The following is a 140,608-nucleotide window of genomic DNA, read 5'->3' on the forward strand; positions in this document are numbered from 1 at the left end:
GGAGACACGGTGGGATGGGGTCCGCAGCCGGCTGCCCTCCACTGTGGGACTGCAAACCCGGCCAAGCACAGGGGACGCGGCCAGCAGCAGCATGCATGCGGCCGGGAGAGGCGGTGGGACCGTCCTTCTCGGTGCTGCCTTCACTCTCGCAGACCATCCGCCACATAACCAACGCCAGCGCTCACCAAGTGCGAGGGACAGAAAGTCCTCCCCAGAAAACGATGCTCAGGTCCCACCTGGCTCTCGAGACAAGCTACCAACGGGCTCCAGAAAGCCAATCCCTCCTGCTCCAACCTGCGCCGTGCGGGGACGCTCAGGACGTCCCCCCGACCACAGCAGCGCCTCAGAAGGTCACCCGAAAACCCGTCCCAGCCTTTCCAGCCCCCAAGGGAAGACCAAACCATCCAAGTGACAATCCGCTTTGGGAGAGATCGGAGCACACCACCAAGGAGTTGCACAAGCCGCACTCGCACACCAGCGGAGCTCGCCAACAGGAGTTTATTGTCAGCCGCAGTTAGAGGTTCTTCCTCTTTCCCCTTAAAAACAAAATCGAGCTGCGTGTGGGAAGGCGCTCGCTTGCTGGAGCGTTACGGCTGCACAGTGGCTCTCCGGCACGGCTGCCGGCAGCCAACTCTGACCGCCGGCACCCGCCAGCATCGCTGGTGCCACCGCGGGGCACGGGCAGGGCTGGGGCAGCCTAGTGACAGGCTTTCATCCCTGATACGTACGGGGACTCCTGGGGCCTGCAGTTACACTCCTGCTGCTCTGGGTAATCTATGAAGTCCGGGGCGGGCAGACCCGAGAGGATCATCAAGGATTTGTTCCAGATGGTGAAGGTCGGACACACTGGCAGGATGAAGGAGACTTCGAACGTGTGGAGGTGGAGGGAGTTGGCCGGGTCGTAGAAGGAGAGCGCGTTGTTGTCGTAATCCAGGAGGATGCCGAGGCGCTTCATCTGCGGGTGGACCTCCACCAGCATCTCCTTGTTGTTGTGCCTCACCACAAAGTTGTTGTTGCAGCGGGAGAAGACCCAGGACGAGGAGTTCTTCCCGATCCACTCGTTCTTGGGGGCTGACTTGTAAGCCACGCCGATGGCGTACCTGGAAGAGAGGAGAAGCTTTGCTTAGCAACCTCCAGCGCCGGCGCAGGACAAAGTCCAGCCCTGGCAGCTGCTGGCACCCCGTGCTTTAAAAGTCTGCCTGGCTGCAGAAGCAGCACGGCAACAGCTTTGTGTGACTGAAAAGCCGCTCGCAGAGGCTTGGCGGGGGAAAAGCATCTCTCCCCCCATCCAACCTCCTGCTGCCAGGCAGGGCGAGAGGCAGAGGTGACACAGCCGGGCGCTTTCAGCAGGAACCGTCCGCTTTAGCCCCATTGTGCTGCACAAGGAGCTTTAACAACGCAGCAGCTCGATAATGCTGCAATGCCTCGAGCTCGGCTCGGCAGCAGAGGCTTTCTGGGGATCTGCCTGGTAGGGGCTTTCTCATAATAAACCCCAATTGTTTCACTTCTGAGCGTGCTTTGTGTGAAGGCATTTTTCATCCCGGGGGTGGATGGGAGGCTGAGCCCGGTGGGAGTGAGCACTGGGAGCGGTTTCTGAGCTGGGGCTGCTGCTGTGCTTGCTCCTCGAGCCCCCCTTTCCCAACAGAGAGGGGAGACAGGCACAGCCAGAACCCAGAGCCAGCTCTCCGGTCAGGGAGAGGGGTCTTCTGTGTTAACGACCCCCGAGCACCAGCTCTGGTGTTCCGTCTCAGGCAGCAGCTGCACGCACAGGGTTCAGGGCAAGGCAAGAAGTCATACCCTTCTCCTTCAAACCCCCGGCACAAAGAGCTCCTGATCTGCTCCCCCTGCGGCTGCGGAGCAGAGCTGCCAGCCCACTGCGAGGCCTTCCCTCCCGGCCATGCCTGCAGCCCCTGGGAGAAGAGCATCATTCCCCTGAAGCTCGCGGTCATGAGTTAGGGGGTACGAAGACAGCGTGTGCCACCTCTCTTCGGGTTTTGACTGCGGCCACTCTCTGTTCTCAGAATCCCTCTGGTCAGTTGGAAGAACCAGCAAGCCTTGGTCAAGAGAGACCAGAAGGGCAAAACCAGGCGACGATCCGCTCCCCAAACCAGGCTGGTGTGCTGTGTCCCCCAAGGATCTCTTTGAGGGAGAGGAGCCATGTTTTGCAGCAGCACTCAAATACCAGCTCCTCCTCGGCTGGAGCTCCCGGAGACACACGTGGGTTTCTAGGACCAGCCGAGCCCTCGTTACACGCCACGAAGGAGGCAGCACACGGACAGCGCTGGCAGCGTTGACCCGTGTGAAAGTATCGCCCCGTCGGCAGCGGCAACGAAGGGCTGGGGCGAAGCGGGGAAGGGCTGTCGGTGTCGGTGCGGGGTCTGAGGCGTGCGGGGACGGGAGGTGGCCCTGAAGGCTGCTGAGCGCTGCAGGTCCCACTCCACCTTTGATCAAAGCATCCTTGCTACGAGCCTCAGCAGGACACAGGGCTGCGGGCTCACCCCGAGTCAGCCACGGCCGCCTCAATGAGCTGCCTCCCAGCAGGCAGCCGGGCCCGTCCTGCACCCCGTCCTGCACCCCGTCCTGCACCCCGTCCTGCACCCGCACGCACCCCTCCGCAGAGCCCGGGCAGCTATTTCCTCCCCTGAAAGTCTTGCAGCATTCGGTCATCAGCAAAACAATGCCTGGAACAGATCCATTTCTAAGAAACAGCTCCAGATAGAATAATTGCTTGAGAAACAACTGACAAATCAAGTTGCTGAAGTCAGAAACTGCTTTTTAACAAAGGGTGCACTACCTCGCACCCCTGACTCGTCCCTTCTGCTGCTGCCTGCGTGTGTTTTGCAGGCAGGGGCTTGGGCCTGAGGGCAAGTCTGGGCTGGGGGTGCCTGCTGAGCTGCAGTAAGGCGGTGCTGCGGGGTCAAGGCTGCTCCTTGCCACTGCTGGGAGCGAGAAGCTGTGCTTGGGGCAGTGCTTCTGTGCAAGGACCTCTGACAAGGGCGCTGGGGAGGAGGCAGTGGGCTGCTGGGGGGAGCGGGGCTAAAGCAATCCTCATCCTTGTAGCCCCTGGGAATGCTGCCTTCATCTCCCACGACGTGCAGGGGGGCTTGGCTCGCGCCCTCCCACTCCTGCAGCACCTGTGGAGCCTGGGTCAGAGAACAGCCACGAAACCTCAGCCGAGGGCAATCACTGCGGTGCAGGCACTGCATCCCGGGCTGCCATTGCTTCTCGTGCTCCACCAAGCCTGGTGGCCTTCAGCAGATGCCAGGGTGGCCCGAGGCGGGGACAAAGCTCTGTGTTCCTGCCGATGGGAGGGAGACACGGACTCGTCCTCCCTCAAGAGACGCAGCTCGTGGCAATGAAGGCAGCCTCTCCCGAGGCAGAGCCACGCGGCAGCAGCGCAGGGTGATGGAAAGCAAATGGCGAGCGAAGCATCCCCTCTGCTGAGCCACGGTCCCCCTCTGCTTAGCCTTCCAGCTCAGCCTTCACACCCACGTCTGGCCCAGCTAAGCGGGACCTTGCACGAGACAGCCCAGGGGAGGGCACTGCACATGGGAAAACCAGCAGATGTAAAGCTCCGTGGCACCTCTGCCCTGCCAGCGGGGTGAGATTTGAGCCCTGGCAGGCAGGTGAGGGAAATGATACAAGCTTCACCTTGCAGCCTGACTGGATCAGACCTAAAAGCTGCTGGCAGAGAGGAGAAACTCATAAACCTCTTGACAGCCACAGCCACCCAAATTTAAGGTCTCGACCACCTCCCTGCCCATGAGCAGCTCGGCCAAAACCCTGGCCTTTAACCCTAGTGTGTCCCACAACATCTCTGGGGAAATCTGAGGGCCGCCAGGAGAGGAAGGGAAGACAGTGGTGCTGCCTACCAGGTCGAGGATCCCACCACCACCTCCCAGTAGTGGCAGCCGCTGTCAATGAAGACGTTGCCTGCCGCGCCATAGCATCCTGTCCCACTGAACCTCTCGGGCGTGTGGCTCTTCTTCAAGGAGCTCTCGTCCTTCTCCATCTGCAGCCCATCATTGGAGATCTTCAACTTCTTGTGAGCCATCTTGGGGTCCAGCTTAAAAGGCTGACCTGTTAGAAGACACACGGATTAGGATTTATGTTTGTTACCATCATCGCGCAGGCAGCACGTGGCAGGAAACGTCTGCCCCAGGCTCTCTGGACATCCTCCGGGAGCCAAAGGTTCCCCCACTGGCCAAGGACACTGGATTACAGATGCCCAGCCAGACACCGAGGCACATCCACATGCCTTGTGCATCTATGGTCATGGGCTGATCCGTAAGCCATCGGTCCCTGGGCTGCTCCCGTGCCCCCAGTGCCTGCAGCGGCTTCCCCAGCCCTGCTGGAAGGAGAAAGCAAGTCAGAGCTGCCCACGCCTGCAAGCGAACCGGCCCCGCCAGCGAGACGGAGGGGAGCAGGGACGAGAGCAGCACCTGCACCTTGGGCTTACTTCCCCAGCCCAGGAATCTCTCACCTTCCCGGACCAAAGAGAGGGAAAGGAGGTGAAATTCCAAAATGCAGAGCTAAATGAGCCGAAGAGAGCGAGCTCTCTGCCCCCAGGGAGGATCCAGACTTGAGAGCAGCTGGGCTGGGCAGCACGGCACGTCGGGCAGGGCTGCGTCGTCCTGGCAGGGATCCGTAGGTGAGGGGCTGGGGAACGGCTGGGGTCCCCTTATTGCGCATTGCCCCCTTCAAATGCCTCACTCCCCACCAGAGCAACTCCCTTTTGCCCTCTGTTCATGATGTAAATGCTGCGGCAGAAACAGGGATGTTTCCAGGTAATGGAAATGGCACTGAAGATGCCATCAAGATGCACTGCGAAGCAAACCTAGGCAGGGCATGTAGCCTGAATTCCTGAACGGATCCATACTCTATTAGCAGTAATGAGAGTTATATGAGCACGGGGAAGGGAGAACAGACCCTTAAGTGCTGGTATAACAATACTGAATCACAGAAGCAGCACTGCAGCATCGAGCACATCCCCGAATCCCCATCAGCAGCCGACGCAGGCTGCTCCCCGTAGTGCACAGGCTGCTATTACATGTTATAGGAAGCATGCCCAAGGTTTTCCAGCGCTTCTCCACTGCCAAACAAGGTCTCACCACTCGGAGAAGACAGTCTGGGCTGTGCATGCAGCGGTGGAAGCAAATCAAAGGTGTCGGGTCCGGCCCATGTTTAGCGGAGGCTGGAAGGGAGGTGTGAGCTCAGGGCCAGCCAGCGAGCGCACGCCCCGGGGCTTCCTCCGCAATTAACAGAAGGGCGTTTGATGGATTTTGCAGATCTTCAATGCTGGCTTGAAACCCAACTGCAATTCCTTTGTAACGTTACCAGCATACAGACAGCCGAACTGTTTCCTAATTGACACACACTGGCTCTCCTGCTTGCTTTGATAAAACCCTCCTGAAGATCCGCAAGGTCAGGAGAACATCTGCCCCCCCTCATGTCGACAAACACCGGCTCTCCTGGGCACCAGCTGTGCAACGCGTTCAACAGCGAGCCCTAAGGATTTTTCTGGAAGGCTCCAATTTGTGGTGCCATGCAGCCTCACCGCAAAACGAACCCTCGCTGGCTCCCGAGGTCTTGTGCGTGCAGGGACACTGGTGGGGATGGGGGCAGAAAAGTACTTGCAAACACAGACTTCTTCAGCACGGGCGGTCGGGGGATTCGGTGCATCTTCTGCTCGGGCTGCTCGTGGGCAGCCCTGCCAGCGATGCCCAGGCTGATGCCCAGCCCCTGAACCCCCGCTGCCCTGCCAGAGCGGCTCTTCTGAGCCAGGTTTAGCTCTTTTGAGGGGGAGGGATTCACAATCCCTTTTGCTTCAATGCTTTTTTTTCCTCCTTTAATAATTTAGGGTCATTTTAAGACCAGGTGTGGAAAGGAGAAGCCAGAAGGTTGCGTTTTGAGAGTCCGAAACGAAGCCCTCCGCTTCGGGGTGGCGAGGGGAGAGAGCTGGTGTGTCGGGGAGCCCCTCTGCTCCCTGCTCCAGCAGCTTCCCGTCACTCCCTTTGCTCTTGGTTCAGGACAGACTTTGGCTTCTCTATACAGCACCATTTTTTTGTACAGCTAAATGAGTTTGCCCAGCCCTGAGGACCTCCTGGTCCGTCCCTACATGGTCACGGGTTTCAGGCACGGACTGTGCCTCGGTTTACCGCTCTGTACAACACAGGAGCATCCCCGGGGGTGCTGAGGGCTGGCGACCGACCCTTTCTGGCTGCTGCTGCAAAAGAAAAGCTCCTCTGGGAAAGTGCTGCTCCAACCCCGCACCCTCCTACGGGGAGTACGGCACCCATCCCCAGGGGAGCAGCGGCAGGGAGCCCTGTGGGCACCGCGCCGTCGGGAAGGGGCTGAGCGTGGGGCAGTGGGGTCCCACGAGAGCGGTGGGTTTTCCTACGGCGAGTACCAGCAGGGGTGGAAATACCTCACCCAACATTTCCGCACCAGTCTGTTTTAGTAGCGCTGATGACAAAGCGCGACTGGTGCAGGCACCGGCCGGCTGCGGCAGGCGCCCGCTCTTCCGAGCCACCGAGCCCGGCCGGGGACGCCGGTGAGCAGGCGCTCTGCTCCGCCGCAGCCCCTCACCGCTGGCACCAGCGGGGAGCCCGACGGGGCGAGGGCCGTGGGACCGCGCGTTAAAGACTGCTGCATAAGGCAGGAACGGCAGGCATAAAATTAAATTGCACATGCAACTTAATTCTGCTGCTTTTTAAATCCTGCGCTCTTGGCTTTGCAAATTTAATAGTGGTTTGTTTTTTCTTTTCCCCAGAGGTTTTTCCATCTGTAGTTCCCTATTTTTTCTCTTAAAAGGAACTGTAAAGTGGAGTCCTGATATATGATCAGCTGCCTGTGAGCCCACATCAACAGCACAGTTGAGCTGAAGTAGCTGCTGAGCAGCAGCGACAGCGATCTCCTTTCCAAGGGACAGAAAAAAATCCTGCGTGCTCTGCCCCAGCCCCCGTCGCTCTGGGACGGCGTGTAAAAGGACGGGGCTGCGTTCAGCGCTGGCTCTGCAGGCAGCCGCTGCACACGTCGGGCCGTGCCTTCCGCGGGCAGGGCTGCTGCGACTGCCGCGTCGGGGCCCTCGGCACGGGGCCCTCGGCACGGGGCCCTCGGCACGGCCCTGCCTACAGCCCCGCTGCCACCATGACGGCCTCCTGCAGCGCGGGCTCCTTCTCGGGCCGGGCGCGCTCCCCACCTCGCAGCACGGGCGCCTGGGCCCGGCCGGGCTGGGAGGACAGCCCTGCCCGTGCTCCCCCGGGCTGGCGGGGACCTGACAGCGCTGGGACACGGGTTATGCAGAAGCTCAACCAAAGCGGGGTGACCTCCCCAGCACGCCCCCGTCGCCGGCTTCCAAAGCACAGCCTTCATCTGACCTCCTTATTTTCCTGTGATTTTCCTCTAGAAGCCTCCCGACTATCCCTAAACACCAAGAAGTAAAGAAGCAAATTGCGCTCTAGTGTTTTTGTGAGTTTTCATGCAAGATACAGCAAAGAGCACAGAGATACCGGGTAGGATTCCTGTAGGGATCCATCTGCTTTAGCGCAAAGCAAACTGAATAGGGCAGCTGCAGCAAAACCCCTTAAATAACTGCAAACAACCTAAAAACCAGGCTTTGGTACCTGGGGCAGTCCCTGGCCTGGCTCAGGGGAGGTGCTGCGGTGAACAACGAGCCGTGCCCGCGGGCACGCTCCCGTGTTCGGCTACAGACACGGAGTCTTGGTGAGGAAAAACGCCTGCACCACTGCTATGCAGCGAGGGGGTTTCCAAGCCGGGGCTAGGAACCATGGCAAACAGCCGGCAGCATTAGCTACGGCAAGGCTGGAGAGCTTTCAAGCGCGACCCCGTAGTGGAGCTCAGCCGCGCTGCTCCCTGATACCTGATGGTAGCTCGTGTTGATTTTCCTCGGAGCCCAATTTGCTAGATAATTGAGTTGAGAGGCCTGAAAGTAAAGCTGCAAATTGGGAGTGACCCATCCCCTCCTTTCCTCTAGCTATTTTAATATTTCTGTAGCTATCTTTTTCCGGCAGTAATGCAAAGAGACAAGCTTTGAGGAAGTGAGGTATAAAAATACTCGGCTCTGTCAGGAGAGAGACAGTCACAGCCCTTTTCACGACGACGACCCCTTTTTAAGGTCAGTGTGAACAACTGGAGCCCAGCCCTCGTCGCTGGGTTGTGCTGGCACATCCTGGCCCAAGGGCTCGAGCAATATCTGCAGACAGCGTGCAGCGACGGCAAGATGGGAGTTAAAAAGCACAGAGGCCGGGCTGCGAAATCTTGCTCAGGACAGAGGGTGTTTCAGAGGACACGGCGGGGTGCCTGCTCCCATCTGACCCCCTTCCCAAACCACCACCCTGGCCCTGGGAGACAACACGGATTTCACAGGCTCTCAATGCTCTCAGCCTCAGCTGCCTCAAATCCCCGGCAGGGTCCTCCGCGTTCGGGGCTGCCTGCGCCAGGCACCCCGAGCGATGCCGTGCCGGACAAGGGCGGGTTATGGGAAGATGCTGGAGGATTCATGGCTTGAGGACAGCATGGCTGGGAGAAGCAGAAGCGGGGTGGATGGCGGCAGCGGGGCTCAGCCCCCACGGGAGCGCCCAGCCGGGCGAGGGGGCTGCCCCACCGCTGCGGGATGCTGCCAGCGCCCCACCGGCGCCTGCGGGCAGCACAAACCGGAGGTGAAGGGAAAGGAGAGCATTACGTTTGTCATAGGCGAGGGAAGACAAAGCAAGAGAAAAGAACTGCCTGGTGCTGCTGGGCTAGATGGAGATGCCAGGGTGCCAGCCACGAGACGGGCACTGCTCTGCAACGTCTGCTGAGGGGGTCTTCGACCGCACGAGACGGAGCGTGGGCAGAGCAGCCTTCATGTACCCGCTCCCTGCCCAAAGCCTCCATCAGCTTCCCCTTTGCTCCCGGGTTACTGCACCCTCCAGCGCTGCCTGGCAGAGCTGGGAGTTACGGCGGTTCCTCCCGTCAAGGTTTCATTAACCCATACATCCTGGGCTGGTCACTCAGACAACTTTTATCTCACAAATTCAGCTTGCTGGAATATCCCCTATAGCCTTTTGCTGGTTCATCCATCCACGGTGCCTGCACGGGGCTTGAGAGCCGTGGGAAACGGCCCAGCTATGGGGCTGGGCACAGCAAGCTGCACCCTCCGGGTGTTCATCAGCGTAACCGCGCTTCCCTTCCCTGCGAAGCCCCGAGCGGTGCCGCGTCTGAGCAGGGGGGAGGAAATCCTGGCTGGCCTTGGGCAGCAAAGAGGGAGGAGGGGGCGGCCGACGTTGCCGCTAGGGAAGGTTCAAGGTTAATTAAGCAGGTCAGGGGCGCGCTGGGATGGAGACGGGCAGAGGGGAGGTGCTGGCGGGCGGGAGCCTGCAGCCCCTGCCTGCGGAACCCCGGCGCCCGCCCGGCTCCCCTGGACCTCAGCGGGCTCCTGCCACCCATCGAGACGAGCAGACGCACCGGCTCTGATGCCCCTGTTCACCCCTCGCTCCCTGGAAGAGGTGCACGAGGCAGGCCGGCGCGGAGGCGGGAGCACATGAGGCTCACTCCTCCTGGGTGCAGATAAGAATATTTAGTTTTCTATCGACCTCAGCAGTAATTTGTCTGCAAGGCAAGGGCTATTAATGGGGTGGCTACACTGCCAGATTTTCTTGGTTTGATGCTTCATGGAAGGAACCAATTATGGTGAAGCTCAGCAGGTCCTGCTAACCACGCCAGCTCCAGCATGTCGAAAATGCCATCCAGCGGGACAGCCAAGACAGGGCTGCGTGTTGCTTTACGTAACAGCTACGGAAACAACTGGACTGAGCTCCCCCGGAGGCAAGAGACAACCTCCGGCGTTCAGCCGAATGGATGGGGAGCAGCCAGCCCCCTGCGTCAGGTGGGTCGGTGCAGCGGTACCACCGCAGCAGCACCGGCACCACCGCAGCAGCACCGGCCCGGCCCGTGCCCGCGGTGCGGCAGCTCCCCGTGCACCCTGCTCCTCCTGCTTTGAGGGCAGACGGCAGGTGACCGCATTCGGCTGAAAGCATCCTGCGGAGAGACAGGCAGGGATGGATCCGTACTCCCGCCCTCAAGAAACGCTCTCTGTCCTCGTTGCAGATGTCCACCACGGTCTGCCCAGCAGAAGAGCAAACCGAGCCACAGGAACGCACTGCCAGCCCTTCTCGCTCTTTTCTTCCTCTCTGCCCGCAGCAGCAACGTCCCTGCTCTGACCAGCCATCTGAGATGCCACCCGTGCCTCATATCCAGAAGTGCTCATGTACCAAACCTGATGGACCTGTGACCCACCAGCCTGGCCCATCGGCCCACAGCCAGCTCCCCGCCGTCAGAAGCAAACAAGCTGAAGGCGGCCGTGGGCCAGAGGACACCTTGCAGAGTGAGCCTGACAGCAGCGGTTACTGTCCTCCCATCAGACATCGCCTCGAGGAAGCAAAGCTGCAGGACTGTAATGTTGAGTCGTCAAGTCGCAGGAAAGCCATAAATCCATCCAAATCTGCGAGTCTCGCACCAGACGCCCTGCTGGGCAGCTTGCTTAGGGATCACCCCGCTCCTTAGGAAGCGTCTGCACTGACACGGTCCCCTCGCTAACAGGGACCTCGGAGGCCATCGCTCAGGCAGCAACTTGTGCCGCAGCAAACGCACCCCTTCGATGAGATCAGACTGACGTTTCAGACGGGACGCGGACGTGAGCGACCCTGTACAACACAGGAGGTCTCACCGAGAGATGCGTAAATCAGGAAGAGACGGAACTGTGAGGATAAGACCAGTCTGCAATGGTCAAGGCAAGGACTGTAAAAACCACCCTCCCTGCACTTTATTTACTACCAGAGCTGGGACTGTCCCTGTATTCTGGCACTTTCATCCACTTTTGGACACTTGCTATAAATAAGACCTCCTCAGGCCCAGACTCAGCAAAGGAAGGTTTCTCTCTGTCACTAAACCAAAACTATTCTCCCAAGCTCTTCTGTTCGGGAACGCAGATTTAGCACCAGCACTGACAGCACTAATGCCGCAGAAATCGATACGTGTCCTGACACCAACCTTCTGGCGATGAAGGAATCTCTCCAAACATCACTTCGGGAGCAGAGAGAGGGCTGTGAAATATGGTAATTGGCCCATCTCCTCCTCGAGCTGCTGACATTTCCACCAAGGTTACAGCAGTTGAAAAGCGTGCGCTATCTTCTAATCACTCACTCGAAAAGGAGAAAACCCTGTTGCCACGTAATGACAAATACAGGGGGGAGAAACAGCCAGCGAGGGGGTGCTGGGGGCGCGGCGTGGGGGTGCTGGGGGCGCGGCGTGGGGCGGCAGCACCTTCCGCCAGCACCCCCCGATGACGCGCAGCTATCGCCCCAAAGGAGCCCGTGTACGCCGAGGCTGGCCTCAGAAAGAAAATATATAAATACATACTATATACGTTGCTAAGTCAAACATTCAGAAGTTTCTCTAAACGCTTTTCATGGGCTGCAGATGAGCGCTGAGACAGCGGCAGCGGGGAGCGCGCGCCTCTCCTTCCCATCGCCCGAGGCGCCGGGCCGGTTCCGTGCCGTTCGGCCGCGTGAAAGGAGCTCCCGGCACACACACAACCGCGGTCTCGCGTAACCGCTCGTATAGCGTTTCGGGTGAGGCTTGCTTGAGATTTCAAACATGCAGGCAGCTGCTGCAGACACATCCCTGCAACAAGGGGAGTTCAAAACCTGATTGGGCTCTTATTTAATCTACTAAATCGAGTTCGTCTCCGAAGAGGAGCCTTCAGCAGCGTGCTGGCAGCTCTGATGACTGACGCTCAGTTAAAAAACCAGAAGAGCAAGCCCGGTCCCCCGGGAGCTGCTACCGAAGCAAAGGCCCTCGCTCCCCTCTGTGCTGCTGCGTCACATCATCGCTCTCGGCTTCTCAAGCCACCCATTTCTTATTTCCAGAGCGAGCGCCTTTCAAAGCACTGGGAAGCACTTAAAAACAGCAACTGCAGGAGGGATACATTTTTAATAAACAAGGCAGAATTGAATTGCAGCTTGCTTCTCGGCAGCTTCCCTCCAGCCCCACTGCTACACTGCCTTCACTTAATTTCATTTGGTTTAAAGTCGCGCAAAGAAAATGAGGAGGTGGAGGCGATAAATCATCTCAAAAGCCTAGTCAAGGCAGGAGCAGTTGCAACATGGGGAAAGGAAACGCAAGGGAAAGGAAGCCCTGTGCTTGCCGGGGCTGGGCCGGGACAGCCTGGCCGAGCACCGGAGAGACGCGGGCACGGAGCAGGCAGCGGCGGGCAGACGCCTGGGAGCCGCCTTGTCTTCTGCCCCCACGTTTCACGCTGCCTCTCCCGTGACGCCCCCAGGCAGCGGGCGCCAACGGCCCCGCGCGTTTGCTGCCCGTCGATGGGAAAAGGCTTCCTCCCACTGCGAACCCAGAAACCCCCTCCTTGCCGGGACGGGTCCGGCTCTGCTGCCCTCTGGTTTTTGATCGAATCTCACTCCGATTTCCCTAAGCTTATTTGACCCTGCTTGGCCGTCCCCGGAGCGATGTGAAGTGCAACTTCTTTTCTGCTTTGCACATGGCTGCCAGGCCCCATCCGCTACCACACAGACGCTCTTCAATGTCCTTACGGCTCCCCAGAGTTGCGGCTCTCTGTGAGCAAAGCCACGCGCAAGCACACAATTGCCCCGGGACTCCTACATCAGCCCCAGAAAGCCCAGTGATGTAAAGCGACCAGGCAGACGGACCTTCGTGCTCTCCTAAAATCCCAGCTGTGCCAGGGACCCGTAGGGACGGGCGCTGACGGGAGCAGAGAGCTGATGGGAGCCCCAGGCACTGCGTGGGGTAGCAGGAGACCGTCCCTCGAGGCAGGGAAGGAGCTGAGACACCGAGTAGGACGGGCATGTTAAATAATTTAAATAACCCGGGGGTCTCCATCACACTGCCAGCAACTGTGGGCTCGCAGGGAGCGGCTCAGCCGTAACCATTCAGACTCGAGCACGGATGAAGCTGCTCTCCCACCACCCACCAACGCGAGGCGAGCGCCCGGGCACCTACTGTTGGTCTTGAGCCTGGCGGGTTCGCTGTTTCGGCTGCCCGCCTGGTTTATGGCCTTGACGAGGAAGATGTAGCGGGTGCCGCTCTGGAGCCCGTGGACGGTGTAGTGGTTCTGCTTGATGTTGGGGACGATCATCCAGCTGTCCATGGAGTTGTAGAGACCTGCGGTACGGGAGAGTGGGGGAAAGATTAATTCACAGGAAAGGACAGAATACGAAGAGCACGTGCTGCTAACACAGAGCTCACCGACCACGCATCCCTCGGGCTGATTTACCACCTGCCTGTGAGTTAAGAGCACCCACAGGAAAATTTCCATAGATGATACACCTCGGCAACTCAAAGAGCCTTTTTTTATTATCACATGAAGGCAATGCTTGGTAAGGCAAAGCCAGGGGTGGGGCACTGGCATCTCAAGATGCTGCCGTGGGAAGTGATGGGGAAAGGGTGCAGAGAAAGAGGAATTCAACCAGCGGCACCTTCCAGCCAGGGCAGATGCCACAGGCAGCTGCTGGGGCCCGGGAGAAGGTGGTGCCCGCCATCATCCTCCCTCGTTTCTTCACTCCTGCAGGACACCCTCCCTGCTGCTCAGGGGCTGCAATATGCAATGCTGGCAGCAGGAAGGGACACGTTTGCACCCCAGTCCCCCTCCCGCACCCCAATCCCCCTCCCGCACCGCAATCCCCCTCCCGCACAGCGCTCAGTGCTCCGCGGCGGGAAGCAGTAACCCATGTCCAAGGGACACTGATGCTTCGGCTCCCTGGGCAGACTGATCTGCAAAGTGGTTCAAAGAAAATTACAGCTCCCAGCAAAGGGAGCAGGATCCGGACACTTGGAAATCATTCGGGAGCCTAAACTCTTTCTAGAAATGGAAAGGAATTAAGAGCCCAAAGACCTTGGAGGTGCTAAGCCCTAACGCTGCAGCAGTTTGCACTGCCAGAGCTGCAGGGCCCAGCACGCACTGAAAACGTAGTTTTGTATCCAAGGTGGGATGACACAGCGCTCCAGGAAAGGAGAAAAGCCCTGCGTGGTGCCACAGATGCGGTTACTGTCGCCAGCACGGCTGGGGTGAGAATAACCTGCAGAGCGCACAGGCACCTCGAGCAGCCAGCGCTGGGGAAGAGGATGCTGCGGGTTTCGGGACCTCCAGCGCTGGCACCAGCGGGCAGCGAGCCCCCAGGACACCCGCTGCAGCAGCTCCGGGCGCCCAGCGAACGGCTTCGGGGCGGCTAGCGCAGCACGGGACTCTTGCTTTAAACCGAAAGAAGAATACGGAGGGAGCTCAGAGGCAGCAGCTGGAGGTGAAAGCGAGAGGATAGGTGAGGAGCGGGTTGTGAATTCAGGGTGACCGGGGGAGGGTTTTTAGCCCCCCGTTGCCAGCGTACGCGTGCACGGCTGGAAGGCAGGAGCCTGGAAAACGCTCCACACCTCCTCTTTTAGGGCTTCCATTGGGGCGGTTATTTATCTCCAGTGGCTCACTCAGCCGGAGGACAAGGGCAGGTTGCAGTCATTGTCAGCCTGGATTTGGTTTAAAATATACGTAGAAACGGCCTAGGGGAGCAGAGCAACGTTATTTGAAGTGGAAAATAAAACAGATGTGATACCAATTGCATCCTACATGCAGAGCTGCTTTCATCGGAGCACACAGCTTTCCGCCAAGCACTGGTAGGTGTTATCTCCCTGCAGACAAGGGCCAGCTTTGGATCCTTCATTGGAAAGGACAAGGTGGCTGAGAGATGACAGCCTGGGAATGATTTGGCCTCCCGAGCAGGTTTCTTTCCCAAAACAAGCAAGAAGGGGTTGGCCTTGAAGACTGAGGGCTTCTATCCTTGCCAAAGCTTAACAAAATCCTTTTTATTGCAGCTTTCATCATCCATAAAAATGTCCGACTCCTGCCGAGCTCTTGGCTTTAAAGAGAGCGTGAAGGGGATGGGTTCCACAGGCCAACCGTGCGCTCTTTGCGAAGGTATTTCCTTTCGTGGGAAGCCTCCTCCTGCTGCCGCTCGCTGAGCCCTAGTGCTCTATTGCCAGTGTCTCTTCATGCTTCAGCTCAGCCAGGACTCAAACTCTCCCATCACCCAGACCTGACTGTGTTATTTCAAGTGACAATATATTATTCATTTTTTCCTCTGAGATGTTAACTGATGTTTTCCTTACTCCTCCTATGAAGAGCTCCCAAAGACGGCCAAGGAAGACACTCCTGACGTGTGCCCCTCTGGGCTTTCTTCCAGAGCTGCCCTTGCTGTTTCCATAGCCCCCACCGCCTAAGGGCCGTGCCGAACCCACGCAGCGCCCAGAGGTGACTGGTTCCCAAGCCCCTCCATGGGCTGCAGTCCAAGCCGCGTGCTCAAAGCGGCGTACGGGGCGAGGTGGGAGCCAGACCCTTCCCCGAGGGGCCCGGCACAGCCCGGGGGCACGGGCACAAGCTGCAGCGAGGGAACTGCTCAGAAAAGGAAAACATTCCTCTGCCTGAGGGTGGGGAAGCACTGGAGCAGGGCCCGGAGAGCTGGGGATGCTCCATCCTTGGAGATGCTCAATGCTCAAGAAGCAAACCCTGAGCAACCTGACCGAGCTCTAAGTCAGCCCGGCTTCTGCAGAGTTGGTGCAAAGACCTTGAGGTGTCCCTCCCCACCGCAACAGCTCGGTGGTACCCGCATGGTCCACGTTTCCTCCTCAGCTGGCCGGTGCAGGGGAGATGGAGGCTGGTGGCCACCTAAGAACGCAGCCAAAGAGGAGAGAGCTGAGCTCTCCCGGGCTTTCAGGGAGGAACAAATGCTGAAGACGACGTGTTGTGGCTGGGGGAGGAGAGGAGAGCTGAGCAGGGGAAATCCGGCTGCCGCAGCGCCGGGTGCCCATAGCTAACCTCTGACCGAGAGGAAACAAATCACCTTGTTTTCCAAGCTGGGGGCGAAGGCTGCTGGCCAGGCTGGGGGTGCAAGCGTCACCCCGCTGGGACAGTCGGGAGCAGTAACTTTCTCTGGCAGCTTCCTGCACGCTCAGAGGGCGCTCAGCAGCCTTCCCGTGCCGCGACACGGCGCTGCCAGCACCGACGTCTTCCTGACCGCCGAGACCAACTGACAGCGGCCCAAAAAGGCCCCTCTGAAGCGTTTTGTCAGCACTTCCCACAACGGTAAATGCGACTAAGGAAAACCAGGAATAAAACTTTCTTGCAAGAGCCATGCTGTGGGGACGCTGTGCTCTTCCACAGCACTACTTCAGGACGGACAAACTGGAAGCTGTATTTTTGTTCTCCCATTACAACATCCGTATTTTTTTCTCATATGAAACAAGAAGTTTCACTGGACTCTCTCCTATAACCCAGCCCACAAATTAACTTTCCACCAGAATGCAAACCCCCTCCCTCCAATTTTAGGAAAAAGGCAGCGTTACAAGAAATCACACCAGGTATGCATTTCTGACACCTCGAGGACTCACCGGGCGCCCAAAGGAATAAACCACTGCTGCTGAGACTGCCAAATCGTCCTTGGCTTTATGGCGAGGACAAACAAGCCAGCTTTTTCTCTTTTCCAAATAAACCCTCCTGACAGCAAACAAGGAGGAATAAACAGCTCCTGCAGATGTGACACATCTGTCCTCGGGGGTGGCGGGGGGTGCCACAGTTTCCAGCCCCGGCTATTTCAACCTGCAGTTTACCAGCTCTCCCTAATGACAAGCCATGGTGCCAAAAAGCTCCGAGTCTGAGCCTCTTTTGATCAATTTAGGTGTCGGGGGAGGAAATTAAATACACACTCGGCACACGCATTTAGTTTTAATCCCCAGGCAATTTCTGGCTCATTTTACCTTCAAGCCTTCAGCTTATCCAGGATGTCCGACGAACTCTGCCTGGCCAATATCAGAGCAAAACTCCAGCCCTGATGTCAGATGGGGAGGTCTGCATGGGTAGGTACGACCTCCCGAGGCCTCAGCGCGGCTGCCTGTCTGTCACAGCTCAGCTTTGCCATGCCCGGCGTTGTTTTGCACCCTCGGACTGCGTTTGGCCCCGGCCGGCACAGCGCTGCGAGGGGCTGGTAGGAATCCTCCCGGGCACAGACTCCTTGGCTAACGGTGGTGCTGATGAGCAGCGGTCCACCGGAGCCCCCGCACGTGGCCAGGATGCCCTCGGAGGACAACTCTGGATTTTAAGGTCCTGATCTTTGGCAGAGCGGCAGGAGGTCGCTGGGACAAAGCGATGCTTTGCCAGAGCTCCTCTGCCTCCCCCCAGTTCGCAGCAGGTCTCTCCCACCACCTCCTTTTCCCTTCGCTGCTTCTGCTTCCTTCATTGCCTTCACTGCTTCTGTTTTCCCCTGCACTCAGGCAGCAGGACCAGGGGCAGAGTGCGTCCCTTCAAAGCCATCATAATCACAGCCTTGCTTTGTCCTCTCGCCCCGGCTGAAGACACACCACGCCACGGAGGGGGCCTCGCGAACACCCACGCATCCATTGCGGGGACGCCTCTGGATCCCATTCCCTCCCTCCCCAAACGGTGGAGCCAGCTCTTGAACGCACTGTTAAAATATCTGTAATACTAAAAACCCCGTAACTACCATAGTCTTCACCAAATAACAAATATCCAGGAGGGAGCTTTGCATCTAAGAGGTTGTTGTCCTGACCTTGTGGCAAGCCTGGGGGCAGGTTCAGCCCTATAAAACTGTTTTAAAGCCGTCCTGTTGCACTAGAAGATATCATGGTATGGAAAATACACTAAGCACCACACAGTCCATAGAGCCCAGGCTCTCCCAGAGGAGCTGGATGCTGCGACCGGAGCCGCAGGCTCCTTGCTGTCTGACCACAGTGCGTCCTAAGTGACTGGGTACCACCACAGACCCATCACCGAGAGCCTGCCTCGGTCCTCGAATCCCATTCCTGCCAAGCAAATTTGTGGCCGTGTGGAAAAATAATTAGGTACGGCAGTTATTTTCAGGAAAAATTACCTGGAGATGTGCCTCAATATTGTTATGGAGGGTATAAAAGTCATGCTTAATTATCAGCCCCCAGAGCAGCCGGCACTGCCCTGCCCGTATGATCCCAGGGCGCGGTGCGAGATGCACGGATCTGGTAGCTGCGAGACGGATGAGAGCCTCTAACGCGCCGATGCTTCAGCGAGCCGGAGGCTGCAGACACCAAGTGCAGGGCAGAACAGTTCAGCTACGGACCCCCAGCACAGGGGGTCCTCCAGCATTTTCATTACAGCCCTGAGCAGTGTCCTCGCAGGATCCTTCATTGTGGTCTCCTCCCCTAATTCCCAGCCTTTAAACCTCCCTGAGAACCTTTTCCTTCCCAAACCGGACCATGGTCCCCAAACCGAGCCGGCGCGCAGCGACTTACTGATGAAGTTGGCTTGGCCGGTGAAGATGGTGTACTGCAGCTCGTAGGAGCTGACGCTGAACTCGTCCTCCGAGATCCAGTGGACGGTGATCGTGTCGTGGGAGGCCGTGCAAAGCTCCTCTCGGACGGACGGCGGGTTCGGTGCTGCGGGAGATCACAGATAATGTATTTCAGTAAGGTTGTGCTTTCTTTTCTTAATATACTTAGGGCTTTTTTGCTCCCTTAAGGACAGAGATGGGCTTGTGCAGGGAGCAGAGTCTCTCAACACAAACAACCGTCTCGTTTTATCTGTCTGTTTGTAATTTAGCACCAAGAGATGCACAAAAAGGGCAGCAAAAGGGAAATGATAAAGCATGCAGTGCATTAGAAGTACAAGAATTGGTTAATTTACTGTTCCCTCTCTGTAATCCGCCCTCTCGGATCCTTATGGGCATCAGCCTCCTCCCCGGGTCGTGGAGACCATCATTTTTCACCTGTGTCTCCACCTGCCCTCCGGGAGCGGCAGAGCACAAAGAGGACGGGGGCACACATCGCTGGCCTGGTGACAGCACGGCCTCGCTCGGCCGCAGCTGACCAGGCACATTTTACCCGTGAGAAGGAGTGGCAACCTAGTTTGCTTTAAAATACGCCTGCCAGCCCTCGGCGGGCGCGGGGAGGAGGGCTGCGGGGAAGATGCGGGGCGCAGGCGGCGGGGAGCGCGCCTCTGCACTCACCGGTTAGATAATCCAGCCCCTCCAGCAGCTTCTTCTCTCTGGAAAAATCTAAAGCAAAGTTTTCAAAGGCATCATTAAAATTGATATCTGGTATCAGAACTTGAGAGGATGCAGTTGCCATGGCGACCCTGAAAGAAAAGAAGAGCCCATCAATACACATCAGGGTGCGTGCTGCTCCCGACACCCAGCAGCGGCAAGACGGGCGATGAAAAGGGTGCGAGCAGTGGTGACGGTACCCGCCGTCGGGAAACCGGCCTGCACCTGCTAACCGCTGCTCCTGCCCCCGGAGGGCGGCCCCGCCTGGGGACAGGTCCCCAGAGACGGGGGGGCTCCATTCTTGGGGGGTCCCAGCCCCAACTGCCCCCCAAGCTCCCTTCGGATTGGCATTTCCACCACTTCCCCCCCCCCCCAGGGAACGATGTTTGCTCCCACAGAAGATGTTCAGCATCATTAGGACCTGCCACGCAGCTCCTGTCCTGCGAGGGATGGGAACGGGCGACTCCCCTGACCGGCGTTTATTTGCGGGCAGCATGCTGGAAGGCTGCGGGGGGAGGACAGGGTGTCCCTGGGCAGGGAGCTGCGACCCGGGGACAACTCCAGCCGCGTCCCATCGGTGCCCCGGGCCACGCGTGCCAGCCCACCTCTCGGCCACGTTCCTGGCTGTCTGCAGGAACCGCGCGTGGTCGTTCTCCTTCAGGATGTGCTCTGCCTGGTTGATGAGGACCGTCGAGCGCTCGAGACACTGCCGGCAGTTAGCGACCTGCTGGGCCAGCTTCCGCAGCTTCATCACCTGCGGGGGGAGCAGAGGGAAGCAAAGGCGCCCAGAAGCCAGCACGTAGCTTGAAAAGCACAGAGGAAACCCCATCCTAAGCCAGGGGCTGCTCGGGGGGAGCAAGGAGCAGTGAAACGGCACGGAAAAGGCCCCAAAGGCTCTGGGGAGGGAGAGCAGCAACACACTTTCTGTGTTAAATTTTGCTTGCAGGTGGGAAAACCCCAGGGAAAAGCCTCCGCGCCGCTCTGAGGGTCCCACGCCTGACCGACGCAGGAGAGCGATGCATCCTCTCTCTGCTCCTCCCGTGCAAATGCAACGCCATCCCCTCCGTGCCGGCTCTCGGCAGGTTTGGCTGGGAGAGGAGCGCTCCTGCAAAGCAATTCAGCGCAGGGCAGGGAAACCTCACGCTGGCTCAGCCCCAGCAGAGCTGCTGGAAAACATCACATTTGCAGCCGCAAATCGTTTTGCAATTAAAGGTGAGGTGCTGCAGTAAGACGGGACAGGAGAGTTGCCCACAACACAGGGAAGGAGGAGCTGAAGAACCAGCCCAGGCACCAGCTTGCACCCAAAACCAGGGCACGTGGCTGGAACGGGCCCTGCTCCGTCCGCACGCGCCTCCCGCGCAGCCTGTGCCCAGGGCTCTGCCGTGCCCAGTGGAAACTCGGGCCCGGCCCTGCCACCGCTTAAAAGAGGACATGAAGTGACGCTAGGGAAAAGCAGCGCTGGGACTTTGGTCCTTTCCCGCAAAGCTCTGTGGAAGGTATTTACTGATGGCTTACAACAGCACTGAAGGAGCCATTAAGGAATAAACAAAGAGAACGCGTTTGACGGCACCTCTTCTCTCTTCTGCAAAGTCCCGGTGCTCAGCAGCAGCAGGGGAGCAAAGAACCAGAAGAAACGTTGTTTCTCAGGCAAAAATCTCCGTGTCTCAGAGGAACCCTGTGCTGGAGCACCAGGGAAAGCCCCCTGGAAACTCCCACCTCCTCCCTGCAGCCAGGGCAAAGCTGAAGGAAAGGCAGGCACAAGCCTCAGGTCATCCCTGACGCTGCTCACGGACTGCGATGGTCGTGTTTCTGTAGGGTCTACTGAACTAAGGCCTACAGCTCCGACAACAAAATAATCACGAGATGCAACCCCCTTCTTTCCCTCCCATCTCTGCGTGAACACGCACACGCGTGCAGCCAGCCCGGGCGCCGACCGCCCGTCAGCCCGCACCCAGGCCAGGTTCGGTCGCCCCGGGGCTCGCACCCTGCAGCAGGGTCCCCTCGCCTCCCGGAGCGCGGCTGGCACCGAGCGGGAGGTAAAGGGCTGGACCCCCAGAAGCAATGGGGGCTGGTCAGAGAACGGGCAGCTTCACGCTGGAAATGGGAGAAGGCGAACACGAGCCGGGAGCAGAGCAGATGGGAGGGAAAAGGGAGGTTGCAGAGGAGCCGACACTGATTTTTGGGGTAGTTCTGTTCAAGCTGGGAGCGGGAGCTCAGGAAAGCCTGGAGCTGGAGGTGGCTGAGGTCAATACCACGTGTTTAAAACCCGCTGTACCATTGCTCTGGCTGTCTGATGCTTCGCTGGTGCCAGAGACAACATTTTGATTCGGGAGGAGCAGTCCTGGGTCCTACATCGGCACCAGCAAAGACACAGAAGAAAGGAGGCAAATCAGCACACTGGGAATTATGTTCACAGCCAAGCTGGAAGTAATTCTGTATCTGGAAAAGCATCCTGAGAGGGGCAACCAGGCACTGGCTAATGAAATATAAATTCCCAGTGCCCTGTTCCTGCATGCATCTGCAGTGAAGGACCCCGCAGACACCCAGGGGAGGGGAAAGCAAATTTCAGCAGATGGAGCTGGGCTGGGAGTACCTGCAACAGCCGATTCCGAAATGATAAATCCCACCTCAGACCTCTGCCCTGTGCTCTGCAGCCGCATCCCACACGAGGCTCCCCCGAACAGCACAAACGTGTCTTAAAATGAAACGAGCGGTCCTCCAGGAGCGCGTCTGCGGCACCAACCAGGGGAACGTAATTTCCTCTTGTTTATTTAGCAGGCACTTGCAACCAAGCACAGTGCTGGACTCATCCTGCGAGAACGCAGCGGCAGAGATTTCGCCACGTCCTCTCTGCTCCACGCGACCACCGGCCGCTCTCCCCGCCCACCTCCGAAGGGAGCAGCCGGTACCTCCTGCTGCTCGTCTGCACGATTATTTCCTCGTTTCCTTTATTTTAACAAGGGAGCGGGGCATTTGGCAAGCCTCGCGAAGCCGCCGTGACAGCGGCTCCCAGAGCTCCTCGGGTGGCAGCTCCTCACTCGCCGCCGCTGCCCTGCAGCACGTTGTCAATCCTCCCCGTCTGCGGTTTGAAAATCCGTCAGGAAGCCAGAGCAGGAGCTCCCGGCGGCGAGGAGAGGCTGCTCGAGCTGCTCTGCCGAGGCGTCAGCGCTGTCAGTGCATTTACGATTAAGTAGCGTGCTAATGCCCCGGCTGACAGCAGGGCCCTGCTCCCCTTGCACGGCTGCGGGCGTCCTTCCGCAGCACCTGGCACCTCCGCAGGAGCTCAGAATAAACAAGACCAAGGGTGAAAAGCCAACAGATGAGCTCCGAGCAGCCCAAGCCAAGAAAAAGCCGTGACTTTGCATCCCCCCAAACACTCAGGGGTTTCCATTGCACCCTGCGACACGGCTGGGTGCCAGCTGATGGAGCCCCGCGGGACCAGCGCGGCACCCACCCAGCCGCACCCACTCCAGCACCGGCCACGGAGCAGCACGCTGGGCTGCAGCATGGGACCTGGGGGTGGATCACCAGCAAGGTGAGGACACTTGGGCATCCTGTAGCCCACGCTGCGAGCTCTGCAAAGGCACCCAGGGTGAGGCATCCCTTGGGAAGCGCCCGCTGCATTGCCAGCATGGGTAAGGACATCGCCCATCAGAGGTGAGGATGCCCTTGGTACCTGCCTGCCCCAGCCACCCGGCAGAGACGCCTGCCGGACCCTGGCACCCACCCCGTGCGATTTACTGCCCTAGCCAGCCCCATGCTGGCTCCGTGCAAGCAGCGAGGAAGCTCAGGTGAAACCTGGGAGGTGACGACGCGTGGCCAGGCAGCTGTCACTTGTCAGCAGAGGTGGCAGAGCTGTTAGGTGACCAAGGTATGAGGGAACCCTACACGTTCTCCCTCTTCCTTCTCCCTGATGTCCTTTAGAGGACATCAGCTCCCAGCCCCGTGTCCCCGCAGCACGATGCTGGGCTGCAGCATCTCCCTGCACCCGCTCCAGCCCCCGCGAAGATCCCGGATGGGTCTGACCACACCGCGGCTGCGGGTCCCAGCGCAGAGCCACGAGCCCAGGAGCAGCTGGACGATGGGAGCAGGCGGAGGAGAGGGGGAGAGGGAAGGAGGCAGCGGAGCACGTCACCGCGGTTTAATCGCTCCGCTCCCCCCCAGAGGCTTGCCAGCTCCCAGGCGCACAGCCAGCAGGGCTGGCGTGCTGGTGCCCGGGAGCAGGACCGATGAAGCAGGTAGCGCTTGTTACGCCGCATGACACTTGGATTTGCTGCCACCGCTGTTATCAGGACCAGACACGCAGCCTGCTTCCACTGCAGCAAGAACTCACGGGCTCCGATTCGCTGTTGACTTAACGCTCACATGGAGTTTGAATTACAGCGATAGCAAATAACGCTGTGAATTCAGAAACACTCCTGCCAGGGCCCTGCAAGCTGCCACACACCCAGCACGCTCCCGGGGTTGTCCTGGGAAACCTGGCCTCACTCCCCGCGGCCCTGGCAGCGTCCCCCCCAGCTCCCACAGGGCTCGAGGTTGTGTGCAAACACAGTCACCTCTGAAGACCACCCAGTCCAACCCCGCTGCCGTGGGCAGGGACACCTTTCACTAGATGAGGTTGCTCAAAGCCCCATCCAACCTGACCTTGAACACTTCCAGGGATGGGGCATCCACAGCCTCTGGGCAACCTGCCCCTGCTCTCACCACTGTCTCTCCCCCTGCCTTGGGATCCTGCCCCTCCCCAAGCCGCCCGCCTCCACTTCCCACCTCCGAGGACAGCATCCCACGCAGACCCAGCCCATCCCAGCGCCAGTGTCCGGGCAGGGCTGGGGGAAGTCATGGGAAGAGGAGGGGAGTTGGCTGGCTTACGGGATACGACATGGATGAACAAAGCCAGCGATGCAGCATCTAAACGATGGCGTGGGTTACTCCGTAGCCACTGCCATTTGCTTCTCCTGTCCTTCTCGCTTCCCGGCGCACTGGCAAGATCATTAGCGAGCAAGAAGGTGTTGGCTTGGATGAATGACATCCAAACAAGGGGGTCAGACAAGTGGCACAGACCCGCGACAGAAAGCGCAATGAGGGACATGTCCGTCCAGGGCCCCGGGGTCTGGGGGGATCCTCTTAGGCTGGTCGGGAGCTCTGCAACGCCCCAGCACCAAGACTCGGGGACGGGGAGGGCTGCCACCCCCGGGAGCCTCCCGGGGGACAGTGCCGGGGGAGAGGGCAAGGAGCGGCACGCCGCAGCAAGCTGTGCCCTGGCGGCGCGGAGCGGGGAGGAGCAGGAGCTCATCTCCGCTAGCAGCAGGCAGGCACAGCTCGAAATGGCTATTTGCACAAGGAAGCGCTTCTCCTGCTGGGGCTTAATGGGCTGATGGATGGTTCATTTTATGGCCCGACTCATCAGAAAAAAAATTACCAAAAGGAGAATAAGGAAGAGAAATAAGATGACTTTTCTTTCAAGGCAGGACTCGGCGAGCTCTGGAGTAGCTGTCAGCCTCAGGCAGGGAGAGGCAGGAGAGCCCCTGCCCTCGCCACACTCGCTCCCAGGAGCCGCGGCGTGCCCGGAGCCAGCTCTCCTCGGCCACATCCCGGCAATGACCACAGCCTGCAGCATTAATCCCAGGCAAAGCCTCCGCCGTGGCTAAGGGAAGAGGAGGTGCAGATGCCCTGGCCTGAGGCCAGCCAGGCTGGGCCGTGCCGCCAGCACCTGCAGTGCCCCGAGCAGGCAAGATGGGCGCTGGCACCCGCCGGCCGGATCCGCGCGTGGCAGAGTGCTCTTCAGGGGAGCCCAGCTGCCTGCTTCCCTCCTGCTCCTCCTCTCGTGCCCTCCCTGACGATTTTCTCTGCCTCCTGGCTCCTTCCCACGTGTCCCCACCACCCTGGTGCCGCGTTCGCCGTGGGGTGCTGCCCAGTCTCACGGGCGGTGGTATCCGAGCCCCGGCAGAGCACGAACCTGAGCCCTGCAAGGTGTGAGCCCAGCTTGGAGCTGCACGTGGGCTCCTCGGTATCTAATCTCTGGCGGGTTTCCAAAGACGTGTGTGATGCATTTGGAAGAGTTCTTTTTTAGGATTACTGGAATAAAAGACACCTAAAGGCTGGGGATGGTTTCCTTACGTGAAAGGCGCACTGTCCAGGAGCACGGCAGGCATCATCCTCCGCGCATCCTTGCCTGGCATCCCTCGCTCCCGCCCGTGACCAAGCACAAACTTCAGGCTGCTGCTCTGGCCCTTGCGTCTCTCTCGCTCCCTTGTGGAGGCGGAGGAGCTCCACCGCACAGCTACCAAAGCAGCTCTGGGATGGAGCAGCCGGTTCCTCCCAGGACCGCGCTCCGGCTGGAGACAAACCGCCGCCTCGGCACTTTTGCCTCCATAGACTTTCCTTCTTGGTCCTGCCATTCTTTCCAACGCCATGCAATCAGGCTGCTCCATGCATCTGTCGGGCCATTTGTCAGGAAAAGCAGCCCAGAACAAATGGAAAACCAAATGGCAATTCAGCAGGAAAGCAGTATTTCTCGCTCCGCAGTCGGAGCACTTCAAACCAGCCGCAGTCTCTGGCACTTCCTCCTTTCTTTTGTGTTTGGAGCTTTTTAAACTCTCCAATGTTTGTGTCTGGGGCTCCTCGGAAAGGCGGCTTCCCGTTCACACTTGGAAATCGTTGCTCAGAGGTGTCGAAAGCAACAGAGGAACCCTGCCCAGCCTCCCCGCAGGCCGGTGCCGGCAGCACAGGAGGCTACAGAGGGGCATTGCAGTGCTGCAGACCCGCACTTTTCCATCTCCTGCCCAGTTTCACCAGCAAAGAGGCTTATTCCAGTTTCCAGGTAACTTTGGTAACCAAACCCAGTCCCCTCCCTGATACTGCCAGTACCACCATCCCCACATCCATCTCCCACTGGTGCGGTGCTGGGTTTGCAGCTACGTGGGCACAAGCTTGCTGCTCCCACCCTGGCAATTCAGAAGCAGCTGAGCGTTTCTTCTGCTGGCGGCTTTGGGCACTAATCGGGGCCTCTCTCCTCCGCCCCACTGCCAGTTTGTAGGAAAATAACATCTTTGAGCCCTCCAGCTCCCTGCCAAGTACGGCTGAAACTGGACAACATGGTCAAAAGATGTTAGGGGGAGAGGGTGGGAAGTGAGAGGCAGACAGACAGATGGACCAGCAGAAGGCACCGTTACATAAAATATGTTCCCTGAAGTGGCTGGGATAAAAGCACGCATTTTAAAGCTTGCACTCCTGCCGAGGGTGTCCCAGAGTCGTGCTGGCTGGCTCTCTTGCGTACACACACGGCGCAACCCGCTCCCAAACCTTTGCCTGCCAAAAAAATCCGTATCTGGGGCGATGCTGTTCCCCGGCTTAGCTATCGGCACTGGGACGGGTGCAGAGCTGCACCCTAACGCACGTCTGAGCTCGGTAAGAAAGGCAAAGGGCTTGTGCACGCATGCTGCAAACTCCCGCGGGCGCTGCTCAGAGCTACAGCTGATCCCTCCAGCCTCTCCCCATCGCACGGACACCACCAGGAAAAACCAGGACACCGGGAACGGCTGGAGGAAGGGTCCAAACACCCTCGCAAAGTAGAGGGTGAGAAACCAGCTCACCTACGGCTACGCTGCAGTGCAGAGCGCGTAGCCTCTCACGCATCTGCGGCGCAGGGCTCGCATGGCCCTTCCATATTAATTCTACATTATGATATCAGCCCCGCAGTGTTAGAAAAGCCCTGAGGAAGCTGCCTGGACTGATCCAAGCAACTGCACCAATTTGTCATGCTAATCAATGCGCCTTCCCTCCTCCGGCCACGTCAAGCACACGGTGGAAGAGCCCTGGGGACAGCAGCAGCGAGGGACACCGGGACTCGCACGCCGTTTGGGGCGGCAGGGAGATGAAGCTGGGCGCACCGATGGCTGCCCAAAGCAATTCCTTCACAGGCAAGGCAACGCACGCCACTAGCAGCCCCTCTGCATGTGGCTGGGACGTCCCAGCATCACGGGCTGCCGAACTGCTGGGCTGTCCCCGGAGAGGCAGGACAGACGCTGCAGCAGCCACCCCACGGGCCCAGGAGGGGACCCTCGAAGCCCGGACACACGAGCTGGCCCTCCTTACCTTCGTCTCCTTGATCTTGACAGCGATGACCTGCTTGCGCTGGCGGATGATCTCCATGAGCTCATCACACTCCTCCATCAGCTTGGCCTCATGCATGGCTGTGTTCACCTGGCCAGGAACAGCAAAAGTACACGCCGTTAGGAGGGACACCCTCGTCCCTGAGCCCGGCAGCCCCGCGGCTCTGCCAGCTCAGGCCGGGAGAGATGCAATAGATATCCTCCACGCTGGGCCCCAGCTCTGCTGGCTGCCAGGGGTTGAGCCGGGCCGGAGCTAACAGCCCTGCAACACAGACAGAAGCAGGCTGGCCCACCTGCATCCATTGCCACCCCAGCTGGAGGAAGGAAAAAGGCCAGAGAAGGGTGTGAAGCCCTCCTCGCTGCACATCCAGCGTCGGTGCTGGGTGACGGGGCCGTGCTGGGTGGCTTGTGGGGCACACGCTCCTCCGCAGGTGCTGCCCCCTCCCCGGGACCTGGGCCACGGGCTGCGGCGAGGTGGCAGCCCGGGAGCAGCAAGCCCCTGCTGCCACTGCTGCCCAGCCCGGCTCAGCCCTGCCGGGGCGCGGCACCCCACAGTCATGGCTGCAGCACTTTCCACCAAAGCTCGGGTACCACTGGACAGCGCTGACGCCCAGCGCTGGCCTGTGCCAGCCCCGTGCAGGGATGCTCAGGGATCTCTCCAGCTCCCTTCCCTGGGCAGGCTGCATGTTTTGGGGTGCTCTGCACAGCCACAGCTGCACCGCTTGGGCGGCTCTCGGCACTCCCGCGTGATCCCCATCCTGCCCTCGGCCGTGGGGCAGCTGGGGGTTATCCTGCCCTGGCCGTTATCCTGCCCTGGCCGTCCTGCTTCGAGGTGAGCAGTGCAGGCTTCTTGCAGAAGAAGCGAGCTTCGCTGCCCTCTCCTCCCAAGCAAAACTCACAGGTCCCTCAGGCACCGACACCACGGCAGTGCCCATGTGCTACTTAAAGCAAGAAGAGGTTTAAAAATGGATGAGAGTACCCTGCTTGGAAGAGCAAGGGTGGCCGTGACTTCAAAGCATCTGCAAAAGTGAGACCAAAAGCAGCCGCTTGGTGCAGGCAGAGGGAGGGAGCGCAGGCAGAGCCCGCGGGGGGCTGCACAGCTGCAAAGGGCACATCGGGAAACGCCGTGTGGGGTCTTAATGAAAGGGCTGAACCAGCTCAAGGCAGCAACAACTCCAGGCAAGCTGGGCTGGTGTAGCCTCCCCAACTCTGCTCCGGCCGCTCACTGTGCAGGGCTGCAGCCCCGAACTCTGCAGCACGGCGCAGGCCCCGGGGAGGAAAAGCCTTCCCCCTCCCGGTGCTGTGGGATGCTCTCAGCAGGGCCCCCGGGGCCGCAGCACCTCCTGGGAGGCAGCTTTCTGAGCAAAGCCTTTTACAAATAGCCACCTTGCCCCTAAAAAAAAAAAAAAAATAAGAGTTCCAGATGCTGCTGACAGCACCTGCTGCTCTAAAAAGCCCCATCTTCTCATAGTGCAAAGGTTTGGCAGGATGCGTGCCCAGACCACAATAAGTCTTTAAGCTTTCCTCCAGCTTAAGGCAAATTTCCTACTGCACTTGCAGTTCACTTCCTAAACTGGGGCACCATCCCCTAATGGATTCTGCTCTGGGCTCAGGACAAGGGGAGCCTGGAGATGCTCAAACCCTCCCCTGCTGACCAGCAAGATACCCCCCAGCCAGGCAGGGCATTGCCAGCAGGCTGCGTGGCTCGCAACGTGCGTTTGGGGAAAGCAGCAAGGAGACACTCCAGCTCCTCGGGTACGAAGGGACAGATGCTGCGAACAGGGGAGACCAGCACATGTGGCTCCTCCATTTGGTTTGGACTCCTGAGCGACTGATTCCGGAGCTTTGCTCTGGAAGATGCTACTCAAGGCGGCCTTCTCACCCTTGGAGAAGGGACCCGTAAACCCTCATCACCCCGAGCTACAGAGCCGTGTTCCCTGGCTGAGACAAGGGCAGGGGGGCAGCGAGAGAAGGCAGCAGGACACGATGGCAGACTTGTCCCATAAGACTTCAAAGAAGAGCAGAGAAGGCCAAGTAGGAGATGCATTGACAATTTCCTTCTTCATAGAGCTCCCACGGCCATCGGTCCTTCTGCACAGACATCACTGCTGTGGGCGCAGGAGCCGTCCGTGCCCAGCCGGGCTCTGCCACGCAGGTGCCGGGAGCGCCAGGTAGGACGCTGGTGGCCTCAGAGCGCAGGAGCCCTCCCCAGGGTGGTCAGGAGCGGAGGGGCTGGAGGATTTGTCTGAATTGCAGCTCCTCCAGGTGAACCCCAGCTGGTGCTGCCGGCGGGAAGGCGGAGCGCCCTTCGGAGAGCCGGGATGATGAGGATGCAGGCAGCGGGGGTCCCGCCCTGCCCCTCCAACAAGCGGAGATGAGCACGGTGTCAGCCCCAGGAGGCGGAAGGAAGCAGCACCTTGTTTCTACAAAAAAAGCTGCACATGTCCTGCTTAATTTAGGCTAATTAATCCCTGCTGGACCCCCTTTTCAGGCTTCAAATACACAGGTTGGGTTTTTTTTAATTTTAAAGCTGAAAGGAAGGCATGCAAAGCATGCAGTGAAAGCACAGGCAGAGGTTTCAGTCCTCTGTCTCCAGGAAAGACCAGCATCCTCGGGGGGATGCGCAAGAAAGGGGGATACACTTTACAGAAGGGGAATTGAGCCCTATCACTTAAATTAAACGGTATAGTAGAGGACATAAATAGGTTTTCTTCATTTTGTACTCTCAGAGCTATGTGAAACAGTGGAGAAGTCTGAAGGCAACCCAGAGTTAAACATATTTGATACAAGATCTTTTTTTAAACCTGGCCAGCAGATTATGCAACGCTGAAGTGGGAGACAGCTGATGGTCTGCAAAGATAACTCCACTGAGAAAAAACAGTGGATAACCTTCCAAATCTGCTGCAAGGTAGCAGGGGGGGAAATCAGAGCCAGGGTTCGGAGCCTGCAGCAACCTGTGCCGGCAGCAGCAAAGGCGGCAGCGCTGCCTTGCGACCCAGGCTGGCGCAGAGGATGCTGGCAGCCCGCTCGCCGCTCGAGGCACGAGTGCAGACAGAGGTGGCCATCACTCCAATTGCCCAGGAGCCCAAAATCAGGGCTGTTTGCAAGTGTTTGCAGCCCCGGTGCTTGCTGTTGCTGGCAGGAGGGAGCCCGGGGTGCCAGGACTGCAAAAACAACAGCAGGAGAAGGGGGGGTCCTTTAGCAAGCACCACGCTCCCCCTCCAGCCTGGCATGCCAGGCACAAATCCGGGGCTCCTGGTTAAATTAATCCTAAATCTGAAAACCTACCCAGGGCAAGAAACCCGCAGCTCAGCCAGCGTTCATGCTCTGGGAGACTGAAGGCAGCTGAAGCCGCAGAGGCCACCGGGGTCCCTCTCCCCAGCTGCCTTCTGTCCCAAAAGGCGCGTTTCCAGGCCAGGGTCCCACCCGCAAAGCGCAAGCAGAGCACGGAGGTGGCATTTCAGACCAACACAGCTCTGCTGGCAAAAGCCCTGGCTCAGGCACAGCTAGATACTGGCCAAAACACTTTTTATTAGGATGAACTAGTTCCCAGGTAAATGCTGCACTTGGGGGTGAAGACTCAGCGGCTGCTACAACTGTGGGAAAGCTGGGCCTGGGGGAGAGCCTTTAGGCAATAAGAAGGGGGAAAAAAATACTTCACCCTTCTCAGTGCGCGTGGTGGGGGTGGAAATGTGCTAGGGACAATGCAGCCCTACAGTAAAAAGCAAATGGTACAACTCAGACCCGGACAAAGCTCACGCTGCAGCTGGAGGGAAGAGGAACACCATCGCAGCCTGAGGCGATTCATGGGCAAACCTCCGCCTCCACACCCGGGCACCAGCACCCAGCCCTGAGATGGAGCCGAGGACCCTATCCCACCCCGCAGCGCTGCCCCCCCAGACCCATCAACAGGTTTCTGACGGTGCAGCGAGGCAGCCGTGCCCCAGGGGACACGCAGCGGTTTGTGCCGAGGCCAGCCCTGTGGCTGCCGTGGCGCAGAGGGCCACCATCCCGCTGCGCAGGAGCGGCCGCGCAGGCAGCACCTCCTCCTGCCCTCCCCAACGGGGACATCGGGGGGGGTGCCATCTCGCTACCCACCCTGGTATTTTACAAACTCAGCTTCTCTGTAGGGTCGCTACCTGCTCTCTTCGGTCCACACTTCGCTCGCTGTTGCGGGATTCGGTCCCTTCGCCCTCTCTCAGCAGCAGCCTCCCACGCACCGTGCCGGAGGCAGTCACTCCTCGCGGCTCCGTGGCCTGGGGACGCTGGCGATGCTCTGCTCTGGAGCGCCCGCCTCTGCGCCTCGGGGTGCTGGTGGCAGCGTCCTGGGCGTAACACGGGGCTGACACTGAACGTGACTTGGTGGGCAGAGCATGTTGGGATCGCATGGGTCCGCCTATATGCAATGTCCACAAATAGCTCAAAAGCAAAATCCCCTGCATTCAGACTCACATAGAGGGGCAGAGATATTTCCTACTTCACACTTTAATGTGCTCTCTGAAAAGGTGCCTCTGAAGGGCAGGACTGCATATTTAGTAAGGCTTAGAGATGTATTTCAACTGTTATTTTAAGCAGAAGGACTGACAAAGCTGAAAACTCCTAAACCACGTAGAAAACGACAGCCTAGAGGCCTGAAACTTCCAGAATCAGAAAGAAATACCAAATAGCTTTCAGTTCTTCAGAGGTCAGCTCATTAAGATGCTGGAGCTGGATTCAGAGGAGGAGGTTTGGAAAGACATCCCATCGTCCTGGCACATCCAGATGCATCCCTGCTCCATCCCTGGTGGGGTCTTGGAGTCAAAGTCTGACCTACAAGAGCAGCGAGTGCTGATGACTGTCGCCACGGCTCTGCAAGGACTTTCTGGCTCCTCTGCCTGCAAGCCATCCATTTGCTACCTATTCTACCACTGTCACTCCAAACCCGCTTAGCCCCGAGGGAAGAGGCAGCCCCGGAGAGACACCTCCGACAAAAGCCGTTCCTACTGCCGAGCCAAGAATCCCTCTCCCCGCCAGGACGCGCCAGCGGAGAGACGCAGGACAATGAGAGTGCACGGGCGCAGCCGCGCTCGGGAAGGCCAGCGGTGCTGCAAGACCCAGGTGTGACTTCTCTGCTCCTTATTTCGGCATGGAAGCTCGGAGCGCGTCTCAGCTCCTTCCTCCTCGCGTACCGAGCTGCGTCCGACGGCGGCTCGCAGCTGCCGGTGGCGCACACGGCAGGGCTGGCACGCTTCTCCTCTCTCCAGATCGTCAGGACAGCAACAAGGGCCTTACGTAGCGAGCAAAGGACAGAACGCTGACGCTGCCTGCGGGAAACCTTCCCGGCCTGAGCGCCCCAGTCACCCTCCGAGATGCAGATGGCGAAGAACAAGCTGCGGCTCCCTGTGCAAACACATCCCTGCGCGCTTCGCTGCGGGCAAACGACTCCAGTCAGCACGTGCAGCACCCCCACGCCCCCGCCGGCCGCTCGGCCCACGAGGCAGCTCGGGAAGGCGCGTGGGAAGCCGCAGGGCTTGCGTTCCCCCCAGCCAGGGCTGGGGGGACCAAGGGTGAAGCAAATAGCCCTCATGTTTGCTCAGGCGCTGGCAAACTCGCCCGAGTCCACGTCAGCGATCCCTGCAGCAGCCTGGTGCTTTTATTCTCTGGGAAGGTGTCGGTTCAAGGAACCGCTGCTTAATTTAGCAACCAAAAAAATCAATAGCCCATTAAGAAGAAACTAATTGCGACAGCCTCTCTCCATGTATCACTTCAGTAAACAAAGCTGCAAATTAATTTGCTATTAATTGGTATGTGCACTTTGAAACAACAGTAAGGCATTAACCGCCTTCTTCCTCTTGAACGTTTTCCACGGGAGTGCATCGCGGATGAACTCCCGACTCCGGAGCCGCAGCCAAGAGGCAGCGTCAGCCCGCTGGCACAGGCTCCCCGCGCGCAGCGCGCACAAACACTTCCCTTGGCGAGGCAAACAAAAGATGCCTGATTGCACACCGGGAACACAAAGAGCTTCATAGATCAAGTGGTCAAAGCAGCAAGGTCAGCCGAGTCCCTTTCTTCAGCAGGATTAAAGGTGATCTCCTCTCTTCCTCCGATGCTTTCTGTAATCCCCTCTACAAAGCCTTTCTCACTTGCTGCTGGCTTAAGCCTGAATGTTGCTATTCTGCTACAGAAAGCAGAGCTCAGGCAGGAGAGATTGCCATCGCCATCTCTGACAGCAGGAAGGATGCGGGGAGGCAGAGCGCCTGTGTTTGGGAGGAGGCAGGAAAGCGGGGAAGACGACCAGCCGCTGCAACCCGCAGAAAGGCTGGAACCAGCCTTGCCCTGCAAGGGGAAGCTGCTGTCGCAGCCAGGATGAAGACAACATCCCCGCCCGAACCCAGGGGCTGGGGACAAGTCACTGCCTACGCTGCCCCAGGGTGAGGCCAGCCCGGAACCGAAGTGAATCAGAGAGATGAGGAAAACAGCTTTAAGGAGCAGAGCGAGGTTCGACGAGGCCCAGCGCAGGGCTCTGCACCGTCCCGAGGAACGGCAGCCAGCAGCAGCCTGCGGAGGGGGTCTGAGGCGGGACGGCTCAAAAACTACCGGGGAGACACAGGTGTGAAAATTGCAGCCACAGCCCTGGGATACAGAAATGGGATTATAACCCAGAGACAGCCACAATAACCCTTTCCTCTCTCCTCAGAGCACTGGAAGAAGGGCAGAGCATTGCTCTGGCTGGGGAACCGCACCAGTTCAGAGCACTGCATCTCCAAGAAAGCATGGACAAAAAGGAGACAGTCTGGATTGCAGAGAAACGGAGAACCGTGCTGTGAAAAGACCTGAAAAAACCCCAATAACGAAACCTCCTGGCACGGAGGAGCACGAAATGCCAGATGCCACGGGAAGAGGCAGCATCTCCATCACACGTTCAGGACTGGGTGGGACAGCCACCGTCACGGTGCGCCTCGGGACAGGCGCCCACGGGGGACGATCCCCTCCAGCCCTCCTTGTCTGGGACCCTCCACTTCCACACTCAGGTCACGGAGCGCAGGATGAGAGAGGCTCTCCAGGGCTTCTGCCCCAGCTAGCAGCAAATCACACAGCAAAATGGCAATACGGCAGCTGGAGGCAATGCCTGGGAGTCCTCTTTTTACAGCAAAGGTCAGAAAACCACTCTTGTGCTAACAGGAAAAGTAAGGCTATGCCAAAGTGCTTAGGAGGAAAGAGACTCAAAGGAGCCTTGATTTCACCAGCAGGCTCAGCCCCATCAGCATGGCTGTGGGTGCCTCACCACGCAAAGGACCTTACCCCCAAAGGGCTTCCCCAAATCACACCTGACCCCCCCTCTATTCCCTTGGGAAGAGGAGTCCTCATACCAGCCCTGGTTCACCCAAGCCCTGTGGAAGATGCAGGCTCATCCCTCTCCAGCACAAAGGACGTGCCTGCAAAGGCGGCGCAGCCCCAGCTCGCCATGGTGGATGCAGCAGCCCCGGGGAGCGTCAGTGCCGGGAGTAACAGCCGCCGCGCCCCAGAAGGGAGGGCTGCGTTGGAAAGCACCCACCCAGCCCTGCAGAGGGGAGGACCGTCTCACCCACGGCACACCCCGATGTTCCCAGGATCACTGCCTGTGCCTCTATCCCCCTCTGACCTCCAGGCTGACCTGAGCTGCTTGGCTTCGCTCCTGGGATGGCGATCTGCTACAGCCCAAACACCTCCCAGAGGAGAGCACATCCCACCCATTAAATGCTTGGAAGCAGCTGTGGGGATTTTATATTGCTTCCTTGCCCGCACCTGCAGACACCCATTGCTTCCCTCCTCTCCATCAGGCTGTGGAGAGGACTTTTGCTCAACCCACCCCAGCACGGTGGGGTCCCACCCTCTCCTTCCCAAGAGGAAATGGTTAAAATATAACTAACACAGTACGAGCACCCTGGAGCTGAGAAGGACCCCTGCCACAGCTTCCACACCTGCCTGGGCAGATGCAGTTTTGACACAAGCTGCCCTTACGCGACCACGACTCCCTTCTTGGGCCGGCCGTGAGGGCGGCTGGTCCTGCTCCGCGGGGCTGCCCGGCCGTGGCTGCGGCGCGCTGCTCCAAGGCCGCTCTGCAGGCACAGCTAGCAATTTCCTTCCAGAGTGCTCGGCACTTTGATATTCAAGTGCTCTGCAAATATTAACTAGTTTACTTTAACAGCACCCCCAGACAAGAAAGAGGAGGTGTAACTAGCCCAGAGTTTCATGGGGAATTTGAAGCACAGAGGCATCATGGTCAAAAGGATTTGTTGTTTCTGGGAGCGCAGCTGGAGATGCTCCAGAGTTTGAAGGCAGGGTGCAGGCTATAGCACGTTGAGCATCCAAAGCAAACTCTCACTAATGCCTTCCAGCTGCAGACGAGGTTTTTCAGCATTCAGCCCCAGCAGATCCCACCTGTGCACCAAAGGAAACAGGAGCTGCCAGCAGAACTGCACCTGATCGCAGAAGGCAGCTACAAGGGGTAACCCTGCTTCCCCCCTCTCTGAGAGCTGAGCTGTGTTTGCGTGCTCGGTGTCAGCCCGGCTTCAACCGAAAGCACCCTCCGCTCCCGTGCACGGAGCAGCCAGCAGGTCCTCCCTTCCTGAGCCAGCCCAGCAGCCTCTGTCTCTTCCCAGTGGCTCCCAGTCATGCCACCTTCAGACCCTACAGACCCCTGGGAACCATCCCCGTGTCCTCCATCATTTGGCACTAAACTCTCCGACGCAATTCAGCCTCAACGAAGCCTCCCACTGGCCCCTCGGCGTCAGTGATGCTTCCCACCACACACTCATCCCTGCTCCCAGGGCAGCCCCCGGGGAAAGGACACAGGAGCAATCCCGTGCATCCCATACTCGAGCCAGGAGCTTCCCAGTGCACCTTCCCCATCACCCCCCGTCCCCCGACGGCTCTCACCAACCTCCACTTGCTGGCAGATCTGTATCAGCTTGGCCATCTGATTCTCCAGTTCACTGTTGCGTTTAACCAGGTTGGTGAGATTCGTCTCCAGGGTTTGCTGCGAGTCCAGAAATGGGAGAGGAGAAAGAGAAAAAACCAAAAGATCAGTAAAGCTAGAGGAGTGTCCCCAGTCCCCCATTAGCAACCAAGACCGCTTGCCACCCAACACGCTGCCTGAGGGAGCAACTACTTGAATAACTTTGGGCAAAGGCTCTCGGGTTTCTTGGCAGCTCCTGCCCGTGCTGGTGGGTCGCGCAAGTGCTCGGCCCAAGGCGGGGGAGCCACCGAGCTTGGCACCGCGGCGGCCCCGAGGAGGTCACCAGCCGGAGGGGACGGCGTGGGTGTCTGCCCTTGGCTGCTCCTTTCTGGAGGCGGTTTGAGAAGCCGGGGTGTGTTGTGTTCCTGCAGCAAGGCTAAGTTTCTCCTGTGTTCCCTGGAAAACTTTATAGGCAGCTGGAAAATCATCAGGAGTATCTAAGTTTCTCAAAAATGTTCTCAAACCACTCGCTGCTGCTGAACCCTCTGACAAGGTGGGAGAGACTAAACGTGCCGCTCCCCGCGTTTCTACCAGGAAAGAAGCCAGCGGGGCTATTTTCGTCATCAGTTGTGTTTTGCACGTGGTGAGGAAGCCAAACAAGAGCCTGCTGAACCATCAGAGAGGGATTTCTGTCCTTTGCAAAGCATCTCCACTGGAGCAGCAGAGGCGCAGGCAGGGAGAGCAATGTGGCAGCTCCCCACGGAGCCGCAGGGACAGCTCGCCCCGCGCGCGCCGCCAGCAGCCTCTGCCAAGCGGCGGGGGCACAACCCTCCCCAGCCCCTGCCAGGCTGCCCGCCGCTGCCAAAACCCAGCCAAGTTCGGCCGTTCCCTCCCACCACGTCCCACCTTTTATACGAGTATAAAGAGCCATTCTGCTTCCATGGCCAGCCGGGAAGCCTGCCCGCTCCGAATGAAGCGCTGCTATTTTCCACCCCTGCTCTCCCCTCCTCATCCTCTGTTGGTACCGGAGATAAGAGGCCCCCGGGAGGAGGCTGTGGGCCCTGCCGCAAGCTGCCTGCCCTCCCCTTCCCAGCTCCCCGGCCCCGCTGCCTGTTGCTGGCGGGAGCGGATCACGCCCGGCGGACCGCAGCCCGAGCGGCGCGGGGATGCCCGGGGAGCGCGGTCCCTTTTGGCGCCCGCAGGCTGCAACGTTCATGGAGCAGAACGCGATCCAGCGGAGCGCGGAGAAAGAGCCCGTTTGAAAAGACTTCGATATCTGTGGACACACAGTGGACTCGTATTTTTTTGGATATCAATAATTTAAGTGACACTGCATTTACATTAAAATACGCGGCTCCGCTAAGAGGAAACGTTCTATAACAAAAGTGCTCACTACCTGTTGCAACGTTTGTCGGGAAAATGATATCCTATTAATATTTTAAACTTCAGGGCTGGAAGAGGATCCCTGCAGTGTTTTATTCATCCTCGACTAGAAACTGCAGTCCGAGGCTTTCATCAAGACTCCAGCAGACCCATAAACACGGCCTTTCTCTGCACGCACAGATAATTTGGGGGCTAGTTAGCCAACAGAACTTGAATCATAGTCATGAAGCACAGGCAAAGCATTCATTCCCAAAAAACCACTGGCTCCTAAAATACTCCGAGCTCTTTTGCAATTCTGCAAATTGCTAGCCAACGGCGGGTGAAGCAGAACACAGAAGAGGGCTTGAAAAATGAAATAAAACCCAGGGTGCCTTCATTAAGTGGAAAGTGCTTTGCACAACAACGCTGTATCGATAATGAAAAAGCCAGCTGCTAACAGTTCCTGCCACCCTCTTTCCTTATAGCTCAATATTATTAAACATAATTTGACTAAAGCATTGAACATTTAACTTGCTAATTATCTTCCTCATCACCAACTCGGCTGCACTGAAGTCACAGCTTTGAAATTGCAGCCGATCTGCTTTAATGTTCCAGGCTGTTGATGGAGGGCAGGGAGGGAAGGGAGATGAGCTCGAGATACACTCCTTGAAGCACACGAGTCCAAAACACATATGCAGCATCCCCACTCTTCCAGGGGACAGCATCACTCCTCCCCCATCCCCAAACGTGCCCAAAACCTGCCCCTGAGCACTCCTCCCCTGGTTAAGTGCCCGCTGGTACTGCAGGGATGCTGAAGCAGCCGGCAGCGTTTCACTCGTGTTAGTGATGGCTCAAGCAGCAAGCACCCTCCCTCGCTGCTCCCTTTGCCGGGCTTCCGTGGGAGGCGGCTCTGGCTGCTGCAGACCCTCGTGCAGCACGTGAAAATGCAGATGGACCCATTTCCTCCTGTTTGATTTGCTGAAACAAATAAAATACGCTAGAAGCTTTGATTACACCAGCTGGTTATTTTGTAGGTATATATAAATTACAGCAATCATAGGGGTTGTTTTTTAATTGCATTATAACAGGCTCATAATTTCCCCAAACATTCACCTTCTGGCCTAAAATACAGAAGAGTTGATTTCTCTACAACTGGGGAGAGAAGTGAGAAAAAGAGATAAAAAGGAAACACCACCACGTCCTTGAGCAAAAGTCACGGGCGCTCGGTGAGACGAAGGGGCCAGGCCGCCCAGGCGATGGGAGCCGGCTCGCGCGGGGCCGGCGGGCCCGGAGAGGAAGAGCGCAGGACGCGGTCACCGGGGGAAAGCAGCCGCGCTTTTCCCAGCCCGAGCTGGCTGCGGCCGTACAGCTCGCGAAATACCCCGCCAGGATCAAACCCTTTTCGGCACCTCCCACAAAGCAGCTCACCAGCTGCACCCCATTTACCTGCAGGTGACCAGATGCAACATAAATATATTTGGCACGCAACCGAAGGAGCCGAATAACATGGCACTGATGTGCAAGCACCGATGTTCATATTTTATTTAGTTATGTGCATGACGAGCAACAACTTCTCAATTTTCTTTTTTCTCTAAATATCAAACAAGCAGTGAACTAAACACGCATTTTTCTATTCCTGTTTGAAGACAGCATCAAGGTCAGGGGTTCAAGACAACTTTAGGCATTATAAATATTAGGCTTCCTCCTGGTCCACTGTGCTTTGTCAAACAGGCCCCTGCCTGCACCTGGCAGGAGCACATCCCGCGCTCCCTGCGCCGCTGGGAGCCGCGCTCCACGGCCGCTCCCCACCCTGCCCACCAGTCTGGAAGCTGGTCCGCACTGGGAAACGCAGTCGGCCTCGTGGCTTTAACCAGGAGCAGAGCAGCCTTCGGGCCCCAAGCAGGCTGGCAGGGGAAGGGGTCCCCGCTGAGCCGCTCGGGAGCATCGCACAGACCTGCTCTGGCTGCAGCCGCCGGGTGACGGGGGGTCCGATCCCCACGGGCTTGGAGCCACGCGAGCCTCAGGTCCTCTCCAGCAGCGGGAACCCCTGGGTGCAGGCCAGGAGAACCTGGAGGCCCCTGTAGCTGGGGAAAGCCTTAGACACGGGAGTGCAAAGGCTACCGGCGGCACGGGGGGCTTTTGCTGCTGCTGGTCTGTGCTGACATTAACTTGCAACCAGCCCCAGCGCTGCTCTGATGGGCGAGAGGGCTCACCCCAGCGAGCCCGGCAAGGTGGCACGGGAGAGCGTCACTTGGCTCTGCCAGGACCAGCTTTCCACATTTATCTTCATGCAAATGCAGCCAAAACTGGAGAGTATTTACTTTCAGTGATTTATTTAGGGCTTTTTTCATTGCCCTTGTTCATTTACAATTGCTTTCGATACAGGACGCAGGTCCCTGCCTTGCTCCCTCTGCGGACCACAAATACAAACCACACGTGCATCCATAACCACACGTGCACACACACACACTGAAGTCAAACCAGCTGTGAGACGCTTCCCCGCTCGCCCACCGGCCGGCCCCGACCCCCGGGGCTGCAAAGCGGCAGGAAAACGGGTCCCTGGATGCCTACCATCATTCACCAGCTTCACCACAACGATGCAGGGGAAGGGCACCCGCGGCAGCTGGGTGGGATTTCTGCCGGGCTGAGGATGCGCGGCCAAGCCCTCGGCGGCTGAGGAGGGGCTGTCAGGTCTCCTGGCACGGGGGAGGATTGCGCTGGGTGTCCTCTGCCCAATTTGGAGCAGCACAGGAAAGCCAGGTGCCACCAGCACCTCGCCCAGGGTATCCGGAGCCCGCCATGATCGCTCCTGCGGGAGCTGGTCAGACTTTAAAACCAAAATCAAAGTTCGTGATGGTATCCTTATCCTGCAGCTGCAACGCTGCTGGAGCCCTAGAAAACCCACACCCGTGTCCCTGTTCCCGGCCAAAACGCTGCTTTGCGCTGGCTTTGTGGGGCTGAGGGGCACCGACGCGGCTCGTCTCAGGCATGCCAGCGCGGCTCCTCGGAAGCGGCGGCCGGCCTGGGTTGGCCGCAGCCAGCTCCCACCAGGGTCAGTCCCGAGCCCACCTGCCGCCCTCCGAGGTGCATTTTGGGGAGGGAGGGCGATGGGGTGGTTGTGCCGCATCCTCCCAGCTCCGCTAACGACAGCCACCTCCGCGCTGCCAAGCCAAAGCCTGGGCGCTGGCGAGCACAGCACAGACCAGGCCCTTCCCCGTGCCCATGGCAGGTCCAGAGCCCCGGCACCGCTCCTGTGCCGGCAGAGGCTCCTGCTCCAACCTCCCCTCCCCGCCGGGCAGCGAGAGCACAGGGCCCACCCGCTCTTCACCACTGTCAGCCCTGGTAGCGACAAGCCCTTTTGAGATGATGTTGATAATCAATTCCCAGCGCCCAGCAAAAAAAAAAAAAAAATCAGGGAGAAAATATGATAAGCAAGTCAGCTGCCTGCCTTTGCTAAGAGAATTTCCCCAGACAATAGGACAAGTGACAGAAAGACACGACTGAGCTGCCGAGCGGCTCCCGCGCAGCTCCCGCCTTGTGACACTAATGCATTTTAAGTCGCTTTGGAGCAAAACATACTGAGTAAAAGCTGAAATAAACTGCCAGCTTTCAGTGCCTGCTATCACCCTCGCCGGCAGAGCTGACCTAGAAAATCAAGCGATTTGTTACGGCGGGGTTCTGACGGTGTTTCTAATGGTGCTGAACAGAGCCGGGAGCAGGAGCCCGGAGCCAGGCAAGGCGGCCCTGGTAGTTATCCCAGCCACCTGCCCAGAGGGGCCAGGGACCGAGGGGAAGCACTTGCCCACCAGACGAGGGGCCAATTCAGTGCACTGCAAAGACAACTTGCAACATGCCCTGCCGCATCCCCTGCCCAGTCAGAGCAATGAGGAGCGGCTCTGAATCTGTTCATTAGGTTTAAACCCTGACGATTTATCAGGTTTAAACCCTGAGCGGCTCTTTCTACGCTCACCTTCGTGCTGGCTTGGGAAGCGGCTCCAGAGGAAAGCTCCCCCGTGGGGAGCAGGGCTGGTGGCTGGGGTGCAGGGGACACGGCGGCGGGTGCAGGGGACACGGCGGCAGGCGTGCCATGGCACAGGGCTCCCCGCCACATCCACCCGAGCAGCATCACAAGTCCCGCGGTGGGAGTCACCCGCGCGGCCCCGGCGTGCGGTGCTCAAGCCACGGCCCCGGTCCCCAGGGGTCCCGGGGGTCCCCAGCCCGGAGTCCGGGGGGTCCCCAGCCCATCCTCTTCACCCCGCGTACAGCAAGCACAGAGTTATCTCAGCCCAGCAAGACCGGGGGCAGGATCCTGCTCTCAGCGGGGCAAATCCACCGTTTCAGCGGCTGCGCTCCGATTCGCAATGAGATAGAAGAGAGGGAGGAATCAGCCCGGAGCCCAGAGGGGAAGCTGTGCTGGGCTGAGCAGGGCCGCGGGTGCAGAGGAGGGCAGGCAGGATCAGGAATAAGTGCTCCTCTACACGGCATTTCGGTGCGGACCTCATTAGCACATACCTTATCTAGCGTCTCCTTGGGAATTTAAATTTAGAAGAGAAAAATAAAAGAAAAAAAAGCCAAGTAAACAGGGCTAACTGAATGTAAAATTTGCAGCTGTTTGTTGTGCCACTGCCTAATTAGCACATATTGGATTTGCGTCTTAACGGCTCTTCTTGAGCATCTTCTGCACCGAGCTAACCAGCATTGCTTGAACTTGTCCGATTGCGGGGAGCGAACCCCTCTTCGGTCTCGCCTCACGAGAGACAACAAAACACCCTGGGTTGTAACGCAATCCCTCCCCGCCCCGGCCGCGCTCTGCAGATACCCCCGCACCCACCCCCGCGGGACGCCATCACAGGCGCGGCAGGGTCCCAGCAGCTCTGGCGCTTCGTTACTGGATGGCCCCAAACCCAGCCTGATGAGAGCAGACGAACCTGTGCAGAAATCTGCTTAACCCCCAAAGCAGCAACCCATTATTTACTCCTCCTCACAGAGCAGCTCTGCCGAAGGGCTCGCGCATGGCTTCTTCCCTTCATCCTTCGGCACATTCACGGGGCTCCTGATCCCTCCATCGCTGCAAAGGACGAGGAAACGAGGCGCTGACTGGTTTGAGCTTGACTTGTTTCCTCACCGGGTTTGCAGCGCTCCTGACCAGGCACCGCCGAGCGCCGCTGGACCCGGCGCAGCTCCCCTCCAGCGGCATGGCGGGCAGGGAGGCAGCGCCTGTGTCACGCACTGGTTTCTTTTTCTTTCTAGCAGTATCTAACAAGCACAGCTTTGGCCACTGGCTTGTAACATCTAGAGCTTCTCGCCACAGAGAATGCAAGTCCATCACTGAAGGAGGGACAGGGAATGGCCACTCAGATGCTTGCTGGAGAAAGCGCCCAGCGGGCAAGCGAATGTCCTGATGTCTCTGAACCAGGAGACGTCCCAGTTAGCTGTGAGCTAAACACAACCAGTTGGAGCGTGCAGCCAGAGGGGCCACCCTCCGCCTGCTCGCAGCGGGGCTGCCCCGGCCGCGGGGATCGCCCGGGGCAGGAGCCCGCGCCGGCAGGGACCTCCCGGGGATGCTCCTGCCCCTATCTCAAGCCCTCGTTTCCTTCAGAAAGGCTGCCAGGGGCTTCTCTTGCCAGGCTCCCTCTACGTGAGAAACGCATTTCCTCCAAGGGGAGGCAGCCAGGCTTCTCCAAACCCATCACCTGAGGAGACAGTAAGGTTTTCTTACCCTTCGCATAATTGTGGTGGTTTTTACTGCTCTGGACGTCGGTGCTGTGGGTGATTTTCTCCGCAGCTCCCCCAGGGCCTGGCTACACATCCAGGTGAAAGTCCTCGTTAGAGCCCAGATTCCCTTACCCCGTCGGTAGGAAGGGGAGCGCGTGATCGCGTGCCTGACGGAGCTTAGGAGCAGCAACGTCAAAAGGTCGGCTGATTCGGAGACCCGCAGCCCCCCGCGAGCCACACGCCAGCAGCCGGAGGGGTGGCGGGGTCTGCAGCCCCGAGGAAGGCGCCGAGCTGAGCAAGCGGGTGCTCCTGGGCGGGACCGAGATCTTTCTGCCCGCAGATGTGCTTACCCAAAAAGCAACACATTTCCGACACGTCGTCCTTCCCTAATAGAAAGGATATGGGAAAAATATCTGTCGTGACTGACAAAACTCTTCCACTCAGCATCCAGTGCCTGGCCACAAGGAGCCCTCAGCTTACAGGAGACAAGCGATCTCCAAGACTCACCTGGCCTGTGCAAGAGCTGGCGGCTCCCTGCGGCGGGCGCGAGGCTGCAGAAACCCCAGGCCGGTGACCCCAAAGCACCGCAGCCGCAATAGCTGCGGACGCTTCCCAGCCCGCTGTCGCCCCATCCGCTGCCTTGCAGCGGGGCCGGAGCCAAGGGCAGGCCCCGGCGTGGTCCACGCGCCCCAGGGTCCCGCCCCGCACCTTCGCCGCAAGTCATCTCCACCCTGCAGGTGTCTCGTTGACAGGAGCCGTTGACTGGACGTGAAAGGAAGGGCCCGCTAGCGTGCGTACAGCCGCCGGAGTTACAGAGCGACTATGAAGCACGAACAGCAAATTGCTTCGGTAGGGTGAGCGATTTGATGCCGAAAAGCGACGGAGTTAATAACGAAGACGTGATGGCAGCAGCCGCTTGGATATGCGGCTGCATATCCAAGGAAAGCATCCATATTGAAGGAAAGCAAGAGGAGCAGCCAGGGCTTCTCCCCGCGCTCTGCCCGGGTGCTCCTGCTGCCCTGTCACTAGCCCGTGGCCACTGACGACACAGCAGTCGCTAGGAGCTCCTAGGTAGGGGAGTGGGTAAGCCTCCTTTGCAGCAGCAAAGATGTGGCAATGAGAATGGCTTGTTTATCCTTCTCAGGAAATTCCTCTCCTCCTGCAGCTTCGGATGAGCTCTGGTTTTTGGCAGGATGGGAGGCAGGATGGAAACTGCACCGGCACCGCTCGCAAGGAGAGTTAGAGCAAGCCGGTTTCATTTACAGGGACGTGGTTCATGACCACTGAGGCAGCTGGAAAATCCCCCAGTCGGAGTGAAGAGGCACTTAAAATGAAAGGACACGTCATGTTTTCGCTCACCCAGGTTCATAGCGCTGCCAGCTTTGTGTGAGAACGCTCGGTGGTGCCACTGAAGCTGCCCCGGTGCCACGACAGCTTTACACCTCGCAGGGAAAGCCACGTCCTGCAGCCGCTGCCCTGCGAAGCCGCCGGGAAACCTCACCTCTCCCGAGATTTACAGCACCCGCTTCTGCAAGCACATCTCATCCTCCCGGCAAACCCACACTGTGCTAGAGCGAGACCCACGGCTGGCTGCAGCGCCGGGGCCGGTGCTTGGAAAGGCACCTTTGGTTTTTGGGGGGGATGCTAGCGACAGCCAGCGCTTGCCCCCGATGCTGGCTGGTGCTGCCAAGGGGTGCGTGCTCGTGGTGAAAGACCTTCCAGGAATTAAAGGAGTGCTTTCCTCGCCTGTTGTTAAATCGAGCCCTGCAGCCTGGCAGGGCTACAGCACCCGTGTTCGCCACGCAAGCGAGGCGACCCAGGGCTGCGGGCCCCTGCGTGGGGTAACGCAGCAAGCGCAACCCTGGCTCCGGGGTCTTCCGCTCAGGACCTGGCCCCGAGACACCGTAACGAGGTGCAGAGGAGACATGCTTGGGACGGGGGCCAGGCACGAAACACACGAGCGAGCTTCCCTCATCTGGCTCCGCTGACCTCCTCTCTCCCTTCCCCAGGCAGCCCCTCGCGCCGGCGAGGCACCGACCGTACGCCGACCTCTCCCCGGCACAAGGGACGCATCCACTGGCAGGATCACAGCTGCCTTTCACAGCTCTTGGGCTGGAAGCTCCTGGAAAAGAGACCTTAACACCGACGTGACCCAGGATATTGCGCTACAAAGGTCTGCAGGCTCCAAAGCACCTCCTGGCCCTTTCCCCCAAGGCGCAGCAGCTTTGTCAGGACCCCTCTCCTGCCTCTGCCAGCGACAGTCCCTGTCTACCAGGGAGGACAGCACCTCTCATGGACATCCAGCTGCATAATCGCACCTCCACATCTTCCTGAAGCCCGCCACACTCCTCCCAGAGCTCAGCCCTCCGAATGTGGAAAGCGGCCAGACCTCTGCATGGTCTTGCCGCCGCCAGGTCTGGGGCGGCTCCTGAGCATCGCTCCATCCCTGTGGCACACCCTTGCGTACCACGGGGACGCAACCGAAGCACATCCCCAACTATGGCAGAGATTTCAACTTCTACCAACACACACGTAAGCACGCAGAGCTTTTGTCTTCTTAAGGTACTTCTGATTTCTCAACTAAAGAAACGAGAGGAAAAAAATGGCCGTGGGTAAAACTCGCTGCCTGTCAATGGGAGCAACCCAGGGTCATGCTCGCCTCCTCCCAGAAACTCGCTCTTTGGCCTCATTTCCCCAGAAACATGACAAAATGTTTCTGCTCCTACAGACAGGCAACCTGAGGAACGGGGTGGGGAGAGCACGCTAATTCTCCCATAAATCAAAGCTGTCCAGCACAGTTCCAAGGGGGGGAAAAAAATCACATGAAACAGTTTAATGTTGTCATTTCTCCAAAGCTGCTGATGAGTTGCAGACTCAGTCTGAAGCATCTTTTTGCCAAGTTTTGCCGTCTGGCTGCTTAGCGTGCATCTCCAGGACGTACACTTCCCCCGTTTGCTCCTTCTGTCCCTGCACTACTCAATAGAAACGGGGGCTTTGCTTCCGAAAATATTCCTTCAGGCAAAGATCCTGTAAGAGCCCTAACACCTGCAAGTCCTTGGCACGAGTTGTCCTCCTCACTGCAGAGAGAATAGGAATGGCTCACTGGTGATGGATAACCTCGTGCTGCTGGAGCTTGTCCACACAAGCGCGTCTCCCAAGGAACGAGCCGTTCCCTGGCAAGCCACGTTGATCCGTTTTCCTGGGTAAAACGAGAAAAAAGGGCGAGAACAAGCCAGCTGACACCCTCCCTGGGAAGGGGTGACCAGACCTTCTCCTCGGTCATCACAAGGCGCGAGGGCTCCAGCAGTACGTCCCCACGACCGCGGCGCACGGAGGGGAAAGCCCGCCGAAGCCCAGCACGCTGCTGCGGCGCCGTGGGCAGCCTGCGGCGCCTGGGCTGGCGTGTGCCTTCTGCTGGCAGCTGGCGGAGAAAACCAGGAGCTGCCCAAAGGAGAGCTCAGCTTTCACGCACCCACCAAATAAACTTCCAGCAGAGGCTGGTTCCCTCCATCCCAGTGACGAGTCAGTGCAGGGCACGGCACAGCAGCTTTTTGGGTGCTCTCTCTTCTGCATCCTTCATCACTGACTGAGACATCTTGGGACAGATCTCGTCATGATGTCCGCTTCCAGGCTATGGAGGGGCAGGGACACCTGGCAGCTCCCCTCCCAGACCCACGGCCTCCGGCGGTCAGAGGGCACACACCGAGGTGCGTGGCTGCCCGATGGATGTGGGAGCACGGCAGCATCTCTCCCTCTTATCCGGCTGCCCAAGGCTGACCCCACGGGTGGGATAAATAGTGCCTGCCAGCCAGCGTGACAGCAGGCCTTGCAAGAGATCAGACAGCCTGAGCAGCACATTTTAACGGTAACCTGCTTCCACACTCAGCCCTCTGCTCCGTGCTCCCTTGATGGGTAAGGCGGGCAGAGGATGCACAGCAGCATTCATCTACCCAAAGGCAGTTGTTTGCATCCGTGCTGGTCGCCCAATTCCCCCTACGCTCACCAGAAGTGATGCTCAGAAGTGGTTCGTCCCTGAGGTTCACAGCCGGAACAGAGCAGTGGAGCCGCCCTGGAGCGTTTGCTCCTCTCTCTGGACGTCAAGGTGGTCCTGATGGGATGCGGCCACGGCAGAGGGCTGATCGCAGCGAGACAGGGCTCCTTTCTGGCCACCCCAACTCGGCAGTGTGACAGACCTCCAAAACATTAACAAGTTACAAATAAATCAAGAAATCAGAAGAATAAGAGTTATTGACGATACCAAAAAGCTTGGATTTGCAGGTCAGCTACAAAGAAAGAAGCACCTGGGGACCAGGCTGGACACAAAGGCTGGGGCAGCACCAAGCCACCCTGCAGCGCACGTCGCTCGGAGAAGAGCACGCTGCCGGCACAGCCCAGCGGTACGCAGGGGTGCTCCTAGGAGCATCCCCGCAGCGCCAACGTGGAGCCGATGCTGGCTGAAAAGCCAACCCCTGCAGCCAGAGAAACACCGAGACCTTTGGCCCCGGTGCAGCCAGACTGGTCCCAGCACCCACGGCAGCCTCTTCGATCCACTTTTGGGCAGACCCTGACCACAGAGGTGAGCCTGGAGGACAAGGCGTCCCCAAGGGCTTTACCCCTGTGCCCAGCAAGGTCCGAGAGGGCAGGCTGCATGCAAGGCTGGACATACCCCTCGACTTCCAGCCTAAACCATCCAGCTGCAAGAAGGAGCTACGGAGGCACTACAGAGCTCACTTAACAAACACTTCTGCAAAAATACGGCAGAAAGGCATGCGGCTTATTTAGGTCCTTCAGTGTTTACGCCTTTTAATCTTTTCAAAGCAATTCTTCTACTATTGGATATTATCACGGTTTTCTGTATCACCGCAGCAGTGTTGAAAATTGTTTAAATATTTTATTAAATTCATCCCGACTGTGACAAGCCAGTTTTTATTCCTGAAGCCATCTAACCATTATCTGCTTGTTTGAGCTGTCCTATTTAAATACGCTGAGACTTTACTCCCTGGTTCGGGCTGCGTCCTTTGCAGCTTAAAAGAACGTGATTTTCAGACATCTTATTAAATTCGCTACATTTGATGTAAAAATTCCCAAGCTATGGTGAGTCCTGAGCTTATTTGTTTATTTTCCACTACTTTTATTTATTCCTTTAAAAAGACAGAGCCAAGGGAAAAGATTTCCCCTGCCCCAAGCAATATCTTTTTCCAGGAATTTTCCTCTAGCGAGTAATTTGTGCTTTCTCCCAAACCAGTGCCCGGAGGCCTGGAGAGGTGGTTTTGCGATGCTCCGCTGTAGGTACCGCCAGCTGCTGCACGTCCCAGGGGGTGGGAGGGCTGCTGGGGAACAAAGCCCCCACCTTCCCCATCTCCGAGCCCCCGCGGGGGGACGGATTACGGTGTGCTAACGGAGCTGGAGCCGGCAGCAGCCCCGGCGGTCGCTCCCCAGCCACGGTCCACCCACGCCAGCCCCAGAAATCCCCAGGGCTCATCTCGGGAGAAGCTCTGGCAGCGGCTCTGCTGTCCCCACGGGAACCGAGCATCGCCTGCATCCCTGCTTCACTGAGAAATCCCATCTCTCGGAAAAATAAGCCATTAATAACTATTCTGTTTTATTCTGCCACAGTTACGAAACCACGAAAATTGAGCAGAGAAGACAAAAAAAGAAAGAAGACACCGCACATGTCTACCCTCCTTCAGCCCTAATTCTTCAGCCTTCAGTCCTTTCGGGTTTCTGCCTCTCCCATGCTGCAAAAGCGACTCCGGAGCCGAGCATCCCGCCAGAGCCATCGCCAGGACACGGCACGGCCGCGGCTGCGGGGCTGGTCCCCGCCGGCCGCCTCGGCCCCTGCGCACAGCTGCAGGCAAGCAGCCCCGAGCTCCAGCCAAGCTCCTGTTCATATCAGGGAGGTGTTATCAGACCTGGATGAGCATGAGGCACTTTGAAACCTTTTTGAAGCTTCCTGCAGCATTTTGTTTTCATCGGGGTTAGCCAAGTTCATCATCCTTTTGGGTCATCGGGGCAGAAAACGCAAGCAGCTTCGGCAGTGATGCTGAAAGCCCTGCCTGAGACGGTGCACAGGGACAGCGTGCTTGAGACGAGCGTGTAACAGAAGGTTTGGCCAAACCAAACGTTTTCCATAGACTGACATGAAAATTTTATTTCGATTTTGACCCACTCTAACAGGGGGAAAGGGTGGGAATGAGCTAACTGGACTTGGGCAGTTATAACATAACCTCTACAGCTGCACAAAGTGTTTAGGCTTCCCAGATTTTTAATGCTGAGAAGCAGAAATCATTAATAAAAGACCAATCTCCTGATGTGAGACGTCAAAAAGGAGTTGAGCGAACTGTGCTTCAGAAGCACTTCTCTCCACTGATGAGAAAAGACATCCACTGAAGAGCAAACCCATCCAAAACCAATCAAAATTAGGAAAACTTAAGGTTGTTTCAAAGTTCTTCCCCCTTCTTAAGAAGTCACTGTTAGGAAAATACCCCTGCAAAATGCTTCACTAGGAAAAAGGTGGCAACCTGCAAAATCAAGTGATTTACCACGTGCCTGCTCCGCTCCAGCTCGCCCTGACCTCCGGGCGCTGAAGCATGCGGCCGTGGCACCCCAGCCAGTGTCTGTCCCCTTCCCTGCCTCTCATGCAGGCGATAAGATGACACATCTGACAGCTTGCTAGAAAACCGGCTTCATTTAACCAGAAAAGCAACAGCCTGATGGTTTTTCCTGATCCCTCTCTGGAGGCTGCAAGGGAACAAGCTCCTTCCACCTCTCAGAGAGGTCCCCGCAGCGCAGACGGAGGATTTGTGTGCTGGCAGCAAGGCAGCTTCCTTCCTGAGACACCCAGGGTTTTAAAGACACCTGAGGTGACCAAATCCCGCTTTGCGGGGCGTGCCAGGTCTCCTGTGTGGAAGGCTTACACAGTCCGGCGCCCAGAGAGCTACACCAGCAGCATCTCCTGAGCCAGACGGGGGAGAAACCCACCCGACCGCCGGGCCGGGGTCCGGCAGAAGCTACACACACAACCCTTGGAAGGCAGGGACTTCAAAGGGCTTGCAACAAGTCACAGCCTATGATGTGGATTAACGACCTCAGACATGGAGAAAGGATTAGAAACCAGAATACACCGAGCCTCTGGAGGACCCCTTCGGAATGCAAAGGAATAACTAGAGGACAAAGCTAACAACAACGCAGCTCGACGACAGATCAGACCATGAGAAAACAGATCCTGCAAAGCCTTACAGCCGAGGAAGGACTGTCAGACATGAAACAGGAGTGGGATTGTAGCTAGCAGTACCCTGTTACCATTGGCTTTGAAGCCAAAAGTGAACAAAACTCCTTTCAAAGTATAAAAGAGAGACAACACAGCTTCATTCCCATAAATATGTATATCCTCGTGGAAGAAACGACTGGTGGAGCAGAAGATGCATCCTTTGAAGGATTTATATGAGTACATGGTAGGCAAAGACAAAAAACAACATAAAAGTTGCCCAGGGAAGGGAAGGGAAGGGAAGGGAAGGGAAGGGAAGGGAAGGGAAGGGAAGGGAAGGGAAGGGAAGGTGGGTGGAGACCAACTCCAGCGAAATGAGTCTTCATGGGTTCGCTAATGATAGTGCAATTATGTTAACTACTCTTGCTGCAGATAATGGTATGGCTATGAAGAGCCCTTAAGAATATTCCTAAGGGCATGTGAGAATCTCAAAAGCAGATGGGGTTTCCAGGAAAAAAAGCCTGACAAATACTGATCGGAGGCACACAGGGAGCACCAGAATAGCAGGAGACTAAGTGTCACTGATAATGTTTGGGATCAATTATTAAAGACAGAAGAGGACAAGCTAACTAAAAGAGCATCAACAAACATTTTTGCCATTAACGTTTCCCAAGAAAAAAAAAATAAAGACCATAAACATCCTTGAACATGAAACACTAAAATGAATTTGGACTACGAGGAAGAACAACATGCGGAGAAGATTTAAGGAGGAACTGTAGGAAGTCTACAAAGGGACAAACGCAGTCAGTGAAGCGGGATCCCAGTGGCTTCAGTGGGCCAGAGATGTGGGCAGGCCAACACAACGGCCTGGGCTGAGCATCCCTCGGGAGTCTGTTCCTACAGCGTTCAAACTTGCAAGAGACCAGATGGAAAACAACCACGATGAAAGGCACAACCATCACGCAAGACATGGAAGTTTTAACAGAAGGTGATGTAGGAAGTCCTAACGTGAATTACAAGCAACAGGAAAAGTGTGCCCTTGACAAACAAAACAAAAAAAACCAAACAAACAAACAAAAAAAAAAAAAGAAAGAAGCGGTATGGGTTGTTAGAGCAGCAATATTGTGATAAACTAAGAACTTTTTAAAACACTTAAGTGAAGCTCCAAATCAGACAGACCCAGCTCACCTCTCGGGCTCCTCACTCCTGCGAGGTCGTCCTTCCTCGCTGCGTTCCCTCGCTGCCCTGCCCTGGGCTCAGCCCTCCCGCTGGAAGCTCCGCCGGGAGCGTTTCGGCCCCAAGGATCCCCCTGGGTTCCATCAAAAGGCTCAAACGCTTTGCTGGCCGTTTCCTGAGCTGCTCTGATTGAAGACACCCTTCGCTCCCCACCTGCTGAAGCTCGCAACGTGATTCACAACCAAGAAAGCTCCATTAGTCAAAAGCTCGCTTGCTTCGCTCTCCCGAAATTGGAGAGCACAGTTATATGGGAAGAAGCGTTATTAGTATACCGATTTCATTTTCATGACTGACTGACAAGCAGCACAGTGCCTGCGACTCCTTCCTCAGTAAAAGTTGTAATAAGTAAGGATATAAAATCACAGCGGACTCTATCAGCTCTTGTCAGCATTTTAAACGCGGGCTGACAGCCGAAGTGAGCGTGTGATGCATCCCAAGGAGCCACGGATTCATCCCGTGGGCCGTTGGCAACACAAGGCCAGTGCATGGCTTGAGTTTTGAAAGGTCTGATGGCCTTTCCAAATTAAGGATATCATCTGCAGAGCTTAAACACCCCATCTGAGGCTGCAAAAAGCAAATTTGGAATTTGGCACATAATTTACACAAATTTGTATTTGCACTTAATAAACAATCAAGCTTCTGTTGCAGCAATGAAGAGATGAAATTCAATGAGTACTCAACAGAAAGTTTAGGAAAGTGCTAGAGAGAAATTCATGGAAGATTCATACATTTCTGAGGAACATCTGGTTTCCATTCAACAATAAAAAAGATGCTTTGTGATTCTCACCAGACAGATAACAGCTTTATCAAAGATTCACTAATTACTTCATTCAATTTCTATCACACCTCCCAAACCAAATAAGCAAAATTCAAGCAAAAAGTAATGAAGAATTGCAAGGAAGGTACCTGTTATACCCACTTCTCCTCGCTGCCTGGTCTGCATATCAATATTTAGATTCAGCTGTTCCAAAACTGAATATGAAACGCATAAAATGAATTAGAAGCAGAATTCATGCCTAAACACCAGAGAGATATGTTTTGAATTACAAATACAAAATTAGCTTGAAAGCGAAGCTAAAGCTCCTGAATTTCAAATTATTGCAGAAAACGTATTGGATTCTGCAGAGATCAGACAGATACAGCACCAGAGGTCGATGACAAATGACGGGGGAGAAATCAATTCAAGGGGAGCTTGACTTGTGTTATGGCCACGATCCAGAGTTTAGCTTTACTAAGCCAAAACACTGCAGAACATGATTTTAATCTAAAATATTAATCGGCAATAAAATGCATAAATTATATCTGCAAACGGCTCATCCTCCGGATTGCCTGTTAGTCCCATCTTCTGGATTTATTTGGTCTCTTATCCTCCTTGCGCTGGCAGCTTTTATTGCCTTCATCACCATTCACTTCTACCCACCATGGCATGGGCATTCACCTCCTCTCCCTGCCGCTTATTTCTGCCCGTTCCTCTGGCCAGGAGCTGAGTACAGGCAGTCGGATACAGGCGATGTAGCGAACATCAGGTGGGTCCGTGCTCGAAGGCAGCGCGTGCTGGAGAAGGACAGCGGGATGAGGGTTTAGGACAGCGCTGGGAAGGGTCGCGAGCACTTGGTGCCCGTGACCAAGGACGGGGAGAGCGGCAGGTCCACGGCGAGGGGAAGAGCTCAATGAGAAACCCAAAAGGATGGAAGCCTCCCTGCCTGCACCGGGGGAAGGAGGAGATCCCAGCGAAGCTCCCAGATTTTGTCCTCTCACAGCACCACAGAGCAGAGGCAGCGCTGGCACTGCATGCGCTGCCGACCCCCCCTTCTGCGGCAGCCCCCTGTTTCCAGGCAGATCAAAGGGGTTACTGGTGGCTTGGCTGGGCTCCCCCATCGCATCTCACCCCCAGCCCCGACCCAGCGGTGGAAAGGGGCTGAGCGATGAGGAAAGCCCAGCAGGCTTGGAGCCCCGCCGCAGTCCCCAGGCTGCAGGGCCACGCACACAGCTCCCTCCCGGTGGGAGTCTGGAGGATGGATCTGACCCACACCACGTCCCTGAAAACCTCTGCCCACAACAAAGCCCCATCCTGGACACTGTAGCTGGAGAAGGGCTGTCCTACAGCCGCGGCGGGGCAGGAGCTGCCTGCTCTGGGGCTGCAACACCCATCCCTGGGGCTGCAACACCCATCCCTGGGGCTGCAACCCCCATCCCACCTCTGGGGCGCATCCCACCGATGGGGACCGGGGCTCAGCATCTCCCAGCGTGGCAGTCAGAAGCACCGGGACAGCCTGCCCAAGGGAGCACCCTCCTGGCACCCGCTCGCGTTTGAATATTTACTCCTCCAGCCCCGAGCTGCTCCTGCCCCCCTTCTCACACCCTTCCACCCTCACGCCCGCTCCCTTTCAGGGTCTCATGCTGCAGAGGGGGCACCGAGACAGCTGCAAATGAACGATAATGAAATACAGAGCCTACTGTTTGGTGCCTTCCCTCTCCCAGCGTGCCCTAAAAAACTCAGCTCCCAGCTCTGAGGATCAAACAAGACGATCAAACGCTCCAGCAGCTGGTTTTTAATTCCCCATTGCTCCAACTCCTGCACACGCTCAAGAGCCATTTTTTTTTCCTTCCCCCCGTTCTCTGCAGCAGAAGTAACGGGAGTTTGCAGCCACGGGAGCAGAGCAGGCTGAGGCATGAACAGCAGGCATCAGAAAGTCAGAAATCAAATGCATCTCTTTACCGGCCCCTACACTGAAGGATTTATCTGTTTAAAACCTTCTCCGGGAGGCAGACGGGTGGGCAGCGTGGATGGGCTGGCCCCAGGCAGTAGGCAGAGATGCTTGTGGGACCTGGCTCTCAGGTCCTCATCATCCAGATGAGGATGTCTGCTTGCAGGGGAGAGAAAACCCAAGGTTTCCCTGGGGGCCCTCCTGGCGTGTGGCTTCCAAAGACGTAAAGCCCCAGGAGACGTGCAGAGGGCAAGGAAAAGGATCAGAAAGTTCGCAGGGTTTTGCAATGACACTGTAGGGACCTCAAGCGCCTGTGCCCGCTGCAGCCGGGCAGCACTCCCACGGCACGGCAGCGCCGGAGAAGCCACAGGGGGGAAAGGCTAGACGCCTACCCTGATATTTAGACCATTATTTTAGTCCTGAAATAGGCGTATAGGCACCTCGCTCCACATTCAGATTTGCAAAACCCTACTTTTAGCAGTGGGAGAGGATCCTAAAAAATGTCAGGCGGTGATAAACCCCTCTGATGGAAGGCACGCTGGGAGCAAGCAGGAACCCTCACCGGCTTCAAACGCCCGCGTCCGCCTGTCCCGTCCCCCTGGGGAAACAACCAGCCTCGGGAGGGTGGGCTCTGCTTGACGCAGCCTGGCCGCCAACGCAACCGCCAGCTCCGGAGCCGGCCGTCTGCTGGGAGAGAAGGAAAACCCCTGTGCTGCTGGTAGACAGTGCTGCAGGATAAAAGATGGAAAAGTTTCCTTAAAGTCAGGTTCCCTACACTTCAGCTATATTTCTCCTCAAATTTGAAATATTTAAGCTCTTGGCAGGGGGAGAAGGGGAGACAAAAGACCAGAGAAGCTCCTACAGACCCCAGAGCAAAGATCCACTTACTTTCTTTTTGGGTGCAGAACTTCCCAAGGGTTCCCTTCCTTCTGAGGGAGAGCCTGACGGACAGGGGACCCCCAAAACGGGGAAGATTTCACCGGGAAACGTCCCTAGGAAAGCTGCACCACTTGGTGGCATCGTTCTCAAAAGCTTGGGCGAGTGGGGACAGTTTGCCTAATGGGTGTTGCAGCGATTAGAAGCATCAAATTATCTTCCGCAGCACACAACAAATAACACTAATGGTAGGGATAATGTCAAGCAGAATTACATTGGATTTTAAACAGCGCTGATAGCACATGTTAAGCAGACATATAATTAGCACTGTGGCGCCTTGATAATATTAATAACGTAGCTAATTATACTGATATAAATAGCAAGATTAATTGTCACAAAACATCAGTATCAGGCTTTGAAAGGCATCCCCAAACCTTGCCACTGTTTGTCAGCACTCGGGCACCGGGGCCGTAAGAGACAGCAGCAAAACATTCCCGAGGGCCTGATTTCTCCCTCGCCGAGGCTCCTTCCCGCCAGGACGGCGGCAGCTCCCCTGGGCACCCCACCGGCACACTCGCCAAGGCAGGGGCCGCGGCTGCCCGCCCTGCGCGGCACAGAGACGGCATTCGGTGGGCAAGGCGGGGACACCCGGGGAGCCGTCCCGTCCCCTCCGTGCCCCGTGGTGCTCAGCGCCGGGCGGCTGCCCCGGCCCTGCACCCGGCAGCACCCAGCCCCGGGCTCCGAGGGGCTCCGAGGGAGGGAGCCGGCGCGGAGCAGGCAACGGCGGCAGGAGGGCAAAGCCCAGCGCTGAGCGATGCGAAGCCCCCCCGCGATCAAGAACATGCTTGAACAGCCCGAGGACGGCCGGGATGTCCTTGGAGCCTCTGTCCCCGTTCAGCCCTGGCAGTCTTGTTTGCTTTAGATTTACATCGCTCTACTGAATGGCTTGTCTGAAGGAAATAAACCCAGCTACTTTCCGTTCTAATAACCTGAAGACAAATAGAGGCGCTGTAAGCCATTGCAGGAAAACAGTTTTGCATCGGGGCATTTGCTACGTCCCTGTTCACGGGAGCAGAAAGAGACCCCAAGGCTGATTTAGAAACCCGGATCCCAGCGCTGCACAAAGGTAGGACGGTGACAAATGCGAACGATTAAGCACAACGTGCCCTTTGGGAAGCTTAACCTCTCATCTGCAGTTGTCTCTGCCATGAGGCTGCTTCGTTAAGCGGAAGGGCTGGCAGGGAGTGCAGCACCGCTAGCAGCAAAGGAGGGGCTGGAGGGCGACCATCGCAGCGTAAGGTCTCTCGTAAGGTCTCTGCTCCTCACCTCTCTTTGCAGAAGAACAAATTTGGGTGGAAAAACTAGGATGAGCTGGGCAGAAGGGGCACAAATGTAAAGCCCGTGGAGGCTACTGTCTAAATAACCTCCTCCCAAATTCCTGCTTCGTGCGGGACTTGCCTGTGCTGAGCAAACTTTTCCACCTTTCTGGTACCAGCACGTGAAAGCCTCCAGGGGCACGTTCAAGACGGCCACATTTAGTCGGGCCATTCCACATCTCACGGGGAACTTGCCCTGAATTTTCGCCCTGTCTCGCTCCAAGCCACGCCGTGGGGAGAAGGAGACGTTCAGCTGCGCTGGCTTTGAGGATGCTCCAGGCTCCCCCCATCCAGCACCTGGCTGCGGGGGCAGAAGCCAGGGCCATGGGAAAGCTGAGCGCCGGCGCTGGGCTTGCTCCCCCGCTCCCATCCACGTCAGCCAGCCCAGCCAAGCTTTTGCTGGCAGGGCACATCGCGAGTGTTGCCAAAGCGTGAAGAAGGACGCAAACCCTCAGGTTTCTCTTGGAAGCAGATACAACGCGCCAACCAACAACCCGGGATGGGGCTTATTTTGGCTGATTTGTTGCTTATGTTAAGCCATGGTGAGACTGCTAAAACCAGAGTTGGAGATGTTGAGATAGACGCGCACCAGTACAAACTCAGCCTCAGGGTAAACGCACTGACTTCAGCAGGGTTACGCTGTGAGAAGGCTTTAACTCCTTGTGCAGATGCGAGCACCACAAAGTCCCATTCCTTCTGCCTGCTTTTATTCTTCGCTGCTGTTCTGCTGCTGGAAAAGCAAACAAAATGCCTAAACCCACCAAAAAGTCACCAAAACCGTCACTAAGCAATGGGACAGACAGCACTTTTGGAGTTTCTTCTGCGGCCAGAGCCTTAGCGCTGCTTGGGGCCCCCCTTTTCGCCGGCACCGTGTGGGATGCTACAGCGGACTTCGTCAGAGGTGCATAGGGGACGTTGCACTTAGGAAGGCTGCGCATCCGACGGTCCCATCAGACCAGCCAGCACCGCGGCTGCTGCAGCGATCCCGGGCAAGCACAGCTGGGGCAAGCAAAGCCGGCGCGCTTCCTCCGGCACCGTCAGGGCCCTGCAGGGATGGCTCCGATGGCTCGAGCCCCGGGTCGGCGCAGCGGGGCCGAGCCTGCAGCCTCCTCCTGCGCGTCCCTGCACGCTTCCCTGGGCTGCCCCAGCCAAACGCCAGTGCCAGCCCGGGCCGCAAACAGCCTGTTTTTTCAGCTTATCCGGCAGATCTCAGGCACCAGCCCCGCGGATTACACAAGCTCCGATGTCTTACAGCAACGGGCACGAGAGAAAACGTCTGAACAGGTTTTCCTTCTTGGAGAAAACAGCCCTGCCCGCTGGAAGCCGCCCTCCCCAGCCTGCGCTGCCCACTGCTCCAGGGCCGGGGACACAGCGCGGTGGTGGCAGATGCCCAAAGCGCCTGAAGACAGCGTGTTTGGACAGTCCAGATAAAGCGACCATGAGCCCAGCCCTGCCTTCAGCCAGCCCCTGGAACCCTGCCCATCTCTCCGAACTCAAGACCCCCCGCCAGCCGGCATGCCCGGGCAGTGCCGAGCGCCCCGGGACCTCCCCACCCCACTCCACGCTGCTGAGCGGACTCCGCTAGAGCCTCTCTGAATGCCACCTTGAGGAGAAAGGCCAAAAACCAACCAAAGACAGACTTTTCAAAAAGTTACAACATCTGGAAAACATGGCAGGGAGGGAGCGCTGGAGCCTTCAAGCCAAGCACAAGGGTAACTGCTCATGCCAAAACCTGTTTCAGCTGCTTTAAACTTGGCTAAAACTTCACCTAGTGAAGTCCTTGTTCCCTCCTCAAGAATAAAAATGTCCGTTTCTGATAATGAGAAAAGGAAAAATTCTCTTTCCTCCTCCACACTAGGAGGGAAAGCCCTGAAATTTCAGTTATTTCCCCAGAAAACTCAACGGATCAGTGCTCTCAGTCAAGGCTGAAGTTTGGAGGGCAAGGTTGGCTGTTCTTCTGGAAAAAAACCAAATGTACCAAAGCGATGAGCTGCTGCAAGGCTGTGATGCACCCCCCGGGGATTTTTGGTGACCTGTCCCAGAGTCCTCATCTCTCAAATCCAGCAGCCCAGGCTTTGCCATCCCAGTGCCGCCACTGTCCTCGCCGCAAACACTCTCAGCTCTCCCTTCTCCGCCTTTCCAGCTCAGCTCCTGCCTGCCTCTCCTCCAAGCCGGCAGCAGACAGCAGGCAGGACGGCGAGGGCCAGCACGGGAGGGTGCAGACGCCCACCTGCGCTGCCCAGCACGCCGGGGCACGGACCGCCTGCGCGGCACCGGGCACCGCGAGGCAGCGGAGCACCCAAAGAAAGGGCCCCAGGGAGATTTTGGCTGCTGGGACCACAGCAATCTCCAAGCGCAGGTCACTTCAGACCTCGCAAAAGCCCAGGGATGGAACAGGACAACAGCAGAAGGCCCACAAGACACGGGCCCAAGTGACACTGGTCTTCCTAGAGCAGGGGGCTTGTCTATAGAAGAGGCATCCAGATTTATTTTACTCGTAGTCGTAACTGCCTGTGATATGCTCCGTCTTCCTCCAGCCCTGTCCTAGGATACAACCAAATCATTTTGCAGAAACACAGAAGCAAAAAACCCTCAAAACCCAAACCCCAGAAACCAAAAAGCCCACACCCAATTTCAGCCTTTTACGCTGGAAAATGTCACCCTGAAGAGTGGTGCTTTGGCGAAGTTCCTGACAACACCGTCTAACAGAAGAACGAGGCGGCGTTAGCGACGCACCCAGCAGCACACGCTGCTGCAGACTGGGTGCACGCTGAAAAGGCAAATGCCTCCGGTACGCGTACGGCTGCAACAGAGCTGCGGGGCTACGACGCAGAGGCTGCAAATAAAGCTGCAAAGCTGTGCAACACACAAGTACGAACGGAGTAGCAGGTGAGCATCCGGAACCAACACAAACCGAATCCCCGGGCTTGGACCCGCAGCTGGGCTGACGTAACACGTTAATGCGACGGATAGGTCTTAAACTGCATAATAAAAGCCCTGTGGAAAGCATCTCGCTGCTATGTGCGGCACCGGCTCTGGGAAGCACAAAATCTCAGCGAGTTCAGAATGGAAAAACCTGCTGAATTTCACGTGCGGCCGAGGCGGCTCTGAAAGAATAAGCAGCTGATGTAAACCCACCAGCAGCATTCATCCCCTGTACAAAGCCATCCGCTGTGCTTCATCTCAGCAAGCGCCAGCCCGTGGCAGCCTCTGCTGCACGACACCGCAGCGCTCTGCACTGCAATGGGATTAAGCGTCGCGCTCCTTTACTCACCTCCCTGCTATCGCCAGCCCGTACGCTTGATAACCGCCAGCCAAGTGTCCCCCGAACCACAAGGTTCACAGAAACCCAGCGCTCTTCTTATCTCCTTCCTCTCTTTTGAGCCTTTAAAGGTCACAAAACTGCGTATTTGAAAAGGAAGCTGAGCTTCTCCTACAACCCCTGGATTCCCATGGCTGCAGACTTAGGAATAATATAGCTGCCCAGAGACGTGGGGAGCGGAGCACGATGCAGCAGACGCCCTGCCTGGGGGGAGAGCCCCCCACCCCTACCAGGTTACTCCCACCCGCGCTGCTTTGGGTGTCACAGCTGGGTTTCGTGATGCCTCGCAACCCCGTTTCTGGGCACTACGGGCCACCTGGCCACCAAAAAGCACGGCTGAGCCTGGACAGCCGCTGCAGACCTGCTCTGCTCCGTGCTGGAAGCCCCTGGCTGACTGCAATGAGCAGCAGCGGTTCAGGCACAACTTCCCCCTGCGGTACGCGGGGGCCCCCAGGGCACGCGACAGGTCGCACCCCCAAACCCGCACGAGGGTTTCCGACCCGAGCACAGCCACGGCAGGGCCCTGGCATCCCGGTCCCAACCGCCGCAGCACCCTCCCGCCGGCGCGCGCCGGCCGCTGAGCCGGCCGCAGCGCAGCTCGGCTGCAAGGAGCACAACGCATACGTAAATCACGCTCGTTCTGCAGGACAGAGCAACTCCACAATATACTATTTTTATTGCCCAATGAGTCGGTGGCTTCGAGAACAATGTTTTTCCAACACGGGCTGGCTCCTATTGTTTAAATGAAAAACAGGCCTCGGTGGAAACTAATACAAAGGGAAAGAAAGCAACAGCACCTTCCTTTGGTTTTGCTGAACCGACACGTAGCTGCACTTGGCAGCATTCAAATCACAGCTCAGCAAACGCGGAGGGGCGGAGGGAGAGCGTGCACTTATCTCCCTGCTGTGTTTATATCCGGGCGTTTATCAGCAGCTTGGCAGTGGCTGCGAGCAGCCCCGCGGAAAGCCGGCACTTCCAAACGGGGGGCTCGCGGGCGATGGGGAACAGGGACCGCTCACAGCCTCAGCGGGCAGCGCGCTGGGAAGGCAAGTCCAGCTGGCCCCTGCGAGCAGAAAAAAGGGTTCATTATTTTTTGCTTTTAGCTTCTGGTGCCAAGGCAAGGGCCCAGCCGCAGGCCCTGCCCCGGGGTGCCACAGATCCGGGCTGCCGGCATCTCCCACCGTGTTTTCGAGCAGCGGTCGTGGCTTCCAGCTGCCCGGTGATGGGGTTCTGCCCAGCTCGGAGGGAGAGTCCCCCCAAGGAGCAGCCTCTGTGCATTTTAATCGATGGGAAAGGCCTCTAGATAAGGCTTGCATGGCCAACAGCTCTGTTATTCCCCTTGCCTATATCCCTGATCCAATAACAGCATTACTCCTTGCTGCAAACTTTGCCTTGCTTTATCCCCGAGACAGGCATGCTGCCCTCCAGCACTCACTCCTGAAGGTTTCCCTTCAGTCCAGGCTTACCTTGCCAAAGTAATTTTTTTTTTAATGGTCTTCTGAGTTCTCCAGCAAACCGCAGAGAGCTGCCATCAGCGTTTGCTTGCAAGCCCAGCAGCCAGCCACAAAAGGCTGGGGCGGGCGTTACACCAAAGCCCCCTTGCAGGCGGCTGCCTTCTGCTCAGCCGCTAGTGCTGAAGTCCCCGCAATGCTGCGGTCGGAAAGCTTATCGTTTCCCTTTGCAATTTAAATCCCAAAGTCGAGCTGAGTATTTCTCAGAGATACTCAGAAGCAGAAAGGAAAGAGATCTGATTTCGGACACAGGCGGCGAAGGGGAGCCCGCCGGCAGCATCGCGGGCAGGGGCCCCAGGGCCGCCCGCTTCCCCTTGGGGCCGGCTGCCAAGGGGCGCAGCGCCAGCATCGCCCCCTCCTCACACACTCAAACCCTCTCCCCGCGTAAGGTTTTCCAGCATGGACGGAGCGGTGCTTGGAGCCCCGGGCAGCCAGCTTTTCGCCTTGTGAGAGCTACAGCTCCAACACCCGGGGGCCAGGAAGCTGCTACAGCGCCCAGCCGGAGCGAGCATCGCCCAGGCGGAGCGAGCATCGCTTGGGTGCGGCAGCGAGAGCAAAGCTTTCGGAGAGGCGTGCGGCATCCCCGCGGGCAGCTCCCTGCCCCAGCGGCTCCGGGGTGGCAGCAGAAAGCCACAGGCTGCCAAGCCCAGGCATTCAGCCTGGGTGAGTCAGAGCCCGAATGAGTCACGAGACCAGCTGGAAAATCCCAAGAGTTTCAGAAAATAAATAAATACCTCGTGGGTACTCTTTATTTGCCTGCTGGTTCTTTTTGGAAGCCTTTGGAGTGGATTTGAGTCAGCTTTTGAGCTTCTCTCTAAAGGCTCAGAATAACACACAAACCAGCCCCGTGATGCTGTATTTGACATGGAAGCTGAGGCTCTCGCATCCCCTCTCCTCCCCCGGGGTGGGCTCTCCAAAAGCCCCCAGATAACTGGGGGAAGCACTTGCACCGGGGGCACCGTTTGCCCCAGCTGCAGTCCCGCTGGGGACTGGGAAGGCTGGAGCTCTACCTGGCTTCGGCAGGAAGCAGCGAGGCACGAACGGCACAGGGAGCAAGGCAGGGAGATGCCGCAGAGCACCCAGCTCCTCGGGTCTCGGGCTTGCTCCCAAACCGCGCCGGGCAGGGAGAGGGGGCCAGGCAAGCCCACAGCCTCCTGCAGCAGCTCCAGGAGCAAGGTCAGCAGCAGAGCAACGACTTGGGAGGACTCTGCACATGGAAGGAATACGGGAAGTTCCCACATCCAGCAAAACTGCAGCCTTGCCTCCCTCCGCACCCTTTGCCGCGGGAACAGGAGCCCCTCTGTCAGCAGCCCAGGCACCCGAGGCATTTTCTGTAGCAGATCCGTGCGCTATTGTAATGAAACACTGGCATGGTAAACACCCTCCCTGCCTGCTCCCTGCCCGCTGCCCTGCCCGCTCCCCAGCCCCCTCCCGCTCCAGCAGCTCCTTTCCTGCACATCACCAATGGGTCAAAAGACTCTTTCAAAATTTAGCAGTGTCAAGGCACAAAAATAAAACCACCGCATTGATCTTCCTGGCAGAGCCCTGCACAAAGAGGGTTACTCAGAAAACTTTTATCTAGTTTTCTTTTCTTTCCTTTATTTTTTTTCCCAGTCCCCTCATCTTTCTTTAAAAGCTGATCTTTGCTAACGGGAACTTTTTGTTCCCTCTGACACTGCTAATATATGTGTTGGCAAGCATGTCTGCGAGCATACATCTTCTGTAAGAGGCCTTGTCACGGGCTTTGAAACCAGACCAATTAGCATTTTATTTTTATTTTTCGATTGTAATGTTTTACAACCGTTTAAAAAGCAGTTATTGAGCACTAAATAACTCTCACAAACAGATATTATTATAGGTGTACGGGATCTTTTCGCTTACCCAAGAATTACCCAAGGTTAAACAAAGCTCAGCTGCGGATAACTTGAAAGATAAAACTCCCTGGTTGGGCACGACTCGGACTTAAATTATTCCAAAAGCCGTCCCTTTTATGACTCTCTACTCTCCTTACTTTTCCCCACTTTCCTTGTGCCTCAGCCCAGCAGGGAAGGGAGCGCGGAGCCCAGGCCGACCTCTCCGGCAGCACCGCCAGCAACCACCCGTTGTCAGGGAAAGACCCTGGCGCGCACAGACCCGCCTGCCGTCGCCACGCCACCCCAAAATAACCCGCGAGATCTACAGGCAGTAACCACAGCGATTTCAGACGTAACAGCCTCCCCACAAAGCCCAGCACTGGATGTGCCGCTACCGCAGCGATGCTCGGAAGGAACCGCCCTTCAACCATGCTAAAACCAGGGAAGTCTTTCCCAAACCAGGAGCTTTGCCGACCCCGGTTACCGCTCCTGCAGCCCGTCCTGCCCGGCGGGCGCTGCGCCCTGCCCGAGCCCCGCAGCCGGTGCCGGTGCCCGCCACAGGAGGCCCTTCCAGCAGGACCGGGAATTTTAAAAGGCCTGCCAGGGAAGCCGCTGTGGCCCAACCGCCCAGCGAGAGGGAAACCGTGGGGCTCTCCCTCTCGGTTTACCTGGGTTTGGCTCCGTGCGCAGAGCCCAGGTAGAGCTGTGGAAGAGCTCTGCCAGGAGCTGCTGCCTGCCCCCCGTCGCCTGTCCCCTCTAAGCCGTACCCCGGGGTACGGCAGCGCCCATCGTCAGTGAATTTCCCACCAGCTCCACAAACCCAGAAGCCAGCACGGACCCACAGCTTTGCTGCGTTAACCTGCAGCTCGGCACCGCGCTGAGCAGCCCCGGTGGCACAGCCAGCCCTGGCTGCTCCGCGCAGCTCCGTTACAAGCTTTCCATGCACGGAGGCATCATGCTGTAAAAAGATCGCCCTATTTAAAAAAAAAATTAAAACCGCACAGGTTCCAGGGTGGGGTTTTTGGCATAATAAGATCTAACAGAAGCACACGCAGGTCGGGGCAGTGCCTGGCTCTAGCTCCTGCCCTCCCCACTCTGCTCTCTGAGAGCGGCCAGCAGTCCCGGGGGACGTTCCCGCAGGCTCTGGTGCGGCACAAACATGCAAGCACCAAATCATGCCCAGATCCTGGCGCAGGCTCATTTTTAACTCTCTTTGCTTCACTTTCCTAACCAGCAAACTCCCAAGGAGCCTGCAAGAATTGCTCGCAGCGGCTGGACGCTGCCAGGCAAAGGCCCTTGCCGGAGCTCGCTGAGACGGACCTCCCGCACGCTGCAGATTTGCACGGGCATGCGCTGGCCTCGGAAGACTTTGATTCATCCCTCTCCTGTCCCATTTTAGACAGAAAAAAAAGGACAAGTTTTGCACCAGGAATAACATCCCCCTCCCTCCAAATATCACACATGGCCCATCTGTTACAGAAACACTATTTTGAAAGGGGACGCAGCACGCTGCCGCACGCTGCCTGCGCGCTCACCCTGCCCTCTGCTCCAGCCACGAGCAGAAAGGAAACAAGGGAGAGGTTTCGTGCACTTCAATAAATAAAGCTTCAAAAGAGGCCCAAGCCTTGCATCCCACGGGAAAGCTGCCTCCCCCGGGGCGGGAGAGCTCGGTCTGTCACCGCAGTGAAAGCTCAGGCTGTAGCCCCCCCATTTCTAACCACTGCCAAATCGTGCCCGCGCCGCTGCTGCAGCGGGTTTGACCTGCTCGCTTCCACACCGAAGGAGCTGGGTTCTTCTACGCAGAAATGAACCAAAGCCAAAGAGCCACAGTATCCCTGGGGGAGGAGAAACCGCTATATCCCGATACATCTGCCCTTCGCCTCCTTGGCAATGTGCAGTTAAAATTGTTCCAGCTCTCATGGCCACCCACCCCGCGGTAACGCTGCCCCGGCCCCAGGCTGCACCCTGCGCCCCCCCATCCGCGCCGCTCCCAGCGAACACCTTCATCCCTTAATTACACACGAAGGGAAGACTCTGCATCACCTCGTTATCGAGGCAAACTCAGACAGGGAAAGGACCCCTAAGTTGTTTTTAAAGAGTCCATTGCAAACGAGAACGAACTCAGGCTAAGGACACCAGTTCTTTCATAAATACCCAGAAACTGTTGCATGTCCAAGCAGCAATTCTCCACGGGCCGTGTCCTCCAGCCAACAGAGATGTTCAGCTCCCCCCAGCAAGAGCACATGCTGCTCCAACAAGCTTCTCGGCAAAGCACGTTGGTAAAAAAGGAAAAAAAAAAAAGATAAAAACACAGGTGGTTCTAGACCTGGATCATAACTTTGCATGGGATGTTTTGCTATGTTTCAAAAAAGAACTGCATATTCGTGTGAAAACCCCATGTTGTCCTGCTGCTCAGGCGGGCCAAGCCCCGGCCAGCCCGCGGTGAAGCAGCTCGGCAGCAGAGCACATTCCTGCTCCCCTCAAACCTGAGTTTTGATGAAAGGGGGGGGAATAAAACCCCAGCCTGGCCCGTGCCACCCAAGCTGGGGTCGGGAGAGGCTGGAGAAAGCTCCCTCCTACCTTTGTGCTGCCAAGCCCCTTCCAAAGGGGATGGGGGGGAAGATGGGTGGGAAAGGGAGAGGTTCCCCCATCAGCTTCCCATCTCCCTTTCCCAAGGCTCTGGTCCAATATAAAAGGGGCTTTGTCCATGCTGCTGAATTAAAACCACACGGCTTCCCTTGTCGGGACACCACCAAGCAACGCTAGGGCAGAGGAGCTGGATTCATTGATAATTTATGAGACAATTCATTTCAATGATGCGCTTGAGTGCAACACCTCACTGGGGGCTGCCTGTTACCAGCAGGCTGAAGAAGCTCCAGGACTCATTCAAACCCTGCAGCAAAGGATAAAACATGGAAATAAGGGCTGCAAAGCAGCAGGGAGATGGGAGGAAGGCAGTACGAGCAGGCTTCAACATGCCAAAATGGGACATATCAACGGCTTACTGGAAAGACTGGCCCACCTTGACTTTCAGAAGGAAGGTTTGGGTTCCCGTGTGAGGAGTCCACCGATCCCCAAGCATGTGTGTCCTCCAGCAAATCGCTCCTGGGACGCACAGAGATGCTTTAACTGAAATCCCTCTTAGCAAGTGGTATAAATTCAGCATATCGAAACCCCGTGCTCAGACTTTTGACTCAAAGGCATCATCCACCTTATGCTCCATCAGAGCAGCGTCATCAAGCCAACATTTGCCATCACCCCAGAAGTCGGGACCCAAGGGAGAGCTGATCCAGCACCTCCATCAGTAGAAATAACCATTTTTATTTCCATCTGTCAAGGGATACCTTCTGCTTAAGGATGCTCCTCTCCAAAGCCCAAAAAAAGCCCAGAGGGAGAGCCCTGGCCCAAAATAACCCACAGAGCAGCGCACGTGCACCTCCTGACTTTCGGTTATGACTCAACCAGCAACGCACCCAGAGCGGCTCCGGGGCAGTCTGGCATGTGCCGCGGCGAAGGCGAGGCAGAGCCAGGCGCCTGGCAAGAACCCAAATGAAAATCCACGCTGGAACCACCTCCCAGCAGCACAGCCAGCGACCTGGCTGGCGGCGAGAGCCGCCCCGCAGACGTGCGGCTTTGCCTTTTCATCCACTCTTCCCTCCATGCGGAAAACAAAGTCGCCCTGATGTCCTCAGAGCCCATTTTGGGGGATGTTCAAAGCACTCCACGCTGGTGAAGACGCTCTCTCCAGCAGCACCTGGCTTGCAACGGCAGCGCAGTGGATTTCCATTTACATCTGTGACAGCGCAGACGGCAGCTTCAGGAAAAGCCACCCCACGCCAGGAACAAGGAGGAGAGACCGAGAACAGCCTCATCCCCCCCCATCACACCTGGGAGCCACGCAAGAGAGCAAAGCACGTGCGTAACATTAAAAGAAGCAAAGAAACGCTCTGCGCTTTCGCTTCTGTGGCCCCGGGAAAGGGGACGAGGACCTTTGGCATGGGGTGCGGGCACAGAAATGCACTCGGGCTTCAGCGCCAAACAGGGCTGCTCGTCCTTCCCTGCCCTCTGCAAGGCTTTCCAGGGGCAGCAGCAGCCGCCGTGCACCAGCCTGAGCTCCCGCAGCCTCCCAAAACACTTGGCCGGTTACGTTCTGGCACAGCACCATCTTTCTGCTCCCGGCCCCGCTTCGCCCTCTTTGCAATCAGTGGCTTCGAAGAGATACTGAGCTGCAGCACGTCAGGCCAGCGGGGCAAGGGGAGGGTTTCGCTTCTCCAGGCACGGGGAGAGGTGATGCCACGTGCCCTCAAATTACCAGGGCTGTCACGGGTTGTCATCGTCCCTCCATGGAACCTGGTCCAGCTCGCGAGGGAGCAGGCACCCCTATGACAGCCCTGCGGGGCTCGTAGGGATTCACCGCCTCTGCAGTTCTCAGGGGAAAGGCTTCAAGGCCGGGAGCTTTCCTGACAGTTCAGAAGGAGATGCTGGAAAAGTCACCCGCGGGCAGACACATTTTAAGGGAGGCTGGCGGCAGCTGAAGGATACAGGCACTCACCGGAGGCGCTCGCAGCCGGAGGCAGGGTCTGAGCCCCGGGAGCTGCGGGAACCAGGGAAGCCCCGCAGCGCAGGGCAGCGCAGAGGCAGCCGCGGCAGAGCCCGTCCCGGCAGGCAGCGCGGCAGCAGGAGCGCGAGTCCCGCCGGAGCTCGGCCCAGCAGCACGGCGTCTCCCCCCGTCTGGCTGAGCGCGGCGGGAGCGGAGCCGGGGGATGACGCCCACCAGCTCTGCAAGCGGGCGGCAAGCGCTGCAAGAGCCTCACCCGTCCGCTGCCCAAAGGGGGGTCTGATCTGCGGGTTTTGGCCTCCTCCCTTCCTTTTGGCCCTCCTGTTACGGCACGCTCCCGCGGCCACAGCGGCACCAACACGCTTATGTACTGCGGTAATTAAGCCTGAGTGGAATACGAAATAACTCGGCGTCTGTCTGATGCACAGCCCCCAGCTAGCATGGCCTCAGACCAGAATTCAGAAACAAAATGAAAGAGAAACAAAAAAAAAAAAAAAAAAGAGAAAGAAAAGGGGGAAAATTGGTTAAACTCCAGAGGTCAGTGAGTGACGTGTTTAATTGCTAATGTGGGTTTGGGATTATTCTTTTTTAAGATTTTTTTTTTTTTACCAGCCCAGCTGGTGTCATCCTCTAATACCCAGAGAGCAGCAACAGATTGCAGGAGACTACTCATGCTCTCGCTGTGCTTTCTGTTAAAAAAAAATAAAATAAAAAAGATAGATCAAAGAAGGGAAAAAACCTTCTGGTAATTTTTTTTCCTCTGTTTCCCAACTGGTCCCAAACATATTTCCTGCTGGGGCTGACAAGGAACACTGTCAAAATAAAAATCACAGCTTTAAGAATCAAGTGGCATTAGATTAAACGGAAAGGCTAGTTTTTAAGCAAGGGATGATGCGGGAGGGTTTGCGCAGATCCTGCCCTGGCTGGATGCACAGGCTTCCCACCGCAGGGGCCCTGCAGCTGCACGGGTGCAAAGGGGGTCCCTGCCGAGGACGGAGCCCTCGGCCTCCCTGGGGACCTGCCCCAGGGCTGTGCCACCCTCCTTCACCTTCCTCCCAATCCTAGACTTCAATATGAATTTTCCCAAGTGGCCATGCAACCCCTGTGCACCCCCTGCCACTGTTTCTGGCCGGGAGCGTCAGTCGGACACGATTACCCCAGTGCCACAGGGACCGCGTCCTGCCCGACCGCTGCCGGAGCAGCACTGCGGGGACAGCAACTGCCCGGCGCCCGTGCCGCGTCCCTGCCCTGCCGGCTGGCGGGGAGCAAGGCGTGAAGGCAGCACCGCCGTGCCAGCCCGTAGCTGCAGGACGATGCAACCAAAGGCGCAGGCACTCCCTGCAACGCTGATGCCATCCCGGCTGCTGAAGACAACGGCGACTTGGCTGACCTTGGAAGCAACACAAAAATCAAGATCCCGATTTGCTCCCCTTTGCGCGCATGAGTAACTACAGCACCACGGGCTAGCAGCAAGGAAAACTTGATGCATTTGCCTCACATTTCATCGGGAAGAACACGCAAACAACCAAGTTCACGAAAATAATTTTTTTCTTTTCCCCTAGGAGGTCACGGCTGCGCTGTAACCGAGTTCGGCCTCGGGGCTCAGGGAGCGGCTGATGAGATGGCGCGAGAGGAAGCAGGACGCCCGAACTGCCGGTCCCGGGAGCGCTCGCCACCGCAAAGCCGCCAGCGCGGCCCGGCAGAGCCGCGCGGATGCGTGCTGCTGGGCTCCCCGCCGAGGGGAGCAGACCCCCTGTGCACAGCATGGGAGAGGTATCTAAGAAACGCCAAAACAAGAGGTGACGACCAAGAAATAAATAACCGGCCCTTCGTCGCCAACGGAAGCGTCAGGCCAACGGACAGACAATGGGATTCCTCTCTGAGCGCCGCTCCGGTCCCAAGCAACCGACGCTCGTTTGCGTTAGCACAGCTCCCACACGGGTCCCCAGTAACACCCATGTGCACGCCCCGATGGGAAGGATGAGGATATTTCCTATGGGAAAAGCTCCGACCCCTTTGGCGGACAAGCCAGCATGTTGCAGCTCACGCCTGGGCCTGGGCTCGAGAAAACTTCTGCGCCCCCGGTCCCTTCAGCCTTGCACACATCACCTGTAGCCGGGCTCTGCTGCCAAAATCCTGAATCTCACCCTTTCTTCTTACGACTTTTAAGATTAAAGCAAAAAATCCACCACCCTTCCAGAGCTCCAGCACTGAAGGAATAGCACCAGCCCCCTCAAACCTAGTGGCATCACAAAGATAATCATAACGGATGCGAATATTCTTTGCTTCTGATCCACTGTAAAGAGGTGACATTTAGACGGCGCGGGAAGCCTGCGAGCATCCGAGGAGTAATTTGTCACTGGGACCGCATCAAAGCGGCGACTTGCCAAGCATCGCACCAGCGTGAAGCTCGCGCAGGAGCAGCCACTGTGGATAAACACAGGCTCCGGCAGCAGGAGCAGGCAGAGCCCAGCCTCGCCTGCGAGCTGCCGTAGGCATCTGGGGCTAGACGGAGTGGATGTGCTGCTCTGCAGCCCCTGGAGCGGTGGCCGAGCCCCCGGGCTTCCGGGCTCGCCTGCGTCCCACAGCCTCCAGAGCCTTCAAACACGGAGGGGGTGGTTGAGGACAGCAGATGTTATGAGCCCTTGGCTTTTGTCAGCAGATTGATGCTTCCCAAGCCACAGCGTGAACACAGGGGCTGGGGAGAGACCCTGGCCATGCAGGAGGATGAATCCCAGCAGAAGCGAAGTTCAAGCCGATGCTGGCAGCATCCTGCCCACGCAGGAGAGCACATGGCGCTCTCCTCTCCTCCTCCCAGCAAGAGCATCAGCTCCTCTGGAGGCAGCGAAGGAAAAGTCATCGCGTCTTCAGGCGTGCAAAAATCCACAGAAGGACCAAAGAGGCACCTGGAACGCCTGCCAAGCCAGTGCTGGGTTCCTCCCTGCTTGCTCGCCAGAAGCGATGCGAAGGGCTGGTAGGAGCAGCCCAAGAACGAAGAGCAGAGGCTCCCCCAGACCGGGCCGCCGGGGTGCAGCCAGATCCAGCCGCGCTGCTCGAGGTGCGGCTGTGTACCCGCCCCATCCCACCCAAACTGCCCGCTCACTGTTTCCAGACAGGACTGACTCAGCCTTGATTTATAGCTGGACTTGAGACACGGGAGATGGAGTAAAAGATGCATCAAGAGAAGGAGAAGGCAAGGCTCTCCCTCTCTTTAAGGAATGATGAATTAACTGAACTTTTCTCAAGCCAGGAAGAGCAGATGGAGCATCGCCAAGAGTGGGGACACATCCATACATGTGCTTTGGTGCACGTGGAGCACCTCCAGTACAGCGGGTGGTCTCCTGAGACGAGGCAGAAAGCAACCCCAAAGGTCTCCACACCCAACGAGCAAACGAAGCCCCTCTTTGCCTTCCTGCATAATAGTGCTCATTTTTTTTTGAGCTGACAACAAATGACCCAAAGAGGTAGAAAGTACCTTGCTCTCCATCATGCCTCCTGGGTGCCGACTCTTACACGCTTCACCTCTAGAAAGGTGAACAGCAAGACTTTAAAACAAAAGTCGAGACAGCAAATCATTAACAGCACATAACGTTTAGTCGGAATACTGACAACTCCATTCAAAAACAAGATAAAGAAAAATCAATAGCTCTTCCCTTCGCCAGCTGAGCTCTGAGCTCAGGACAGGAGCTCCTCTCAGCCATCTTCTGTCTTTCAAATGCCAGTCTCACATAGCACTGTTTTAAGATGGGAAACTCAGGCAGAACAATTAAGAACTCACTACAGGCAATCAAGGAGCAGGAGCTGAATTACCATAAGCTGTTTTGGGGGGGTTGCAGCCCAAAGCACAGCTGGCAGAGGACAGCCCGTCCAACTAGCGTGAGGGACCACGCGGCCACGAGAGCAGGCTCACGGCCAGGGACAAGGGACTAGGACAGCATCCGCGCCTACGATCTTAAGAAATTAATTTAATCAATCTCGGCAAAGATTAAGTTCTTCCTCCAACTCAAAAGGCTCTTCCAGGCAACGGGAGGCTTCAGGGGAATAGAGAACCTCTCCAGGCTGCAGTCCCAGAAGATGGTCATCTCCCGGAGCCCAGTGCCCCAGTCCTCGCTCGGGCAGGACCCCCAGCACCTCGCCCTGCTCCCAGCAGAAGCTCTGCTCGCTCGGGGGGGATCAAAGTCCCAGATGAGAAGCAGACCAGGCCAAGCGTGCGAGAAGCCACGCCGGGAGGTGGTGCAGCACCCCTCTTCACAGCAGGCTTGGGGAGAGCAGGTCCTCGCAGCTACGCTTCATGCTCCAAACCGCCTGGGTTTCACAAAAGCAAAGACCTTACAGCTAATTTTCTTAGTGAATGCTTGTCAGATCAAAGTGCAGCAAGAGTAAAAAGCTGAGCCAGCTGCTGCTTTGTGAGAACCAATTTAAGCTGCTTGAATGGCTCTTGCTGACATCTTTGCACGGCTGCTTTTCAGGTGGACTGCAGAGATGGACAGGGACGGGCCAGATTCCCCCGCGCCCAGGCAGCACCAATGTGCGCCTGCAACCCCAGCACTGCCTCTTTGCAAGTCCTCTGCCAACGCAAGTCTCGCACTCGGCAAATCAGACAAGCGGCATTTACGATTTTTCCCATGATGGAGCTTCAGCTGAGACTTGTGAGCTTAATATGGCACGGGACGGATGGCGCTGGGCTGATCTAACGGCCTCCAGAGCTCACAGAGACAGGTGTCCCAGGAGAGATAGAATTTCTTGCAACTTTGCAGCAGGTCTGGATCTCACTGACGGATGTGCCAGCAGCATCAGCGAAGCATGGGAAGAGGCCATTGCCCAAGATGCAAGTTCTAGCGGCCAAGCTAGCGGCACTTCAGGAGTTGGGAAAGATAAACCACTTCCCTGGAAACAGAGCGGGTGCCCGAGAGCACCTGGGAGGGGAACACAATGAAAGCCATCGCGCGTTTCCTACCTCCCATCCCCACCCCTCAGATGCGTAAATAACCTGCATTTGTCCTCGCCTTGCACATTCAAAACAAAGGCAGCACGTTCACGTTGCAAACAGCGTTCCCCAAACAGGTACCCCCCAGCCCCAGCTCCCTTCTCCACAACACCATCTCCAAGCGCCTTTCAATTTTCCAGCCTGCTTGGCTCCCTGCCGAGGACCCAAACGTCGGAGTTTCTGGTAAGAAGGCATTGCTGTCAGAGGCTAGGTGTGGCTGAACAGAAACTCGGACTTAAACTCTCATGGCTTTAACCTACCGATTAGTCTCATAAAACGTTAGCGTTCCCCGGACACCACTATGGGCCTTACAGCTTCCCCGAGACCCCTGCCCAGTTTTATGCCTGCAGATACCATCAGAGAATACCCAGCTTTAAACTTTTGCGCCCAATAAACCGAGAATCCTCCATCCAGCGTCAATAAAAAATGGTTCCCCACACCAATTCTCTGGGAAGAATACCGTTTGAAGCAGTATGGAAGTACTCAGGGTAAGTTATTTTGAGATAAACCTTTACAAATACACTTCAGAAAGAGCTCTCAATTTTGTGAGACGCCACGCTGCAGACCCCATTACCCTTGAGCCACTGCTCTTGGAAACGTCTCCTCCTTCACAGCACTGGGAGAGCCTCAGGCAGGACCGAATTCCTTCCTTGGGAGGCCAAAGAGGGGGCATTTTTTTTTTGATGTTTTACATTCTAGGCTGGATTTTTATGGATCACTCCACCACAAATGTCAGACGATTGCCAGGACGCAGCGCTGCAGTGGGCGTAGCCATCAGGCTCTTTCGCCTCGTGACCTTTATTTTCCAATCATCGTCATCATAAAAATAAATAAATAAAGCCAAACAGCACACGCTGAAGGACAAGCCATGCACGTTTTCTCTTGGATGACGGATGTTTGGTTCCCAAAAGCCCTTTAGAGAAACAAGGAAGGAATCTGGATTTGTTGCTTTGGCACATCCCGCACAACACACGCCTTTTTGCACGTTATTTTCTGAGCTTATCCCATAAATCAGAGACGCCCGTAAGAGCGGAAAGAGTTCAGCAGGCTCATAAGGATTCGGCTGCAGATCACGCTGATTTTGAAAACTCAAACGCCCAAATCCCAGCCCCTCGCAACCAGACGTCCCTGGGAAGCCGTAGCTCCGGGTGCTCAGCCGGGGGACACCGCGACACCTCCCTCCCGGCCCTACGACCAGCTGGCTGAGGTCGCAAACCGGCTGCGTCAGAAGCGGCGCGCTTCCTCCGAGCCACGCGTTTTCTGTCCCCGAAGGGAGGGGTGCTGGCGCGTGGAGGACGAGCGGGAAGCGGGGCCGGCCGCTGCTCAGATCGCAGCACGGGTGAGGCTTCGGAGCCTCCCTCCCACGAGCGCAGGCTGCCAAGGCTGCTCCGCACGCGGCTCCTGCCTCCCGCCCGGCCAGCTGCGCTCGGCCGGGGCTCCGGCAGCGCCGTGCTTGGAGGAGACGGCAGGATGCAGCTGGTTAATCCAACAGCTTTCACCGGTGAAAAAGGCATCTCGTGCTCGGAGCTCCCCAGCCGGCTCCCTGGCCACCGTGGCCGCCCACACGGCCGGCCAGCGGGCCAGAGCACATCCTGCCCTCGGCTGCTGGGTCTCTCCCTGTGGGAGCCCGGGGCCCGTCTCCAGGGCATGATTAACGAAGCACTGCTTGCACCAGACTGACAGATCGGGCGCTGCGACCCACCGATCGGAGCTGCGTGAAGCAGCATGCGGGTGACAGTGCCGGACACCCCTCCCAAGAACGCTTTTTGGGCAGGGTCCCATCAAAGCACAACACACTCCCAGACCAACCAAATAAAAGGAAGGCAACGGGCAGGAGCAGAAGAGACGCCTCATCCGCGCCTTAGAGAGAGAGATGATCAGAAACATCTCTGCTCTTCGTGTCTGGGACTCCTTTTGCTCCGAGCAGCAACGAGAGGGATGTCGCTCTACACCCCAAAACCGGCACATCAGCTCCCCGGCTCCCAGAGTCGCACGGCTCGCACAGACACTTCAGGCGTCTGAAAGCAGCCCTAATCCTGCTGCGTGCGGCCAGGGCACCATCATGAGAGAAAGGCAGGTCCGGAGGACTGCCTGCCTCATCAGTTTAATTAGCCAGCAAGAATTCCCTCTCAGTGCTAGCCCAGCACTGTCATCCAGCCTGGCTGCACGGCCCACGGTGGTGCTTCCATCTTCTGACACAGATGCTATATGTTACACATCAGTAGCATAGCACCTATATGCTTACACTGCACATCATATAGCATTATACAGGCACGACATCCTGCAAGGACAGAGCTCTTCAGCTGCTACAGATGTGGCCTCCGAGGGACCAGCCAGCCAGGAGCTCTGAAAAAATATTAGAGGTGCAAGAGCTTGTACATCTGGAAGCCAGCTCAAGAGATTTTGGGGACACACCTCTGCTTTCCTCGTCACAGATACCTGTTTATAGATAAAGATCAAAATGAGGCAGGCTGATCTACCAGCCATTCACAGAATCACGTAGGTTGGAAAAGACCTTTAAGGTCAGGTGAATGGTCACAGCACCCATTGCGAGCTGGAGCCTGCCGGCTCCGGGGGACGTGCCCAGCTCCGCAGCGGGTAACGTGCCCCCTCCCGCATCGGGCCGGTCTCCCTGGCGCCAGCGCGCCGAGGAGGAGAAAGCCAAAGCAGGAGCCGGGACGCGCCAGGGACCAGCCCGCAGCCTGCGGGGAGCACAGAGCAGGTAACCCCACGCATCCCTCGTCTCAAGGTCCCAAGGTGCGTTTCCACTCCCAGTGCAGGAGGATTTTTATCAGCAGACATGCTGCTATTGTACATTAGTTTCTATAAAAGGGCACATCGAACTACACTGCTAGGATATTCAAATTAGGTTTTTTTAAAAAGCATGTCAGCCGTCATGGTAAAATCACTTAATAACACCTGTAAGCCTATTTAAGGGTCTAATGTGATAATAATCGCAATATTCAACATCTCAGAGCATGACTTTGAGCCTGCTGAGAAATTCATATGACGCTCGCCCCGGTGCACGCAACCGATTCTCCAAATCACTTAAAGACACTGAGCGTTGCTGGGACACATTTTCCAGGCGGGAGTACGCGCCGCGAATAGCTGAGCACAGGCCTAACGAGAGCCTTCCGGATTGCACACGGAGCATAATTAACTGAGCTATGCTAATTCACGCTCTTGAATATTCATTACGCCCATAATGCAATATATCCTGAATATTAAACAACAGCTACTCGGGGCAGGAATATTAATCTTTTGGCAAAGCTGCCGGTTGTTTCGGTGAGCGGAGGGCTCCGGGTGCCAGGCGGGAGGGAGAGGGCTGGTGAGCGGAGCTGGTGGCCTCTCCCCGGCCGCCCCAGGGCGGCGCGCGCCCCGTGCCACGCAGGCAGGAGCGGGCAAGGGGCAGCGCGGCCGCCGCCCTCGGCGGGGATGCTCGCGGGGCAGCGGTGCCACCCAGCCTCGCCGCAAGAGAGAAGAGCAGGGCTACCACGCTCTTCAAAACTGATGGCTACGTGCTTTTTTATTTTTTTAAAAAGAGAAAATGGACTCCCCTTGCAATGCACGCCAGCTCCTCCACAACCCTTTAGAGCAGGGAAGCCTGCACCGCCAGCACCCGCGTTTCCCTCCGTGCCCTGCCCCGCGCCGGCAGGAGGCACGAGCAGCACCTCCACACAAATCGTGCCCACCCAACTAATCACCGTGTAAGAGTCAATCATCGTAGGGTATAAAGTTAAGCAAGAATTTAATACCTAATGATCTGGAGCTGCTGCAGATTGTACAATTTGACACACTCATAAATTTTTCATTTCTAATTTAGTGGACACTCATAAATTTTTCATTTCTAATTTAGTGGGCAACTTCTGCCAAAAAAATTCCCTGGCCCCCTTGGGTAACTTGGGCACATTTTCGTTTCTGGCTAGCCCCCTGATGAAAGCGCTGCAGGGCCGCTCGGAGTGGAAACGCTGTGTTTCGAGCCCGGTTTATTTACAGAGTAATAAAAAAGTTCCATCTTCAAAAGAGCATCCCTGAGCCGGGTACCCGGCAACGTCACAAGAAAGCACAGACCCCACCAGTGCAAAGCACGCTGTTGTCTGCCGGGAAAGCAGCACCAGGGGCATGGCAGCCCCTGGACCAGCTGAATGGCCCTTGCCGTTGCAGGTCGATGCCTTCCAGATCTTGTCTGACCACTGCCCGGGCCGGCATCTTGCCAGCAGCCCAGAGGGTAGCAGCTATTTAAAATAAAAGCAAACCATCGTTGCAAATACTACTCGTATGAAGAGCCAGGGATGGCACGGGGACATTAGCGGTCTCCCTGCGAGCGATGATGTGGTCTGAGCATCCTCTGGCCTCATCCTTAGGCGCAAGTAGAAACACGGCCCACACGGACTCATGGTGAGCGTGCTGCCAATGTTGATGGCAAAAGGTTCGGGGACTTCCATTCCTCTTCCTTGTGCCTTTGAAAGCATATCTGATGCTTCACCGCTGCAACACTGAGGGCCCGGAGGAGCCCTCAAGCCGGGAAAAGCTGCAAGGCTGCGGCAGGCACGGGCACCAGCTGCCTGCAACATTGCAAAGACGTGGTGTTCAAATCAGTTGCATCCTTTGAAAACCATCCCAAAAGCCAGCACATGGAAGACACGGATGCTTTCAGCAGCCCCATCAAGAGCCGGTGCCTTCCCAAGCAAGACCTCTCCCAAAGCAAGGAGCCGAAGGGCCAGGGCTGCTGCTGGGATATCTGGACATCCCACATCTGCCCTTTCCTTGCTCCTCTGACCTTGCTCTCTTGGGCACGGCTGCTCCCCTTGATGCAGGAACCTGGCAGAGGATCAAAGGCCTTTATCTGCATCAGGGACAAGGCGAGATGCTCTTCTGCATGTATTCAACATCAGTTAAGCGCTTGCTGCTTTGCAAGGCGTTTGATTGTCACCGCAAACAAAGCAAGGGGAATGATAACCCTGTGATGCGGGCACCATTTTGGAACACAGGTCTCCCCCGCTCAGACAGATCTCTTATAACCAGTCACTAGGTTACAGCTCAACCAGAGATAAACCCCCACAGCGTGCTTTTATTGTTTTTTCCCACCGCCTACCTGCCTTAGGAGAAAGAAACCAATGCTAAAAAGCCTCAGGAGCTTGCTGGGGAGATGCCTGGACTCATGCATAGGAAGCAAAAGAAACAGCAGGCAAGGCTGAGGAGCAGGCTGAAGGCAGGGGCTCTGCTTGCCCTGAAACGCCCGTCGATAACCCCAGCAGCTGCGACCCCAGCTCGCGGTCCCAAAGCTGCGGCAGGCTGCAGTGCAGGCGCCTGGAGCTGCAGCGCGGCCGCGGAGGGGAGGTGGGCACCGGGAAGGGATGCGGACTGGCCTGCCCGGGAACTGCAGCCGTTGTAGGCAAGCTTGACTGGTGGCTTAGCCAGGGCTGCCACCAAGGAGGCAAAGCAAACCCCCTCTGCCAGCACGGCCGGGGCTACAGCATCCACCGGTGAGCACTCGTCACCCTACCAGGGTCCCCAAAGCAGCAGGGCAGTTGCAACTCCCGCCTCTGCAAACCCGGCCTGAAGCAAGCCTCCGCTGGGTTTGCATCTCCTTCTCTAAGTGGGTCTCAAGCAGCAAAAGCAGATCTGCTGCTGGTGAAGAGTAAGGGAGTCGATAGCTACAACACAACCAGAGCTTTCTATATTTTTGCTGGTAACAGCCCCACCATGTTCTGTGTAGGAGTCACAGCAGTCACAATTGTAACCCTTGTTCTCAGCTAACTCTTCTTTGTGTGGGGGAAATATATATATATATAAAAAATTCAGCTTGGCCCCATGGCAGTACAGTAAATTATAAATTAAGCAGCAATCTCAGTGACTCACACAGCGCGAGTGAGAACACGTTCACAAGTCCCAAGGCGAAGAAGTCCTATATTGCAGCGTGGAGGAAGGTTTTTTTCTCATTTTTCTACCCCACCGCTCTCTTAAGAGCCTTGGAATATCTATCGACTTTCTGCATACAATTTGTCTAGCACAGGGACTGGGTTTTTTTCAATCTCGAGTCCCACTCACATAAACCCACTGGAGGCAGCACACCTCTCTGAAGCGTAACAGACAACGGGCTTTCCACCTGGCTTATTGCTCTTCCTTTAGCAAAGAGCAGGCATAAAAGTGCTATAAAACACTTTTTTTTTTTGTATTTCCAGCCTGTCAATCAACAGAAGCCTCAGCAACGGCAAAGGAAAAGCCTCCTCTGAGCTGGCCCTTAGCCGGTTCCTGCAAAGGGAACAGAGCAGATGGAGAAGGAAAGGACAGCAGCGAATAATTAAGGCAAGATCCTTTCTCTGAAAACTCCTTCCACTGCAAGTCACGACGAGAGGAGCCAGCCAGAGCTCTTCAGTCAAAGCCTCTCTTGCTGTAATCTCTCCCTTGCAGGGAGTCACTGCACGGCGTAACCTCGCGCCCGGCCCCGGCGCAGTGGCGGCCACCGCCGGCGCAGGCAGGGCTCGGGGCAGGGCAGCGCTCCGCAGAGAGGATCGTAATTACTAGTTTCAAGCAATCTGAATTTATAATTGGCTGAGATTTTACTCTGCAGATAACGCGCTGTTGTCCTAGGCGCTCGCTTTATCTAGGTCAAGCCATTAGTTTTGCTCTTAATCTACATACATTTTTAATTTGATCTTTCATGTCGATTTTCAGCCAGCAAGCCGAGCTGATGGACTTCTTTGCCACTGATTGCATTCAACATCTCAACCCTTCCTGAACACGCAGAGAGGGAAAACAAGCACCAAAACCCTGATGCACTTCAACTACTCACAGCCAAGCTCAGGCATCAGGAGTGCCCACGCTGCCCGTCGGGTTGGGGAGGTGGAGGCCAACGCCGTCAACGAGCGAGCCCGGTCCGTACCGCCGGCAGATGCTTCGCCACCGCAAGAAGGGCTGCGCAACGCAGCAGGACTGGTAGTCCGAGGCTGAGCAAGGACATGCCAAGCAGTGTACACCCCAAAAGACACCCTCGGGTGGCACCCCCGGACCTCCGAGAGCTCATGCCGGGGGGTTTGGGCAGCCAGTGACCTGTAAGGTGAGCTGCAAGAGGACAAGAGATACTAAGATGCCTTCAAACGTGCAATGTTAACTTAGGTCCACTTTCTGAAGGCACCACTTGATTCTTCTCCCAGCTGAACGGGTGCCGCCTCAAAGCCGAGCGGGTGCTGGAGCCCCGGGTTGCTACTAGCAAACGCTGAAACCTCGAAGCAAGCAGAAAACACAGGCGGGAATCCAGCCCCTCAAAAGCACCGCGCCTCTCGCTTGCCCTCCCTCCAGGTCCCTCTCGCATCCCCCACACCGCGCGCCTGGCGAGATGCTACCACTAAGTATTTCAGCTCCCGTACCCGCAGTTCTCCAGGTGCTTAAGCGCAACGCTGGGAAACGGCCACTCTATCACAAAGCACTTTCCTACCCAAAGACCTGTTTTTCCCTTCCCTCGTGGTCTCTGTAGCTGACAACCCTTGACGTGGAGCCTTCCCAGGGACACAGGATGCCCCTGCATCCATCCCAGGCATCCCGGCCTTGGAAAGCTCCCGGACACGCTCCCGCGCCACGCGGGTGACCCCAGCGCTTCGACCTCCGCCCCGTCCTGCCTGGCAGCCCGCGCCGTCCCCTCTTACGTTCAGATGCTGCCTGACCCGGGCTCCCATCTCCCAGCAAGGGCCGGGCTGTGAGTCCCAGCAAAGGGAGGGGAGCTGGGAAAACCCCCTCTGTCCATCTTAAAAACAGGTGGATGCTTTCGCTGCAGAAAATCTAGCAGCATTGGACTGCCAGGGTTGAAAATAACTGCAGTTTATCCTGCATGGTCAGCATCCCTGGTGTTTGCAACACTTCTGCCAGCGGCTGTTTGAGCTGGCAGACGACGGCCGATGTCCGAGGCGCAGTGCACGGCAAACGGAGCCACTTTTATGGACGAGCCAACTCGTGGGCTTGAAAGAACCAGGTGCAGAATTACGTGCTGGCAAACCGCAGCATAACCAGAGCAAGAACTCCTTTATCCCAAAGCAATGGGCATTAAGTGAGCAACCATGAGGCAGGTCCAAAACCTCAGCCTGACCATGTTCACGACTCGGATTTACTGCAGTTCAGGAAAACTGCTCGCACTTACCGGCTTCTTTACAATATAAACAAGTGGAGTTGAAGATGCACAAAATAAAAAGCCATAATATGCATTAAAGGGATTAAAGATGGTTCCTAAACCACCTTGAGGTGGATAATATGGTATGGACAGGTCGTCGCAGAGCCTCCATGGGAAAGCCACACTGCAGGCGCACACTAGAGATCTCTGATGTAAGACAAGCTCGGAGGGGAAGGGGAGCACCGGGAGATGGTTTAGGGTTTAGACACAACAGTATGGTTTTCAGGAATTCAGCTCTCCTAAAGAGGAAAAAAAAAAATTCCCCGCCAAAGATTTTTGTGGAAAGCACAGCCCTTTTGACAAAATGAAGTTACTCGGTTCAAAACCCAATTTTCCATCAAAAAAAACAACTTGAAAGGCGTTTCCAGCTCGCTCTAGCTATGGGATCAAAGCCGGAGATTAAGAGCAACAGCTCACTGCTCGACGCCCAGGCGTACCGCGGATCTTCAAGAGCGGGCTGGCTGCAACGTAGCGCACCGACGAATGGCTTAGAGAGAGAGGAGGGGGCAGAGCCCTGCCGCGGGCACGGGGGGCTGCGGGCAGGCCGGGAGCGAGGCGCTGCGGGAGGGAGGGCCAGCTCCATCAGCCGCAGGGTCCCGGGTGGCAGCATCCCGCCAGCACTCCCATCCCAGCGCGTTTTTAATGATTTCAAGTATTTCAGCTACTTGCAAGGATTTCCAGTATCGCCAGAGAGCGCGTTGTGGTCGCAACTCTAGACTGAGGCTGAGCGAGGAAGATGACACAAAATACTAATGCAAATATTGACTCTGCTGGTAAAGCCTGGCATCGGTCCCATGCAATTCTTGCAGCGGAGGCAGAGCATTAGGAAAAACGCCATCCAAAAAAAGCCCAACTGATGCGTAGCCAGAGGCAGGGGTTACAGCCCCGTCCCCGAGGAGCCCCCCGGTAGGAGCCGTGCCTAGGAGAGAGGCACGTCTGCCGCCGGCGGGCAGGGTCGGGCAGAGGCACCGCAGCCCCTCGCCCCTGCTCCCCCGCTCAGCTCCTGCTCCTGCAGTTGAACGGGGAGCTGGGCAGGATGAATAGCACAGAAAGAATGTTTTAGCAGAGGAGAGCTTCCCTCCTTGTCCAAAATCACTTAAGAGTGTTATTTAAAAGAAAAAAAAAAAAAAAAATGGTGTTCTGGCAACCTGCAAAATTTGGCTGGCTGACGAAGCAATTTAGGTTGTCAAGGGTTTCTGTCTTCAGATGAATTTGCCTGGCTAGCTGACACAGGCCGGGTTAGGGGGAACATATTAAAGGGTTTTAATTTCTATCCCTGGGTTTTATTGTGTGCAAACATACATGGTCATTTCTTTCTAAGGTTTCCAATTTGCTAATTGAGACATTTCCTCATGGAAAAAGAATGTCCTGGACTAAGGACCGGGCTGCTGGCACTGCTCTGCACAACAACAAGCTTAGGTGAGGCCTGATGCGAAGACGAGACAGGCACATCAAGGTCTGAAGGCAAATATCGGCCACCGCGGACCCCAGACGCTGCGCGGGCACGCACCGGCATCGGTACCATCGGCAGCACCTCCCCGAGACGGAGCTCGCGGCTGGAGGGCGGGGGGGCAGCAGCGAAGCACAGGACGCCCACCACACGCCCCTCCCGCCGCCGCGGGCGCCTGAGTCACATCACCGGGCACCCGCCGGGTTGGGGAGATTTCGGAGAAGGGCAGGTGGGAAACCAGACCAGGAAACTGGACTTCTAGAAAGATTTCTTTCCAGGCATCAGTTCATTTAAAAAAAAAAAAAAAGGGGGGGGGGGGGGAGGAAAAAAATAATCTGGCCTGCACATAAAAAGTCTTCTGTCTTTTTGCTAGAGTGATAGAAGTATTTCTTCCACCCTTAAAAAAACACAAGAGCGGACAGATCGATTTTGTTCAAAACATTAACAAGACAAAGAGCCAAGAAAAGCACTTTTGGGCCAGAACAGGCCCAGAACGTTGAGGAAGAAAGGACCAAGGAAGAAGCAGCTAGAAACATGAGAAGGGTTGTAACGGGAATATGACTGCTGCCACAGTCAGAGCCTCACCAGCCTGACCTCTAATGGGACCAGATATATATTTTTTTAATATTGAAAAAAAAAAAAGGAATTAAAAGCGTTTTGCAGACTCATGCGGAATGCACGGGGGACGGAGAGGGATTTCTAACTTTATATAGGTCAAACATCATCCATACGGGTTCACATAATATTCAGTACAACCACAGCCACTGCATAAAAATTAAGCTTCAAAGGACTCCGGAGGGATCCCTGGGAAGTTTGCTCTCTCCTACCTGAAGAGCAGCAGAACAGTAATTCAGTTCAGATCAATACGTGCTACGAGCGAAGGGGGCTGGAGAGCGATTGCCCGTTTCTGCCGCTTCAGCTCAGGGGAAATTAGGACGGAAAACACAGGCTGGCGTAGAGAAGAGGCTCCCCGCCACGGGAGCTCCCTGCTGCTGGAAACGCCGGTCTCGGCATGAAGCAGGTGGAAGGGAGACCCCAGGCACCGGCACCATGGAGGGGACCTTCAGACACCTCCAAATCCTGGTCAGCCTCCAGCCACCTCCGCACGATGGCAGCCTCCCTTGGCTGGGAGACACAGAGGATGGCTCAGGCCAGCCCCTCCGGGGATGGCATCTGCAAAGAGCCAAAGCGCCGAGATCCCGTGGGAGGGCAAAGGACAGAGGAGGAGTTTGGGACGCTTGGGAAGCAGAGGGGAGCTCCATCACTGCCTCATAGAACCACAGAAGGGTTTGGGTTGGGAGGGACCTTCAGAGACCACCCAGTCCAACCCCCCTGCCGTGGGCAGGGACACCTTTCAGTAGATGCAGTTGCCCAAAGCTCCATCCAACCTGACCTTGAACACTTCCAGGGATGGGGCATCCACAGCTTCTCTGGGCAACCTGCTCCAGCGCCTCACCGCCCTCAGCGTAAAGCATTTCTTCCTTATGTCCAACCTAAACCTACCCTTGTTCAGTTTAAAACCATTGCCCCTCGTCCTGTCGCTACAGGCCTTGGTAAGAAGTCTGTCCTCATCTTTCTTAGGAGCCCCCTTTATAGATTGAAACGCCACAATAAAGTCTCCCGGGAGCCTTCACTTCTCCGGGCTGAACAACCCCGTCTCTCTCAGCCTTTCTTCCTAGCAGAGGGGTTCCAGCCCCCAGACCATTTCCGTGACCTCCTCTGGCCCCGCTGCAACAGCTCCATGTCCTCCTTGTGCTGGGACCCCCGAGCTGGACGCGGGGCTCTGGGGGGTCTCCCCAGAGGGAGCAGAGGGGCAGAATCCCCTCCCTCGCCCCGCTGCCCACGCCGCGGGGGATGCACCCAGGAGACGGCTGGGCTGCGAGCGCACGTTGCCGGCTCACGTCCAGCTTTTCACCCACCAGCACCCCCAAGTCCTTCTCTGCAGGGCTGCTCCCAACCCATTCATCACCCATTACTTCCCAGAGCCTGGCCCTCTCCTCTCTCACAGTGGAGAAGCTTTGAGCAAGCCGGCTCGAGGAAGACATGAAAGCACTGCCCGGAGCACTTCTCAGGGCACCGCAATCCTCAGGCATGGGTAAAGCCTGCAGGGGAGGTTTTATGGACAGCAGGAGGGTTCCCACGCGCTGCAGCCTGCAGGCTGGAAGCCTGCAGAGCAGCTTTCCAAAAGGAAATGCCCACAGCCCAACCTGTCCTGCTCCCACCCTCCGAGGGGCCGAACAGGCACGGCCCGAGCGCACAGCCTCAGGGGACCCCGCTCACAGGTCCCTCGGGCCACTCTTTGCCAGCCCAGCTCTCTCACAGGACAGGACAAACCCTGGGGGAAAGCCACACTCCTGGGGCAACAGCCACAAGGCATCTCAGTGCCCAATGATGTTTTGCTGTCCGGCCGTTTGGGGTGAAGGTCCGATGCCTCGGCCTGGCACACACACACCAGCAGGAGAAAAATAAAACAGCAACAACTTTGCTCTAATTGTGCAAGCGAGACCCAGCTCAGCCTCCTGGTACCAGGGTCCTGGAGGGGCCCACAAGCTGCAGGAGAGGTGCCGCTTGGGGCATCTGGAACCAGCATCTGCTCTGGCAACGGTCCCTCAGCAAACACCAGCCCCTGCAGACGAGCTGGCCCGCGGGCTCGCTGCGGCCGCGCTAGGTGCTTACCTTCAGCTTCTCAAAGCGATCGCTGAGGGATGCCACTTGGTGGTCCCGGTGGCGGCCCACCAGTTTACATAAGGCACAGATGAGCTGGTCGTCAGCAACACAGTACATGTTCACCTTCTCGTTCTCGTGCTCCAAGCACGTGAGTCCTCGGAAGTGCGCGTCGGGCACGGGCTCCACCAGACGGTGGCTGGTGAAGGGCTTCTTGTTGGGGTGGGTGGCCCGCAGGCAGCGGTCGCAGTAGGACACCTCGCAGGTGATGCACGTCTTCACCGCGTCCCGCGGGGGATCCTGTTCGCAGAACTGGCAGGCGATCCTCTCGCCGGCCACGGACATGGTAGGGCTGTTGCGGTACGTCCTCTCACGGCGGCTCTCGCTGGGGGAGTTGGGGCCGCTCAGGGATGCCTTCTGGAAGCGGTCGATGATGTTTTGCAGGGTCACATTCCTCTTGAGGCCCTCCAGGCCCCGGTGGTTGAGGGAGATGACATAGCGGCAGGTGGGGCACTGGAAGGCGGTGATGGGCTCGATGGACTCGCTGGAGGAGCAGCTGGACACCAGGATGCGGTGGGCGCAGCTGAAGCAGAGACTGTGGGCACAGGGCAGCAAGAGGGGGTCTTCAAATAACTCCAGGCAGATTGGGCAGGTCAATTCTGACTCCAGTGTTTCCATCTTTAGTTAAAACGATCCTGATTCAGCATCAAAAACCAGGGAAGGTGGTCCGATACCTGGGAAAGAGGAGAGCAGAGACATGAGACAGCGGCTCTCCCGGGCAGCTTCTCTCCACCACAAACAGGCGCCCAGGGGAGCCAGACACATCACCTCCGCGACACCCCGACACTCTTTGCACCCCGACGCTGCTACCACAGCCCAGCCAGGCTCACGCAAGCGCATCGGCGTGGCTGACGCGTCTCACCATACTGTCCACCCGCGCCGAGCCGCCGGCTCGGACCAGCGCCCAGAGATGCTGTGGGACAGGACGGCTGTCCAGAGGGGCAGGGAGAAGGGGCAGCAGCAAGCTCCTCTCCATCACCTTCCAGCCCAGCCAGGGGAGAGGACTTGTCCAGCAAGGCTGAAGACAAAACCAGGACAAACTACGTGATTTCATGGTTCTTTTAGTGAGCGCTGCCCAAGACAGGAGTGGGGGGCCGTGCTGGTTTCCCATGCATAAAGGCTCTGCTGCACAGCAAAGATAAACCTCTAAATATCCCCTCTAGCAGCTACACAGTCCTGTCTCCTTTTGATGGAGGGGAAAAGGTGAATCATGTCCTGGAAACTCTGAGCAAAGTGGGTCAGGAGCTCTAACATACCATCCTCCTGCTCTGTTTCTCCCAGCCGTCGCCTTTTAGGAGTGGGGCGGGGAAGGAAGAGCAGCAAAATTACAGTTTGCAAACTTCCATCTCTCAGCTGTCCTCCGCTGCACTCCAGCAACAACCAGGGATGCCCAAATCAACTCCAGCTGGAGGCAAACAAGCTCGTATTTTTAGATTGCCTCCCCTGCACGAGGCTGGAAACGGGCTCTCTGCAAGCGACTGAACATGCTTGTCGCACTGGTTCCACGCTCCGGTTTTACAGAGCACCCAGTTGCACCACGAGCGCTGGCCTGCCTCCGCCGGCGTCCCAGCACGCTCCCAAATGCTGTCCCCTCCATGCGCCCGGCAGCCACCGAGCTCCCTCTCCACCCTGCCTGCGGGACGATTCTCCATCCGGGCTGGAGGACGGGCAAGGCACTGGGGCAGCACCGACAGCCCCATCTTAATAAAAACCCCACCAAACCCACAGCGGGCACAGGCTGCGAACCCCCTTCCAGATCTCGCGCCGGCTTCTGGCAGGTCTCCGAAACAAAAGGGGAAGATAACAACAGCCTGGCAGGTGCTAAGAAGAGAAACCGCACGCTCCCCTCCCCAGCTTCACCACAGCCACGCGCGGGGGCTAATTAGCGAGGAGGGGGACGGGTGGGCTTCGCGGCAGCCCCGCTGCCTCCAGCTCTGCTCTGCGTTAGAGGCAAACCAGCAATCAATTAATCGGCCCTGCTGCTTCCCCGCAGGGACCCGGTGGAGGGAAGCGCTTGAAGAGCTGCTCTCTGGTCTGAATTAGCGTGCCCCTGCTCCGGGCTGACGGCGGCTGGAACATCTCCTGCAGGGGAGAGGGAGCAGGGCAGGGTCCGGCTGCGCGGTGCGCGGAGCCGGGAGGTGCCGGTGGGAGCCGAGCCCTCCCGGGGATGCTCCGCACTGGAGGGCTCGTTAGAAGGGACAGCACGAGCTGGGCAGCAGGAGTTCCCAGCCGAGGAAGCGCAGAAGGGGCAGGCTGGGGATTTCTTCCCAAATTCGTGACAAGATGACCTCTGGCGAGGGGGATGCCTACAAGGAAAAGAGCTTGGGACTTCGGTGCTGGTACACCAGAGGCAGGAGAGGCGAAGCTGGGTGCTACTGCCTGGTAGCCACCATCCCGGAGCAAGGGTGCCCAGCCCCCAGCAGTCACCTTTTTTTCAAGCCCAAAGACCCAGCCCAAAGGGCATCCCTCTCTCCAGCCCACATCCCAGCAGCCTTCACCAGGAACGGGGTTTTGCTTTCTAATTGAATCAAAGTCAGGAAGAGACACACAGCAGCAGCAGCAGTTGCCCAGGGAAAACCGCCTGCTGTCATCCCCCGGATCCAGCTGCTCTGGCTTCTTTGGTTGTTTCATCCCTGCTGCACATCACCACCTCTGTCCCACCACAGACCAGCAGCCATCATCACTGACAGCTCCTGGATCCCAAATTCCTCCTGGCCCAGCAATCCCTCACCAACCTACAGAGCGTTTTTCACCTTGTTTGCTCGCAAGAAGCGCTGCACTGGGCGTTATTGCATCCCATTCCCATTAACCGATGAGTTTGGGCTTTGCGTGATGGACGTTGGGCCAGGTTTGAGAGCTAAGCATTGCTCTGCTGCGTACAGATGCCAAACAGCCACCCAAAGTCAAGGCCTGGGTAGCAGAGCCTCAGTCCATAACCGTGCCCTTTCAGTGCACCAGGAGACACGAGCAGGCCCTGTTTGAGGACAACTGCCCGTCCCACTGCTTGCCGGGCTGGCAGCACAGTCCTTCTGCACCTGCACGCTGGTTTTTCCCACCAGAGATGCCCCAGAGCCCAGGAGCAGAGCCTCTCCCTGCCATACCGCAGCCTTCCCAGCCCTGCCCCGTGCCACCCCAAAGCAAAGGAAGGCAGCCGATGGCACGCAGCAACGCAGGATCGGATTCAGCCTCTCCTTTCTCACCCGTGCTCCCGATGAAGCCTGACACACAGCTCGCATGGTGCCTCCAGGTCTCCCTCAGCCCCGGCGAGCCAGGCTCCGAGTGACGCCCGCGGTGATACCCACCCCCATATCGCAGGCGCGGGGAAAGCCCCGTTCTGTCGCAGCCCGCAGGAACCCCCTCGCCTCGGCGCTGCTGCAGCAGCGGACCCGATGATAAGCAACACGATGCCCGGCCCGGCCAAGTTTCCACCCCCAGTTTCCACTCCAGAAACACCTTGGCAGGGTGCGTGAGCTCCCGTTTGGGGAGAAGAGGAAAAACCCTGTCAAAAGAGGCTGTAATCTAAGTGTGGATGGGATGAACCAGCAGAAGCAGGAGAGGGTCTGGCTGCAGAAAGCCCCAAGAAGTCCCCCTGGGCGGGCAGGGCAGGTGGCCACGGGGCCAGCCAGCGCCCGCGGCTCAGCAGCCCGGGAAACGGCGGGGCAGGAGCAGTCCCACCTTCTGCAGGTATTTTCCAATCCACCTCCTCCTGCCAAGCAGCTCCGGAGCCTCGAGCGATCCGAGCGCTCGCAGCGTGCTCCAGGGCCGGATCCAGCCTCACCTGTAAGCGGTGCTGGCAGCCGTCCCCAGCCGCGGCAGGGGGACTCTGCCTGCCCACCCTGGGGCAGATAGCTGCTTCCAGCGCCCGCAAACGGCAAATCACACGGGCGCCCTGCTGCGACCTGCCTGTACCCTGCCTGTACCGGTCCCTGCCTATCGCACCATCTCTTCCTAATTGCCTGAAATAGGTTTTGCAAGGGCCTGGAGGAGATCTTGAGCTCTTCCCTGCACCAGCTCAAGGGGCTTATAAAATTAAGCAATTGGATACGTAGATATGTTAATGCTGCAGCAACCTTATCAAGGCCTGCCCTAATGCAGCCTTGCACACATATATATACAGACATTCCTCCCCTCACAAAGTGAGACAGTGGAAAAGCAGCCGCGTCCAAAAAAGCTGAGGAGCGCAAAGGCTCCCAACAGCTTCCTCTCCGCGGCCCCCGGTGCTTTTCTCAAGCCTTGGAGCCCATCGCAGCCATGGGAAAGCGGTGGGGAGGAAACGCTGCTGGCCGCCTGCCCGGGAGCTCTCGCACACCCCGCGGCAGCCGTCCCCTGCCGCGGGCGGATCTGCCAGGCTCCCCGCTGCGCTCCGAGCCTGGCAGGGCCGGGGGCTCCCGTTGCACCGCCGTGACACCCCCACCGCCATCGCGGCAGCCACCAGCAGCTCCCTGGCGCTTCCTTTCGGGCACTCATGCTTTAAACCTTTACAAACTGCCTTTGAATCAGGGCTGGCCCCTTGCTTTGCCGGGACGCTCCAGGTAGAGCAGCCGCCTCGCCGTAAGAGCCCAATGCTCCCGGCTGCACATACAACCCTGCCATGGGGAGCAGAGCACTTCTCACCTCCCGAGTTCATCCATGGATTCTCTCCAGCCAGCAAAACAAAGGAAAAAAAATAATGAAGGACAAGAACAGGGTTTGTTTTAGAGTCTGACCCACATCAGGAAAAGAATTTAAAAATAAGGATTGGCAGAAGCTCCCCGACAGCCTCTGCAGGGCAACGCGAGAGCCGCGCACCCCCGGCCAGCCGCCCATGCAGCAGACGCCGCACTTACGCCGGCTCCCGCCTGCCTTTGAAGCGCCCAGCTTCCAGCTTCGCTGCCATCTAAGGCAAAAAGATGCAAAAAGTTTAAACAGCCTTTTGCTTTGTTCCTGAGGGCCATTCTTATGTTAATCTTGTTTTCCTTGCTGGGACAACATCCTTTAGATCTGAGATAACCGAGAGGAGCCTCAAAACCCAGGCTGGAGCAGAAGCGGGACGCGGAAGCTCGCTCAGAGATGCACCTGGGCAAAGCAGTTGGCGCTGCCTTCGAAGCCTTTCATGCCTCTCACTTTGATGTTTGCTTTGATGTCCGGGATTGACGTGGCACGAGGAATAGCTGATTAGATTAATATCTGCTTTGTTTAGAGTCATTAACTCCCTAAATATAAAAGTTATTAACATGGTTTACAAACAGCCCCGTGTCACTTATGCCCAAGGGCCAGCCGGCCCCAGCCACGCTCGCACCGGCCCCTGGGGAATCTCCCGGCAGTCAGCGGCTGGGCAGGGCTGCGACTACAAGCAGCAGCGGTTTAACAAAGCAGTAACGTAAAACCAAACATTTCTGCCGTGGAAACGCCTGGGTGGGATTTCTCCCACTGCGTAACACACGGAGGCACGCAGCGTCCTTTCAGCGCACGTGCGGGGTGCCTTTGCTCGGCACGCAGCAATGACGAGCGGCTTTAGGTGGGTGCCAGCTGGCCAGCGGGCACCCGTGCTACCGAAGGCCAGTCTGTGCAGCAGGTGAGATGTGGGCAAAGCACCCACCGGCATCACTGCGACCTGCCCTGCCGCGCTGCGGGTGCGTGCAGACCCACGGGTGTCACGCAGACCCACGGGTGTCACGCAGACCCACGGGCTGCTCCATGCCTCCCCACCTTCGCTTCCCGGCGGCGAGGCAGGGCCAGAGACCCAGCTCGCGGAGAGGACAAACACCGGAGAGATGCGCACGGCTGCGGCCCCTGCATCCTCACCAGGGTCACCGCTCAGGGCGGTGGGAGCCCGCTGGGTGCCACCCGGACTCCCTGGCCCACCAGCAGGGAATGGCACTTGCAGCCCAGCCCTCCTCCTCCCAAAGGGACAAACCTCAGCAGCAGCACTTGCTGTAAACCCCCCCAGCCTCTGCAATCCTCCAACACCATCGGCAGATGCTGCTCTGCCGGGCACGCACACGTACCGGCGCGTTGGTCGAGACCGAGTGCCTCCTGCTCGCGCGATAAAAAAGACCCCAATGACAAGTTGTTGTTAATGCTGAGGAACAGAATTGGCTGCATTAATTTGAGCTCTGTTCAAAACCCAAGGGAAAGAGAGAGAAAAAAAGAAAACTAATAAAAAAAATAAATCAATGACTGCCAAAGAAAAGGGCAGAGCCAGAAGGGAAGAGGGAAGGCAGCAAGCACTGGGGCGAGCAAAGCGATGCTACGGGTGCTGCGGGGCCGGTGGCAAAGCCAGCCACCAGCTCCGCTGGGACACAGAGCGACCGGCGCTTTTACTTCGAGCCCGGCTTTTTGACAGGTTCCGAAACCCAGGTGCTGACTCGGAGCAGCGCGAGCGTGGCGAGCCCAGGGGCGCACGGGATCCTTAGCAAATCATACCAAGGCTCATTTGATACAAAGGCTCCCCTACCACCTCGCACAAACTATTATTTTTACAAGATCAAAGCCAAACATGCTTCAATTGCTACCTTGAGCTCAAAGGTTCATCGTGAGCGATGCAGAGGTTTGCCACCATGGGAAGAAGGGAGGAGAAACAGCAGAAGGAGATGCTGCTCGCATCACCCCATCTATACCTGGGAGGGGACGTCCCAGCGTACATCCCCTAAGGCCGTGGTCGGCCAGCCCAAAATTCCCCTTGATCCCTCTGACCATCTTTAGGCAGCCCAAAATTCCCCCTGCTCCTTCTGCTTGTGCTTCCCCCTTGGCCCCTGGTGCAAGAGAGCTCTTGCTCACACATCCACGCCACGCAAGCCCTGTGCCCTGGAGTTCAGATACCAGAAAAATCAATATGACTCATTGTATCTGTGTTTAAAACGAAGAGCTGCAATTTCTTTTCATTTCTTGGGCTTGGCCACAACTACATGTTGAAGTTGGTCCTCCTACCCCTGCCCACGGCCAGACACACAGCGCAAGCAGTGCTTGGGAAGAGCTGCAAGGTATGGGTTCGATTTATTTAGGAGGCAATTCTCAGTGCTCTCCAGGCATCAGTGTATAATTACTGTATAACTGGGGAGGGTTTATCATGCTAAAAACCCAGTCCCACCCAGCGCTTGGCGTCGCCTCCATTTGGTGGTGACAGGTCATCGTGCCTTGTGCAGGGCGAGCACCAGCCTTTGCCAAGCTGGACGCAGCAGCACACCCTTTCCTAAATGGTTACGGAGAATTTAAAACCCAACAACGCAGGCCTGCAGGTCACCTTTGCCGCTCCAGCACACCCTCCCCATCCCTGCCAGCCCTCGCTTTTACCAGCGTTTGCTAAGTCCACCTGCAATCCCTCCCGGGCTCCCCAGCACCAGGACCGGGCAGGGCTTCGCCAGCCTTTCAGAGCCCCACATCGCAAACCACCTCTCCTCTCTGGACCTACTTAGGCAAATGCTAACTCTTCAGGGTGATATTTTCCACAAAGTGTGATTTTTTCCTCTTTTTTTCTTCTTCTTCTCCCCCCCCCTTTTTTTTTTTTTTCCTTTTTTCCTCTTCTTTTTCCCCCCAGAAAAACTGCAGCCCAAATTGCTCAGCCACTTCCAAGAACGAGGCTTAAAAAAAGCTCTGCTGCTCCACCCGTACATTAAAAAAAAAAAAATGTGGCAACCCTTTCCTTAATTGGCTCCACGACAGCAGGATATAAAATCTGGGCAGCAGTTGTCTGTGTGCTTTTTGTTGTCCTCGGGAAAATTAGCTCAAAATTGGATCGCTGTTCAGGGAAAAATAAAAAACCTCATCCAGCAGCCACGTCCCGGCCCCGAAGAGCCCAGGCTGCCGAGTGCGGCCCCAGCCGCGGCGGAGCAGCACCCTCCCGCAGCGGCAGGGACCCGCTCCCCGATTTGGCGGGGGAGAGGGGCTCCCCCTCCGCTCCCCCCAGCCCTGCCGCCGCCGCCGCGCTCCTGCAAACACCAGCCTTTCCAACGAGCTGCCCTAAACCCGCCCTTGGGACAGGGCTGTCCCAAGGAAACGGGGGTCCTAGGAGGAGGAATAGCCCCCGACGGCAATTAGCAACAGCGTCCTACCCAGCGAAGACTCTCGAGGGAGAGAGCGAGGGGAGGCAATCAGGCTCATCCAGCCAATTCAGACCTAGCGTCACCTAATTTTTCTGTGCTTGACTTGCAACCTTGATAAGCTGGGGCGTGTGGAGCCGCTAGGCGTATTTAACGCTATATTTCAAGCTTAAAGCCCCAGCCGGTGAAGAGCATCCTTCGGCCAGGCCGTCGCAGCACACGCCTCTTCGCTGGCTCTTTCCTCCCAGTCAATCTGAACACATCGAGCAGAATTTGGCCTTTCCTCCCACGGCTCCTGCCTTAACAGTTTCCTTAATAACTTAGTGAATTTGCCCAAGGCTTTCTGAAAATCCAAAGAATTCATCTCCCAACTGCTCTCTCCCCAATCACCTTATTGCAATACTGAAAAAAAGATTTAAAAAAAAAAAAACCGAGTAAACTGGATTTTACGTACAAAAGCCATGTGTTGTTGTCCTTAATCTATCACACTGAAGTGCAGGCATTTCCACGCAAGCTTTAATTATTTTCTCAGCCAATTTGCTTGGTGCTAAAATAAAGCTGGCTGCTCTGTAATTCCCACAGTTCTCGTACCTCTTTAAATACAAGGACACAGCAGAAGAGGCTGCGCTCCCGTGCAGCAGTTGCTTTAATGAGAGACTACTTTTTGCTGGCAGTTCAGCTGCTTCCTTGTTAAATCCCTTCCGAAGAGCTGGCTGGAGCCCACCGGGCGCTGCTGATTTGTTGCTTTTTAATTTCTCCGTTTGCACAGTGCCTTATTCCCCAGGGGAATTTCATCTTCATCGCTGCCTACATTGTCTTGACTGATGGGATGAAACGGTTTCACTTCATCACAACATCCTCCTCCTCCTGACCTCCTCCCGTCAGGCTCCGGTGGCGGAGCGGGGCTCGCAGGGCTGGGAAGGGCTCCCGCGACCTGCTCCGCGCCCCGGCACGGCTGGGGGGTGCCCCTTAAACGCCCTGCCCTTGCAGCTTGCACAACTGGTTTCGGTTGGGTTCCCCCCATCCTAAAAAGGGGATCATTCCCAACGTGTAAACCCTGCCCAAGCCTTAGTAACCAGCGCGCAGGCACCACCCCAAGCCAGGGCGCTCCGGCCCCGCCGCCGGCCCCGCACGCCCCACCGGCCACCACTCCCATCCCCGCTACCGCAGCTCCCGGGCTGCCCCTCGAGCTGCCCCATTTTGGGGCGCTGCATTTGCCACCTCCCCTTCTCTCTCTTTTCTTCCTGATAACACCTCTCCGTTTGTCAAGCAGCTCCACAAGCCTCCATCCCCTGTCACCCCCCGGGGATCTCCGTAGCTTCTACGCACAAGAAGCCTTCGCCCTGGCAGCCTCTCCCCAATTCTCCCCCAAATACGCTGCCCCCAGCTCAGCACCCTCCACGCCCAGCACGCCCCGCCATCCTTCCCCTCCTGCCAGCACCGGAGCTGAACAGCTCCCATTGTTTTGAATAGCTAATAATACTTGTACAGCTGTGCAGGAATCAATTGATTACGCTATTTGTTCTAGCAGTGCCATGAAACCTCCCCATCCGCAGCCGCTGCCGATTCGCCCAGTGTGAAATGAAGAGCGATACTCCTGCGGGCCAGAAAATACGACGTGGGAAGGGCTCATGACAATAGGAGGGTTTTTTTGGCCTAATGTTAAACCATCAGCTGCTAATGTCGTATCTGTCTAGCCTGAGAGGACTGCAGTGTAGGATGAAGCACAAAGGTGGTGGTGTTGGTTTAAGTCGGTCATGCCTGCACAAGAATACAAGTCATCACCAAGCTGTGCTCCCCAGCCAGCGGTTATCAGGTGCCAGCCTTGCAGCACATCGTTTGGATTTCGTGGAGATCTTGAAAGCACCCCAAACCCACCGGCATCCACGACAGCCCTCCGCAGATGGAGCGGAATGCTTCACCCGCAGAGGCAAAGGCTTCGGTGTGAGCCCAGCACCGCTCACGTTTCGGATGAGCTCACCGGGGAGCAGAAGCAGCTCCAAGGAGCTTGTCTTAGGGTTCCCACGCAGGGGCAAGGATGCTCTGCCCAAAGTCCACGAGGTCTCCACCAGGGAGAGACCTCATTCACCTCCAAGACATCAGAGAGGCAAGCACCAAAGCTCATCTGTTTCTTCTCCAGTTACATCCCAGTCGAAGGGAAGATTTTACCTCTTTCCTACAAACAGTGCCCAGCTCAGCAGCGTGCACAAGGCACCGCGCTCTGCCCTGCTCGGCGAGGGGACAGCTCCCCGAGCGCTCCCGCGGGACCTCAGCTCAGCACGTGCCCACCAAAAGCTCGCGGGGGATCCAGCGTTTGGAGTTTACGACACACAAGGCAGATCAAGGAGAGATGTCCTGCAATTTGCTCACCAGCTCCTGCAGCCGTGCGCGCGAGAATCACGCTGTACGGATTTCTCAGCAGCTGGAGCGGTTCAAAGAAACGTCGCGCAGCAACAGTGCACGTCACCCTCTGGGAGCCTTAAGGGGCAAACCCCACAGACACAGCGTGGAAGCCTTCCCCTGCCACCTCCTTCGGTGGCCTGGGGGTTGACAGGACACAAAAAGGTGCAGGGCATCTCTCCGGTCCGCTCCGATTCAGCAGGTCCCTGGAGCGCAGCACAGTTGCTTTTGACTCCTATCGAACGCCGCAGCTCCCCGGGGCCCTCTGCACTCCAGCAATCAGTAAAACCACGGACTGCGGCAGCCAGGCTCACCCCGCTGCAGGCAACATCCCATCGCAGACCTCCTCTCGTGCACTGTGCTGTGTCCGTCTGTCCGTCCCAGCCTCCCCAGCTGTGCGTTTCTGCCTGGCACTGCCAAAACCCAGCAGCCCCTGCCCCTCTGCCAGCAGCTGCCACCGCAGCTCGGGTGCTGAAGCCCCACAGCCGGGGATCACGGCGATGCCGGGCAGCCCCAGCCTGCGGTGCCGGCGCCAGGGACATCTGCAGGCTCCCGGCTCCGAGGGCTGCAGCGGCGGCGGGAGCAGCCCCACCTTCCCGAGACCGGCGCAGATGCGAGCAAGCCACTTCCAGCCCAGTCATTAAGAAAAGCAGCTGGGGACTTGGCACGCCACCAAAATGGCACGTCCACCGCTCCTGTGGCCCTGGCGCCGGCAGCCCTGCCATCCCCCTGCAAACCCTCCTTCCCCTGCCCGCCAAACCCCTCCTCTGCTCCAGGTCTCGCCACCTCCCTCCCTCCTCCTCCACCTCTCCTGCAGTTATTTGCTCTCCTGCCACCTTGGTCTAACGGCTTCTCCGCCGCTGCCCAGCACGGTCAGCCGCTGCTGTAAGGCAGGCGAGTGCAACACGCTACTCATGTCAGCACCAGCAGCTCCCGAAAAAAAGACCTGTGCCTGGCTGGCTCCCGCCAGACCACACATCGCAGCAGCTTTTTGATTCAAGCCTTTCTCCAAGCGCACCCCACAGCTCTGCGCCCTTCCCCTCTTCCTCAGCCACCGCCTGCAATGCAGCCCCAGCCCAGCAGCGTCCCTGCAAGCAGCTGGAGGCCCCTGTCCCTGCAAGGACAAGAGGAGGGCATGACTGCAACTGCAGCGCAGCAGCAGCTGGTGCTGTACAACCTTTTGGGCTCAAGAGCAAGTCATGGCTTTTATCCCCCAGATGGATGCTGCATGGCGAGAGATCCAGCCCCGCAAAGAGAGATCCAGCCCCGCAAAGAGAGATCCAGCCCCGCAAAGAGCGATCCAGCCCCGCAAAGAGCGATCCAGCCCCGCAAAGAGCGATCCAGCCCCGCAAAGAGCGATCCAGCCCCGCAAAGAGCGATCCAGCCCCGCAAAGAGCTGCTGCAGGCAAAGCCCCGACCGATGTAGCACCATGTCAGGCACTGCCAGGCCCCACAGGGCGAGCAGAGTCACCCACACCACCACCCAGCACCCCACTTTCTACATGCACTGACCATGAGAGCTCGGCTCCTTCACCAAACCAGAAGCAAGGCAAGGCAGCGGCGCAGAAATCCCCCGCTGACCTTGGAGCAGCAGGGTGGCCAAGGAGAAGCGTACTTCGAGGGTGAACCCCTCAGTCTCACCGGAGGCTGGAGAAGCAGCAGCCCACTCCAGTGTCCGCAGCCCTGGCATCGTACCGGGGGATGAGCATCCTTCGGGGGCTGTGCCCCGTGAGCCACACCAGTTATCCCCATTCCGGTGTTTCCTACTGGGCCACCAAGTCTCAATGCAGGATACCGGCGCTACCGACCCACGGGGCAGCAGGATTTAAAGAGGTGCCGAGAAGCGACCATAGCGAAGGCGAGGTTGGGCTCGTGGCAAAGTCTGCTGCAGAAAGAGCCAGGAGAAGAGACAGACCCAGACCTGGGAAGGTACCAGTGCTGCTGCAACACGAGCATGGCGCAGCAAGGAGCCGGCCCACTGCTGGTGCTCCCCAGGGACCCTCGTGCTGTGCAGACGTGCTGCTACTGAAGGGACATTTGTTGGGGGACAGAACGAAGACAGATCCTCAACCAAAGGGGTTCCTCCTCCACGGTACAGCGCCATCCCAGCGAAGGCACAGAGCCTGAGCGTGCCAGCCCAGCGCTTGGCATCGCCCCGCTGCGCTCCCCGACCTGCGCTGCAGAGCGGCCCCGGGCAGCCCCGCAGGGAAGGGAGAAAACTGGAACGGGGCCATGCAAGCAAGGCGCAGCTTCAAAAGGGCCAGGAGCTGCTGGCTGGACCAAGGTTTCCATCAACCTCTCAGCGCACTAAGGGCCACGGTGTGTCCCCAGACGGCAGCTCAGACAGCACGCTAAAGAGCGCATGTGCCACCGCACCGCGTCAGCCCCACAAGCCCACGAAAAAGCAAGCCACAGACGATGTCGCTTCAGTCCCATTTTGCTGCTCGGCGCTGCCAGCAGGAAAAGGCTATTGCAGCCGCCCTGCAGACCTCCCTGCAACCGCGCGCGCTGCTCGCTGGAGAGCCTCGCCGGGCTGCCCCAGCCAAGCGCCCGCTCCAGCCTCCAAACCCCAAAACCACTAAACACGACGGATGCCACGGAGTCGGGAAATTCAAAGGCTATTGTGCTGCTTTGTGCAAGTTTAAATATATCTGCACGGGCTCCTTGGGGTTGCATTCCTGGTGAAGCGGGTAAGATAAACAAGGCTTCCTGCAGGAACTGAAGACAATGGGGGAATAATTAGCGTTAATCCCCAATGCAGAAACAATGCAGGTAGCAGATATTTTGGACTTTCACACCCTCCCCCCCGCCACGTTCAGGAAGAGGCGCCCAGACTGGTGTAACTTGGCCCGCGGGCCTCGGCTGAAGGACACGGAGGGAAGCAACACGCCAGCGAGCTGCGGGATCAGCCCGGGGCTTCGCTGTTTCAGGTTTCCCCTTGCAAAAGGAGGCGGGCACACGAGGCAGGTGTTTCGGAGACGTGTTTTTCCCAGCGTCAGCAGCTCCGGGCACCACCCAGGCTCACACTGGGGGCTGTGGGCACCCACATGCCGAGGGTCCCAGCGCAGAAGGTTTGGCGACGGCGTTTGTGCCCGCGCCCCAGCCCTGCTTCGCCTCCAGCAGGGCGCAGCCAGCGATGCCGTACGGGACCAGCCACAGGCCAGCTCAGAGGAAAGCTCCCAGGTTGCTGCAGGGCTCCCATGGGGAGGGCTCAGCCCAGCTGCGGACCCCACTCCTCCCTCCGCAGCCGGGCCAGAGGATGTCAGAGATCCTCTGCCGCTACAGTTACCACCTCTTCATTTCAGAGAGGGACAAACCAAGGCTTGTTTTCAGATCACAGCAATTTTCTAAACCATTTTCCTACACGGGCCCCTTGGGAGTGCTCTGTACGTCAGCCAGATTTCCCAGTCCTCCTCCCAGCGCTGCGGAATGACAGAGGGGCCTCAGCGCTCCCTGGACGTTTCGCCAGCGCATTAAACAGGTCATGTGAAGTCTTTCAAGATGAAACGCTCCTGTGCTCCGAGGTGACTCACAACCATTAGCGTCCCTTCGGAGAAGGCTCCCAGCCCTCCATCACTTCTATACGTTGTATACAATTGCATTTGCTTTGCTGCCACGCTCACAGCAAGGCGCTTGGGGAGCCCAGCAGCCAGCCCCTGCCCTAAGCACCCTGCTACCGGAGCGGAGGCAGAGCAGCGGGCGCTGCACGCACCCCGCCGTGGGGCACAGACCTGCTGGCAGGGTCGTAGCTCCCTCATCTCCCAAACCACTGACCACTGGCGAGCAAGCGGTGCTGCCTTTGCAGGAGCTGGGTGTTTTCAGCTTGTTGCTGCTGTCGCCACTGTGTGATGCCCACCCACCTGCAAGCGCTAAGCTCTGCTTTTCCCAACTCCAGCTTGGCTGGGTTTTATCACCCAGCCTACAGCGCTGCCTTGGGAAGGTCTGCACCCTGCATCCAGGCGGGATCTCAGCAGGGACAGCTCAGCGTTACGGGACAGGGGGTGCACAGGCACGGCATGACCAGCTCGGGCAGCAGAACCATGTTTCCAGCCGCTCACACAAACCCCGCTGCCGCCCCGAGCACCCTGGGCATTTATCAATGCAGCATGCTACAAGGTAATATCCCCGTGCAAAGGGGCTTGTGCTGTACAGCGAGGAGGCTCCAGCACGCAGCGGGGACGGGTATGGCAGAGCCACCACCTGCCCCCATGTCCCTCCCTCTGCTCTGGATGCCACCGAACACCCACAGCGGTGATCCCTCACGATTTTCGTGGCACGTCACAGGATGCTCCACCAGCAATGCAGCACTCGGCATCCTTCGGGAGCAGCCCTGGCTTTCTCCGCTGCCACCAAGGCGAAGGTTTCTGACCAAAGCCAGGCTATCAGCAGGACACGAGTAAGGCTACGCTGCCGCATCCCGTGGCTCGTGCCAGGGTGGGGATTAAACACCAAGCAAACAAGGCAGGTCCTGAGCGCACACAGCCGGGTTAGAAACAAGCAGCTCACCAAGTCATCTAACAGATCAGAGTGCGGCGAAAGACCAGGGCATAACCCTCCAACCCGCCGCTCCGAAGCCCAGCGCCGGCTGCGTCCCAGGGCACGCTGAATATTCACCCAGTCCCACCCTGCTCCCTGCAGGATTACAACCGGTCGCCTCCGTCACCCCCCATCCCCGCAGCAGCCCACGCTCCCCAGCCAGCGCGGCTCTGCCATGCTGCAGCACCGGAGCGCTCCTCCCTGCTCCAAGGGGCGGCCGAGATAATTCTGCCGGCGTGCAGGGGCTACAGATCTGCCTGCCATCCCTTCCAGCTCGCCTTAGATGCAATTCATGAGATGAAGCAGGTAACTACAAAGGTAATTTCCTCCTGCCATCCCCGCTCCCTCCCTGCCTGCGGGCTGCCGGAGGGAGGCAGAGGACGGCTTTTAGCAACAAGAGGCACAGCACAGACAATACCTGCTATATAACACTGAAGCGTTCTTTTAATGATCTGAAAGAAAAAGAAAACACTCTGTATTTTGCATTTGTAATAATCACAGGCTGTGCAAGAGGCTCGCTGGAGATGGGGTTTTACATGCAGAGGCGCCTTTGCCTCCGAGAGCATCCGACCGCCTTGATTCTCCACGGGAAGCCCGCTGCCTCTCCGCAGACAGATGGCAAAGCTCATGGCTGGTGACGAATAATGAATGCACACAAATCCCGAGGATGCTAAAGGGAGTGAAGCACTTTGCAGGTCACACAGGGACCGCATCAGTGGCTGGAGGCTTAAGAAAGTATTGGCAGGAGTGAAAGAGTTTTTAAAAAAAAACAAAAAAAGCTCAACCAAAACAACCACATAAATCAGTTCAGCCTGCCCAGAGCATGGTCTCTCACAACCAAGGGCTGGAGCGCTGAGCGGCTTTTCGGGCCGTGGGGAGGGGAGCGAGCCCCCTCTCCTGCCCGCTCCCCTCCCCACGCGCGGCGGGGACGCGGGGGCCAGCGCGGGAGCCGGGTCCGCTCCCACGGCAGCCCCGGCGTGGCAGAGGGCATCGCCACCCCGCGCTGGGGAGACGCCAGCCCTGTGGCATCTCGATCGGTGACGCACGTCGCCCTGCCACCAATGACCCCCGCAGACCCGCCGAATCACCGCCTGACAAGCAGGGCAAGAACGCTGCTTGATGATTATTTATGAGGTGAAGCGCTGCTAAAGGACTTCTGTGATTCTATAATGCTATGATTCTATGAATCGGATAAAAGGGACAAAAAACGGCTGAAATATTTCATGCCAGAAAAATGCAAGTGTGTCACACATGGAGACAGGGGGCCAGGAAGGCGACAGCAGCCAGCACCCAAAAAAGCATCCTCTGATGACAACCAGAAGCTGGGCTCCCTCCTTTCAAAGCATAACAAAGACCAGTGCAATATTCTTCTCAGAAATTAAGTTTTGCACGAGACGCAGACTCTCGCAGCTGGCACACCGGCAGCCCAAACACTGCGAGTCTGGGCCAGTGCCTGGGATACCAAAAGCAGAAGCTGCAGCATCCCTGTGCTTCGCTGGGGTGGCATCAGTGCCCAGGAGCAAGCTAGCAAGGGCACGCAAGACGATTTAGCAACCTCCTCCTCAGCAGCAGAGCTTGGCACCCCATTTTGTGCTCCCCGCGTGAACCTGCAGGGACTTGCTGCCTCCCTGCAGACCCAGCGAGCTCTGCCCGTGCCCGCAGCCTCCCGGGCGCTCGCTCCAGTGCGCAGCGGGTCAGGCGAGGCGAGCGCAGCAGAGCCCGGGAGCCACGGCCAGGCTGGGGAGGGGAGAGGGGCAACAGCAGAGCGGGAAGCATGGCCAGGGCACGGCGCAGGACGCGGCCCTGGCACGGCAGGAGCAATCGGGAGGCCCTCCGTGTCAGGAGGGTGGCAGAGGCTCGGAAGGAGAAAGGATGGGGAAACCCAGCCTGGGAGCCACCAGCAATGGGAGAGCAACTGCAACGGGCTTGAAAAGAGACAAGGGAGAGCCAGGGCATGGTGGTGGGGAAACAGGAGCGGAGAAGGGAGGAGACACAAGAAGAGCTGAAATAAGCCTGTACTGCAAGCAATGAACAGGAGAGAACATCTCTAGCAGGGCACGAGGAAGAAATCCTCCTGGTCCGACCATGAAACGGCTGCAGAGCATTTCTCTGTGGCGGCTGTGGCCGCCGGGGCGGGAGGGAGCAGCGGAGGGCAGGGAGACGGGATGGGGCAGGGAGGGGATGCGTTAGGAAGCCGAGGGAAGGACCACGATTTCAAGGGAGAACAGGGAAGTGGGAAAACGTCAAGTCTGGATTCAGGAGCTGAGAAGAAAAATCCCAGAGAGGATAAAGAAGAGGAGCCTGTCCCTGGGAGAGGCCAGCCCTCGTCGAGGAAGAAATGGGAGATTTCCCAGGAGGAAAGCAAGCGTCAGAGGCAATGCACAGAAAAGCAGGGGCTCAGGAGAACCTCAGGCATGGTCGTGGGGCCAGCGGAGATCCCAGAGGACATCTCCCACCCACCAGCCATGAAGGAGAAGAAACGCGCCAAGCAAGAAGGTGATTATGGCCGGGGTTGCTCATCACAGAAAAGGCCCCAAGTTGTGCAGCTCAGCACCCACCACCCTCCTGCAAGGCAAAGCCCAGCCCGTTCCTCCTTCCTACAGGCACACAAACGCTTCCAGCACCAGGGAGCAAGAGATGGAGCCACCCGCAGCCAGGGAAAACCTCCAAGCAAAAAAATCAGAGCACATTTCTGGGAGGGGAAAAAAGCAACGCAGGCAGACAGAGGCATCGGCAGAGAGAGCCGAGGCCAGGTCCCAGCATGCTGCAAACGTACCATGATGCAACGCGCAAGCCAGAAGAAATCAGGGCGAATTTGCTAAACAAATGCAATTGAGTTCGGCTCATTCTCCAGCACTCTGCTGCAGCTCAGGACCTTGCAAGCAGAGGTTCAGAGCCGGTCAGGATCCTTGCTCTGTGCTCCAACCCCTGTACAAACTGTTCAGCTCTGGGGGAGCTGCTTGCAGCAATGAGAAGACAACGCGAGCACTAAAGCCAAGCGATCATCGGAGAAGCCCTTGGCAACACGAGGGCTGCCTAAACGAGCCCGCCGTGTTTACAGACAGGGTTCAGAGACAGCCGACGTGCGTGCAGCCTGCTCGCAGGACGTGCTGCCGGAGGAACTCCAGCGGGTCCCCAGCGCTAGCTTTAAGAACACACTGGATGCTTTAACATAAACAAAATGCCTTTACATGGCCTGAGCCAATGTACTCCTGCAACAATTCAGAGCTTCTGGATTTCTTCTGTACCTGGTGCATCCCACCACCGCAGCTGGTGCATCCCACCATCCAACACAGACAGGAGGAGCTGGGAAAAGGCAGCACAGCCCCTTCTGCCCAGCTCCGGGTGTAAGCCACAGGCACCCATCGGCTGGGCCGGGCACCCGCGCTGGCTTCGCACGAGCTGCAGCTCCGCCGCCGGAGGCAGGGAGCCCGCAGGAAGGGACGCCAGCGCTGGCGGGTGCTGTGCCGCGGGACAGCCATGCCGCCGTCCCTGCAGGCGCGTCGGCGCTCAGCTGGGGCACCACATCAGCGCAGCCAGCAGAAGGCTTGTTCCCAGGCGGCAGAAACCCTTGGGTGACCCCAAGATCAGTAGTTTCAAGGCCAAAAGGCCCCTCGAACAGCCTGATCACACACATAACAGAGGCCACCGCATTCTGCCCTCGGCTCAGGTTTGCCTTGGCACTTCCCCCATTGCCTGGGCGCCTTCGGAGCCCAGCAGAGCACACTTCTGGAGCATCACCACCTCCCTTTTTCCAGCAATTTGTCATGCACACCATTGCAAATCCATGCCTTGCTTCTCATCTGAATTTCCTGGCTATTCTGGGGGAGCTGAGCAGGCAGCAGAGCTAGACAGACCATGCAGAACGACTCCTCTAGACACCCCTGCTGCCCTTACAGGCACTGGGCTAAAGGATTAAAAGAATTCCTAAATGCAGGATGCTTTCCTTGCTCAGCTCCCCCATAACTGCCTGGAAGAGTTTTTCTCTCCTCTGGCCTAGGACACAGGCTGCAAAGCAGGAACATCCGACGTCCACCCAGTGCTGACACCCAGCGCGTCACCCATAGGGCCACCCACGCCCCCCAGGGCCCTTCTCTCAGCAACGTCCCAGCACTGAAGGGGTTTATTATTTCCTTCGATCTCTTCCCTCCCCAGCCATAAACCCGGCTGTTTGGGTCACCTCTGGACCTGGGGCATCATCTCCCCTTTCCTCCCTGTATTTTAACAACTGTTCTTCCAATTACATTGCTGATGAGCAGCCCCACACTCGCACGTGCTGGGCTCGCGGGGACAGCGCGTCCCCTCCTTCCTCGCCCCAGAGGAGGGGGCTCCCAGCAACGCTTACCCGCTGTTTCGGGGACATCGACTGTCCCTCGTTCGCCAGGAGCACACCCGCCGGCGCCTTGCTCCCCTGAGATGCGCATCCCCTCCAGACTGCAGTCCCCAATATTGAATTCCCTTTTAACAGCTTGGCAATAGGCCCCCTTCGTGTCTGGGCTCCACTTGGTCCAAGCAAATCACTCCAAGGAGAGACACCACCTCTAGTAATAACCACACGGACTAACAGGCTGATGGAGCTCTCTCGCCGCTAAATCCTAGGAGACGACAGCGCATGGCCGTCAGCTCTCCCAGCCTTCTGTGTTGCAAGGCGAGCGCCGAATCCACTGCATCCCTCCTCCCTGGGGACCACGAGGCACCACGCTAAGCCACGGGGCCCACCACGCTCCCAGGGACGCTCAGGTGAGAAACCGAGTCACAGAAACGCTGAGGTCTGCAGGGACCTCTGGGGATGGAGACCGACCCCTGCTCACGCGGATCACCTGGAGCAGGCTGCCCAGGACCGTGGCCTGTTGGGTTTTGAATATCTCCATGGATGGAGACTCCACAGCCTCTCTGGGCAGCCTGTGCCAGCATTTGGCCAATCTCACAGTAAAAAAAAAAAAAAAAAAATAAAAACAAACAGTGTTTTCTTGAATGAGATTTCAGCTGAATGCAAGAAGCAAGAAGAGGTGCAGAGACCTCATCCGAAGCCACAGTACCAGGGCAGTGATCACCCAGCAGGTACTGGTTCGAGGACAGGTCCAGCTCCAGGGCTTTGGAGCATTTACGGAAAGGACACAAAGCTCCTGTGCCTGTCCTTTCCCCCCTGCACAGGGACTGCAGACCCTGCCACCCTCGCTTCCCCATGCCCTCTCCCAAAGCATCTGCTTGCAGCCACTGCTGGAGAGAAGCTGCTGAGCCAGACGGGCGGACAGCAGGTCCCACACGCACGCCGGAGCCCCGGACACCCCGGCTGGGTAAAGCAAAGCCCCAGGGGCGGGGGGGTGCAGCATCTCGGGCAGCACGACCACAAGCACAGGAGTCACCAGCGCCACTGTCACACAGAGTCACGGTGGGGCTTCACGGGGGTGCTCAGCATCAGCACCCGACAGCGGGTGCCGCGGGCGGCAGCCTGAGCCAGCGCAGCATCCAGCAAAAAGCCCAGCCTGCTCCTTAACCAAGTGTTAAGTCAGGTCACCCTGCGGCTCAAAGCAGCCCCTCCGAATTCCTCCCTCGCTCCCAGGACACCCAGCCGGGGCAGCGAACCCGAGCGGCTGCTCACAGCCTCACGCCAGCGCCGAGCTCCGCGGCTGCCCCAGCCCTCCCCCTGCTTCAGGTACTTGAGCATAATTAGATAGCCTTACCCTGCTTAATTTTAATCAGCCCAGTTACACAACCAGATTTAGTGGGGTTCTTCTGACGATTGTCCATGAACCACATTTAACTCGCTCTGTGCCTCCTTGAGAAAGCAAAAGCTAATTTATTCCACGCCATCTCCGACTTGCTGCCGAAGGATGCTGCACGGCTGCATCTCGGGGGGGGGGGGGGGTGCGCATCTTCTCTTTACTCCGTACAGATCTTCAGCCAGCTTGCATTTATTATGCTGTGCTTGAATCCTACTTCAAGACGACCTCTGCCTGCTGTCTGAAGTTAATTTTTTCCCCTTCGGTCAACCAGCTCAAAATTGGGTTTGCGTATTAAAATGAAATTTAATTTCTAGGCCATTACCCCACTGTGGTCTAGCTCCCGTGTCTGCAAAATGAGGAATAAACAAACAGACCCAGCAATTCACTTCCCTCTTAGACATGAATTCCACTTATAAACAATAGTAATAACATTCTGCAAAGGCACAGAGCCCCTTTCATTTCAGGATCTCGAGCCACGTCACGGAAAGCAGGCAAAGCCTTGGGGCTCCGGACGTACGACGAGTCACTCGTGCAGAGCTGGCACACAGACCTGCTAAATGTTTTCTTGCACAGCCTGCAAAAAGCATCTCTTGGATTTGCCCTCAGTTTCTCGCTGACGTAGCAGGTTTCCTATTATTTCTCACGCTGGTTTTTCACAAGCTACTGGCTTTTCCTTTTCCCTCTCAAGTAGAGTCCGGATAGAGAGAGATACAAAATACACAGGTTTGGGACCTGACAGCTTGCAGCATCCAAGTCTGCAACAGCTACTAAAAAAACAAACAAACGGAAAAAGAAAACAAACCAAAAAAACCCACACCAACCAAAACAAACAAACAACAAAAAAACCACAAAACAAACCCCCATCTATTTAGTCTCTCTACTCTTAAATTCAGAGAGCAAAAAATCTGGCATCACTTCCAATCCGCAGCGGTGAGAGCAAGCGTCCCCGTTCATCCACGGGGCACTCCGGCTGAAGACTGCATTGGCACCAGATCCCATCCGCACCCTCTTCCTTTCGAAGTGCGGAAATCCCGCGGGAAATGCCCGAAAGGAAACAAACCCCACGGCCAGCACCCCGCCGGGGAAGAGCAGGCGTCCGCGAATCGGGCCAGGTTGCTTGCAGCAGGCTACCGAGCACGCTCCTCCGCTTGGACGCATCCCAGCCAGCACAGTTTTAAATAATAAACACGGTTTTCATCGGGAAACACCCTCCGAATCCCGCGAGCCGCTTCCACTTCAACTGAAAAGACTGCCCTGGTTCAGCACAGCCCCGAACACGCCTGGGCTGTGCCAGGGCAGCCCGGGCCCGGGCAGGGAGCAGCCTTGGAGCCACAGAGCACGGCAGGCTTCTCCCCTGCACCTGGGTGATGGGGAAGCGACGGCACCTGCGACGGTGCAGCGTCCCCTCCCTCGTCCTGGGCTCTGGCAGCAGCCACTGGTGTGACAGCAGGTGACATTTGGGACCGCCCGCATCCCCTACAAACATCCCTGCGCAGAAGAAGGGACATCACGGGGGGAGGGAAAGGGGGACGCTGCCGGGGGGACAATGTGAGAGGGATGAGAGCTTGAGCCCGGCTGCGAGGAGGACTCCGAAGGCAGGAGAGGAGCAGGGGAAAGGGGCGGCAGAGGGATGTCCCCTGCCTTTCCGGCGCCCGGAGGCACGCCAGGTTTGTTTGCTCGGGGAGGAAGCCAAGCCCAGCCGGTGACGTGGGGACAAGCGAGCGGTGCGAAGGCAGACCGGCACCACAGAGCTGAAAGAGGGCACGGAGAGAAGACAAAAAGAGGTCCAAACTGAGACAGGCATGCCTGACCCCCCACCCCGAGACCCTGCGCCAGGTCCGGGGGCACCCCAGCCCCGCGGGGCAGGCTGTTACCCAGCACAGAGCCAAGGGGCGCAGCACAGCCAGGCTGTGCGGGGCAAAGAGCTCCAGCCCAGCGGGCGAGGGGCAGCCGGGCACCCCAAGCTTTCCACCGCCAAGCCCCGTCCCCTCACCAGCGGGGTCCTGAGGGGCAGCACCCCGCTCCTCTCCTCGCCGTGCTGGTGGGCATTGCCGAGGGGCGCAGCCTTCCACCCCCAGCAGCGAGGCGGGAGCCCCGCTGCGCAAGGGCAAGGATGTCCCCGTCCTAGCCACGGCCTCCCGCCCGCAGGACCCTCTCGGACCCAGGGCCTGGCGCTGCCCGCAGCGGGCAGGGCTGAGGGCAGCCCACGCGCAGGGACGGAGCGCAGGCAGCGAGCGGAGGCAATGACGGAGCCTGGCGCAGCCAGCGAATACAATAAGCTGCTTCCTGAGAAAGGCCAGCGTGTCCAGAGGCACAAAAGGAGCTATTCTGCCGCCAGCCACGCTCCCCAGCCCGCTTGGGGCTGGGATGAGGAGCAGGGGGGAGGGCAGACGCCGAAGCCACGGAGCACTGCACATCTCACGGATGCTGGCAGGTCTCCGCCGCCTCCACCCGCAAAGCCAGGGCTGCAGCGTGCCCAGCTCTGCCCCCGTATCACCTCCAAGGACGACACGAGCCGCGGGCTCAGGGCTCAGCACCCAGCGGACGAGAGGCAGGTCCTGGGCCGCTGGCAAAAAGAGCTAACGCGATGTTTTCTAGCGGCCACGCGTAAGAAAACAGGAAGGCGGCACAGGATCCGAGGGGCGAGACGCTCCCTCCCCAGCGCCGCTCGGGCTGCCAGAGCCCCGCCGGCAGCCGCGGTCCAGGCCGCGCCGCCCTCGCACGGCACAAGGCAGCTTTCAGCAGCACACAGACGTCCCATTCTCCCCGCCGGTGACCTCCCTGCCCTGGCATTTTCGGGACCCCGGGCTCCGCAGCGGCAAGGCATCGCGCTGGAAGAGGCAGCTGAGGGAGGCCAGTCATCAGCTTCCCTGCCGCGTCCTCTCGTTAGTCGGAAAGGCTGATGGAGTTGCTCATTCGCAAAAGATGACGGTAAAGCCAGGCACTCATTAAGCTGCAACATGCACTCATTTTCCAGGGGAAGAACATCAAAAACAAGCAAAAGCAGCAGCACAGGTTCAAGCCCTGGCAAGGAGACCAGGCCCTGACCCCGAATCTCCCCAGCGCTGTTTGTCCCCCCAGAGGGGGATGCGCAGGGGAGCGTCCTCTGGAGCCACCAGCCCTCCTGAAATGCTCTGCTAGCCAGCCTCAGGGAGATTTTGAGCAAGCGAAGGTGGGTATGTTATCGGAAGCAGTAACTCCCTCCAGAGGTACAAAATAATCACACTGCTTATTAGCTTCATTTAAAGAACCGGCTGTGCAGCCTGCAGAGGAATTCTGGTTCCAGCGTCCCCGACGGGACAGCCGAGCGCCACGGTCTCTCCAGCGACCAGCCTCCGAGGTGCGATGACTCCCAGCAGTCAGGAGCCGACCTGAGAGATAACGGGCTCAGAGCCCCCACCCTCCCCTTCAGCGGCCCCAGCCGCTGCCTGCGCGGAAACCCACGCAGAGCCGCGGCCCAGGGGATTCCGGACGAAAAACCCGAGCGCCGGTTTGGAGAGACGTCTCCCCATCTGCTAGAGGAGACGATCAAGTGACAAGACAATCCCGGTTTTTAAAAATAAGTCATTTATCAATCTCACGTGGTCTCAAGGACAATCCCACCCTGCTTACAAACACGTATATATATATATATATATGCAACGACACACAAACTGTTCGCACATCACCCCCCAAGCTGTGCCTGTGCCAACAAGGCCGCTGGCGCGCCGCCGCCTGCGAGCACGCTCTTCAGGGGAGGGAACTCATCACCCGGACTGCAACTTCATTTCTTTTTCTAAAGCCACGTTTACAAAACAGGCAGCAGGGCTCTCGGCCCCGGCTGCACGCAGGCGCTGCTTTCACCCGATGCCGCAAAAGGCTCCGCAGGGCACGGACCCGTCTCCGATCGCTCGCCAAGCAGCCGGCACACCCAGGGCTCTGTAGCAACACCACCACCTGCCTGAACCGATGCAACTGCTTCTGCCGCTGACGTTCATTCTTCCTCCTCCTATTTCTATCCCACTCACTGTCTTTTCCCAGGAGCATCCTGAAGGAATACCCCCTTGGCCGCGAGAGCATTCCGACACCGCTGCCCCTTCCTCCCGTTTCGTGGCTAGCTTTATCACCCCCTCGTTAGGGGCATGAGCCGAGCGAGGAGTTTCGAGCGTGCTGCTAGCAGGCGGAAGGCAGCAGCGACAGCCACAGCACAGAGCCCATGGCACCTGCAGAAGCCGGAGGGCTCTGCCCGCCGCCGGCCACCCATCCCTCCGCAGGCAGCCCCGCCACGGCCCCCGCCAGCACAAACCGAGTGCCGCTGCGCACCGCCGCCTCGCCGGAGCAGGGGAGATAAGGAAGGGCGGGCACCGCTGATCTTATTATAAGGGTCAAGGAGCAGCTCAAGCCCCCGCTCGACCCCGTGCACGCAGGGTGGTGGGTTGGCGGCGGTGATCCGGCCGCTGAGCCGACGCCACCGGGGAGCCAGCGATGCCTCAGCGCGACGCGCAGCGCTCCGGCGGGCACCGGCTGCCAGCTCCGCTCCGGCTGCGGCAGCTCCTCCAGCAGAGCCGGTCTCCTTGAAGCCGCCTTCCAACAACAAAGGCTGAGCCGAGGTTTCAGGGCTCACTCGAGAGCGCGAGGAGGCCTGGGCGAAAGCCAGGCAGGGCGGGCAGAGCCGGAGCCATTAACGCCCCGGCGTGTCAAGACTTGAGGAAATTATGGAGCAAGCAAGACCCATTTGCCCTCTCCAGAAACTCCACAACCCGTTCAGCAGAACGGCCCTTTGCCGCCCGAGCTACATTACAACAATCTTCAGTTGTGCACATTAGAGCAATAAAATATGCGGTTGATACGTTTTTGGAGGCACGACACATAAATAAAGCGTGAGGACGAGGAAATTCAGCTCTCGCGTGTCACTCAGGGACGTTTTCTAACAGCTCAACAGATTCTCAGAGCGAGCAAAACATGCTCCGCTTCCAGACTAGCAATAATATCCGCAAGAACAGAGGCAGTAAAACGCCAGAGCAATATCCCAAGAAATACTGCCCAGGCTCGCGGCGCAACGGAGGGGCTTGCGCAGCAGATGCAGGACACACGCCCGTTTCTTCCCTCTTGCTCTGCAAGAAGCCCGCACGATTCCCGAGGCCGCCGTTACCGCTTAACTGCCGCTGAACCAAACTTCGCCACGGCCGCAGCCGCGCCGCGCTGCCGGGAAGGAAAACGGGGGCAGCCGGGAGGCAGCGGCTCCGCACCCAGCGCCCCGCCGCCGCCGGCGGGAGCCCGCAGCCCAAAGCCGGGGGGCTCCGAGGCAGACGGGGTGCGGCGGGGAGCGGCGGGGCGGGGGGCGTTACTGCAGCCGGCGGGGAGAGGCGGCCTGGCGCGGGAGGGCGACCGGTCCCCTCTCCCGCGGGGGACGAGCCCCGCCGGCCGGCGGGAGGGCTCCGGGCAGCCCGCCGGGGCCGGGGGGGGGCGCGGGGTCGGCGCTGCCCGCCGGGGCCGGGGCCGGGGCCGGGCCCCCCCGGTCTCCCCGCCGAGCGGCGGAAGGCGGCGGGGCGCCTTCGCAAACGCAGTTTGCAGCCGGGGGAGCTGAGCGGGGAGCCGCCACCGGCACCGGCTCCCGGGAAGGGCAGGGCAGGGCAGGAGCCCCCCCCGCCGCCACTTGCTGCAAACCCTCGGGAAGCCCGGGAAGGGCCGCGCCGGGGCCCCGCGCTCCGCCGCCGGGCTCGGTGCCCCCCTCCCCCGCGCCCAGGCCCGGGCCCGGGACCCGCCCCGCTCCCCCGGGGCCGCTACCTACCGGCGGGCTGCGGCAGCCTCCCCGCCGCTGCCCGGGCATCTTGGAGGCGCGGGGGAGACGGCGGCGGCGGCGGCGGGCGGCGGCGGAGCGCGGGGCGGGGGGGGGCGGCGCCGCGCTCGCTCCCGCCCCCCCGCCCCTCCCGCCGCAGGTGAGGCCGCGGCGCCGCGGCCCCGGGCCCCCGCCCCCGCCCCGGGCCGCTCAACCGGCGGCGGCGGCGGCGGCGGCGCTGGAGCGGCCCCGGCCCGGCCCCGGCCCGCGCCCACCGCGCCTCGCCCCGCGCGGGCAGGGCCGGCGGCGGGCACCGCCCCGCTGCCCCGCACCGACACCGGGCCCCGGCAGCGGGGCTCCGCGGGCGGCCGCGGCTGGGAAGCGGGCTGGGAGCTGAGGGGCGACCCGGGCTGCCCTCGCAGCGGGGCGGCTGCGGGCTGAGCTGCGCACGTACACGTACACGTATACATACATGTACACATACACGTACACATACACGTACACATACACATACACATACACATGCGTCCGCGGCAATAACATCAAAGGGAAGCAAGGGAGGGGGCACCCAGAAGTGTAATTTATTCCTCGGCAACATGGAGACGTGCTGTACAGGTTATTTATATTTGAAGACTGCCCAGAGTGTTAAATGAGCCGCCTCTTTAAAATAAACGTGAGGAAAAACGTATCCCGGCTCCTGTGCTCCTTAAGGTGAGATGGGGAGAGATGCCTGCGGGTGCCGGAGGAGGGTTTGGTGTGCCGGGGCCGGCAGCTGTTTCGCTTTCTGCCCCAAACTCGCCGCGATACCGCCGTCACTGCACACACGCACACACGCACAATGTGCTGTGTTTTTACAGTCGGACGCGGAGCACATGGTAGCTGTCACGCTGTGACTTTCCAGTGGAACAAGACAGCTGTACTCTACCGAGCAGCGGAGGCCAACACCGCAGCCGCGGCCAGCCTTGTTCTCACCTAGTTCACCGTGCGGAGGAATTACAAATCCGTTTCCCTAGGAGGATCTGACAGCGGGATAGTTAATATGCGCCACTTATTCTGCATTAAATCCTCTCTCTGCTTTTCTGGCAGCGAAAACACAGCCTGCACGGCTGTGGCCAAGTCACGTAATCCATAGCTGTCCTGGGACCCGTCCGTGTCGTTTGCATCTGTGCAGACCGAGCGAGAGGAAAACAAACAGCCCGACCAGAGCCTGGCGGGGCCCGATCCTCCTTCGGTTAGACAGGCGGGAAACTAAAGCCCCTTGCCTGCGCTCGGTGCTGCTAGCAGGCCGCAGCAGGCAGGCAGGGCTGGCTTCAGGCTGCTCAGCACACCCTGCGCTGGTGGCTGGGGTGAAGGAGCGAGGATAACGGCACAGATGTGCAGCCCGGAGACAAGGGACATCAGCTGCAGAGAAACGAGGCCACTAACAACTAGCAGATGGCTGGAGATCCCAGCAAAGCACCATTAGCGAGGGCTCCGCGGGTAACAGCCTGGCTGCACGGGGCTCTGTGCCGTGACCGGGGCTGCCAGGGAGCAGCTACCCCAGGGGGCTGCCAGCTCGGCTCGGACCCGAGCCCAGAGACTCTGAGGCTTCCTCCCCCGGCACGTCAGGGAGAAATAAAGCGCAGGTGGCAGGCAGCGGCGGCGGCGGCGGCCAGCTGCGTAGCATCACGGTGTCACACCAGCTCCCAGCTCCGGTGACAGCCTCGCCGCGCAGGGCAGGGCGAGCGAGCTGGCGGGGCTGGGGAGCACGGGGGGCTGCAGCAGCTGCCGGGGTGACGCAGCGGAGATCGGCCTCGGGGCCTTCCTCTGCCCCCCGGGAAGCGGCTGCTGCCGGTGCTCGCGCTGGCGAGCCGAGGAGCGGGGCCGGGTGCGCGCAGCCGCGGCTCCATCTGTGGAACAGATCCAGCGTGGGCTGGGACCCACCAGACCGCAGCTCAGTGGCAGAAGCGTTGGGTTTTTTTAAGTCCCCCAAACAGTTTTCCTAAGATATCACCAGCAGATGACAGCCCCACTCCCAGCTTGATGAGCGCTGAGATTAGTTGGGCCTCTGCATTAAAAGCTGGAGGTGTCAGAGGTGACCTTGGGCAAATATTTACAATTCCAGTGGTGTTTTGTATGTGCATGTGTTCAAAACACAGAAGGGATCAGGTTCAAATGGCACTTTAATTGAGCAAGCAGGGCAGCAGGAGGGTAGAGCTCGTTATGCTAACGTGCTAACCCCTCCAGCGAGCCGCGTTGGGCAGGGGTGGGGAGAGCATCCCCGTCTGCCCACAAAGTCATTTCGGAGTGGCAAATGCTCAACAGCCCTTCCAGGAGGACCCAGGCGTTTTGAACAGGGGCTGCCTTGCTGTTTGTAACGTGCAGCTGCGAGCATGTTGCTGGGACTCGGGGAATCGGGATTATCCTGCCCAAGGCTGGTATGCATTAGCATCCGCATTTCACAAACGGGGAATGGAGACACTCGAGTTGTGCCGCGTGCCTGGGATGCCTATTGAATAAATAACACAAGGTTATAAACCAGGATTCCCCCTCGAAAATTTGTTCTTACAGCAGAAAGCATAGGGGAGAAAAAAAAACCCTTTTAACTTCCGAATCCCTCTTCCTGCTTCTTCTGAAGAGCGGGCGGGCAGCTGTAGAGACGAGCAGGGATGGATGAATTCCCCGAGAAGAATCTCTTCTCGTTTTCTTTTTATATTTTGATGACTTCATTCTTCCAGCTTTCATTAGCACCTCCTTTATCTCCAGTTCTTCCCCAAAGGCATTCAGTTCTTCCTCCCTGCTGCTGCACAGGGAGCAGCTCCGGGTTCGTGGATGGGAAGTGGATGCTTTGCACCACCTCATGTTGAGGCCTGGAATTTCAGAGCCCGATCCGAACGCCAGCTCTCTCCCATGGTGAGCAAGCCCGAGAGCTCGCCTGCCCCAAAACAAGCTCCTCTGGCTTAGCATCCGCTTGCCCAACGCCTCTTCGTCTCGCGAGGAATCAGTCGGGCCGTCGCGCACTTTGCTAAGGCTTCGTTGTCCGACGTCCCCCTCCGAGGCACCGGCAGCGGGGCCGAGCCGCCACGGGGATGGAGGGCTGATCTCCAAAGAGGAAGAACCGTTCTCTCAAGTGCGTGGTGCACCTCTCCTCCGCACACAAACCCGCCCTCCCCGCTTTCTCCGTCCAGCCCAGCTCTTTGAGGAGAGTCAAAGGGCAGGATTTCGCACCACCTCGTTTGTGAGCGCTCCCATCCTTCTGCCTCCCCTGGGACCCCCGGAAGGGAAATCCTCACCCGGGGTGGGACGAGGCGCTGAGATAAGACACCCATTACCCAGGAGCTAGCACAGGAGAGGCAAGACATGAAACCGGGAGCTGGAGGGAAGCAGGGAACTCCCCACAACACCGTCTGCAAGACCTGCTCCTTGTTTTTGAAGCTCCTGGGCAGGGGCTGGCAGGCGTCTCCAAGCCCTCCCCTTGCCACGACAAGCCCAGTCCTCCCCGTTCCCAGACTGGGCTGGGCGGGTGCATTGCACAACGTGGCCCAGCCGGGTCTCCTCTGCCTTGCCAGGGTCACCAGGCAGAGCCAAAATGCTGCCCTCTCTGTGCTCGCAGAGGGACCTGAAGCAACACGTCCCTGGGGAAAAGGCTTCGGCTGGATTTTAAAGACACAGGGGTGGACTCCCACGTAGCCCCACTGAGTCACTCCAGCAGCCGGGACCCTCACCACCACACTAAAGCACAAGTTCTCTGGTCTGTATTTCTCATTTCAGCAAGCCTTCGCTAACCCAAAGAGTCCTGCTGTACAATAACTGCTTCCCCCACTGCGACTCCAAGATGCAACTACTCCCCAGTTAGCTAAATAGGTTCAGCTTCACAGACTTTCCACTAAAGCAAGACTTGCAGGGGAGGGGAGAACAGAGAAAGCAGCACCAGTGCCCGCTATTTCCCTTCCAGCTTATGGACCAGTGCCCAGGAGCTCCCAGCCTGACCATCAAACCCAAGAGCCCCCCCCAGCTCTGCAGGGGGGCAAGGAGAGGCTAACAGCCACCCCAGCCACATCCAGGGCTGGAAGAGCCTCTGCTACCGCAGGCAGAGGCATCGGTGCTGTGCATCCATCGGTGCTGTGCATCCGCAGGATGAACATGCTGATCAGCCACGTGGGGCACAGAATGGCTTCACATGACTATTCGATTTTCCCTGTTCAGGCTGGTTTTTAAGCCTAGAAAACGGCACAGGACAAACACGTGGGAGCCCTCAGACTATGAAGTTAGGCTCCCCAAAGGGCAGTCTCTGCTCAGCCCCTTCCGCCTGTGCATCACAACCACCTTCCATTAGACTTTTCCAACTCCGCAGGGCTCCCTCATCACTCACTGCAGAGGATGGATGCTGCCGAGGGACGGGGACTGGGTGGTTTAGTGAACGGGGCCGCTCTCTGCGGGGACCTCTTTTGCTTTTTGGTGAAATGGAAAAATGCCTGGTGGCTACAGGCAGAGAAAAGCAATATGTGACAGGGTATGGACAGTGCCACCCTGGAGAAATGGGGGTTTGCCTCCACAACCACTGCAGAGCTCCTCTTTGGAAGTGGCCACTCCCGTATGGCTCATTCTCCGTGTTCCCACGTTGGTACGGAGCCTGGTGAGCACAGCGTGAGCGGGGCCAGCAGCAGATCTACACACACAGTCCTGTCTTGCCAAGCACTTCGAGGGCAGAGGAGGGGCCCCGAGTACCTCAGGTCAGGCATGCAGAGGGGTCACAGGCTGTCTGTGCTTTTCCCTGGTATCTTTGGGCCACGGGTCCCAGCTTCCAGACATTCACGTTGGAAAAACATCCGTTACGCTTGCAGAGCGCATGGGTAAGTTATAAGCTCTAGGGGAAGCACACATAAAGACATCTGTCATTTTGCATTCAGTACAGCATTTCACCGGAGCTCGAGAAAAACCTGGCCAGAGCCTCATTTTGGAGAGCAAACATAGAATTGTTGCATGAAAACCCTGACCAAAGGGCACAGGGTCCCGGGGAAAAAACTGCCAAGAATCATGTAGTTAAAGAGTACCTCGCCATACATATGGATGAGGGGAATTCGTGTACGGTGGAAAGCTTCGCTTCCCGGGATGTACAAGCTGATCCTTGCAGCCCTGAGAACATGCTTTGAAAGGCAGTGGTAAAACAACCCCCAGTCTACTACTGGCACCGAGGGAGCAGGTAGAGGGGTGAGCTGGGGGTGAGTACAGCCCTCTCGCTGTCACACCAGCCAGCTGGAAGGACTCACAGCTGGCGGCAGAAGCTGTTCAATCACTCCATCAGCATCCTAAAGCACCTACTATCTAAAAGCTACAGCCGTGACTACCAGCTGCAGTGGCAATCGAGGGCCAGTAACTAACTGCAGCAGGAGGTGAGCGGTTCTCAGGCCACGAGCCCCTCTGCAGCTGCCCAGCAAACAGATGGAGCATGCTGGAACAGGGCTAGAGCCAGCCAAGTCACAGCTGGTTTAACTTATTAACCCTAGCCCCCTGCATACCAGTCCTTAGTAAACTTCTTCCAGTGCAGGAAGAGGGTGAGAGGCTTCCACCCGCTTTGAACCTGGCTGATCCGTCCCACGTGCGATGCCTGAATCTGTGCCAGCCACCTGGAGAGGAAAGGTGCCCCGACCCACCCAGCCTTGCACCCAGGGAGACTGTTTTGATTCCCAAACCAATCAATTCAGTAGGAAATAAAACGAGAGGAAAGTATAAGAGTTAGTCCCGAGGTCAAACGCTGCAGAACATGACACTACACTTGGTGGAGAGCCGTACTGTAAGGAGCAGCTCAGAACTACTGAAACGTTTCCCCACGAGCTTGGTGTCAGGCTGTCGGAGCTGCTTTACAGAGCACGCAAGGGGAACGTTGTCTCCCAAGGCAGTGAAATCTCTAAGGACTTTCACTGAGGTTTCTCCCCTCCGACACGAGAAAGCCCCCCTCAGACACAGCGAGCCCCGACGCAGGCACAAAGGGAAAGCATGGTTACACTCTGCATTCCCCGCTCCACGCCAAGCACAGCTTAGGCTACCGTCGCGGGGCTCCCGTAGCACATCACGCTGCCTTCTAGGGTGCTTCAGGGTAACCTCCATGCCTTGCAGGAGAGAAACTGGCTCTCAGCAGCCAAAACAGCCTCCCCGCCTCCGGTCAGCCCCTGGCGTCACAAGACCTACCCTGACCCTACCATACTGCAGGCAACGCTCCCACGCTTCCCAGTTCACTGGTCACACGCACCAGCAGCAGCCCTTCAAAATTAACCTGCATCTCTCACTTTCTGTTAGCCTCACATAGCAACAGGGAACACGTATCCCACTGCTAGCTTTTTCACCCTAGCATTAGGCCAACTTAGGAATTAAGCAAAGCAAATATGTGTTTAATAAGACCTAGGTCAGGCTTACAACCAGAATAAAAGCAATAGACTCATTCCAGACTACTCAAAACTTAAAATTTCCCCAATGCCTATCATCTGCGCTCCAAGGACCTCAAAGACCTACAGCACCTAAAAGCAAAGGTGTGCTCCCCTGGCTTATATCCCCTCGCCTGCAACAGCGGTTTAAATCCTCCTGGAGGGTCCACCTGGGTCTGTCTGGAGCACTCAGCAAGTGATTTCTCCTCCTTGTTCACACCTAATCAGCCGGAAGGTGAGTGGAGGAAATGGATGCTAAGCTTAAGGGAATTTAAGGAGGAACAAATCATAGCAGATCTTCTCTTGGAGTTCAGAGTAATGCTTTTAGGCAGGAGCAAGCAAGTGCTAGGCAGGGAACTGCTGGGTTGGGGCTGAGGTTTGCCAGGGCAAGATCCCTGTTTCAGCTGAGCAGTTGCCCATATCTGTGTGCGGTGCACACCGGGCCGTCCTGAGCCTGCTGCCCACCAGCCGAAAATAAGCCGTATTCCTAAACAGCACTGTCTTTGTTAATGAGGTAGAAGAGGGAGCAGAAGGCGCATTGAGGTCATTTACTAAATTAGGATGTGCAATTAGAGGCTGTCGCAAAAGGCAGAGTGGACTCAGAAATTGCTGCGGGGGATTGCCATGGGCTGGCTTCCCATGGCTTCTTCCCAAGAGGTCGTACGAGGCAGGCAGGGCCTCTGCCGAGGTGCAGGCGTGGGGATGAGCGGAGTTTGTGGCGGGTGAAGCTCAGATGTTTATCTGGGGGAGTGGGCAGGTGCTGTGAACAGGCAGGCCTCCCCGGGAGGCGGCGAGTCTCAGGAAAAGACACGGTGTATGTCTCGTGGCTGAAACCCGGAGGAAAGCTGGACACAGCCTTGAAAAGGGAGGCTGGTCCTTCTCCAGCAGGGAGACAGGCCAACAGCTTTTAAAGAGCCCGGAGAGAGCAAAACTGGCACTCTGATCCTAGCACAGCAAGCTAGTCAGATGAGATTTGGGCAGATGCATGGCAGAAAATAACAAAATGCAAATTGGAGTGAGAAAAGCTCATCTCAAAAATAATGTGATATGCTGCTATTCAGCAAGAGGCGAATGGGAGAGGCAGTGATGCTGAAAGAAACAGAAGCACAATGGTGGAGTCTGCAGTACAAGGTGACAGGGAAAGTGATGGGTGCAGCTGGGACCGTGCTCGCCCGACAGCGGGTGAGAGTGCGGGGAGGTGATGGTCCCTCCGCCGATGGCTGTGGGGTGACTGCGCCTGCACAAAACTGTAACGGGGAAGATAAGGAGGCTGGAAAGAAGCGAAGGGAGAGCAAAGCAAGAGCACAGGAGAAGGAGGTGTTGCTCCAGAGGGAATGCTTTAACCAGAGAGTTAATCTGTGCAGTTTCACTAAACGGTGCTGGAGGACTTGTCTGCAAAATCTTGCAGTACCAAAATGATTTGGTACTGGTGGAGCAGTGCAACCATCCTGCAATGAACTCCTCACACCTTGCTCTGCATCTTTGCATGCGCCCCTTGCGCTTGGGGATGCACTGGACCGGGTCACGAATGGGGAAGTGAAAATCAGGGCCAACAGCACCTGGAAGGAGAAGACCCGACCAGTGACTATTGCTGCCGCCTTATTCCAAGGCGTCAGCCCCCGTGTCCCCATCCAAGGTGGGAGTGAAGCCTTCCTGAGCTCCAGCCTCTTCCTGAGCCTCTCCCCCGCGAGCTGCGTGAGAGCAGGAATGCCCTGTCGAGCGTGCACCCCTACCCAGCAGGTCCGACTGGGAGCACCGCCTGCCGCTCCTCCCTCTGCGCTTCGTGGTGCTCCGTGAATGGAGCAGCTATGTGCTGACTTTTTAAATCAGTAATGCTCGATCTTAATGCGAAATGAAAGTCTGGAGGCGGAGGAGGAGGGGTAGGAAGGTATGCACGGGTACGCACATATACTGACTGTCCCTCTCCTCCAATGGCCATTGTAGCCAGCACCAGCGTGACGGTGCGCAGTCGTCCACTGCTCTGCCCTGCCTGCAGTGAGTCCCTCCAGAAGCTCGTTTTTAAATAGAAGTTTGAGTTAACTGAATGCAAGAGTTCTGGAGGAGCTGCGGAACTCACTAGTCGCTGGTGGCTGCTTTTCCAGGCATCTTGCAATAGCAGCGGCTTTTCAGATGATGGGGACAAGGCTCTGCCAGGATACTCTACAGAGGTCATACTCAAAGGTAAATCAGGTGATATAAGATAATGAGTAAGCTGATAAAGAGAAGTGAAATAATTAATGACAATCACCATGCTTATAAAATGGCTTTTGTCCACCTTTCTTTTTAAGCACCACTTCAAGCCTGGTCAGTAGTATTCCCAGGTGCACAGTCAGCAAGGCGCTGCGGGGGGATTAAAACCAGCTCCGGTCGAGTTCAGGTTTCCTTCTGGGTCCCCTGGGGTCTGTCTTCTAGGGAGAAGCATCCTCTCGAGTAATGCTGAGCATCAGCCCTTATCTCCAAGCTCGGCGCCAGAACAGAGCGGGACCCGCTCAGCGAGCCCCGTGTGGCTCTGCGTCGGAGTCCCTCCTCCTCTCGCTGAAGATGGATCTTGTTTCCCTTCCCCTTCTGTCTTCCTTCCCTTGCTTTTGTTCCATACCTGTTCTCATAGCATTTAGCTTGTAGCTAGATAGCCGTGATAATTCACGCTTTATTCCTGAGTTCTGGCTTTTCACCCAACTGCCGAATGCAGTGCAATTCCCATACTCACAGATTCTCCATTGGCTTTTGTGGTTGGGCTCTTGGGACCAGAGGTGGGGGTTATGGGGAGGAGGAGTATTCCAGGAGGAACAGAGAGCGTGGAGGATGCCTACGCTGCTGAAATCCCTTCTGGGTTGGTATGACACTGTAAGACTGCGTGCATCCTCCTCTGGATCGTACGCCATAAGAAATGCTCATTCTGCAGACACTTTAGGAGTATGCTTTAGCATACGCTTTTGCAGAAGCCTCAGAGGACACGTTAATACCACAGCCGAGTTTGGTATCGACGTGCTGAACCTGAGCTCTTGCGTCACGCCGAGCTGGAAGGGCTGCTGCCACCCTGGGCATGGGGACCTTGCTCTGGTGCTGCTGTTCTGGTGGCGGGCCTTGCTGCTGCTGCCTGGCCTCCAACGGGAGGCTGCTGAAGCAAAGGAGCACCCCGGGCGAGAGCTGAAACTACGCGGAGAGGCTTAGAAGCAGTCACGGGACTCCAAAATCTCAGTTGCTCACCGAAGCAGAGGTTATGGGCGACTTCAGTCCAGCCCATGAAAACCTGCGTGGGGAGCTGACGCTGGATAGGAAAAGATTCTTTCATCTAATACAGGTCTAACAGGAGACCAGAGCTGGAAGTTTCACCCAGAAATTCAGATGAGAAATACAAGGCACACTGCTCATTATGAGAGCGATTAGCTATTCAAACAACTTACTGAGGGATGTGGTGGAATCTCCGTGACCAGAGATCTGAAAGCCGGCCAGAGCACTCTCCTTTCCTGGTTAAATGGGACCCAGAGCAGAGCGGGTCTGTGCGATGGAGCGCCCAGGGCATCCCGGCTGCCCTCAGACCCTGGGAAGGGTTGGTGGTCCATGCAGCTGACAGGGCAAAACAAAAATCCTTTTAACTTGGGTGGAGATAAAAGGTAAAAACTTCACCTCTAAGAGCTCTGAAGTATTACTATTGAGGTGGTTTATCTCCTTGTTTTCCTGAGAGGCTCCTGCTACACTAAACCAATGTGCAGCTACCCAAGGATCTCAGTCTCCAGCCAGCGCCAAATTCCTGCAGAGCAGGGGGCTGTCTCACGGTTTGTTCTTTTTTTTTTTTTTTCCCAAAGCTCCAGCTCCTGCAGCCATAGGAGTGTTTTCATACCTCACCTTCTTCTTACAAAGTCGGGCACATCCCTAGCCTTCCCAGCAGCTCACAAATGAACGCAAAGAGCACGTGGATATAAATTTTTAAAGAGACAAATGACCCACATGCGGGCAGCCCTGTGGGTGTCAGCAGGCAGAGCCCTGCTGCGCTGCTCTCCGGTGGCAGCAGCTCTTCTGGGTGGAGAAGCGAGGCCAGCACGGGCGGCCTCCGGCTCTTCCAGCCATGGTCCGGCGTGGCATCGCCGAGCGTGCGTGGCGGGGAGGACGGCTGGACGGCGCCGGTGGCGCTGCCCGCCTGGACGCCAGCCCCGCCGACCGCAGGATGCTGGAGGAAGGAAGGTGGTGCCGTTTCCGAGGCGTGCTCGCGTGCCGGTCACATCCCGGGGTTTGTGGAGTGCTTTGCTGCTCACAAGACCTGCTGTTTGAAAAGTTGGTCTCGCTCTCGTGCAGCTTATTATTGTAATTGCACCTCACAGGGAGAAGGGAAATGTGCTCCTTAACAGGCACATCCATTTTAATGGCTTCTGCTTCGCTGCCGAGAATAAACAATCACAAATCACGGTCTACAAGGACCTTTAGAGAACCCTTCTGGTTCAGATATTTTTTTCACTTTGTCAGTGAAAGAGCACTTCTAAATACCTATCAGCCAGCCAAGATTTACCATTTGGGTAGCACATGGCTTAACAGAGGGAGGGGGAAAAAAAAAATCTTTATTTTCAATTTATTTTCTTATTGGGAGGAACGCTCCCTAACTGCACTGCCGAACAGCTTCCCACAGCAGGCAGCTACCATGGGAGTACCTGGATCCAGCCCTTGCAGATGATGCGGTTCCTTGGGTGGGTTGTTTCAACTTTACACTCACCCGTGAAGTTTTACAGGCTTGAAAAAAACATTTCCACTAACTCGGGAGGAAGGGAGAGCTTGCTCGTGGCGTAGGATGCTGTTTCCCCAGGCAGGATCCTGCTACCGGGTGGGAGTCAGTGCTTGGTGGGCTTGGCAGCGGGCAGAGCTCAGCACCTGCCCAGGGCGCTTTGCAGGGAGGCAGGAGGTTGGGACCTGCCTGGGTCCTCGGGGTGCTGCTTGGTGGGCTGCAGCGGGCAAGGGAGCACTGGGGCCGTCTCCAGCCTTTGCAGAGCATTGCCACATGCTCCCAGGTCTTGCCTGTCATGATGGGAGCAGCAGCACAATCCAGAGAGGTCCTGAGGGATTGAGTGCGTGCTGAGCCAAAGCGCAGACCACAGGCTAGGAGACAGAAGGACAGAGTGCCACCGAGACGAAAGTAGCTGAAGCTGAGCTGAGGAGCACATGTGCTTCATCCCCAGCTTTCATCCCAGTCATGTGTGCAAAGGTACGGGACTGTGGTGGGGGCAGAGCAGAGGGGTCACCTCTGGGGGAGCCGTGCCCAAGCAGGGACCCCAGCCCCGTGCTGAGGACAGCAGGGATGGGGTAGAGGAACCACTCAAGGCCCTTCCTACACGCCGGGCTTCTGCAAGGTGTGGACCTGTTGCAGTACACAGAGAAGGACTGGCTGAAATTGCCCTCCACTGCCTCCCTCCAGGTCGCTGGTGGGATTTGCACCACCAGCAACCCCCCTCCGAAGGCAGCGGTGCTGCAGCAGAGACGTGCGCGGGCACACACGGCGAAGCGCTCCGCAGCCCTGGTTACTCCCTGCCCCAGCATCAGCTCCGGTTTGGTTCCTACCCTGTGCTCCTGCTATCTCGGGGTGCGATCAGGCGATGCCAAGCCCTTTCTTGGGAGAGAGGCAGCTTTCCTAGCCCTGCCCCATGGCAGGAGCCGGGGCTGGGAACCGGCTGGGGCCCTCGCTGCTCCCGGCTGGAGGGCGGAGGTGCGGTGCAGCGGCAGGGCTCGCTGCCAGCCCCTTACCGCGGAATTAGGCAGCTGCGCATGCCGAGCCTGCTCCAACTGGATTGCGTGGCTGTTGCCTGAATCACCCACGTGCGAGACCATCCAAGGCCAGCCCATCCACGGGCTTTATCTTCGCCGGCTCTTGCTTTCCCTGTGTTCGGAGCAGAGGCTCTCTCCCCTGCACGCATTAAAGGTGAAAGTCATGGAGCCGGCACTCTCGGCCACCCCAGCGGGATTAGCACCGGCGTTCCCAGGCCTCAGGCAATCACCGACACAAGCGGCACTGCTGCACATCGCTGTAAGGGTGTCTAAAGTGGGTCCCCAAACACCGTGCCCCCTTGACAAGTCAGCCCCAAAGACTTGTCTTGTCCTAAGCCTAAACGATACCCAGTCGATCTGGGAATCTAAAGAGGAGCAGAAACATAGCCCGGATTTGTTTTTTCTTTCTCTCTCTCCAATGGAAAGCGAAGTTTCCCGTGGGCGTACCAGATCTGCTGTCAGCGTTCGCACCCGGGACCCCGCGGCGGGCACCGCTGAGCGGGACCCAGGAACTGAAACTTTCTGGAGGCCTAATGGGGTGCAAAAAAACCCGCAGCGTGGAAGTCGGCAATGACTTCACACTGCTGCCGTGTGGTGATGAAAGGGCCAGAGCTCATCTTTCCGACTGACTGATTCCCCTGGCTGTGGGCAGCTCTCGAGTCCTTCCAAATTTAGCTGGGTTCATGATGGTTTTTTTAAAGCATTCATCAAATAACTTCTGCAGATAATTATGAGTTTGTTGCTCATTTATTAGCACTAGGCTATAATTATTCGGTATCCAGATGATTTGCTACATGGATCCTGTGGTGTTGAGTAGGTCAGATGAGTACAAGGCTCACAATTAGGATTTTAAAGTGTGTTTTCCCGGGAAAGTCTGCAATGCATCCTTAAACTCTGCTGTGTTGCCAACAGTGTGTTATCAGGAACGCAGAGGCAGAGAAGGTGAATTTGGACATAAATGTGGATAAGCCTTTGTAGATAATTTTGTTCATGTTTTGCCCAGCGCCAGCAATAGCAATGCAGGTGCAAGGACTTTGTTCTGTGCTCTCCAGGTGTGCGACATGATGGAGTCCCCGTGCATCAATGTGAGAATTCTGTCTCCGGCCGGTGCCTTTTCCAGGGCGTTTTGCTTTTCAGTGGCCAGACCCAGCACGTAAATGGCAGTGCGAAAGTGCTTAGCAAAAGCTTTTCTCCTGTGAAGTCGCAGCTGACCCTGTGGCACCAACGCCTTCAGAAACAGCCGTGTTTCTGTTTCCCACCTCTGCCAGCAGCCCTGTGGCTGGGAGCTCCCGGCCCCGCGGCTGGAGAGGCCCTGGCACCACCTTGCTCTGGTTGTGCGGGGGGGAGATGGGTTCAGAGAGCCCCCGAGCAGCCCCACACCGTACACAACCGTGGCTCTGCTTTGCCTCCAGCCGAGGCAGGTGTTGGATGCGGCCTCCTGAAGGGCACGTTAACCTCTGTGACTGATGCAAGGAAATTAAGAGCGAACCACACGGCCCAGTGTAGGAGCTGATTTCGGTGTCTGTGTCTCCATCAGGGCTCATCACCCTGCTCTCCACAGCAGTATCCTCCTCCCCTCCGGGCAGAGGATGCTCTACAGCCACTTTTCCAGAAGGCAGCACACGACCACATCAATTGCTCTGGTTTGTCACCGTTTCCTCTCGCTTGTGTAAGTGCCCAGCAAGGAGCTCTGGCCTATTTTGGATGACTTGCCTTGAGCAGCTAAAATGCTTTGGCCAAAATCCCCAACACCTCAAAACCCTGGAGGGCAGCTGTGAAATCTCCTGAGGAGACCCAGCACGCGCGGGAACTGGGAGCGATGCTGCAAGAGCAGCTGCAGGCAGCAGGAACCCGTGTGCTTGGCGGCTCAGAGCAATCAGCTTGGCCACTCGGAAGCAGAGACCAGAAGAGAAGACCACTTCCCACAGCTCCTGGATGAAGCCCCTGAAGGCAGCTCCTCTGCCTGTTGGATAACTGGGAACGCTGCCGCTCCTCGCCCTCGCGATCACATCGTATCTGCATGTCACTAAGGCACTGACTCTGCGCAGGGTGGAAGCTGTCTATTTTGTTGGGTGCTTTTCAAAAACATAGTGAAGAAGAACTGACGCTAAGAGCTCACTGTAACTATCTGTGCCCAGAAGCATGTGGGAAGGTGGGATCCTTCCCCCAGTGCCTGAGCAGGTAGCTGCCTGGGAGACACTTGTCCTGGTTCTCTTGTGCTGGGAGACAAGGATGCTGGCTCCCTGGGCAGCCCCTCCTGCCTCCCAACGGGTACCAAAGCCCCGTGCATCTCCCTGCGCAGGAGAGGAGCCTGCGCATCTAGAGCAGCGCAGCTGGCCCAGGTCTGTCCCAGCACCACCTGTGCGAGGGTTCTTACCAACCGAAAAGCCAGCAAAGCTAGACCGGCACCAAAGGCGCTTGAACACCCCACCCATAAGAGGCTTTGGGCTCCTCTGGGGTGAAATATCAGCCACAGTCGTTAATAATCATCTGCTCTTTCATGCCAACTACGTGCAGCCCTTGGGTTCCCGGCAGACTGCAGGCGTCTCCCGCGGCAGAGCCCAGCCCGGCTCCCTCTCGGGCAGCCACCGGCAGCGGGGCACTTGCAGCCCGGCGAGCTGGCGCCTGCTGGAAGCACTCCCTGCAGCAGCGAGCGTCCCCAGGCGCTCCTCTGTAGCAGAGCATGGAAGGGCTCACAGAGAGATCCTCTCCCTTAGGAGAGCCTTAGCCTTAGCCTTAGCCTTAGCCGTAGCCGTAGCCGTAGCCTTAGCCATGGGGCAGCTCCCAACCAGGGGCCACCTCTGTGCCCAGCGAGGCAAAGGGGTCTGCGCCTCTCTGCAGGAAGGACCGTCGGCCATCCAGCGTGGGGTCCCTGGCTTCGCAAGGGAACAGGGCAGACTCGGTGTGGCAGAGAAACTTCAACCGGTCTTTTTTTTTTTTTTTTTTAACTACATCTTCCATTTTTTATTGAGCGTCCCCATTTCCAAGTGGCTGCTGCCTTGGAGGGGGAAACACTCCTCTAGACATGTTTCACGGGGTTGGGCATTTTGCTTTCAGCTTTTCATCCAGATTTCTGGTTTTAGACACGAACCTACAGGCTGCAGGGGACGGCACCCGCACGCACGCACACATGCATCCTCTCCAGCTGCCTGGGCCTGGTTGGCAGTGCCCAAAATGAGCAACCACAAGTTTTTGCTCCTTACTTCCACTGCTTAAACAGACCGTCCCGGAGCAGCGAGCGCTGGGCGCGATGCAAGCCTCCTGCCGTACCGCCAGACACTAGAGGGCAACGCGATCACGCAGGCTATTAAGCGACAGACCACGAGTGCTGATGAGTTTGCTGTGTGCAGCGAGTGCTTTCGGACCCGCACGCCCGTTTTCAGTGCCCTGCGCTGCTCTGCTGGGACCCATGGATGCAACGTGAGGCTGTCGGGTCTGCCCCTGTGTCAGTGTCCCAAGATGCAAAAGGCTCTAGAATGATTTTCTGCAAGTTTTGCAGAAAGGTTCTCAGTTGCCTTTTGATCAAAACACATTTTTAGGCCAGCGTAGTCCTCCAAGGGAATGTGAAAGGGGCATAAAACAAGCTCACTTGCAATTTGGAGAGCTCATCGTGCATCCCCCACGCTGGTTGTGCCTGAAAAACCATTGGAAGGGAAAGACGTGAGCAGGGCATGGCTGATGCCTTCACGCTAACTCATGCACGCCAGGATGGCAAAGACCTCACCAGCTTAAACATCGCACACTGAAAACGGGATCACAGCTGCCTTTGGCCTGCGTTGGCTGCTTTACATGGAGCACTACGGTAGCCAAATCTCAGTCTGGTTGAAACCATCGCTAACCACAAACGATTAGGTAAGTCAGAGTTAACACCATTAAAAAGAGAAAATGTTTACCCGTCTCAGCGAACAGCTGGGAGAAGAGAGGGTGGAAGAGCTGGGAGGCACGCGTGGTCCCTGAGCTTGGGCTGCGCTGGGTCTCGGTGGGGTCCTGGCTGGGTCCCGCTCCCCTCCTGCCGCTGGCTGTCAGCCCTCGAGTGCCGAAAAACAGAGATGTCTGGGCTGACAACTCAGTCGAAGACAGGAACCTGTCAAGAAATGAAACAGGAGGATTGCCAGCTTGATTGGTCGCCTCGGGGAATCTTCCATTAGCGGCTTTAAAAGACACGTGTCGGTTATTCTTTCCCTGTCTCTATTTTTCTCTCTTCTCTTTTGGAAAGAACTGAAACCTTCCTGGGTCGAAATTCCTGCAAAGATCCCCGTCCCGCTCCTCAGCTTTAAAGCTTATCTGTCTGTACAAATTCCTCCCTGCGTTACACATAGAGCCTAACCTAATTTTTTTAGAATCGTATTTATGGTTTCCTAATTAGAGGAAGAGTCATTGCAGAGAAGAAGAAAAAGCAGATCCAGATCAGGGAAAGTTGGTGTCCTGGGGGTGTGCATGGTGGGTGAATTCATTAGACACGAATGCCTGGAGTGAAACACTCTCAGAAATCCTTTGTACCGTGGGCTCAGGGGAGTCCGCCCCTTCTGAACCGGCTACGCATCCTTAAAGAAATTACCATTACCGTTCTGGCTCTGCAAATTGCAGGATTTTCAGTTTGAAAAGTTAATTTGAGGAGCTTTTTGTCTGCAGCTCTGGCGCACAGTCCGTGTCCCCAGAACAGCCCAGCTAGCACTAATCCCAGGCGGTCAGGCGCCTGCGTGCGGAGAAACGCCAAGCGCTTTTCATGCTTTCTGCCCAGACTGGGTTTTAAGAAAAAAAAAAAAAAAAAGATGCAATACTGGGAGCAAAACCTTGCTAAATCCCTGTGGTGCACGGAGAGCTAACAATCCCCAAAGCCACCTCTGCTCCTCTGGGCGTGCAAGGGAGCGCGCAAAGGCTGCGCACCACCACCGTCCCTGCGAAGCCCTCAGATCTGCCCACGTGCCAGCCCCAGGGCCGGCTGGCCGGGCGTCCGTTTGGCCTCATCTCTCCAGGGAACAATCAGCTCTTCTTCCCTTTGAGGCGGCCGCTGGCCAAACTGTGGGAAAAACACCCAGGGTGCTGTTATTCCCTCGGGCCAGCGCTCTCAGGCCACTTTTGGGGCTGGGGTCTGTTGGACTGGTGGGCCGTGGCTTGGGATCAGCTGTGGAGCAGCGGTTCCCACCCTGAGTGTTTCAGTCCCTCTGGCTGCAGATGCAAGAAAGCAGAATATATTCCCTGTGTTTTTCATCACAGGCAAAATCCTATGCAAAGTGAGCTGAGTGCCTCGGTCTGGTACCCTCTCACCGCTTTTCTCTCCTGCTCTTCTTCCCCATGCAGGGAAGTGGCTGCATTCCCCCTGTCCCGCGTCGCAGCAGAGCAGGGGAGCGCGAGCAGCCTGGAGCAGAAGTGGGGCCAGGATTCAGGCATGCTACATCCCCCCCACACGTGCTTTAGCCACAAGACTGGCCCTCGCCATCGGTTACAGCGCACTGGAGCTGGACACGCTGATTTTGCTGGAAACTGCGTGGGGCACCCGTGCAGCCACCACGGGTGCCGCGGGGAGGGGCTGGTCACGGCAGGGTACGCTCGGCAGACAGCTCGGGTCTCTGGTGGCAGGAGGTTTGGATGCTACTTGGTGACTTTTAGCAAATCACGTCTCTTCCAAACACTTCAATTCCCCTGCTGTAAAACAGCGATAACAATGTTTACGGACCTTGTAAAACTCCTCATCCATGGAGATGAAAGTGTGAGGCAGCAGCATTTCTCCAGCCCCTTGTTAATGGCTGGAGATATTTCTCCTTTGCGACTCGTGTTAGCGCGTACTCTCTTTGCTTGGATTCCCAAACGATACCTTACAAGCATTAACTCCAGCCCTTGTTACTTCTCTTTCAGACATGCGGGCCCCAGAACGTTTCCAGTGGGGACAATCCCCCCCCAAATATCTTTCCATTAGATATGAAGGGTTCGTGCCTCGCGCCTCTGGCACGGCTCTCTCAAGCTGCAGCCCCCTTACATGGGGCTGTTGCGTTCCCAACTCAGATCTTGCAGAAGTTTGCAAGAAATTTGCAGCATCTGCTGCAAGCAAGCACGGAGCGCATCCACGAAGGGCTGAGCACTCGGTGTAACTGTGATCTACCACGACGCTGCTCGGCACGTTTGCTAGGTAAGCCTACCGCACGGCTCGCGTGCCTGCTCACGTGCGCCTTCAGAAGGCTCTGCACAGAGCTATTTGTACTGCGCAGTGGATTTCTTAACGCTTACAATCATACAAGGTATGGGAGCGAACAGGACTTTCAGGATTTGGAGCAACTGGTGCTGCCATTTGCAAAAGCACATTGGCGTTAGGATTAACTGAATCAGACATAAATTTTCATTACTTCTCCTTTGGTGTGTTTGGTCAAGCGATGCGTTTGTTCCCGGCAGTCAGTTTGGGGATATGTGCTTACTCAGGGTGCTCTGCTCAGAGTCTGCGCTGGATGAGGCCCTGCTGTGAGCGGCAGAGGGAGGTGACTCTCCCATCGCGCCGGCGCTGCTGGCGTGGCAGTGAGGGGCATGTGGAGGCAAGTACCCCTGGCTTGGCGGAGCAGGCTCCTGAGCTCACCGGCACAGCCAGGCACTTGCTCCATGCAGGATGTGTGCCGTGGTCCTGGGGAGCCCGGGCAGCACGCTAACAAGGCAGGAGGCCTTCAGATGTGCTGCAGCCACAGGACCAGGAGGGATCTGGGGGGAAAAAAATCCTCGAAGAGGCTTTTTCCACTTCTCCTGAGCTGCGAGCACGCCTGGCTGGTGTCTCCCTGGCAGAGGAGGGGTACCAGCCCAGCACAAACCCACTCCCAGCCCTTGGGCAGCCTCGTCCTGCTCCAACGACAGCCTCAGAGCACTGTGGAGAGAAAGAGTGAGCGGCTGTCGTGCCGCACTGCGTGCAGAGAAGTATTTGCTGTCGGCTGGATGGAGAGCCTCGTGGAAGGAGCGTCGTTAAACCACCTGCCACCGCAGGCAGCAGCCGTGAATCAAACCCCAAGACAAACTGCTCCGTCGCGGTCGTGCAGAGTTTATGCTCACCCGGCCTAGCCCTACATTGTGCAATGAAGATGGAGCTTTACCAGCAGCCCCAGCTTCTCCTGGGCAGTAAAATCATGCCCTTAAACTTCATTGTCTCCTAGACCGGCAAGACCCCTTCCCGCCCTCTCCTAGACTCTGCTCAGGTTTGTGTCCCAGAAGCATCGCGCAGGAGCTGCAGGGATTTGGCCAGGACGGAGGCTGGCTCGCGTCGGCAGTGCCCGGGGCAGGACGGAGCTCATCGCCCTCCTGCCCCAGCTCAGCTCTCCGCTGCAGCCCGCCTCTCCGCAGCTGCAGTGCAGGCCAGAAGCAGCACAGACTGCTGCACGAAGCAGCCCGTACTACGTGGATCAAGCAATCGCTGTCCTCTGTGGAGTGCTGCTGCCTGCATTGTGCATCACTTGGTTTGCGTATTCTTTTATCATCATCATCATCATCATCATCATTATTATTATTACTATTATTATCATTATTATTATTATTGTCTTCCTCTGCTGTCCTGTTAAACTGTCTTTATCTCAGCCCATGGGTTTTACTTTTTTTCCCCGATTCTCCCCCCCATCGCACCAGGGCCGGGGGGGGTGAGCGAGCGGCTGGGTGGTCCTTAGTTGCCGACTGGGGTTAAACCACAACAAAGTGCCAGTTTGAAAAAAGACCAAACGCGTCTGCAGGAATTGTTGATTTCAACGCATTTTGGGGGAAAAAGTGGTGAAAAGTTTTAAGCGGCTCCAAATCAACACAGAAAACGTAAGTGGTTCAGGCTGAGTTCTTCCTCGGCAACCAGTGACGGTGAGGTTATGGAACTTTTCACCCTGCTTTGGGAGAGAAGAACATTTCCCAGAAGGTTCCTGCAGAGGAGGAAGCCGTCCCCGTCCAGCGCCGCTGCTGGTGTCCCGGGCCGAGGCCCAGCGAGCCCCTGCTCCCCCGCCGCGCTCCGCTGACAGCAGCGCTGCCATCCTGAATGGCACTGGCACGACGTGAGTGACGGATCCGAGACAGAGCTTGTCAGCTCCCTCATCCACCAGGTGCTGGAAATCTGAATATATGGAGATCATAATCGCTGAAAGCAGTGGTTTAGAAGCAGCTTCCAACACCTCTGCTTGAAGCTGGCTAACCAGGCTATAAAACCCCTTTGTCTCTCTCACAGATTACCTGCCATTCCCACTCCAATTAATGTCGCAGGCAGACATCTGGCAGCTGCCGCTTCCCTGCCCGGGACCACAGGCCGTGTCGCAAACGTGACGGAGGAGGAAGAGCTTGAGAGAGGTCCCAGTGCACAAAGTCACCGAAATCGCTAAGCAGCCTGTCCTGGCACGGGGGCTTGTGGGGCTGCTGGCTGGAGGGAGAGGGCACAGGAGGAGCAGTGATGGGGTGCAGTCGCGGGAGGGGAGGCAGCCTGGTACAGCCCTGAGCTGAGGCCCCTTTGATGCCAGAGGAAAGACTCTCACAGCCTTTTGTGGGCTCTGGATTAGACCTGGACGTGGGAACTGTTCCTGCTCAGGGAGGCCACAGATGGCTGAGCTCTTGCTGCGTGACCTGGGCAGGGGCAGAGGCAGCATGGCAGAGGTGGCATGTCCCCACTCTGAATGATGGAAACTGGATTCCTCTGCCACCTTTGGGAAACAGTTCCCAGGCACAGCATGCAGGGTTTCTCCCCTCTACGGGAGTGGGGAAACAACATTTCTACCTCAAGCGAAGATTTTTCCCTTGAGCAGCACTGCCTGGGCATCACAGGACAGGGATGTGCTCCATATTGCATGCCCAGGGCTAGCTCTCTGCTCTCCGCCGTGGGAACGTGGGCCTGCCGGGTCCCACAACCAGCGTCCAGACATAGGTTCTTACTAAGGTTTCCATAAGGCCAGGAGAGGACAGGGTGAAAACAGAGCCATCAAAGCAGGAAAAGGCAAACACACGGAGCCCTCAGCCTTTTCACTTCAGATTAATGTGATGGTGCCCTTGAGGGGTGGCCATCTGAGCTCATCCTGCCGCGGTGACGCTGGCTGTGGTTTGGCAGTGCACCGGTCAGCAAGGCCTTTGGCTGCACGCTTGCACTGCTCCATCAAAGCGGTGGCCCCAGCAGGCCTGGAGGGACTGGCACTGAGGACAGTTTACTGGCCATGTGGCACTCCAGTGCTTGCCAACGGTGCACAGCTCTGAGGGACGCTGAGCCCAAAAAAAACTTGGTTTCCTGAGCCCTTTCCCTCCCACACAGGCAACAGGACAAAGACCAGCCCTGCAGGGAGGTGAAGAGAGTTTAGGGGACAGCTGGGTGAGGCACATGAGCGTGGGGCTGCTTGCTGCCTCTGCGTCCTGGTCTCCCCCAGTTAGCAGATCCCCTTCCTAGGATGCGCTGGTGCTCGGGGACAGCAGGTCCCCCTCTGGCTGGTGGGTCACCCAGTTACTGCTGGAGATGCTGATGGCCGTGGGGGCCAGGGGGACGTGTTGGGCAGGGCTGCCTGTGACGCAGAGCACAGCTCTGCCAGACATGCTCCCCTGCGCTGCTAGCTGAAATAACCGGAGTCTGGCAGCGAGTGTGTGCCAGACCTTGCCCCTGACCTTCGCCGGAGAAAACAGCAGGCAATCATGCCATTGCAGGCTGCCCAGTGCTGCCATCACACTTTGGGACTGAGCTCAACCTGCCTGGGTGAAACGTTCCGGCAGGGAATACCGGGACGGCTGGAGCAGCAGGGTGGGAGAGCCGCTGCGCCCCTGCCACCCCGCTGGCCCCTCAGGAGCTCACCGGCGCATCTCCAGCCCGGGGCCCTGCTGTCGGGCAGAGCTCGTGGCTAGAGAGGGGGATTCACCAGCCGGCAAGCAGGGCACGCCACAGCCACGGCTCGGGGCGTGGGGTCTGCATGCCCTCCCCTCTGCCGCAGCTCCGCTGGGCTCAGCGTGCATCGCTCCTGGAAGAGCAAAGTGCCTGCTGCCTCTCGGAGTTATGTGGGGCCGTGCTTACTGACGGGGGGGTTATGAAGGAAGTGTGGGACGTAACAGTGTGGCGAGCAGCACGCTTTGTTTAAATTACCCCCCTGCACGATGGTTTTGGGAGGGATCCTGTTATCAGAGACAAGGATTCAGGCCATATGGTTCAGCCAGCTCTGGCCTGGAGCAACAGCCCGGGCTAGCCCAGACTGGGGTTTTTCCCTCCTTGTAAATACTCACAGGCGTTTACTGCCTCTGCCCTCTGCCTGTTCCTGGCTCTAGGACACGGACTGCCAGACCAGGTGCTGTCACCTTCCCGCCTGGTTGCTGAGCGGGGCAGGGGACAAGCAGCCCCCAGCCCGCGGAGCCGAGGCTGGGTGAGCCGACTGTTTGCACGCCGGCTTTGAGATCATAACAGCAGGCAGAGAACCTCAATGGTAGGGACCTGGGCTGCAGAGCTATTAGGAAGCGTCCTGCAGAGCATCTCGTGATGGCAGAGAGGATGGGTGTTGCGGGAGAGGGCTCTGCAGACCCCCCTGCTCCAGAACAGAGCAGCCAGAGGATGGGGCGCAGAGCCCCCCGAGCTGCAGTGCCCATCGGGAGAGAGGGGTCAGTCCCCAGCCGTTGCCATGAGATGAGCCGTGAGTCTGTATGGTTGGTATCAGGCTACTGTGCCGTCATTCCCGGTGCTGGAAGGAAACCTGGGCCAGCACTGTTGCAACACGCCCTTGGGCTGTGGGTGGGGATGGGGAGTCTTTCACAAATTCCTTGCACTTCCCAAATTAATGTTGGCCTGGGTTCCCACTCCCCTTCCCCGGCTCAGATTGCCCATGTGTGCTCGCTCTTTAGTGCCCAGAGAGCAATTACCTTTCCCACACTGCTGGGTGGGGATGCGAGGCAGTGCCCAAGCTTTAATAAGAACCTGGAGTACCAAAGCAGACGCTGTAACTGGTAACGCGCGCCTGCCAGACGGGCTCTGCCAGTCCCGGCACGTTCTGCGCGTGGCGTGAGGATCAGAGACCTCCACGCTCCTTGGTCCACATTACCTGCTCCAGGACACCAGGAAAATACCCCAGCAGACTTGTTTCAGCTCACACTGTTGCAATGCACTGGAGGGAAAACCCAAGATGGGCCCCAAAGCAGCGCATGCAGCAGGCATTGCATGCTGGGAGCAGTGTGCAAGCAACGATGCTAACTGGTAACCCCGGGCAAGGAGTCCTCCAGTGACCACCAGTGCCTTCCATCCTCCCACACGTTGTGGCCCACCCTGCAACCTGGTGTGACACAACCCCATTTGACCACTACAGTCTGCTAGGGCTGGTGCGTGTTGGGGACAAGAGGGATTCCTGAAAGCAATGCCTCCAGCTTTTGGAGAGCAAGCTATGGGCCTGTCTGCACCAAGGAAAGACCTTTGAGGATGGGGAAAGGCAGGCAGCTCCTGGCACCGCTGCATGCCCCAGCGCGGTGCGGGCAGGGGAGCAGGCAGCTTTCCTGGAGGCTGCTGTACAGACCCAGCGCACAGCTGCGGCACTTTGTAATCTGGATTCAGCTTGTGCTGAAGCCCTTTCATCCCTGTGCATGTCTAATTCCAGGCTGTTTGTGGATAGCGAGTGAGTTGGGTTTTTAATGAATGTGAAATTCTCGCTCCTGCTGCAGTACTTTGCCAGGGACCATGTTATTTCATGTATCTAGGTCAAGCTTAGTCCTTCTCTTGTAGCGTATTTCAGGGAGCTTGAAGTGCTGCCCTTCCCTGCCATCTAGCCATGCTTCAGGTCTTGTCATCGTCCTTCCAGGATGATTCACTGGGCCAAAACTGTCTGTGGAGCATTTCCTTCCCAAACCGGGGCTCCTCTTCACTCTCACAATGGGAATTTGGCCCAGCACGCCCAAGCTCAAACCTTGAGCCAAAGGCAAAAGCGAGTCAGCAGAGAGACCGAACGCGTCCATGAATCCCCCGGTCCGGTGGGCTCCCTGCCGCGCTGGGCTGCTCTGGCCCAACGGGACAGTGCTGCCCAGGAACCAACAGATCTCAGTCCGCTCCCAGCCTCTTTGGCAGATTTGAACTTCTCGTTCGCAGCAAGGAGGAGAGCGACAGCTTTCCTAGGCCCACTGCTCGCTGCTGCCTGTTCGGGGCGTCGCATCGCTCCTTTGCTACAGGTGGGAGAGACCCCAGCACGGGCTGCTGGCAAACCTCTCTGAGCACAGCTTGCTTGCAGGAACGACGTTCGGCATGTGATAACCTTCCTCATCAACATGCTGTTCCTCTCGCCTGCTCATGCGGCTTGTTATGGGGAAGCTAAAAATAGAGCGGTGAGCTGGCTTTCATTTTGCACAGAGAAATTAAAAGAAAATGTTGGGGTTTACTTTCATTGAAAAGCATTTCTTGTTCTTGTGTCTGTGTCAAAAACTACAACTAACGATTGGTCTTTGTGCGGGGCAGGTGGGGCTTGAGCCGTGTGGGGCAGACAGCTTGGCCTGGCCATGTTAAAATGCGTGCCCGTGAGCCACTCTCCCCAGCGCTGCCAATAACCCTTGGCTGCAGAGTATTTCTTAGTGAAACCTCTGCAAAGCAGAGTAAAAATGATGCCAGGACCTCATACGCTGCAGAGATGGGTGCCTCGGAGGGAGGCAGAGGCGGGCGCTACGGTCCCAGGCTCCGAGGCTGCCCCGGGTCCATCTGGCAACGGAGAATGGCAGAGACAGTTGTGACTCAAAGTCACGCTGCTGACATGTGGCTTGGGAAGGGCGATGATCGCATTGCATATTTTCTTCTGTTTTCTTACAAATCCCTTAATCCATGCATGCTAAGTCTGTAGCTAGCAGCTTTTGTTGGGCTAACTAGCGGAGCTGGGGGGAGAAAAAAGCTCCCGGCTAGACCTGCCCTGCTTTCCCAGCTTGCTAGCTAGTCTCCTTCACAAGGTGTGAAAATATTTGTAAAAGCAGGTCTTCCCACTTCAGAAAGCCATCATGGCTTGTCATTTGGGGCAATCACAGGCGCTCAGCTGCTCAGCCGTTTGTCACACACATGGCCGACTTGGTCACACCTTGGTGACACCTTCGTCGTGTGAGGAAGCCCCGAAGGAAAGCTCTGCAGCCAGTATGAAGTCCTGTTGATTTGCCTCTAGCTGCTGCTGAAGTTTTAGGCAGAAATCGTGGCGCAGAGAGCATGTCGTGCGGTGACCTGAGACCCCGCAACGCGAAGAGCGCAAAGGCCACCGTCACAGCAAACGATTTGCAAACTGCCCGTCAGCAGAAGTGCTGATGCAGTGAGATGTTCTCTGAATAATTGAGAATAATGAAGAAATTTCTCTAAATCAAAGCCTCTTCGCTGACAATCTGCAAACAGAATTGCTGCCTGAATTAATCAAATGAATCACCGGCCCAGACAAGCTTGCTCAGCTCTAATCCTCTTATTGAACCAGAATGAAAACCGGTTTAGAGAAACTTCCCCCTTTCAAACACCAGCACGAAGATGCCACAGATGCCTCCTGCTTAAGAGGTTAACCTTCCACAGCACGCTCATGTGCGTGTCTCAAGTGTTCATTCCTATCGAGACCGAAAGCATCCTTTCCGCTCCCGCCGATGCCCGGCCCTCTGCCGAAGCTCGGTCCCACAAACACTGACTGCTTTGCCATACAGCTTGATCCCACGTGGACCCTTCCTCTTACACCCTTTGGATGCTGTGTTTCTCTTAAATGTCTGACATGCTCTGCCCTCTAGGAAGGTCTCAGCTGAAGTGACAAACGGTGCCGCGATGAGCAGGTCTGTTACGGCGTGGGGAGACGGTTTACGGCTCACGTGTCTCGTTAGGAAACGACAGGCAGGCTGTTCTAACCCGTCCTTGGGATTTCTCCGGCTTCTGAGTTGCGTAAGCCCTGAAAACGATGCTTTGGCCAACCGAGCTGAAACGTGCAGGAGAATCATGGGTAGCTGGGCATGCAGAAAGAAATATCATAGGAGCGACAGAAGTAGGCAGCCGTGCCTCACCGGTCACGCTGCGTTCTCGTGTGGCGGGGCGATGGCAGGCGGGGAGCTGCAAGAGGAGAACCCAGGCTGTGCCTTTCCAAGGTGACGTTAATTTTGGCGGCTGACATCACTGGTTTGCTAGCAGAGGGTGTCACGAATAGCGAAGGTCGCTGGAGTGTCTCAGCTGGGGATATGCTTGTGTGAGGAGGAGATCCGGGAGCGTCTGTGTGCTGGGGACCGGTGGCACGTGGTGGCCACCGATGTGCTGCTTCAGTACAAATGAAAACAGCCTCTCTCTCAAAACTGTTTCTGGGTGGGGGTCTGCAGCCCACGTTCGTGGGGCAAATCCATGGCAGAGCGGGTGGGGAGAGGGCTCGAGTGACAAATCCCCTCCAAGCAGCAGTGGGGGGCTGTGTGGGTGGGCAGGGGCCGGGGTTGCTCTAATTGCCTTCTCGCTCCGCCGGCCCCCAGCGCTGAGGTGTTTGCTCTTTAATGAGGAGAATTCGTTAAAGCTTTAGTGAGTTCGGCAGCTAATTGCTGGGGAGAGCGCAGTCGATTAGGGGAGGCTCTTTCATCCTTGGATAGCGGAGCGGCGCTTTGAAACCTTCCCGGCTTACTGGCGGTGCGTGGAGGGGCCGCAGCAGGGAACCCGCACCAGCGTGCTGCGCGCTGGGGCACGGGGCCTTGCTGCCTGCCGTGCCGGGGTGCTGGGGGGAGGCCCCGACCCTGCCAGCCCGTGTGCTCTGTCTCACACGCGGTACACCTCGGGTAGTCCATCCCAGGCCAGGCAGAGCCCACCATGCCCAGAAGCAGGTCCGAGAGGCACCGGGAATGTGCACGTTGAACAGACCTGGACCTTCAGATGGGAGAGGATCTGCACCCAGCGCTGAGAACGGGGACACAAGGGAGAAGATGGAGGTGCATTTCTGCACCCTGGTCTCAGCGTAGCCAGCAGCCTGATTGCGCTCACCACCGGGACGTTGGGCTCTGCTGTAGGCACAGCTGAGAGGCTCAGGAATGGATGTTTGAAAGTCTCCCAGTTGTCGAACCCTGTAGCAATGGAAAGGTTAGCCTTTGGTTTGGTGCTTCGCTGGTCTTTCATCAGTCGCTTTGGGATTATTTGGGCTCCATGAGCACTTTCAGCTAAGGGAACCTGTTGAAAGCTTGGGAGAGTGCAGTTAGGTGTTGCTACCTGGATTGTCTGTCTCCGTACGCCCGCTGAAATGTCGACAGGGTTCCAGCAGGTAGGGGAAGAACAGCTTTTGCTTTTCAACAGCTGTGCTGAGCTTCCCCTGCCGCACGGTGCCCAGCGCTTCTATGGTCCTAGTTTTACTTCTCTCAACCTGAGGCAGTACCAATGTGGCTGTCCAAGTCCTGGCTCCACATCAGCCCTGCTGTTCATCTTGGTTCCTATTTGCTGACTTCTGCTTAATTTGTCCAGTGCTCCTCACTGAGGTCTGCCAAACTATTTCAGTCTACAGCAAACGCTGCTATTCCCATCCTGGATCTTCAGCTTGCTCTGATGATGACCCTTCTTTCCACTCTTCAGCAGTCCCCGCTGCTCCCATCCTGTGTACTCAAGTCAGATTTTATTTAGAAGACATCCCTGAAAGTGGATGCCAAGCGGGCCTGGGACTGGGATGAGCTGTTGTGTTCTCCAACGTCAACAAGCTCCCTGGGATGCTGCGTAACGTGGGTTATTGACGTGACAGAGCTGGGCGATGTAGCTGCCACACAACTGCGCAGATTTATAAGTTGAAAAGCCTCAGAGGAATTGGGGGTGGGGAAGAGCATGCATACAAAATCATTCTCTAACTTTCACATCATCTCCCTCTAGCCCCAAAGTCTCCCAGCAGCTCTGTTCTGCGCTATGAACTAATAGCTTGACATTTTTCATCCTCAAGCTGAAAGAGTTTGGAGTCAAAGCATCATCAAAAATGTGTCTGAAAGAATAACGCGTGTCCAGCTCATCGTCTCCTCCTCTGTCGTTCAGTTACAAAGCACTTTCTGTTCCAGTCACCCGCTCCGCTCTGCCAGACGCTAACCCTAAGTCGTGCGTGTGAGGAGCTGGACTGGGCAGGCTCTCGCTGCCTGTGGGGGCACCGCTTTGATACGCAGCAGATCCTCGGCACGTTATCAGCCCAACGCCTGCTCACGGCCACGGCAATCCCAGGACGTGTGCCTCAGTTTGACTCGACTCTAAAGCACAGAGCAACACAGATGCTGCTGCTTAACTTTACAAGACAGGCACGGGTTGTGGGTTTGGGGACCAGCAGAACCAGGTACCAAAAATCTCTGCGAGGCGCATGACCTCCAGAAGTCCTTGCCTTCCCCATACCTCCAGGGGACAAAGCACTCCCCGTTCCTCGGGACAGCAAGTCTGCTGGGACTGTCCTGCACCCGGGGTTTCTGCCTGTGTGTGTTTACCAGGGGACTGGACTTAGCTAGGTGTCATGAGGCAGAGGCAGAATGGCAGGGAGCCTCCCAAAGGCCTTAGCAGCTGGTTCCCAGCCTAGATTCCCCTGCTTACCCTGATTTCCCATAAGTAAAAGAAAGAAGCCCAACTAAACCTCAGGGACTGTATCCTGTGAAAGCAACAGCTTAACTGGGCATGGTTGTCTGGACTTGGCCAAGCCTTCTCTGAGTCACTCCAGAGATCACCCTAAGGTCATCTAGGATCTCATTTCAGCTCTGGGAAAAAAATCCTTGTGGGATCTGGCCACCGAGCCAGCATCTCCAGGCAGTGTGAACAAAACATTCGCTTTGGCAATCTTGTTTGCTAAACTTTGCAATCAGGCTTCAGCTAACGCGTTGGTAGGGCCAGGCCATTTCTGTTTGTCTTGCGGCTTTGCCTGGCGGCACCGACTCGTGTGAGGCTCCCTGCTGATTGACTTTGGTCAGCGCAGACCAAGCTGGGAGCTCTC

General features: G+C 57.4%; 1 protein-coding gene across 1 annotated transcript; it reads right to left on the reverse strand.

Moving 5' to 3' along the window:
- Positions 1–289: 289 nt before the first annotated feature.
- On the reverse strand, positions 290–111,687 carry MID2 (midline 2). Its single transcript, XM_082322844.1, has 10 exons — positions 111,637–111,687; positions 85,139–85,860; positions 36,123–36,218; positions 27,204–27,311; positions 19,715–19,863; positions 19,074–19,201; positions 18,361–18,504; positions 13,039–13,200; positions 3,873–4,080; positions 290–1,100 (listed from the first exon to the last, which is right to left on the reverse strand). The coding sequence occupies exons 2-10, from the start codon at positions 85,802–85,804 to the stop codon at positions 698–700; spliced, it is 2,064 nt and encodes a 687-aa protein (XP_082178970.1). The 5' UTR covers positions 85,805–85,860; positions 111,637–111,687; the 3' UTR covers positions 290–697.
- Between the last annotated feature and the right edge of the window lie 28,921 nt (positions 111,688–140,608).

Source organism: Platalea leucorodia (assembly GCF_965183815.1).
Source record: "Platalea leucorodia genome assembly, chromosome: 10".
NCBI lineage: Eukaryota > Metazoa > Chordata > Aves > Pelecaniformes > Threskiornithidae > Platalea > Platalea leucorodia.

What these genes read in the sequence shown, in the direction of transcription:
- MID2 (XM_082322844.1), bottom strand. Translation starts at nt 85,804, where the DNA reads ATGGAAACACTGGAGTCAGAATTGACCTGCCCAATCTGCCTGGAGTTA. An exon ending in TCAAGATCAAGGAGACGAAG is followed by an intron (nt 19,864 to 27,203) that starts GTAAGGAGGGCC and finishes CTCCCCCCGCAG; the next exon opens with GTGATGAAGCTGCGGAAGCT. An exon ending in CGCCAGGCTCAAGACCAACA is followed by an intron (nt 4,081 to 13,038) that starts GTAGGTGCCCGG and finishes GTCTTCTAACAG; the next exon opens with GTCAGCCTTTTAAGCTGGAC.